At 46.4% G+C, this 118,839-nt stretch overlaps 4 protein-coding genes across 9 annotated transcripts in view; 2 read left to right on the top strand and 2 right to left on the bottom strand.

The window, feature by feature from the left end:
• Positions 1-8,707: 8,707 nt before the first annotated feature.
• Positions 8,708-80,249, bottom strand: FAM227A (family with sequence similarity 227 member A). 2 transcript variants are annotated; one of them, XM_063623073.1, is made up of 17 exons: positions 79,976-80,249; positions 74,391-74,626; positions 69,979-70,061; positions 63,836-63,905; positions 62,920-62,996; positions 60,643-60,789; positions 52,889-52,990; positions 52,324-52,428; positions 50,305-50,428; positions 49,507-49,614; positions 46,568-46,647; positions 33,690-33,777; positions 31,568-31,662; positions 26,064-26,221; positions 23,498-23,650; positions 17,674-17,777; positions 8,708-10,099 (listed from the first exon to the last, which is right to left on the bottom strand). In XM_063623073.1, the coding sequence occupies exons 2-17, from the start codon at positions 74,530-74,532 to the stop codon at positions 9,978-9,980; spliced, it is 1,758 nt and encodes a 585-aa protein (XP_063479143.1). In that variant the 5' UTR covers positions 74,533-74,626; positions 79,976-80,249; the 3' UTR covers positions 8,708-9,977. The 2 variants fall into 2 exon arrangements, with proteins under 2 accessions (XP_063479143.1, XP_055109190.1); XM_055253215.2 differs by lacking the exons at positions 63,836-63,905; positions 69,979-70,061; positions 74,391-74,626; positions 79,976-80,249 and adding an exon at positions 63,796-63,811.
• A 244-nt stretch (positions 80,250-80,493) lies between these two features.
• On the top strand, positions 80,494-95,876 carry CBY1 (chibby 1, beta catenin antagonist). 4 transcript variants are annotated; one of them, XM_055253292.2, is made up of 6 exons: positions 80,494-80,610; positions 87,599-87,738; positions 90,061-90,176; positions 92,909-93,014; positions 93,095-93,213; positions 95,175-95,876. In XM_055253292.2, exons 2-6 carry the CDS (start codon positions 87,648-87,650, stop codon positions 95,250-95,252), a joined length of 510 nt encoding a protein of 169 aa, XP_055109267.2. In that variant the 5' UTR covers positions 80,494-80,610; positions 87,599-87,647; the 3' UTR covers positions 95,253-95,876. The 4 variants fall into 4 exon arrangements, with proteins under 4 accessions (XP_055109267.2, XP_063479169.1, XP_063479170.1 ...); XM_063623099.1 differs by lacking the exon at positions 87,599-87,738 and adding an exon at positions 88,311-88,402 and having other exon boundaries at positions 80,496-80,610; XM_063623101.1 differs by lacking the exon at positions 80,494-80,610 and adding an exon at positions 88,311-88,402 and having other exon boundaries at positions 87,689-87,738.
• An 8,818-nt stretch (positions 95,877-104,694) lies between these two features.
• Positions 104,695-107,344, top strand: TOMM22 (translocase of outer mitochondrial membrane 22). 2 transcript variants are annotated; one of them, XM_055253296.2, is made up of 4 exons: positions 104,695-104,939; positions 105,167-105,285; positions 105,734-105,851; positions 106,621-107,344. In XM_055253296.2, exons 1-4 carry the CDS (start codon positions 104,823-104,825, stop codon positions 106,693-106,695), a joined length of 429 nt encoding a protein of 142 aa, XP_055109271.1. In that variant the 5' UTR covers positions 104,695-104,822; the 3' UTR covers positions 106,696-107,344. The 2 variants fall into 2 exon arrangements, with proteins under 2 accessions (XP_055109271.1, XP_063479168.1); XM_063623098.1 differs by having other exon boundaries at positions 104,783-104,939; positions 105,734-107,344.
• Positions 107,345-108,498: 1,154 nt separating this feature from the next.
• Positions 108,499-118,839, bottom strand: part of JOSD1 (Josephin domain containing 1) — a 15,897-nt gene continuing 5,556 nt past the window's right edge. Inside the window, exons 2-4 of the mRNA XM_055253285.2 lie at positions 112,164-112,292; positions 111,803-111,997; positions 108,499-110,873 (exon numbers count right to left, since the gene is read on the bottom strand). Of these exons, the coding sequence (XP_055109260.1) occupies positions 110,774-110,873; positions 111,803-111,997; positions 112,164-112,292 (424 nt within the window). The 3' untranslated portion in view covers positions 108,499-110,773. The remainder of the gene's footprint in view (positions 110,874-111,802; positions 111,998-112,163; positions 112,293-118,839) is intronic.

The raw sequence follows: 118,839 nt of genomic DNA, 5'->3' as shown, positions 1-118,839 counted from the left end.
CAGGAAGCCCACAATTTCTCTATACAATTTTAAACTTTTATGTCTTTTTAGGATATTTTAAGAAATAAAAAAATAGGCAGTGGGATTATAGTTAAGACCTGAATTTTAAACTATTACACTTTACTGCCCCTCCGTGGACAGTCACCTTATAACCAAATAGAGGCACAGGATTCCAGCGCATATAGTTGGGCTTCTACGAAGTGATGCTTCCTGATACATATTCTTGAAATTTCAAGAGCTTGAATTTGAGAAATGCTTTAGTAGAGAACTAAAGAATGAAGGCTCATCACATAACAAATTTCACTGGGTAGAATTCCCCTTAAACATATTTGTTTTGTTTTGCTTTTTGTTTTTGAGTCAGGGTCTCCCTCTGTCACCCAGGCTAGAGTACAGTGGTAAGTAAGATCTTGGCTAACAGCAGCCTCAATCTCCCGGGCTCAAGCGATCCTCCCACCTCAGCCTCCTGAGTAGCTGGCACTACAGGCACAAGCCACCACACCCAGCTAATTTTTTGGTATTCTTTTGTAGAGATGTGGTTTCACCATGTTGCCCTAGTCTCAAACTTCTGGGCTCAAGTGATCCTCCCGTCTCAGCCTCCCAGAGTGCTGGGCTTACAGGCGTGAGCCACTGCGTCCAGCAGTGTTCCATTTCTTTATCTCCATTTTCAAATAATTTCCCTTTAAGAATAAGGTACTTGTAGCCTATTGCTGAGACCTGTACCTCTTAGTGGCTCTTCCCCTGGCTACATAAAGGTTTAAAATGACTGCTGTTTGTAGAGTCGATTAAAATTTTAACCTAGGGCCTTACATTATTCACCTCCAGTTACAAGAAGGAATACGGGGTGCCATAGGAACACATGGGAGGGACATCTTATTCAGTTTGTGGGTAAGTGGGGAACATGGCATTTAGAGGCTGACACCCTTGAGTAATTCGTTAGTCAGATAATAAGAGGGAACAAGTACTAACTTGAGAGTGCATTTAGCTGGAGCTCAATACTTATTTGTAGAATGAATGACTAGTAAAACACCTCTTACATTCGCCAAACTTTCTCTTTTTTTCTCAGTATTCTAGTTCCATCAATCTTGTCATGCTTATTTTTCTTACACTTCTAGTTTATATAGACATTTCAAATATTGTGTTTCTTGCCTCAGCAGAGGGAATATTCTGAAAGATACTAATTCTGCAGTGTGTGGATTTGCATTAACCTAAAGGGGTTTACTATAGATTTACTGGAAAGAAAAAAAAAATCTGTAGGATTATGAACCAAAAAATAAAAAACCAAAGCAAAGTTCCCATCTTTATTCAAAGCATTGATTAGCAAAAATAAAAGACAAAAGTTGTATATATTTTTGCATATCTACTTCTTTTTTTTTTTTTTGAGACAGAGTCTACTCTGTCACCAGCCTAGAGTGCAGTGGCATGATGTCAGCTCACTGCAACCTCTGACTCCCTGGTTCAAGTGATTCTCCTGCCTCAGCCTCCTGAGTAGCTGGGATTACAGGCACGTGCCACCACATCCAGCTAATTTTTGTATTTTTAGTAGAGACAGGGTTTCACCATGTTGGCCAGGCTGGTCTCGAACTTCTGACCTCAAGTGATCCACCTGCTTCAGCCTCCCAAAGTGCTGGGATTATAGATGTGAGCCACCGTGCCCGGCCAATTTTTTTTTTTTTTTTTACCTAAAATGTATTTAGTTGAAGATGAAGACGCAAACACACACAGTAGCCTAGGCCTACACAGGGTCAGGATCATTAATATCACTGTCTTCCACCTCCACATCTTTGTCCCACTGGAAGGTCTCTGCGGCAATTACATGCATGCAGCAGTCATCACCTATGATAACAATGCCCTCTTCTGGAATACCTCCTGAAGGACCTACCTGAGGCTGTTTTACAGTTAACATTTTTTTTAAATAAGTAGGAGTACACCACAAAATAATGATAAAAACTATAAGAGTAAATACATAAACCATACCTAAAGAACACTGAAAATTAAATAATGAAATAAATAAAACATAAACCAGTAACAGTCATTTATTACCCTTACACCAGTATTGTGTATTATATTTTATATGACTGGCAGGCAACACAGTATGTTTGTTCACACCAACATCACCACAAACACGTGACTAATGCGTTATGCTATGACATTACGAAGGCTAAGAGTCGCTAGGTGATAGGAATTTTTTAGCTCCATTATAATCTTATGGGACCACTGTCATATATTCAGTCAGCTGCTGACTGATACATCGTTACGTGGCACATGATTGTGTATGTATACACATACATGTATATTTAATAGTCATTTTGGGCTTTCTCATTTTTTCAGTCCAAATTTGAAAAACTTTTTAACTTCTGCACATAGCTGTCCAAGAGAGGCTTGCTATGACAGTTTATTTTACCAGCATTTATTCAACACTGCTCAGTTCCACGTCTCTGCTGGATATAAAGACAGGTAGGTACCTGCCCTCAAGAAGCCATGAGTCTAGTAGAGAAGACAATGCAGAAAGAGATAATCACCACACAAGGCAGGATAAGAGGGATTAGACATGCAGCTGGGAACCAAGTAGAGGCTCTCTCTGGGGTTGTGGGGATGGTGGCCCTTAGTTTGGGGCTGGATCAGTGAGGATTTGTCAATCGGGCAGGGCGGGAAAGGCAGAAGGAACACAGAGGCTTATTTGGGGGAACTGCAAGTGGTTCTGCTGGAGGATTTTAATTTCAAAATTAAAGGAGAGAGGCCAAAAGGAACGAGTATTTGTTGAACACCCAATAATGATCATGATAGCCAGTACATGCTGCACTTACCATGTGTCAGGCACTGTTCTAAGTGCCTCCCACAGATTTATGCATCCACTCCTCACAGACACCATGAGGCACAACAATTATCACCCCTATTTACATGATGGAACTGGGGCACCAGGAGGTTAAGTAACTTGCCCAAGGCTCAGAGTCTGGCTCCAGTGTCCATGCTCTTAACTGACATGCTAAACCACTATATGGCAGGCTTGTATATTCATATCTTGACTTTATTTTCCTGTCATAAGTACACATAGGAGCAGCAACTAAGCCAGACATACAGCACACTTCAGCCATTCACTAGCTATGTGGTCTTGGGAAAATTATTTAACCTCTCTGTGCCTGAGTTTTGTCATCTGAAAACCAAGAATAATACCGGTGCTGAGTTGTGAGAATTAAATGGGTTAATACACATGAAGTATGTGGGCTCCTGTGTGGAGAACTGATTGGAGGGGCAAGAGAAAGGGCAAAGAGAATGCTAGGAGAATATTGTATAATAGAAGTCCCAAGCCAGGATTAATGGTGCTTTAAACAAGAGCCTCAATTTGAAAATGGGGGAAATTGTACCTCATTCAAAGGGCTTTAGTGAGACACAATAAAACAGTGTGTAAAATATGCTTAGAAGTGTCCATGGTAGATGCCTTTAAAAAATTATGGATAATATCAAATATACACAAAAGTAAAACAGTATAATATTCCCATCACCCATCTTCAACAATTTTCAACACATGGTCAATCTTGTTTCACCTATACCTCATCCACTTTCTCTCTCCCGTATTATCTGAGTACAAATTCCATAAATCTTATAATTCCATCTGTGAATATTTCAGTATATATCTCTAAAATGTAATAACCCTTTAAAAATATAACCATAATGCTATTATCACACCTAGAATAATTTTATATATAAAATATTTAGGATTCAGATATCCATTTGTCTCATAAATGCCACATTTTAAGTTTGTTTCAGTGGGATCCAAACAATGTCCACATGTTGTAATTGATTGATGTCTTTTTTTTTTTTTTTTTTTTAAGAGATGTGGTCTCATTCTGTCACCTAGGCTGGAGTGTGCAGTGGCACGATTATAGCTCACTGCACCCTCCAACTCCCAGGCTCAAGCAATTCTCCCACCTCAGCCTCCCAAGTAGCTAGGACTACAGGCGTATGCTACCTTGCTCTGCTAGTTTTTACTTTTTATTTTTGTAGAGACGAGGTCTCACTATGTTACCCAGTTTGGTCTCACCTCCTGGGCTCTAGGGATTCTTCCACCTTGGCCTCCCAAAGTGCTGGGATTACAGGCATAGGCCACCGTGCTCGGCAACGGATGTCTTCTTTTAAGTCTCTTTTAACCTATATATTCCCTCTCTCTTTTTCCCTTGAAACTTATGTGTTGAAAAACATGAAGTCATTTGCCCTGGAGGTTTCCATAGCCTGGATTTTGCTGATTGCATCCCCTAGGTGTCATTTACCATTTACCATACTGTCCCCATCCTCTCTGTATTTCCTGTTAAGGTGGTTGGATCTAGAGTTCAGATCACATTCAGGTTTACTTATTTGTACGACTATTTGATAGGTGGTCTTATGGTCTAATATCAGAAGGCATTTAATAGCTGTTTGTCTTTTGTGATGTAAGCAGCCATGGATAATCAACCTAGATCCATTAATTCATTAGGGGTTTCAAAATGGTGATATTTTAAGTCTATCATTATTTCTGAATTTATTAGGTGGATTGTTTCTAAAGACAAGTTTCTCTTCCGCTACTATTTGGTTACCTGGTAATACAGTTCATATGGGAATGGCATGATAAATGCTTCTTCATTTACTTACCAGTTTTCAAAATAATGAGGTAGTTCCCTAGTATGCAATTAGTTTCTTCCTTTCCCCTTTCCTTTCTTTTTTCTTTTTTTTTGAGACAGTCTCACTCCATCACCTAGGCTGGAGTGCAGTGGTGCAATCTCAGCTCACTGTAACCTTCGCCTCCCAAGTTCAAGTGATTCTCGTGTCGCAGCCTCCCGAATAGCTAGGATTCCAGGCATGCACCACCATGCCTGGCTAATTTTTGTATTTTTAGTAGAGACGGGATTTTGCCATGTTGGCCAGGCTGGTCTCAAACTCCTGAACTCAAGTGATCTGCCCACCTCGGCCTCCCAAAGTGCTGGGATTACAGGCGTGAGCCACGGCGCCCAGCCACCAATCCGCTTTTTTAAAGTCACAATATGAACTTACAGGTGAGAACATGTTTGACGTGCTTCAAATACGGCAATTATTATTAATGCCCAAATGGTCCTCTCGTTTAGCTAATGGGATTGTCTCTAAGTTTGCTCCCAAATCTTTCTGACAGGATCCTTGTCTTTGATAGCTTCCTTGGTGTCAAGTGACAAGATGTTTCAGGTCTCATGATTTTCCTGCCCTAGACCTGGAACTGATCATTTCTTCAAGGATCCCTAGATCCTTTTAGGGCAAATAGTATTTCAAGACCACAGTCTGGGTCACTGCTGCCGGGTCACTCTTTATTTCTAGGTCATTTCAATTGACAGAATTTTAGGAAATATATATATATTTTTGAGACAGAGTCTCGCTGTGTTGTCCAGGCTGGAGTGCAGTGGCATGATCTTGGCTCACTGTAACCTCCGCTTCCTGGGTTCAAGTGATTCTCCTGCCTCAGCCTTGCGAGTAGCTGGGACTACAGGCAGCTGCCACCACACCTGGCTAATTTTGCATTTTGGGTAGAGACAGGATTTTGCCATGTTGGTGAGGCTGGTCTCAAACTACTGGTGTCAGGCAATCCACCGCCTTGGCCTCCCAAAGTGCTGGGATTACAGGCGTGAGCCACCACACCTGGCTCAGGCTTTTTTTTTTTTTTCCAGACATGGTCTTGCTCTGTCACCCAGGCTGAGTCCAGTAGTGCAATCATAGTTCATGGCAGCCTTAAGCTCCCAGGCTCAAGCGATCCTCCCACCTCAGCCTCCCTAGTAGCTGGGACTATAGGTGTGCACTACCACATCCGACTAATTTTTTATGTTTTTGTAGAGGCAAGGTCTCACTATGTTGCCCTGTTTGGTCTCAAACTCCTGGCCTCAAGCAATCCTCTTGCCTTGGCCTCCCAAAGTGCTGGGATTACAGGTGTGAGCCACCGTGCCTGGCCTGTTCGTTTTTTAACAAAGCTTTATTGAGGTATAATTGACATATAAGAAACTGCACACATTTAAAGTGTGTTTAGGTGTGTATACACCCATGAGCCTTCCACCACAATCAAGACAGTAGACATATCTGTCACCTCCAAAAGTTGATTTGGGTCTCTTTGTAACCCCTTCCAGCTTCCCTCCTATCCCCTCTCTAGCTATCCCTCCTGTTCTTCAGGCAACTGTGTGTTCTAAAACATACATTTCATCATCAATTCACAAGCAATTCAAAATCAGGACTATAGGATTTTAACTTCATCTCTTCTAGTTTAACATCTGAATTTATCTTCTTTCATGCTGAGAATATGGGTTTTCAGCAACACTGGGAATGACAGAATTAGAACATCATACAATTTGCTTTATCCCATGTTACAGCAAATGCTTTTTAAATGTTAGTTCCCTTTGATGCTCTACCCCCCTTCCCTTATAAAGGGCAAATAATTCTTCCCCATAATTTTCCCTTCTAATGTTTACAAAGAGCAGAGACAGGTTTTTTCATATTTAACATCCTGAGAGGCCTACAGCTCTGAGTCCTCAGTAATTTCTGGAAAGGGTCCATGCAGGGATGATCTTGGACTGTGCAACAAATGGTCCTGAGAGACAGAAATGCGGTTTGTCCTGGGCTTAGAAAATAAGGAGACCTTCTTGCTGTACGGGGGCTAATAGTAGCGGTGGATAGGTAAACAGGCAATTCCAATCTACTATGGTAACTGCTGCCATAATGGGATGGCACAGAATGCTGTTGGAGCATAATGCAGTGGAGCATTTGTGCCTACCTTGCTCCTGGTATATTAGGGAAGGCTCCCAAGATGGAGGACATCTAAGCGGGGTCCTGGAGGAAGAGCAGGAATTAGTGACGTTGGCAGTTAACAAAGAGGAGGGAGGAGAAGGCATTTTCAGGTCCAGAAGCAGCAACAGACAAAAGATCCAGAAATAGGAAAGTGTGGTTCCTAGTGAAACTGCAAATGAAGAGTTGACAGTGGCTGGGGTAGTAAAGGGAAGGCGAGAGAGTGTTCTGCTTATCTGCCCCACATGGTGCCTTGTACTCGGCAGGTGCTCACACGTTCTGGTTTCAGAAGACTATATATATATATATATTTTTTTTTTTTTTGAGATGGAGTTTCACTCTTGTTACCCAGGCTGGAGTGCAATGGTGCAATCTCAGCTCACTGCATCCTCCACCTCCCGGGTTCAAGTGATTCTCCTGCCTCAGCCTCCTGAGTAGCTGGGATTATAGGCACCTGCCACTACGCCCGGCTAAATTTTGTATTTTTAGTAGAGATGGAGTTTCTCCATGTTGGCCAGGCTGGTCTCAAACTCCTGACCTCAGGCGATCCACCCACCTCGGCCTCCCAAAGTGCTGGGATTACAGGCATGAGCCACCGCACCCGGCCAAGAAGGGTACACTTTATAACAACAATAACAACAGTAACAGCTTGTGGCAATTACAAAGTGAAAAGTACCGTGCCAAGAACTTTGCACAAATTATCTCATCTAATCCTCACAACAACCCTCCTAGGTAGGCATTCCCTTTCTGCAGTCAAGAAAGCACATTCAGAAAGGTCAAGATGCACAGCTACTATGCTGAGTCACACATCCATATGGTGAAGCAGGGTAGGGATTCAAAGGCCCAAATTTTCTCATGCCAAAGCCTGAGCTCCTTCCCTCTTACCTTTCCTTCATCCCCTTTTACATGAGTAATAGCCTCCAAGGGGGTCACCTAGAGTTCTACTCAGGATTCAAGTAAAGATGTGTATCTGAGGGATGAGCTACATGTCCCAAGATCTGCTTATCTGCTGCTTGGTTTGGGCAAACAGCCATCTGCACCATTTCCTTCCTCTTGGCTGTGACAGGTGAACTGTTCTAGCACAGACCAGATCACTGCCTTGTGGCTTGAAGCTCAAATGATAAAATCTATGCCCCTCAGCCCAGCTGCTGGTCCTCTGGCAAACCAACCCCTGTGCCTGTGCCCCTCAGTGAAATATCTTCTGTCCCAAAGGGCTGCTGGCACACTGGCTTCGCCTGCCTTGGTTTTTCTGATTCCACGCAGCTCTCTATTGGAGCATTAATACATTTATTGGTTTACACATCCTTCTTTTCTCCAGATTGTGAGCCCCATAAGGTCAGGGACTGTGTCTTTATTTATCTCTGTATTCACAGAGCCTAGTGCAGGGATGGTACAGAATAGACATCTAGCAAATACCTAATCATCCCCACCAAGCCCCAGTTTCTTCCTAGGAGAAAATGGAGGTAACAATATCCATCTTGGGGGACTTCCAGGAAGGTTAACTGAGATAATGTCTAAACCAGACTTAGCAGTGCACTTAGCACATAGTAAGTACTCAATAAATGACATTGCCTATGATTACTATTATTATGTTATACAATATTAGATAACTCCAGGCCAGGTGCGGTGGCTCACACTTAGAATCCCAGTGCTTTGGAAGGACAAGGCAGGAGGATTACTTGAAGCCAGGAGTTCGAGACCAGCCTGGGCAACACAGTGAGATCCCATCTCTACAAAAAAATTTCTTTAAAAATTAGCCAGACATGGTGGCACACCTGTAGTCCTAGCTACTTGGGAGGCTGAGGTGGGAGGATCGCTTCAGCCCAGGAATTTGAGGTTGCAGAGAGCTATGACTGTGCCACTGCATTCTAGCCTGGAAAACAGACTGAGATTCTGCCTCTAAAAAATTTAAGTTAGTTAAAATTAATTAAAAAAAATTTTTTTTTGAGACAGAGTTTCGCTCTTGTTGCCCAGGCTGGAGTGCAATGGCATGGTCTTGGCTCACTGCAACCTCTGCCACCTGGGTTCAAACGATTCTCTTGCCTCAGCCTCCCCAGTAGCTGGAATTACAGGTGCCTGCCACAACATCCAGCTAATTTTTGTATTTTTAGTAGAGATGGGGTTTCACCATGTTGGCCAGGATGGTCTCAAACTCCTGACCTCATGATCTGCCCACTTCAGCCTCCCAAAGTGCTGGGATTACAGGCGTGAGCCACTGCGCCCGGCCTAATTTAAAATTTTTTAATTAAAAAAATTAATTTACATTTAAATCCTGACTTTGGCTATGGTAGGAATGAACTTTAATATTCCTTGTCTCATGAACTGGGAGTGACTAAATGTGTCCCTAGTTGCAGTATTATTTTTTGTTTTCTTGTTTCTATTTTAGATTAAATCAGACAACATGTGCATGCTTTACCTATAAAGTTTCTCTCAATTCTTGGACAAAGATTCACTCAAATGAGCTGGAAGGTGAGAGGTTAAGAAGGCAGAAGCCTGGGAGTCACACAGAAACACATTACAGATGTCATGTCCCTGGGCTGAGTTTAGAAAAGATAAGATGTTTGCCAGGCAGAAAGGGGGCATATTGGAAATAGGCTGGCAAGCCCAGTGGTTAGAGGAGCAGGGGGCAAAGGCTCAGAGGCAGCATAATAGAAGCGCCTATCAAATTATCAAATTAATAGTTCTACAAAGCTTGTTACAAAAAATTGCACTCCTCTAGGCCCCTTTTCCTTTTCCCTCACACTTTCCTCTTTTTCCTCTGTCCAATACTTAGAGCATTTAATGTGTTGATACATCTGTCTTCCCTCTACCAGATGGTGACTTCCTTGAGAACAGGGACTGTGTCTTATCTACTGTTAATTACCCAGTGTCTACAGCAGAGAGCTTCGGAAATCTTTCTAAACCTGGGCTTGCTGCTGTGTAAAATGCAGTGGATAATCCCTACTTCATATAGCTGGTATGAAAGTTTAACCTTTGTATGAGGTCATATTTGTAACATACTTACCAACATGTAAGTAATAAAATACCGAAAGAGTAAATTTATGAATAAATGTAGTGACCCAAGCACCAACTCTCTACTCCTGCTTTTCACTCAGCCTAGGAAAAACTACAACGGAATCTTTCCCCTATGGAGAAATCGTGATTCCTATTTCTGTCTTTGGCCACAATTTTCTTATTTTCTTGTTGTTCCACTCCACCTCGTAGCAGAAATATCACGGATTCTGTAGGTGCTTCCTGGTTCTAGGTTGTGGAGCTCCTCGGGGCTTGGAAGTGAGTGGAAAGAAATGTTCAACTTCTGTTTCTCTTCTCTTTCCCTGTCCTCCTTTCCCCTCCTGTGGGGGAAACAAACAAACAAAAACAAAAATTAACTTAAAAAATGTAATTTCTTCAAAGACTTTGCATGTGAGCAGTGGCGTGGCCAGTGGTGATCCTTGTGTGCATGGAATATCGAGGGCGTGCTCCTGCCTCCAGAGAAAGTGGTCGAGCAGGACAGCTGGCATCCACGGCTTCCACATCCCCAGTGCCTCCATCCTTTGTCTTTCACCAGTACTGACAGGAACACTGCTGCGTGGGATCTCAACTGGGCCCCAAAAACCTCTAGGCAGCAGGCAGGTACTACTCCATTGGAGGTGACATCCCTCTGGTGACGCTGAAAACCTGGATTGTGCTTTCTAACTCTGTCTATCTGCTTCACACCTCCAGATGTGAATCTTTCCTATCTGCTTCACACCTCCAGATGTGAATCTTCAGAATATTATTTGCTGGGCTATGGGATGGAGACTAGTCGCACAAGCCTAAAGGACTTCCTTTAAGGGAGGCTGAGGCAGGAGAATGGCGTGAATCCCGGGGGGCGGAGCCTGCAGTGAGCCGAGATCGCGCCACTGCACTCCAGCCTGGGTGAAAGAGCGAGACTCCGTCTCAAAAAAAAAAAAAAAAAAAAAAAAAAGAAAAAGGACTTCCTTTAATATTTCACGAAAGCCCTTCCTTCCTTCCTTCCTCCCTCCCTCTCCCCTCCCCTCCCCTCCCTTCCCTTTCCTTCCCTTCCCTTCCTCCCTTTTTCTTTTTTGTGGGGGGATGGAATATCGCTCTGTCGCCAGGCTGGAGTGCAGTGGCGCGATCTCGGCTCACTGCAACCTCTGACTCCCGGGTTCAAGTGATTTTCCTGCCTCAGCTTCTCAAGTAGCTGGGATTATAGGCATGCACCACCACGCCCAGCTAATTTTTTTTTTTTGTATTTTTTTTTTTAGTAGAGACGGGGTTTCACTATGTTGACCAAGATAGTCCCAATCTCCTGACCTCATGATCCGCCCGCCTTGGCCTCCCAAAGTGCTGGAATTACAGGCGTGAGCCACTGTGCCTGGCCTACACTTCTTCTATTTAGGTTCACTGTCTATATTTGGAAAGAACATGCTACAACTTGAAGGAGAAATCACAAGATATACTAAAAGATATTTTGAAATAAAAACAAAAACATAACACAATAAAACTTATGGAGTGCAGCAAAAGCAGTGCTAAGAGGGAAATTTATAGTTATAAATGCCTATGTTTTAAAAACAAGAAACATCTCAAATCAATAACTTCACTTTATGACTTGTGGGCCTAGCAAAAGCAGCACAAACTAAATCTGAAGCTGGTAGAAGGAAGGAGATTAAGATTAGAGCAGAGGACATGAAATAGAGAATAGAAAAAATAGAAAGTCAATTGAAAGAAACAAAATGTTAGTTATCAACAAAATTAACAAACTGTGAGTTTGAATGACTACCAAGAAAAGGACACACATAGATGAAAGTGAGAACATGATTACCGACCTTACAGAAATAAAGCTTGTAAGAGAATACAAATGCCAATAAATTATATACCTACATGAAATGGAAAACTAGAAATACACAAATTACCAAAACTGACTCAAGAAAAAAATAAAAATTCTGCATAGACTTATAACAAATAAAACGATTGAATCAATAATCAAAAATCTCCCTTTGAACAAAGAAAAATGAAAGACTACAGGGCTTCATTTGTGAATTCTACCAAACCGTTAAGGAAGAATTAACACCAATTCTTCTCAAGCTCTTCCAAAAAATAGAAGAGGTAATAGCATTTCATAGCTCATTTTATGGGGCCAGCATTATGCTGATACCAGAACTAGACAAAGAAATGACAAGAAAAGAAAATTATAGACCACTCTTCCTTAAGAATACAAATGCAGAGGTCTTCAACAAATACTAAAATATTAAAAGGATTATACACCAGGACCAAGTGGGATTTATCTCAGGAATCTGAGGGTAGTTCCCCTCAGTGAAACATAAATCGATCAGTGCATAGAGCACAATAAAGGAATGAAGGGAAAACCCCACATAATTATCTCAAATGATGCAGAGAAAGCATTTGACAAGAACCAACAGCATTTCATGATAATAAACACTCAGAAAAATAGGAATAGAATGGAATTACTCCAGCATGATTATAGACATTTATGATAAAGCCACAGATAACAGCACACTCAATGGTTAAAGACTGAAAGCCTTTCCCTAGGACCAGGGACAGGACAAAATGCCTCCTTTCACGGCTGGTATTCCACTTTGTATCAGAAGCTCTAGACAGATAATTAGGCAAGAAATGAAAGGCATCCAGATTGGAAATGAAGAAGTAAAACTATCTTTATTTACAGACAGCATGATTCTATATGTCGAAAATGCCAACACAGCAAGACCCTGTCTCTACAAAGAAATTTTAGCCAGGCACGGTGGCTCATGCCTGTAATCCCAGGACTTTGGGAGGCCGAGGTGGGTGGATCACCTGAGGTCAGGAGTTCGAGACCAGCCTGGCCAACATGGTGAAACCCTGTCTCTGCTAAAAATGCAAAAATTAGCCAGGCGTGGTGGTGCACACCTGTAGTCCCAGCTACTCAGGAGGCTGAGGCAGGAGACTCATTTGAACCCGGGAAGTGAAGGTCGCAGAGAGCCGAGATTGAACCACTGCACTCCAGCCTGGGTAACGCAGTGACTCTGTCTAAAAAAAAAAAAGGCTGGGCGCAGTGGCTCACGCCTGTAATCCTAGAACTTTGGGAGGCCGAGACGGGCAGATCACGAGGTCAGGAGTTCGAGACCATCCTGGCTAACACAGTGAAACCCTGTCTCTACTAAAAATACAAAAAAAAAAGGTGGGTGTGGTAGCAGGCACCTGTAGTCCCAGCTATGTGGGAAGCTGAGACGGGAGAATGGCATGAAGCTGGCAGGCGGAGGTTGCAGTGAGCCGAGATCACGCCACTGCACTCCAGCCTGGGCAACAGAGCAAGACTCCATCTCAAAAAAAAAAGAAAAAAGAAAAAAAGAAGAAGAAAGCTGTTATAGGTTTAATCATATTCCCCAAAAGACGTATTAAGGTTGTAAACCCCTGTACCCATGAATAAGACCTTTTTTGGAAACAGTCTTTGCAGATGTAATCAAGTTCAATGAAGACATTAGGGTGGGCCTTTATCCAATATGACTGCTGTCTTTAGAAGAATAGATGCAGACAGACATGAGGAAGGCCAGGTGATGACAGAGGCAGAGATTGGAGTGAGGCCTCTACAAGCCAAGGACAGCCACGGACTGCTGGCAACTGCACGAAGCTAGGGAGAAGCAAAGGAAGACTACCCTGAACCCTGCAGAGGAGGCATGGCCCTGCTGACACCTGGACTTTGGACTTTGGCCTCCAGAACTGTGAGAAAATACATTTATGTTGTTTGAAAAAGAAAAGAAATATATATACAGATGCCAAGAGGCAAATAAAGAAAGATAAGAAAATTAGAGGATCAGTCCAGGAGGTCTGACAATTGACTATCATAGTTCCAGAAACAGCAAAGAAAATGAAGGGAATTTTCAAAGAAATAACACAAGCAAAATTCTCAGAATTGAAGGACTCTACCCTCTGGACTGAGAGCACTCCCGATCTCAGTGACGCATATTAAGAAAAGGACTCATACCAAGGTATATCATTGTGAAACTTCAGGATACTAAGAATGAAGACAATATCCTAAAACTTCCCACAGCTGGGAAAACAGTGACCCACAAAGCCATAGGAATCAGAATAGCATGAGACTTCTCAACAGTAAAAGTAGGAGGCAGGAAAAATTTTCCAAAATTCTGTAGAATATTGACTTTTAACTTAGAATTTTATTTCCAGCAAAACATTTGCCAAATATCAATCAAGAACAAAGACATTTTTTCATGTCTGTAATCCCAGCACTTTGGGAGGCCAAGGCGAGAGGATCGCTTGAGCTCAGGAGTTCGAGACCAGCTTGGGCAACACAGCAAGATCTCATCTCTTGGCCGGGCGCAGTGGCTCACGCCTGTAATCCCAGCACTTTGGGAGGCCGAGGTGGGTGGATCACGAGGTCAGGAGATCGAGACCACGGTGAAACCCCGTCTCTACTAAAAAAAAAATACAAAAAATTAGCTGGGCGCAGTGGCGGGCGCCTGTAGTCCCAGCTACTCCGGAGGCTGAGGCAGGAGAATGGCATGAACCCGGGAGGCGGAGCTTGCAGTGAGCCGAGATCGCGCCACTGCACTCCAGCCTGGGCGACAGAGCGAGACTCCGTCTCAAAACAAAACAAAACAAAACAAAAAAGATCTCATCTCTTAAATAATTATTTTATTTTATTTTATTGAGACGGAGTCTCGCTCTGTTGCCCAGGCTGGAATGCAGTGGCGCCATCTCGGCTCACTGCAAGCTCCGCCTCCCGGGTTCACGCCATTCTCCTGCCTCAGCCTCTCCCAGTAGCTGGGACTACAGGCGCCCGCCACCACGCCTGGCTAATTTTTTGTATTTTTAGTAGAGACGGGGTTTCACTGTGGTCTCGATCTCCTGACCTCGGGATCTGCCCGCCTCAGCCTCCCAAAGTGCTGGGATTACAACCGTGAGCCACCACGTCCGGCCTAAATAATTATTTTAAAAATAGAACAAAGGGCCGGGCATGGTGGCTCACACCTGTAATCCCAGCGCTTTGGGAGACCGAGGCAGGCGGATCACCTGAGGTCAAGAGTTTCAGACTAGCCTGGCCAACATGGTGAAACCTCATCTCTGCTAAAAAAAAAAAAAAAAAAAAAAAAAAAAAAAACACGAAAAAAATTAGCTGGGCAGGGTGGCACGTGCCTGTAGTCCCAGCTACTCAGGGAGGCTGAGGCAGGAGAACTGCTTGGACCCAGGAGGAGGAAGTTGCAGTGAGCCAAGATCGTGCCACTGCACTCCAGCCTGGGTGACAGAAGGAGACTTCATCTCAAAAAAAAAAAAAAGGTGTTTTGGATATGCAAAGACTCAAATAATTTCCCATATACTTTTGTTTTGGGAACTGCTAGAAGATGTGCTCCAGCAAAGTGGACATGGCTTTTTAGGTCAGGACTATAAGGAGACAGACTTGGGCTGTCCATGGCCCTGAGGCAGAGGCAGCTTGAAAAAGAAGTCTGCCCACAGAAGGGAAGAGGATCAGGAGACAGAGACAGAGCCTGAAAATATCAAGCTGTCAGGTCTAATATGCCTGCAGATGGCCTGTCATGGCCTTCCCAGTTATTTAAGCTGCTACATTCTCCTTCCATTTAAGCTAGTTTGAGCTGGCTTCCTGGACGTGCAACCAAGGAGCTCTGTCTCATACAGTTCATAAAGTACATAGGCCAATGCTTGGTGCAGAGGAAGTACAAAATCATTAGTAGCCCTTACTACTACCAATAATAACACTAAAACTAAAATGAGAGTGGTGTGAGTAATACATAAAAGAAAGTGAACTTTTTTTTGAGATGGAGTCTCGTTCTGTCTCCAGGATGGAGTGCAATGGCGTGATCTCGGCTCACTGCAACCTCCAGCTTCTGGGTTCAAGCGATTCTCCTGCCTCAGCCTCCCGAGTAGCTGGGATTACAGGCACGTACTGCCATGCCCAGCTAATTTTTTTTTTAAATTTTATTATTATTATACTTTAAGTTTTAGGGTACATGCGCACAATGTGCAGGTTTGTTACATATGTATACATGTGCCATGTCGGTGTGCTGCACCCATTAACTCGTCATTTAGCATTAGGTGTATCTCCTAATGCTATCCCTCCCCACTCCCCCCACCCCACAACAGTCCCCGGAGTGTGATGTTCACCTTCCTGTGTCCATGTGTTCTCATTGTTCAATTCCCACCTATGAGTGAGAACATGCGGTGTTTGGTTTCTTGTCCTTGTGATAGTTTGCTGAGAATGATGGTTTCCAGTTTCATCCATGACCCTACAAAGGACGTGAACTCATCATTTTTTATGGCTGCATAGTATTCCATGGTGTATATGTGCCACATTTTCTTAATCCAGTCTATCGTTGTTGGACATTTGGGTTGGTTCCAAGTCTTTGCTATTGTGAATAGTGCCGCAATAAACATACGTGTGCATGTGTCTTTATAGCAGCATGATTTATAATCCTTTGGGTATATACCCAGTAATGGGATGGCTGGGTCAAATGGTATTTCTAGTTGTAGATCCCTGAGGAATCGCCACACTGACTTCCACAATGGTTGAACTAGTTTACAGTCCCACTAACAGTGTAAAAGTGTTCCTATTTCTCCACATCCTCTCCAGCACCTGTTGTTTCCTGACTTTTTTTTTTTTTTTTTTTTTTGTGAGACGGAGTCTCGCTCTGTCGCCCAGGCTGGAGTGCAGTGGCGCAATCTTGGCTCACTGCAAGCTCCGCCTCCCGGGTTCACGCCATTCTCCTGCCTCAGCCTCTCCGAGTAGCTGGGACTACAGGCACCCGCCACCACGCCCGGCTAATTTTTTGTATTTTTTTTAGTAGAGACGGGGTTTCACCGTGGTCTCGATCTCCTGACCTCGTGATCCGCCTGCCTCGGCCTCCCAAAGTGCTGGGATTACAAGCGTGAGCCACCGTGCCCGGCCTGTTTCCTGACTTTTTAATGATCGCCATTCTAACTGGTGTGAGATGGTATCTCATTGTGGTTTTGATTTGCATTTCTCTGATGGCCAGTGATGATGAGCATTTTTTCATGTGTTTTTTGGCTGCATAAATGTCTTCTTTTGAGAAGTGTCTGTTCATATCCTTCGCCCACTTTTTGATGGGGTTGTTTGTTTTTTTCTTGTAAATTTGCTTGAGTTCACTGTAGATTCTGGATATTAGCCCTTTGTCACATGAGTAGGTTGCGAAAATTTTCTCCCATTTTGTAGGCTGCCTGTTCACTCTGATGGTAGTTTCTTCTGCTGTGCAGAAGCTCTTTAATTAGATCCCATTTGTCAATTTTGGCTTTTGTTGCCATTGCTTTTGGTGTTTTAGACATGACGTCCTTGCCCATGCCTATATCCTGAATGGTATTGCCTAGGTTTTCTTCTAGGGTTTTTATGGTTTTAGGTCTAACATGTAAGTCTTTAATCCATCTTGAATTAATTTTTGTATAAGGTGTAATTTTTGTATTTTTAGTAGAGATGGGGTTTCACCATGTTGGCCAGGATGGTCTCGATTTCCTGACCTCATGATCCGCCCACCTTGCCTCCAAAAGTAGTGGGATTACAGGCGTGAGCCACAGTGCCTGGCCATAAGTGAACTTTTATATGCTCTTTCCTATGTTTTAAGAATTTTCCAGCCTGGGCAACATAGTGATACCCCCATCTCTACAAAAATAAAAAATGAGCTGGGCATGGTGGCACACACTTGTGGTTCCAGCTACTTAGGAGGCTGAAGTGGGATGATTGCTTGAGCCCAGGAGGTGGAGGCTGCAGTGAGCTATGATGGCACCACTGCACTCAGCCTTGAGGAGAGAGTGAGACTCTGTCTCAATAAAATAAAATAAAATAAAATAATTATTATTCTTACACTGTTCACACTTCTACATTTCCCATGGTTTTTGTTCAAATAAACCTTAAAAGAAAGTCAATTTCTCTTTGGAGACTTCCCTTAGTTTTCTTGTCAGGTGATTCCTCATTGACGGCTGAAGGTGGGATGAACATGTGGTTTGCCTTTTTTTTATCTGCTGTTTTTTGATCAATATTCTTCATTTCCCTGGGGGGAAAACACAGAGACATATGGAAAAAGGCTGGAGTGATTAACGTGTCCTCAATGTTCTGTATGTCCTGTAAACTGATAGATCCACGTGACCATTTACGAACCATGTATTGAAGTATAACACAGAAACTAGGAGTGTACAGATTCTAAGTGTGCAGCTCAAGAAATTTTCATATACTGAGCACGCCCATGTAACCAGCACTTGGATCGAGAAAGAGAACGCTGCCAGCTCCTTAGAAGGAGCTGCTCAGTCCCTATCCTACTTCCTTAAGAGCAACCCTGCCCTGATGTCTAGCAGCACAGTTGTGTTTAAAGGCACCGCTTTTATCTGTAGACAAAACTTTGAGAATCACTTTATTAATATAAGGCATGATTAGCTTCTCAACAATATCTTTTTTTTTTTTTTTTTTTTTGAGATGGAGTCTCACTCTGTCACCCAGGCTGGAGTGCAGTGGCACGATCTTGGCTCACTGCAACCTCCGCCTCCTGGGTTCAAGCGATTCTCCTACCTCAGCCTCCTGAGTAGCTGGGATTACAGGTGCATGCCACCATGCCTGGCTAATTTTTTGTATTTTTAGTAGAGACAGGGTTTCACAGTGTTAGCCAGGATGGTCTCGATCTCCTGACCTCGTGATCTGCCCACCTCGGCCTCCCCAAGTGCTGGGATTACAGGCATGAACAACCGTGCCCAGCAACAATATCTTAAACAACAAAAAGTGGATGTATTTAGCAATGCAACTGCTAACACACAGTTACAAACTTCCTCTTGACAAAAAAAATCTTTACTATGATAATTCACCTAATAAGAATTTATTTATTAAACAACAGTATCCTTTATTTCTGAAATATACAAGCTATAAACTTAATCCTGGATATTCTATATGAATTTAATGTTAATTTTAAACTAGTTCTGAACTTTAAAACGTTCTGGCCATGGAATAGAAGGGTTATTTGCAACTTCCAGAAGAAATGCATTTCTTCTTTTTTTTTTTTTTGAGACGGAGTCTTGCTCTGTCGCCCAGGCTGGAGTGCAGTGGCGCGATCTCGGCTCACTGCAAGCTCCACCTCCCCAGTTCACGCCATTCTCCTGCCTCAGCCTCCAGAGTAGCTGGGACTTCAGGCGCCCGCCACCACGCCCGGCTAATTTTTTGTATTTTTAGTAGAGACAGGGTTTCACTGTGTTAGTCAGGATGGTCTCGATCTCCTGGCCTTTGTGATCCACCCGCCTTGGCCTCCCAAAGTGCTGGGATTACAGACGTGAGCCACCGCGTCCGGCCAGAAATGCATTTCTTTGGACTCATCTTCCTTTGAATTGGATGAAATGTGGACCTGGTGGCTGGAACTTGAGCAGCCATTTCTTACCATGAAGCTAAATCATGGGCTGAAGCTAGTGGAGCAATATGATAAAAGATCTTGAGACCCTGTAACTATGAACTTTCATATCTACTGGAGAGCTTGTAAATGAGAGAAAAGAAATTGTAATAAATTTTAGCCACTGTTTGAGTTTTTCTGTCACTCTAAGCCAAACCTAATTATAACTGATACAATTACCTACCTATGGGCCTAGTTCTCAGAAAAGTCTTTACAGACCTTAATTTATTTGATCAATACAACCCTACAAAGTAGGAAATACTATCAAATGACTGAAGTGCAACAAAACAACTGAGGATCAGTGAGCTGTGTGCAAATAACCCTTCCATTTTTATTCCATGGCTAGAACTTAGCCCCATAGCCAGACCTACCTGTGGCCTTAAAAAGGCAAAAATAGTTTAATAGTCCATGGTCACAGAACCAGTAAGTAAAAAGACCTTATTTATTTATTATTTAGAGACAGGGTCTCACTCTGTCACCCAGACTGGAGTGCACTGGCGTGCTCCTGGTTCACCGCAACTTCTGCCTCCCAGGCTCAAGTGATTCTCCTGCCTCAGCATCCTGAGTAGCTGGGATTACAGGTGTATGCCACTACCACCCAGCTATTTTTTCTATGTTTAGTAGAGATGGGGTTTCACCATGTTGGCCCGGCTGGTCTCAAACTCCTGACCTCAAATGATCCACCCGCCTTGGCCTCCCAAAATGCTGGGATTACAGGTGTGAGCCACTGTGCCCAGCCTTCTACCTTATGTTTAAATAGCCCCTGTTACCTACCACCTGATCTTGCCTTTTTGATGCAGAATTTTATTCCTTCTGCTTCCTAGGAATCCCACCCATCCACGGGGACATACATCTTCCCCTTCACGTCCCAGGCTCTGCCTTCCTACTTTGGCCTTGTTGAGACTGCCCTCTACCAAGTCGCCTACCTGTCTCTGCCCCATGTTTTGGAGTCTGGCCACCACATTGCTGCTTGCTGCTTCCCTACTGTCCTTTGTCCGCTTGGTTTTATGGTCAGTGTGTCTGCATGTATGGACTCTCCTCCTTCCCTTCTGGTCACTCCTCCCCTTACAGAATATTCTGTCCTCCCTGATGTATGTGGTTGCCCTCCAAGGTTCTGTCCTGAACCTCAGCTTCCACGTCTATAAAATGGGGATAAGTAAATAATTGTACCACTTTAAACATACTGTCTTATAACCGAAATTTTGGTCCAATAATATGTTGTGACCACCTTTCCTTGGAAAATAAAAACAGAGGGACGTTTTTCTTGGCTGCAGAGTATGGAGGTATGACAGTTTATTTAACCAATCATCTTTTGATGAACACTAATGCTGAACTGCATTCCTGTGGTGGTAGTGGTAGTGATGTCTAACGGGGTTTTGTGAACGTGTGTAGTCTGTGTCCCATAATATTTTATAAATAACTCAATTGTGGCCGGGCACGGTGGCTCATGCCTGTAATCCCAGCACTTTTGGAGGCTGAGGAGAGCAGATCACGAGGTCAAGAGGTCGAGACCATCCTGGCCAACATGGTGAAACCCCATCTCTACTAAAAATACAAAATTAAAAGGCTGGGCACGGTGGCTCACGCCTGTAATCCCAGCACTTTGGGAGGCCAAGGCGGGTGGATCACGAGGTCAGGAGATCGAGACCATCCTGGCTAACATGGTGAAACCCTGTCTCTACTAAATATAAAAAATTAGCCAGGCGTGGTGGTGGGTGCCTGTAGTCCCAGCTACTCAGGAATTTGAGGCAGGAGAATGGCATGAACCTGGGAGGTGGAGGTTGCACTGCACTCCAGCTTGGGCGACAGAGTGAGACTCCGCCTAAAAAAAAAAAAAAAAAAAAATTAGCCGGGCGTGGTGGCATGAGCCTGTAATCCTAGAAACTTGGGAGGCTGAGGCAGGAGAATTGTTTGAATCCAGGGGGCGGAGGCTGCAGTGAGCCGAGATCGCACCACTGCACTCCAGCCTGGTGACAGAGCGAGACTCCGTCTCAAAAAATATATAAAAATAAAAATAAAACTCAATTGTATTACATTGCATAACAAAGTATTTATCTACATGTTCATATTTTTCTGTCCTTCTTATCATGGGAGACATGGATAGCTGTCTAGCCAATAGCAATTCCCTCTTTCTCATTCGTAAACTGAATCCCATTTTGTTTTGGACAACAAAGTGCCTCGTTCTATGGAAGGTCCAGTCCAGTCATGGAAATCTCATCCTCCTTGGCCAGATATTTCCCATGCTTCCCTTGAAGACAGGGTGGCTCCATGAAAGAGTTATAGGGGCATGCAGGAAAGACATGAGAGAGACAAAGAAGGATAAAAGAAAGTGAGCTATTCTTTATGGAAAAATGCCAGTTAATACATGTAGAAGGAATGGCAGAAGTAGAAAAATCACCATTTTGCAACCTTTTTTTTTTTTTTTTTTTGAGACGGAGTCTTGCTCTGTCGCCCAGGCTGGAGTGCAGTGGCGCAATCTCGGCTCACTGCAAGCTCCACCTCCTGGGTTCACGCCATTCTCCTGCCTCAGCCTCCCGAGTAGCTGGGACTACAGGCACCCGCCACCACGCCCGGCTAATTTTTTTGTATTTTTAGTAGAGACGGGGTTTCACCATGGTCTCGATCTCCTGACCTCGTGATCCTCCCGCCTCGGCCTCCCAAAGTGCTGGATTACAAGCATGAGCCACCGCGCCCGGCCTTCATTTTGCAACCTTAAATGTAATAGTGAATCAGGCAAAAACCATTGATGAGTGCTAAAACCACTGTGTGAAAGATGTTGGGGGAGCACATTCACACAGTCTAGGAGAATCACATCATTTATTCTTGACTAATTAGAAAGACAAACATGTGCTCTTACAATACAGAGATCTGACAGATACCAGTTTAACCAAGTGTTTAAACTTAGCATCACCAGCAGCGGGGCAACCTGACATGATATGCCTCCTAATAGGATGCAATGTAAATATACAACATCATCTGTGAAAGATTCTGGGCAAAATGATTTAACTTGAATCTAATCAAACCTCTAGTATAGACCTAACGTCCAGTGTAGAGGAAACATAGGCTATACTGGAACAAAGTCAATGATACTTTGAGGAAACATCAGAAAAACCCAGAATGTGGCTTGAGCTTTTCAAAAAAGCCCATGTCATAAAAAACAATTAATAAAAGCGGGGGGGGGACAGGATACTGTTATAGATTCAAAGACACCAAAGAGATAAAACTAAATATAATTTCTGGCTAGGCACGGTGGCTCACGCTTATAATCTCAACAGTTTGGGAGGCTGAGGTCGGGGCAGATCACCCGAGGTCAGGAGTTTGAGACCAACCTGGCAACATGGCAAATCCCCTTCTCTACTAAAATTAGCCGGGCATGGTGGTGCACACCTACACTCCCAGCTACTCAGGAGGCTGAGGCAGGAGGATTGCTTGAGCCCAGGAGGCAGAGGCTGCAGTGAGCCAAGATCACACCACTGCACTCCAGCCTGGGCAACACAGTGAGACTCTGGCTCAAAAAACAAAAAACCAAATATAATTTGTGATTCTTGATTGGATCCTAGAGCAGCAGGTGAAGCCAAAGAAGGCACATTGAGTTAGGCACAGTGGCTCATGTCTGGAATCCCAGCACTCCAGAGGAGGCTAAGGCAGGAGGATCACTTGAACCCAGGAGTTCGAGGCTGCAGTGGGCTGTAATTGAGCTGCTGCACTCCAGCCCAGGTGAATGAGTGGGACCCTGTCTCTAAAAATAAAAATACACTTTGGGGACAATTGGGGAAATTTGAATTTGGATTGGATATTAGAGAGAGAAAGCAAATGGGACAAAATGTGAATAGTTGGCAAATGCCTGATGGACAGTTCAGTGTACTATCAACTTTCTGAAAGGTTTTTCTAAGTAAAATAAAAATTCTGAAAAAGGCAGAAGACAGAGGAAAATGTCCATAATATGCTGCTAGTGGGAAAAAACAGGTCTAAAAAACAGACGACAGTATGACTCTACTACTTTATTTAGTGATACAGATATATGGGCCCAGAAAAAAAAGACTGGAAGGATTTATAGGAAAATGTTGGCGATGTGTATCTCTTGGTACTTTTATGTGGTTTCCAGGTCCTTTGTTTGCTTTCATTGAACACATAATGTTTTTGTAGTTAGAAAAAAAAATAACAACAAAAAAAGCTCTGGTCTCTGTTATTAGGAGTTTATATTCTGACCACAAGAAAGCTGATTATGCTTATGATAGCTACAGGAAACCCCCCCGCCCCCACCAACCCATTTAAAAATGATGATGATGATGTGCTGCAAAAGATAAGTGCTGCAACAATGGCATTCCCCAAAGCCCCTTCCATACCTGGAGAAGTTGTCTTGCAGTTCCTTTAGATGCTTGTCAAAATAATTCCATTCAGTCCAGTGACGCTGGTACAACTGATTGAGGTTGTCTTTCCGCTTCTTCATGCTGCACAGGGTCTCGTTGATGACATCAGTATATGTTGGGGTGCAGTCAGTGGCTTCTGCTGTCAAGGAAATCCCCGTACTGTGGAACTGTGTTGACGCTGCATTGTTAGTGGCATGAGCGCAGTGCACGGGGAAGAGGGGCATGGAGGACAGAGCAGGGAAAATGCCCTGTGTTTCTGGATAAGATACCTGAAATCTGAGCAGGAGATGACTCTCCTGCTCTTTGACTATGGCCTGCTTTGGAGGGAAGAGGCCATCCTATCTGTGGCCAGGCATTCTCTACGTAGGAATAAAGTCTTTCTCTACCCCTGTGGATGGAAGGCAGGGCTAAGAAATACTTTTTTAGACTGTCACCTGAAATTCTTACTCTATTATCACAGCAGTGGATAGGAAGGGCTCCCAGTTTTCCTTTTCTCTCAGCTCAAGGCCTCATTCTCCATCTCGTTTGTATATAAAAATATTCTCGGCCAGGCGGGGTGGCTCACGCCTGTAATCCCAGCACTTTGGGAGGCCGAGGCAGGCGGATCACGAGGTTAGGAGATCGAGACCATCCTGGCTAACACTGTGAAACCCCATCTCTACTAAAAACACAAAAAATTAGCTGGGCATGGTGGCACACGCCTGTAATCCCAGCTACTTGGGAGGCTGAGGCAGGAGAATTGCTTGAACCCAGGAGGCGGAAGTTGCAGTGAGCCGAAATCGCACCACTGCACTCCAGCCTGGGCAACAGAGTGAGACTCTGTCTCAAAAAAAAAAAAAAAAAATTATCCCTCTGCTCTGCCCTCCTTCCACCCTTTCTTGATTGGTTAGAATCTCAGCTACACTTGCCACAAGCTGTGGGACCTCAGACAAGATAGCAGTCATCCTCTGTGCCTCCATTTCCATATCTGTAAAACAGAGATAATAATGCCCACCTTAGATGATGTTAATCATAATCATGGTAGTTATTTATGTAGTACCAGCTGTATGCCATTTAATCCTTATCACAACACTGTAAGTTTGGTATAACTATCCAAATTTTAGGAATGAGTAGATAAAGATATTGAGCTTGGAGGTCGAGCTGTGCACATAAGATCTCAAAGCCAGTGGTTGCTAAACTGGGACTCAAATCTAGGGCCGCGTATTCCAACCCAGGTTCCTTCCACTACACTTAACTGTCTTTAGAGAACAAGGAAGTGATGTTTGGGAAAACATGTTGCACGAAATAAAACACTATGAAATGTGAGTTGTTGTTATTACTCTCTCCCTATAGAACATGTAAATAAGTTTGTGGACATGGAGTTCTATGCAGAAGACGCAAAGTCCTCCTAGTTCATTACGAAACTCCTCCTGTTGGGGAGCTCAATGTAGACGTGGATCATCCCAGCCCTTGTTATCTGCCAGGCACTAGCCTTTATCTCTGTTGTGTCTGTAATCTGCATAATAGCCCTATGAGGCATGTACTCTTATCCCTATTTCACAGGTGAAAAAAATGAGGCACAGAGAGAAGCTGGAACTTATCTCAAATCACTTAGTTTGCAGTAGAGTTGGTTCCTGAGTCCAGGTCTATCTGAACCAATAGACCAGTTTGATTCCAAATAGAACCCGTGTTCTCTGACTCCTATGGTAAGCTGCTAAGACTCAGGACACCAATATATGCCACACTTGTTTTCTTCTTCTTTTTTTTTTTTTGAGATGGAGTTTCACTCTTGCTGCCCAGGCTGCAGTGCAATGGCGCGATCTCGGGTCACTGCAACCTCCGCCTCCCGGGTTCAAGCGATTCTCCTGCCTCAGCCTCCCGAGTAGCTGCGATTATACAGGCATGCACCACCAGGCCCGGCTAATTTTTTTTGTATTTTTAGTAGAGACGGGGTTTCACCATGTTGGTCAGGCTGGCCTCAAACTCCTTACCTCAGATGATCCACTCATCTCGGCTCTCACAGTGCTGGGATTACAGGCGTGAGCTACCACGCCTGGCCAACCACACGTGTTCTCTTGAGATCTGAGCTTTCTATTAGATCTTTAGGATGAATGGCAACAGGGCCAGGAATTTGCTAATGGGTCTAAGGAAGGAGTGTGTCTGAGGAGGGTGTTAGATGAAACATACATGTGGACAACAAAATTCCTGGTCAGTACATACTCTGGGGTCAACGAGTGTCTGGGAAGCATTATTTAGTTTCAATATATGTTAGAATACCAAGTTAGCACATTCATTCTGGTAGGTGGAAAAGAGATTTTGCACACAAGGAAATTTGACACACCCTGGGGTCTCACGGCCAGTTCACAAGGCTGGCTCTAGGATTTGGAACTAAGATGAGCACGATTCTGACCCTGAGGCTCGCACCACTGGCCACCTCTGGCGAGTACACATGGTGTGCCAGGCGCTGTGCTAAGGCCTGGATGCCATTCCCTGACCTTTGCTTCTCGGAAGAGGATGCGGGGGCCTGGAGCAGTGCGTACCCTGCCCACAGTGACAAGGATATGGGGTGCTCGTGGTCTTTTCCCTTCTGACTATCAACACATTCTTGCCGTGCTGCTGCAGATTGGCGTAGTTCTGGAGAAAGTACACAATCAGAGGGCTCTTCCCATAAATGTTGAAGAGGTTTGAAGTCAGCTCAGGGCTTTTGCAGGCAGCACATGACTGAGGATGAAAGAAAAAGGAAAAATAAAGGATATTGTCATTTTTACAGTCTGTATGAAGAACCAGAAAGGCATCAAAGCACTCATGTCCTCTGATCCAGTAATTCCAGTTTTAGGATGTATCCTAAGAAAATTACTCAACATAAAGCAAAAAAAGGTCAAGGGGCAAAGATGTCCACTGCAGAGATGTTTACTATACATAGCAAAATATGAGAATAACTTAAATGTTCAAGGAGAAGACATTCATCTCTTTACCCAAAGGAATGGTATGTCACTATTAAAATGTTTATGAAGAGTTGATAACCTAAAAAAGGCTTCAGGTATAATAGTAAATTTTTAAATACTGAGATGCAAAGTTTGATAGTGTTTTTATGTTTATATGCAAAGTTTGATATGTGTGTGTGTGTATAGATATATATTTTATTTTATTTTATTTTGTTTTTGAGACTTGGGTCTCAATCTATTGCCCAGGCTGGAGTGCAGTGGCACAATCTCAGCTCACTGCAACCTCCATCTCCTAGATTCAAGCAATTCTCCTGTCTCAGCCTCCTGAGTAGCTGGGATTACAGGGGCCCACCAGCCACCATGCCCGGCTAATTTTTGTATTTTTAGTAGAGACAGCGTTTCACCATGTTGGCCAGGCTGGTCTCAAACTCCTGACCTCAGGTAATCTGCCTGCTTTGGCCTCCCAAAGTGCTTGGATTATAGGCATGAGCCATCGTGCCCAGCCGACAGTGTTATATATTTTATAGAAAATAATTTAGTAAAAGCCAGGTGCGGTAGCTCACACCTGTAATCCCAGCACTTTGGGAGGCCGAGGCAGATCGCAAGGTCAGGAGATCGAGACCATCCTAGCCAACATGGTAAAACCCCGTCTCTACTAAAAATACAAAAATTAGCTGGGCGTGGTGGTGTGCGCCTGTAGGCCCAGCTACTCAGGAGACTGAGGGAGGAGAATCGCCTGAATCTGGGAGGCAGAGGTTGCAGTGAGCCGAGATTGCACCATTGCGCTCTCAGCCTGGCGACAGAGTGAGACTCCGTCTCAAAAAAAAAAAAAAGAAAAAAGAAAATTATTTAGTAAAAAACAGATAGATGAGAGACTGGAAGACTCTTACCAAAACATTAATAATCCATTCAGCAAATATGTATTGAGTGATTACTATGTATAAATACTATTTTAGGTGCTGGAGATTCAGCAGAGAACGAGACAAATTCCAGCCCTTATGGAGTTTGCATTACAGTTGGAAGAAAACAATGAAAAAAATCAATAAATAAAAGAATAACTTGATATGATGAATACTAATAAGATCAATCAGGCCAGGGTATGGAGAGTGGTAGGGAGGAGAGGACTGGGGTTCCATGGGGTGATCAGGGAAGGCTGTGAGTAGGTGAGACCCCAGGGATCCTGAATGCTGTGGGGGAGCGAGCCATGGGAAGGTCTATCAGGAGTTGTTCCTGGCTAAGAGGACAGCAGGTGCAACAGATCCAGCCACTGATATGTGCTTGGTGTGGCTGAGGGGCAGAAATGAGGTGGCTCACAGGGGTGGGGGCAGGTGCAGAGGGAGCAGGCGCTGTGGTCATGGTGAGGAGCTGGGATATTTTTCTAAGGGTCATGGAAGCTACTGGCAGATTCTGAGCTGGGGTAAAATATAATCTGAGTAATCTGTTAAGGTCTCTTTGACTGATGTGAGGAGAAATGACTGTGATGGGTAAGAATGGGCGCAGAAGAGTAGTCAGGAGGCCCCTGCAGGAGTTGGGGAATTGCTGATGGGGCCCAGGACTTGGTGGTTGCAGACAAGGGGTGAGAAGTGAGCAAATTTACAACATATGATAAAGGAGAACTGGCAGGATTTGCTGACGGACTCGACTCTACGTAGGTGTGAGAAAGAGAACAGTCTAGGGCGGCTCAGAGGGCTTGGGTGTCAGCTGCTCAGGTGGGACAATCTGGGGAGGAACAGGCTGGGGTGGTGGGAAAGTCGAGTCCCATTTTGGATGCTATTTGAGATGCTAATAGACAGCCAAGAGGAAACAGATCAGAAAGAGAACAGGCTGGGGCCAAGAATGGTTTGTTTTCTTCTGCCTTTTTCCGAAAGTGACAATACTGCTTTTGTGTTTAAAAAAAAAATACATCTTATTTTGAAGAAGCAGTTATACCTTAATGGAACAAAAATTCCACCTCATGAATAAAGGCTGCAGCAGTACCCAATCACACTATTTTCTAATCCTGTTCTAATGGGATAGGGTTGCATTTAATTAATCGTCTAATGGGATTTCTTCTGTCTCCAGCAAGGTTTCTCAACCTCAGCACTACTGACATTTGGGGCTGGATATTTCTTTGTTGTGGGAGGCTGTCCTGTGCATTGTAGGATGCTGAGGAGCATCCCTGGCCTCCCCCAATGTCCCCCTGCCCCCAGTTGTAACAACTAGAAATGTCTCCAGAGCTGGCCAAATGTCTCCCAAGGGACAAAATTGCCCCAGTTGAGAACCACTATTCTAACAGCAAGATACCACTGGAATCACAGAAACCTGGAGTTAGCAGGGAATTTATAGATCATTTGGTCCAGTGATTCTGACACGCTGTCTCCTAATGGGGGCCATGCTGTGTCCAGTGGTCACCAGGGAAATGAGGGAAACAAGGAAAAATCTACACGAGTCTAAGTAAATTGATTCACTTTAAGGACCTTTTTAAATTTTTTGCTTTGTGATATTAATGACTTTCTTTTATAAAATGCTACTGATGACAGACAGCAGTCTTTTGTTTTAATGAATTTACTTAGTAAAAAAAAAATTTTTTTTCAAAGCCTACGAAAGTCCAGCATCTAGGATCCACTAATGCAGTGCAAGGTTTCTCTGAGGGTCATTCTTTTGGCAACCCAGCATCCTTCCCCTTTCCTAACAGCCCCTGACTCGTGTGTTTTTGAGGGGGTGATCTGGCCTCTACTGCATTTGGGCTTGAAGTTTTTTGTTGTTGTTGTTGTTGTTGAGACGGAGTCTCGCTCTGTCACCCAGGCTGGAGTGCAGTGGCGCGATCTCTGCTCACTGCAACCTCTGCCTCCTGGGTTCAAGCAGTTCTCCTGCCTCAGCCTCCCGAGTAGCTGGGATTACAGGCACCTGCCACCATGCCTGGATAATTTTTGTATTTTTAGTAGAGGTGGGGTTTCGCCATGTTTGCAAGGCTGGTCTCGAACTCCTGACCTCAGGTGATCTGCCCACCTCGACCTCCCAAAGTGTTTGGATTACAGGTGTGAGCCACCATACCCAGCCAACTAATATTAATTTTAAAATTATTTGCATTACTGTGGGCTGGGAGCGGTGGCTCACACCTACAATCCCTTTGGGAGGCCAAGGTGGGCTGCCATCATTTGAGGTTGAGTTTGAGACCCGCCTGATCAACATGGCGAAACCCCATCTCTACTAAAAATACAAAAATTAGCTGGGCGTGGTGGCACACACCTGTAATCCCAACTACTTGGGAGGCTGAGGCAGGAGAATAGCTTGAACCCAGGAGGTGGAAGTTGCAGTGAGCCAAGATCGCACCGCTGCACTCCAGCCTGGGCAACAGAGCAAGACTCCGTCTCAAAAAAAAAAAAAAAATTATTTGCATTCCTGTGGTATGGGCTCCCCTCTCCTCATCTCTTTAAACTTCAGTAAAGTCTTCCATTCTTCTATATACACAAATACATGCACACAGAGGCCTTGTGTGAGTGGTTTTTGTAAAAATCATTAGAGTTCCACATTTGGGCTGATGCAGTTAGTATGTGTATAGTCTATGTAGACCAGACCAGGAGCTTAGTGCCAGGAAAACATCAGGCCCCCAGAGGTCACAAACATATTTGAGAGGGTACTAGACTTCAAACAAATTAGATAACAAATGCTTAAGCCAATTTTTAGTGAAATTCCAAGGAATAGAGTGACCCCTGGTGATACTGGGGGGTTATGTGAGTAAAGATTTTATTGAGAATAGGTGATAATATAAAATATTGGGAAAAAATTGGGGAAGATGTTTTATATAATCTTAGAATGGTAAAATGCTTAGCAAGAAATGAAATCTAAAAGCCATAAGAGACTACTAAATATGACTATAATAATTAAAAACTTCTAACATAAAACACTGCGATTAAAGTCAAAAGATTAGCTCAGGGGCAGTGGCTCATGCCTGTAATGCCAGCACTTTGGGAGGCCAAAGGGGGCGGATCACCTGAGATTGCGAGTTCGAGACCAGCCTGGCCAACATGGTAAAACCCCATCTCTATTAAAAATACAAAAATTAGCCGGGTGTGGTGGCACACGCCTGTAGTCCCAGCTACTGGGGAGGCTGAGACATGAGAATCACTTGAACCCAGGAGGCGGAGGTTGCAGTGAGCTGAGATGGCACCACTGCACTCCAGCCTGGGCGACAGACTGAGACTGTCTCAAAAAAACAAAAACAAAAAACAAGAAATCTACATTCCTCGTGGTACTTGGCCCAAATTCTATGGCCAACTTCCTTGCTAGCTGGTGCCTGGGGAAGCTCCCAAACCTCTCACCCTGTTCTGGTCCCACTACACAAGACTGAAGTTCCTATTGATATAAACTACCATCCACTGAGGTTTGCGGGGAAGGGGAAGAGGAGAGAATGATGCTAGTGACTTTCCTGTGCTGGGCACTGCGCTGGAGGGAAAGCTCGGTGATTGAGAGCTTAGGCTCAGAGCCAGGCAGATCTGCATGCAAATCTTGGTTTTATCACTTTTTTGCTTTTTATTTTTTTATTTTATTTTTTGAGATGGAGTCTCACTCTGTTGCCCAGGCTGGAGTGCAGTGGCAGGATCTTGGCTCACTGCAACGTCCGCCTCCCAGGTTCAAGCGATTCTCCTGCCTCAGCCTCCCAAGTAGCTGGGATTATAGGCAGGCACCACCATGCCCAGCTAATTTTTGTATTTTTTAGTAGAGACTGGGTTTCACCATGTTGGCCAGGCTGGTCTCAAACTCCTGACCTCAAGTGATCCACCTGCGTCGGCCTCCCAAAGTGCTGGGATTACAGGCATCAACCACTGCATCCATCCAGCCTTTATTTTTTTATTATTGTTATTTATTTTTTTACTTTTAGTATCACTTATTTGCTTTGTGATATTTGACAAATTGGGTACCTGCTCCCAGCATCACTTTGCTCATTAATAAACTGGAGAATAACAATAGTAACTATCTCAGAGGACTGTGACAGTAAAAGAAAATGCACTGTTTACATAAGGTTTGGCATAGTACCTGGCATATAGTAAATATTCATTAAATGTTAATTATCATTTTCTTACCACATCTCTCACCCCCTTTGGAATCACCTTTACTATTAAATTTCCAATCATGTGCTCACCTTTTTAGGAAACATATTCTCACATTCTCTTGCTTCTGATATCCTCTTGACTTCTTGTGTAGGTTTCTTCAAGACCAGGGTCTGACAATGATGCTCTGTCAATGTGACAGCAAGAAAATGACCATTAGGTTCAAGCAATTCTCGTGCCTCAGTCTCCTGAGTAGCTGGAATTACAGGTGTGTGCCACAGCACCCAGTTAAATTTTGTAGTTTTAGTAGAAACGGGGTTTCGCCATGTTGACCAAGCTGGTCTCAAACTCCTGGACTCAAGTGATCTGCCCACCTCGGCCTCCCACAGTACTGAGATTACAGGCGTAAGCCACTGTGCCCAGCTAAAGAAGTGTTTAGAGGGAAGTCTCTAGCCTTAAATAAATGCTCATATTAGAAAAGAAGGTCTCATTTCATTCGGTTCAAATATTTCCTAATTTCCCTTGGCAACTCCTCTTTGACACATGGGTCTTGGTGAAGTGAATATATATGTAAGCTCTGGGGGACTTGCAAAGTTTCCCACAAATATTTACCTCTATTTAGAGCCCTGCCTAAACCTCTTGATCAGTGGTCCCCAAGCTTTTTCTTTAACAGTTTTATTGGGACAAAATTCACATACTAACTTCTCTGAGCATCCATTTCTCCCTCAAGAAAAAGAATAAAGTTTAAATAACAATAATGATGTGAAATTACCTAGGATGATACTGAACAGTTCCTGTTCTGTGTTTTCTTATATTCTGTATTTGTCTATTTGCCATCCATTAATTACCAGGGCTAGACTAACAAAGTGGCTAACATACCTCTCCTACAATCCAGAGGGCACACTTTGAACCAACTCTTTTCTCTAACTCACACACTAAACCAACTAGGGACAGCCCCTATGCCCCAGAGCCCATTGGAATTATTCAATCCAGCCAATTCTAAACTTTTTTTTTTTTTTTTTTGAGACACGGTCTCACTGTCACCCAGGCTGGAGTGCAGTGGCTCAGTCATGACTCACTGTAGCCTCAACCTCCCGGACTCAAGCGATCCTCTCACCTCAGCCTCCTGAGTAGCTCGGACTACAGATGTGCACCACGGTGTCCAGCTAATTTTAAAATTTTTTTGTAAAGACAGGGTCTCGCTATGTTACTCAGGCTGGTCTCAAATTTCTGGGCTCAGACAATCCTCCTGCCTCAGCCTCCCAAAGTGTTGGGATTACACTGTAACGTACCCAACTAATCCTAAACTGGTTACCATGCCTTGCTTTGTCTTTCCTGCTGAAACTTCAGAAAAGAGTGTGGCCTGTCCCTTCCCCACGCTCCTTTCTGCCTCCTGGCCAGCACTGGTGCTTCCCCCTGTGGCCCTGCATGATGTGCTGAGTTTAATGTTACTCGCGATTTCCAGGAGGAATTGCCAGGGGAATTGCGAGTAACATGAAACTTTTCTTTCAATGGCACTGACCTCTCTGTACTATCACAGTCACCAATATAAATTAAGACCTGGGTGCACATTAGTTCCAACCTTAGTAATTACTGGTTTCCGGTGGGGGAGAGGAGGAGTCATCATGTCTTAACTTTATTTTCTTCCAGTGTCAATAACCTCTCTTCCCCACAGATATCAGCACTGTGCTGACCTCATCACCACAAAAGTGGAACTTAATCAGTGCTTAGGCCGGGCAAGGTGGCTCACGCTTGTCATCCCAGCACTCTGAGAGGCTGAGGCGGGATGATCACGAGGTCAGGAGTTCGAGAGCAGCCTGGCCAACATGGTGAAACCCCATCTCTACTAAAAATACAAAAATTAGCCAGGTGTGGTGGCACACACCTGTAGTCCCAGGTACTTGGGAGGTTGAGGCAGGAGAATCGCTTGAACCTGGGAGGCAGAGGCTGCAGTGAGCTGAGATCGTGCCACTGCACTCCAGCCTGGGTGACAGAGTGAGACTTCATCTCAAAAAAAAAAAAAAATCAATGCTTACTGAACTGAAAAGACAACTACATCCTTTCATAAAATATTACTTGGTACCAAGGCCCAGGCTGGAACCCCAAGTATAAAGTAGGGTAGCAAATTCTGTTCAAACGAACCCAAGAAACCAGGGTTTTGGAGATAATAACTAAGCCAAAAGCCTACATTTCCCTTTTTGGTAGTCAATATACCTTTTGCAGTATTCTGCATTCGTAAGCTTTTTTCTGAGTTCTGCTTGGCCGAAGAGCCTTTTTCATTGGGTGAGTTTGCACTAGAAGACTTCAGGAGACAAAAGAGAGAAAGACAGGGAGAAAGCGAGAAAGAGAGAGAGAGAGAGAACAAAATGAAATTGGCAGTGAGAGAAATACAAAAAAGTAATACATGCAATTTCTTTGCTATTTCTTACTCTTCTCAGCAAAGGAACATGCAGAACGAGACCTTTCAGGTCCTCCCAGGAGCATGGCAGACAGCAGTGGCTGATGGGGAGAACACATGGGCTGGGGACCCAGGGCAACCAGGGTTCCAGTCCCAATTCTCTCACTCAACAGCCAGTGATCTGAGGCAAGTCATCAAACCTCTTTACTGCCTTGGTTTCCTTGTAGGATTAAGTCAGCAAATGCATGCAAATTACATGAGTGCTCAAGGTGAGTGCTCCTAAAACACTGCTGTCACCCTTTATGCAACCACCCTTTTCAGCAAATGTTTCACTGGGGAACTACTAATGTGTCTGCACTGGGCAAACACTGAAACTGAGCCCCTGGCTTGAGGAGCTTCCAGTCTAGCAGGGGAGATAACAGGAAATAGACAGTTACACTAAAGTGTGGAAAGCATCCCATATTTGTTATAGAGAGGCAACAGAAGTTAGGATTATGTTTGAATGTGACAGAGACTCAAAATAACAGTGGCTCAAAATAGGTAGAAATTTCTCTCCCACCAGCCTGGGCAACATAGTGAGACCTTGTCTCTACAAAAAAAAAAAAAAAAAAAATTAGCCAAGCACACTGGTGTACACCTGTAGTCCCAGCTACTTGGGAGGCTGAGGTGGGAGGATTGCTTGAGCCCAGAAGGTTGAGGCTGCAGTGAGCCATGGCTGTGCCACTGTACTCTAGCCTGGGTAACAGAGCAAAACCCTGTCTTTAAATAAGTAAATATAAATACATTTCTCTCCCATATAAAAGTCTGAAGGCGGGCAAGCCTGGGTTCATATGGTGTTTCTAAGCACTGGTGGTGCTAAGTCCTCAGGGATTCGGACTTTTTTTGTTTTTGTTTTTGTTTTTTTGAGACGGAATCTTGCTCCGTTGCCTAGGCTGGAGTGCAATGGCACGATCTCGGCTCACTGTAACCTTTGCCTCCCGGGTTCAAGCAATTCTCTTACCTCAGCCTCCCAAGTAGCTGGGATTACAGGTGTCTGCCACCACGCCCAGCTAATTTTTGTTCTTTTATTAGAGATGGGGTTTCACCATGTTGGCCAGGTTGGTCTCGAACTCCTAACCTCAAGTGATCCGCCTGCCTCGGCCTCCCAAAGTGCTGGGATTACAGGCATGAGCGACCGCGCCAGGATAGATTCTGACTTCTTCCAGCACACGGTTCCAGCTTTCATAAGATAAAATGAGACTCTCGTTCCTTTTTTTTTTTGAGATGGACTTTTGCTCTTGCTACCCAGGGTGGAGTACCATGGCGCAATCTTGGCTCACTGCAACCTCCGCCTCCTGGGTTCAAATGATACTCCTGCCTCAGCCCCCCGAGTAGCTGGGATTACAGGTGTGTGCCACCACACCCGGCTAATTATGTATTTTTAGGAGACAAGGTTTCACCATGTTGGCCAAGCTGGTCTCAAACTCCTGACCTCAGGTGATCTGCCCAACTTGGCCTCTCAAAGTGCTGGGATTACAGGCATGAGCCACTGCGCCCAGCCAAGATCCTTGTTCTTAGGGTCCAAGGAGGCTCCTGCCATCACATTCGCATTACAGGCAGCAGGAGGGAGGAAAGGACAAAGAGATAAAGCTGTTTTTTAAGGAAGGTTTCCAGAAACTGCCACATGACACATCCACTTACATCTCATTAACTGGATCTTAGTCATGTGGCCACACATAGAGGTAGGGGAGGCTAGGAAATACAATCTTTATTTCGGCCAGGTACATGCCCAGCAAAAAATTGGAGGTTTTCTTTTCACAGGTGAAGGGGACAACAGATATTGGGAAACAACTCATAGTTGGCCACAAGCAGTATGAGGAGAGTATCGCGGGAAGCTAGAGCGGACAACGCTGGATTCGTCTGGGCGAGAGCTGGAGGGCTTCCAAGGAGAGAAGACATTTGCATTCTGTCTTTAAGGATGAGTAGGAGGTTGGCAATGTTAAACAGATGGCCCACCAAGTGGCAGACAAGCAGTCCACCAGCCTCAACAACAACCGTTTGCTTTTATAGAAATGTGATATTTGAATGGGCAGGAGAAAGCCGAAAGGACTTCCCAGACATCATGCAGCTGGCTGTCCAACAGCTACTGGTTTTTACAGTGTTGAGATGGTTGCAGGGAAAACACTCCCAGAGCTTAATGAAGCATCAACGCTCATTCTTTTTCTTTTCTTTTCTTTTTTTTTTTTTTTTTGTTTTGTTTGAGGTGGAGTTTCACTCTTGTTGCCCAGGCTGGAGTGCAATGGCGCGATCTCAGCTTACTGCAACCTCCACTTCTCGGGTTCAAGTGATTCTCCTGCCTCAGCCTCTCAAGTAGCTGGGACTATAGGCGCCCGCCACCACGCTCAGGTAGTTTTTTGTATTTTTAGTAGACACGGGGTTTCACCTTATTGGCCAGGCTGGTCTCGAACTCCTGACCTCAGGTGATCCGCCCACCTTGGCCTCCCAAAGTGCTGGGATTACAGGCGTGAGCCACTGGGCCCGGCCACTTTTTGTTTGTTTGTTTTTTTTTTTTAAGAGACAGTGTCTTTACTCTGTCACCCAGGCTGGAGTGCAGTGGTGTGATCACAGCTCACTGCAGCCTCAAACCCCCAGGCTCAAGTGAATCTTTTGCCTCAGTCTCCTGAGGAGCTGGGTCCACAGGCATGTACCACCACACCTGGCTAATTAAAAAAAATTTTTTTTTTTTTTTTGGTAGAGACAGGGGGTCTCACCATGTTGCTCAGGCTGGTCTCAAACTACTGGGCTCAAGCCATCCTCCCACCTTAGTCCCCCAAAATGTTAGGATTACAGGCCTGAGCCACCACTCCTGGCAAGGCTCATTCTTAACAGGCCTCAGAGAGGTCTGCAGTGGAGCAGAGAACAATGCAGGGGGATTCGCTTGGATTTCAGTGACTAGACCCTCTTACTTGCTGGAGAGGCAGCTTGCTGATGCAGAGAGAGCTCAGACTGACAGTGTCCTGACATCAGCTGAGGTCAGCTGTGTGGCCTGGGGCAAGCCATTTACCCCCTCAGTCTATTACTTCCTTTGTCAAATAAAGATAAGAATAATGACCCATCTTGCAGGGCTGTTGTAAGGACTAGAGTGGATATATGCAAAGAAAACCCGAACATGGGAGGCGGAGGTTGCAGTGAGCTGAGATCGCGCTATTGCAACAAGAGTGAAACTGCATCTCAAAAACAAACAAAAACAAAAGAAAACCTGAACATGGCAGACTCACCATAGAGACCATGCCCTTCCACTTAGAAAGTACTTTCCTGGACTGGACGCAGTGGCTCACGCCTGTAATCCTGACACTTTGGGAGGCTGGGGAGGGCCGATCACGAGGTCAGGAGTTTGAGACCAGCCTGGCCAACATGGTGAAACCTTGTCTCTACAAAAATACAAAAATTAGCTGGGGGTGGTGGCGGGCACCTGTAACCCCAGCTACTCGGGAGGCTGAAGTAGGAGAATCATTGGAACCTGGCAGGCAGAGGTTGCAGTGAGCCGAGATCGCGCCATTGCACTCCAGCCTGAGTGACAGGGCAAGACTCCGTCTCGAAAAAAAATAAAAATAAAAACTTTCCTATCCATTCCCTGATGTTGTGACCAGCCACCACCCCATGGGTGTATGAGGCAAGGTGACTATCATAAGGGTTGGGGGTAAACCAAGACTATTCTGAGACCCCCTGTCCCATCAAGCATAGAGGAGATGGAACTGTTCCAGCCCACCTGGCCACCCAGCTGCTCAGATTCACCATGCTGAGGGCTCAGTTGTTATTGTACAGAGTTGGGGGTGGGGGAGTCTATATTTGAGCTACTATGAGATACAATCTAGGGATGCCTAGAAATGTCGGGGTGGGGAGGGAGCTGCGCAGACCTGGAATGAGCAGGTATAGGCACGAGCTGGAAAAATCTGAGTCATTATTGTTAAGGACACTGACTATATGCTGTTGAACTTGGGAAAATTCTGGTAAAATTAGTAGCTATTCTGACAAGACATAACTAAATGACAATCTCTGGGACATCACCTACCCCTAGATTGAATCTATAAGAATTAATACCAGTCGTGATGCCCATTTTGTGGATAAAAACATGGAGGCCTAGATTTGCCTCAAGCAATGTAACTGATAGGTGGCATCATCATCTCGATGGAAATGTAGGTCTCCTGGCACCACGCCCAGAGAAGGCCAGCACTGTACCCCAGTGCCTTTGCCTGTGGTTCCACGGTAGTTGTGCAATCCTAGTTCCCATATTTTGGCTTGGGTAGAAATTGTTCTCTCTGTAAGCCAGGTCTCTCCTCCAAAGTCCAGTCTTGTATATTTACCCAGTTGGCATCTATCTTCATTTGCACTTTTCATAGCATCTTAAAGTTAATAAGTTCAAAGTTGAACTCTTGATAGCTTTCCACTAACCCAAACCCTACACTGTCCATCTCAGTAAATGGCACCATTCAGATGCTGAAGCTGCATACCTGGGAAGCAGCCTTCAACTCCGTCCTTTCTTCCCCCACATCTCCTCCCCACTCCCGAAGCCAACCCACTAGCAAGTGTTGAAAGATCCATCTCCCAAAGCGTCAGGTCTGTCTGCTTCTTGCCACCTTCCATATTTGTCATTTAGACAAATACAGAAGCCTCCCAGCTGGTCTTCTGTGCCCCTCCAATACATCCTCCATATTCAAAAGACAGTGTGATCTTTAAAAAATATAAATCACATCATGTCATCCCTAATGTAATGAATTCTCATGGCACTTGTATTATATCCATATTCATATTCCTTTCTATGATGCTTACAACTCTGCAGCATCCAGCCCTGCCAACATCCCAGCCTTCGCTTGTGCCTCTCTTCTCACTCTCTGGGGTACAGTATTGGCCTTCTCTGTTTCCTGAACACTCGAGCTCTTTTTTTCTGCCTCAGGGCCTTTGTACATGCTGTCCCTTCTTCTTGGAAGGTTCTGCCATTTACTCTTCCAATGGCTGACTCCTCATCTCTTAGTTCTCAGCTCAAATGTTATTTTCTGGGGTCATTACTTGTTACATGTGTGCTTTTTCTTCTCCACATATGTGAAACCCATCCCCAAGGTAAAAGACTTAAGTTGCAGCTGGGGTGCAGACATTTCACCTAGGCTCTACCTGCAGATGCACCACCCCTGCCTGAGATTTCAAGATGGAAATGAGCAATGGGGAGGAAATGGGAAGCATGCAGACTCTAGTTTTTGGAGAGACTGTTGACAGGAGCAACTGGTTTTTCAAGGAGCAGAGTAGAACTTTTAACATCCAGTCCTCAGTCACACTGGCACACAGTAGTACAACTTGGCAGAGGCAGTATGGTTTGGGCATCATTCTTGGCAGCATGGCCTCTGAAGCTAACACAGAGGCTCTTCCGGGGAGCTGTGTACCTTTAATACATTTCTTTCTGCTTAAAGTAGCTGGACTGGATTCTATGGTTTGCAACTGAGAACTTTGGTGATGATTCCTCCTTACAGAGGCCTTCTTTCACTGTCTTTGTTTTTTTTGGCTCTACAAAAACTCTACAAAAAAAAAATACATATATATAATGTTTGTTTGTTTTCCCCCTGCAAGGACCTAGGTCCAAGGTCCCAGCCCAGGGATGTCCTTGGACCCTGACAATGCACTTTCTAGCCATCTCATCATCTTCCCAGAGACAAAGCTCAGGATCCTAATACTACGTGTTTGCACCTGACATGTCTAACGGGGAAGGTGTGTACAACTGGGTTTCACGGATGTTGGGAGTCCCTGAAACGTATGCCTTCCTGGCTCAAAGACATCATTCTTCCTAATCTCCAGCTGTGTTTCTCTAGGTACCACCCTTGTATAATACGATAAGAGCTAATGTTTATTGAGTTCTTACTCTGTGCTATGCTGTTTGCTGAGTGCTTGAATATAAGATCATATTTAATGCCCACATTGTGACTGATTAGGTACCCATTTTACCGATAAGAAAACTGAGGTTCAGGGAGATGAAATGACTCATCTGAGAGCTAGAATTCTTTTTTTTTTTTTTTGAGACAGGGTCTCGCTCTACTGCCCAGGCTGGAGTGCAGTGGTGCGATCTCAGCTTACTGCAACCTCTGCCTCCTGGGTTCAAGAGATGCCTCAGTCCCCCAAGTAGTTGGGACCACAGGTGCATGGGACCACAGGTGCGTAGCACCATGCCCATCTAATTTTTGTGTTTTTACTAGAGACAGGGTTTCACCATGTTGGCCAGGTTAAGAGCTAGGATTCTAATCCATGCCTAATTTGATAGTCTGGTCTCTCAACTATATACTACTTCTCCAGGTTTAGGACCTGGGGAGCTGGGAAAGGGGGACACAGAGTTGAGCCACTGTACAGAGACGCAGGGGAGAATATCCTGCCTGCTGCTCTTTTCATCTCCCTGGTTTTCTCTCTCCCTATCATTTTCTCCCTCAGATTCCATTTCCTAAAACCTTTTATCTTTAAAAATATTTATTAAATGAACAAATGACTCAGCCTCTAATAGGTGGGTGTCCTAATTTATAGCTGGGTCTCATAGCAGAAGCCAGCTCTGTGGTTAGATACTTTTTCATTTCCACTGTGCAAATCTCTAACACTTAAACAAGAGAAGGGCAGACCGGAGGCCAGAGATGGAAAGTAATTGCAACTCATTCCCCTGAATTGTGGACTCTCAGACAGACCATTGCCATTGAAACACATATTTTGAACACAGCCAGCTCTTGCATTGAGCAGATGAGAAAATGTATCTGCTCTTGATGAGAGGGGCTCTATCCCCACCACAAAACCCAATTACTCCCTCTATCCTGGTTTGCCCATTAAAACTTCAGCTCTACTCAAGGTTCCAGAGTTTTTGATTATTTCTATTTTGGGGGCAGTAAATGGAATCTCTTAACTAGGTTCCTGAAATAACTGTCAGAAGAGTTTATGTATTTCAGTACAAAGAACACACGCTTGTTTCAAGCCGTTGTGACAGGCAGTACCCACTGAATAATATTTTGGTCTTGGGTCTCTGGGTGATGGCTGTCCCTCTGCAGCACCTGTGTCATCTGCATTTTTTGGGAACTGACGTTTACAGAGCACCATCATATGCTAAGCACAGGGCCAAGAGTTTACATAGATGACCTCATTTACGAAGTCCAGAAATATTTGTTAAGTGTCTTCTATGTGTTAGGTCTGTTCTAGGAGGTAAAAGAGATAGAACAGCAATAAACGTTGCCCAGGCTGGAGTGCAGTGGCACGATCTTGGCTCACTGCAACCTCCGCCCCCTGGTTCAAGCAATTCTCCTGCCTCAGCCTCCCCTGTAGCTGGGATTATAGGCATGCGCTGCCACGCCCAACTAATTTATGTATTTTTAGTAGAGATGGGGTTTCACCATGTTGGCCAGACTAGTCTTGAACTCCTGACCTCAAGTGATTCGCCTGCCTGGCCTCCCAAAATGCTGGAATTACAGGTGTGAGCCACTGTGCCCGGACAGGGTTTACCTTCTAAGAGAGGGAGACAAACTCTAAACAACACATCAATCCAACAGGAAGATAAGTACTGTACAGAGATTGAGATAGGTGATGGGAAGACAGTGGCTGGCAGTCAGGGACAGCTTCTCTAGGGCAATGACAGTGAACCTGGCATCTGAGGGACAAGGAGGAACCAGATTTCTCCTCTGGATCCCTGAGGAAAGCAGATTCCAGGCAAAGAGGACAGCGAGTGCAAAGGCCCAACCAGGTGTAGACCTGGCACGTCCAAGAGGCAGAAGGAAGTCCAGTGCCTGGTGCTGCGGGAAGGCATCAGTGCCAGGCACCTGGAGTGGGGGGGCCTGATTCTGTACGGCACTGCAAGTCAGGTGAACGAGACTGGATTTTATTCCAAATGCAATGAAGAAGTTATTGGAGGTTTTAAGCAGGGAATGACCTCATCTGATGTATATCTGTAAAAGGTTACTCTGGTCACTGTGTGGAGGCTGGGTTGGTGCTACAAGTGAAAGAAAGGAGCCCAGGTGGCAGCTGCTGCAGTCAGCCAGGCAAGAGAGGACACTGGGGGCTAGGAGTCAGGTGCTTTCCTCCCCTGGCTAAGTCTCAGATCCTCCTGGTGTGGCTGAGAGGGCTGGTGGACAGACCAGTACGAGTTCCGGGAGAGGCCAGGGCGAAGGTGGGTCACTGGCGTATGGGCGGTATTTGAAGCTACCAGACCAGATGAGGCCACCCAGGGAGAGTATGTAGATACAGTAAGGAAGGGGGCTTGGGAAAGAGTAGACTGACAGGACAGGGAGCTGGCAGAGAAGATGGAGAGGGGTTAGCCAGTGAGGAAGGAAAACACTGTCAAAAGTCTGGCAACAAAGAAGCCAAGAGAACAAAGCATCTCAAGAAGATGGGAGTGGCCAACCACACCAAACAGGTTAGAGGATTGACTCAGTCCGAGCCAGTGGGGTCCCCACGCTGTTGACAAGAGTAGCTGCAGTGGCTGCTGAGGGCAGGAACCTGACAGGAGTAGCCAGCCAGAGATGGGGGTACAGAGGGATCTTTCAAGAAGTTCTGGGCTGGACATGGCTCATGCCTGTAATCCCAGCACTTTGGGAGGCTGAGGCGGGTGGACTGCCTGAGGTTAGGAGTTCGAGGCTAGCCTGGCCAACATGGTGAAACCCCAGCTCTACTAAAAATACAAAAAAAATTAGCTGGGCATGGTGGCGCAAGCCTGTAATCCCACCTACTTGGGAGGCTGAGGCAGAAGAATCGCTTGAACCCGGGAGGTGGAGGTTGCAGTGAGCCAAGATCATGACATTGCACTCCAGCCTGGGCTACAAGAGCGAAACTCCATCTCAAAAAAAAAAAAAAAAAAAAAAAGTTCTGGAGTGAAAGGGAGCAGAAGATGGGGATGTGGAGTCAAGATAAGAGATGATGAAAGCACTGCTGTTCAGTGATGGGAATGACCCCACAGAATGGGAGGAAATGAGGATGTAGGAAAGAGGGGCGCTAAGGGCATCTCTCTTTGGGAAGCTGAGGGCCAAGGTTCAGAACACAGATTGGGGACTGACCTGGGAGGGGAGCAGGACCTCTCTATAGGCACAGAGATGGCAGATGGCGAGGGTGCAGATGGGGGCAGGCTGTCTTGGTGGTGGGAAGGCACGGGCCTTCCTGCTGACTGCTTGTGATTTCTCAGTGAAGACCTTCCCTGGGTGGTGCTGGGGTGGAGGGCAGGTGGGGAAGGACATGCTGCAGGGGAAGTGTTTCGAAGGTGGGAGAATCTGGGCATGCTAGGGTGGTACAGTGGTGTGGCCAGGCAGCGCTGAGTGCCCTTCTGAGCTGTGGGACCGCACAGTCTTCAGAATGTCTGCAAGAAGGCACCATGGTTGTTGTACCTATTTTATACCTGTAGAAACAAAGTCTTAGGGAAGTCAAATAACTTGCCTAAGGCCACACAGCTAGAATCTGAACCTGTGAGAACAGATTTTTTTTTTTTTTTGAGACAGAGTCTCGCTCTGTCGCCCAGGCTGGAGTGCAGTGGCACGATCTCAGCTCACAGCAACCTCCACCTCCCGGGTTAAAGCAATTCTCTTGCCTCAGCCTCCCGAGCAGCTGGGACTAGAGGTGTGTGCCACCACACCTGGCTAATTTTTTTTATTTTTAGTAGAGATGGGGTTTCACCGTATTAGCCAAGATGGTCTCGATCTCCCGACCTTGTGATCTGCCCGCCGTGGACTCCCAAAGTGCTAGGATTATAGGCGTGAGCCTCCACACCAGTTGGAGGAGGCTGTCTTAATGAATTAAGCCTCCAATGCCATTTGTTAAGGAAGCATGTCATTACAAATGGGGCATTCAGATACTAGAAGTGGAAATGTTGTCCTAGGGTTTAAAGATTAGCGGGGAGGCTGGGCCTGGTGGCTCGCACCTATAATTGAAGCAATTCAGGAGGCTAAAGTGGGAGGATTGCTTGAGCTAGGAGTTCAAGACCAGCCTGGACAACATAGCAAGACCCCTCTATTAAAAATTCATGGTGACATGTTCCAGCTACTCAGGAGGTTGAGGCAGTAGGATCACTTGAATCCAGGAGGTTGAGTCTGCAGTGAGCTATGATCATACTACAGCACTCTGACCTGGGCAACACAGTGAGACCCTGTCTCTAAAAGAATAAACCAGTTAAAAAAAGACGGGGGAGGGGTGGAAACAGCCATGATCAGGGTAATAATCAAATAATTACATGAGTGCCCTGAAGGAAAGGGACATTGGCCTGTATAACAAGGAACCTCATCCAGCCCAGAGGGGCAGAAAGCTGACCCTGAGGATGAGAGTGAAGGGGGTCAGAATCTGCCATCCCAAAATAGGCCACTTTGCATAAGAATTATTTTGACCTGAAGGCAATTGAAAAACAGCAGATGCAGGAAATCTCTTTACAATTCCACTTTCCATCTAAAAGCAGAGCATAAATTTTCCTTTGTGAAGGTGTCCCCGCTTCCCATCTCCAGTACCAGGAAGAAGAGACAACTTATCACTGGAGATAGCACCCCTTGAATCTGCATATAGAAATCTTATTGAAAGAATCCTTGGCCGGGCGCGGTGGTTCACGCCTGTAATCTCAGCACTTTGGGAGGCCGAGGTGGGCGGATCACAAGGTCAGAAGATCAAGACCATCCTGGCTAACACAGTGAAACCCCGTCTCTACTAAAAATACAAAAAATTAGCCGGGTGTAGTGGTGGGCGCCTGTAGTCCCAGCTACTCAGGAGGCTGAGGCAGGAGAATGGCGTGAACCTGGGAGGCAGAGCTTGCTTGCAGTGAGCCAAGATTGTGCCACTGCACTCCAGCCTGGGTGACAGAGCGAGACTCCGTCTCAAAAAAAAAAAAAAAAAAAAAAGAAAGAAAGAATCCTTATTTTCCATTAGTTTCTCCCATATATTTACCTTCCCACAATTTACCATCCCTAGAAGCCCAAACCTCTTTTCCTTTGTCTTGTCACATCTCCACAATTAATTACTCTTTGTTAGGGAGGTATGTAAACTATCAGACCTAGCCACTTCCTTGAGGTTTTCACTTTCTTCCAATGAAGTCCTACGTCATGTAAAAATATTAACATCAAATAAAATTTGAATGCCTTTCTCCTGTTAAACTATATTTGTCAGTTTAACTTGTAGGGCTCCATACACTTTGCCTAAGAGGGTAGATAAAAGGTTTTTTTCCCTCCCTACAAGAATCTGAACTGAGATAAAAGGATGACTATATATCTCCTAGACCAGGGGTTAGCAAACTTTTTCTGCAAAAAGCCAGATGATAAATATTCAGCTTTGTAAGTCCTAAAGTCTCTATCGCAAGTGCTCGACTCTGCTGTTTCAGTGCAAAGGTAGTTGTAGACAATAGTAAATGAATGGCCATGGCTGTGTGCCAATAAAGCTTTGTTTTCAAAAACAGGCAGTGAAAGGTCTGATTCATAGTTTACTAAACCCTGCCCTGGATTTCTTTTTTCCACCTCTTTGGGAAAAAAAAAAAAAAGCCTTTATTTGTGGCATTTGGTTAACTGCATGCTATCAATGTCTCTGGACTTGGGAGTTGGGAGGAAATGCTGACAGTGACAATGGCAGTCGTGATAGGAGCTTACCTGGGACAAGATGAACAGGAGGTACAGAGGCCACATACAGGAAGGGAGTGTGGTATACAAGGAAATGAAAGAAGTCCCCCGTGGCAGGACCCCTGAGAGCCCAGGAGGGTGGAGAAGGGGTTGAGCCAGATGAGCAAGGCTGTGCAAGTCAGTCTACCCTAAAGGCCAGAGGAAGCGTTCTGGGGTGTGGAGGGTGTCCTTTTATCAGCTAGAAGTAGGATTTTATTTATTTATTTATTTATTTTGAGACAGAGTCTTGCTCTGTTACCCAGGCTGCAGTGCAGTGGTGTGATCTCAGCTGTCTGCAACCTCTGCCTCCGGGGTTCAAGCAATTCTTGTACCTCAGCCTCCTGAGTAGCTGGGACTACAGGTGCATGCCACCAAGCCTGGCTAATTTTTGTATTTTTAGTAGAGATGAGGTTTCACCATGTGGACAAGACTGGTCTTGGACTCTGGCCTCAAGTGATCTGCCTGCCTCAGGCTCCCAAAGTATTGGGATTACAGGCGTGAATCACTGCGCCTGGCCTGGAAGTAGGGTTTTTAGGGTCGGGGGATAGGATAGGGTCAGGTGGTGATGGGATGATGTATCTAGCTTTGCACTTTGAAAAGATGGCCCTAGAAGTATCTGAGAACCTGAGGGAGACCAGTTAGGTACCTACTGCAGTAGTGATGGGAGCTCAAACTAGGGTGGTGGGAGTAGAAGAGTGAGAAACAGGTGGTTCTGGGAGGTACATCAGAAGGAACATCAATAGGGCAGAGGAGAAAGTAGGTATCAGGGATGACTGCTAGGTTTCAGGTTTGCCATGAGGATTAGTGGAGAAAAAAAATAAGTAAAAGCATCTTGCACTGCAGCCTACACTGAAAACCTGGTTCCTTCCCTCTCTTCTCAATTGCTGCATTTCTGTGAATGCCCCTTAGTGTGCCACTTACCCACGGGAGACCTGGAGGCCTCCCGGGGCTCCTCACTTAGAAGATGGGGTAGATCTGGGCAAGGGGTACAGAGATGTGCAACTAACAGGAGGCCGCTGATGCTCCAGAAGAACCGAGGGTTCCTAAAGCTTATGGGGCCCCAAAGGGGCCCCAGTCTGTGCCTCCCCACTTACCTGAGGGTGGTAGAATTTCCTGTTCTGGGCTGGCTTCTGGGAGAAGGCTCTCTTACCAGCAAACAAAGAAAACTCTCTCCCTATAGAAGGGGAAAAGCTGTTATTAATTCCTCTTGTCATGGGGCAATGAAGATTGCAGCCCAGGAGCTTGAGACAGCCTCCTTTCTGGAGACAGTGACACCCACCAGACCTAGAGGCTCTCTGTTGACTCCACCTGCTGGGCAAGTTACCTAACCCTGATCCTGTTAGACTGTGAACACTATCTCCCTCTAGGGCGAATGCACCAATTAAAGGAAATAATGTATGCACAGGGCCGGGCGTGGTGGCTCACGCCTGTAATCCCAGCACTTTGGGAGGCCGAGGCAGGTGGATCACGAGGTCAGGAGATCGAGACCATCCTGGCTAACATGGTGAAACCCTGTCTCTACTAAAAAAAAAAAATACAAAAAATTAGCCAGGTGTGGTGGCGGGCGCCTGTAGTCCCAGCTACTCAGGAGGCTGAGGCAGAAGAATGGCGTGAACCTGGGAGGCGGAGCTTGCAGTGAGCAGAGATTGAGTCACTGCACTCCAGCCTGGGCGACATAACGAGACTCCAACTCAAAAAAACAAAAAAACAAAAAAAAAGTATGCACAGCCCTGTACATAGGGCAGACACTCAACCCATAGGAGAAAAAGGACTGGCTTCAGAAGAAAAACCAATTCGGAGCTCTGCAAAATTAAAATGCTTAAATGCTTAAGAAACAATCTATCAAACTCATAGCTGTTAAATTTAATATTCATTAAAATGTCATTAAACTCAGGCAATTTATGGGTTAGGCTTTTCTTCACTTTGAAAAAACTTCCTGAGTTGGCCCGGCATGGTGGCTCACACCTATAATCCCAGCACTTTGGGAGGCCAAGGTGGGCGGATCGCTTGAGCTCAGGGCAACATGGTGAAACCCTGTCTCACCCTGTATTTTTGTACTAAAAATACAAAAATTAGCTGGTGTGGTGGTGCATGCCTGTAATCCCAGCTACTTGGGAGGCTGAGGCTCAAGAATCGCTTGAACCCGGAAGGCAGAGGTTGCACTGAGCCGAGATCACACCACTGCACTCCAGCCTGGGTGACACAGAAAGACTCTGTCTCAAAAAAAAAAAAAAAAAAAAAAAAGAAAAGAAAAGAAAATAAGAAAAAAAAAACTCCCTGAGTGTGCATGATGACTACAGGGAAATCGTTATCTATGAACGGATCAGGAAATGGAAATGCTTAGAGAGCTAACAGGTAAAAGTGTCTATGTTGGGAGGCTGAGGCAGGAGAATCGCTTGAACCTGGGACGCAGAGGTTGCAGTGAGCTGAGATCGCGCCACTGCACTCCAGCCTGGGCGACAGAGCAAGACTCCAAAAAACCAAAAAGTGTCTGGCCCTGAATAAGTGCCAGCTTATAATTTCCAGCTAATAACCACCACTGTGCTCTGCTCCAAGGGTTTCAGGTATTCTATTCCTTAGTGCCCTAAACCAGGGCTTCTCAAACTGCAACATGCTTCTAGATCACTGGAAGTCCTGATTAACTGCAGAGTCGGAGTCAGTTGATGTGGAGAGATGCTGATGCTGCAGGTCCTCGGACCAACACACCCTTCAAATCTCAGCTCAAACGCCACGTACTGACCTTCTCAGGGCTAGACTGGGTACTCCTCCCGCTGTTGCCTTACCCCTCTGAATCTCCCCACTGCAGTGCCCAATCCCCTGCAGGACAACTGTGTGGCCTGAATTTCCCACTAGATCATAAAGAGGTGAGGTTGGAGGTGGAACTCTACTCCAGACCTAATTGAAGACTAGCTCCCTAAGACATGCCCAACAGGCATCAAGACAGTTTATCCATTCCCTAGCAATGACCAGACTTGGAATTTACCACTCCTTTTTCCAGAAATTTCTGAATAATCTGCCCCTTAATTTGCCTGTAATTAAAAGTGGATATAAATGAGCCTGCAGAACTGGCCCTGGGCTGTTCTTTTCAACACACTGCTTATGGGGTAGCCCTGCTCTGCAGAAGCAGTCAGAGAGCTGCAATAGTCAAGGTGAGCTGCTTTGTTCTACCACCAGCTCATCCTTGAATTCCTTCCTGGGCAAAGCCATGAACCTTTCCAGGCAGAAGCCCCATTTCTGGGGCTCCTTGGCCCTGCAACAGAGGGACTGGGCTTGCCTCCACCACCGTGTTCCCAGTGCTGAGCAGAGTGCCTGGCACCCAGAGCTCATTATGGGTCTGCTGAGTGAAATAGAAGAGCTGACCTTGGACAAGTTGCTGCTCTGAGCTTTAGTTTCCTCATCTGTGAAGTGGATTTAGTGTGTACTTCAGCAGGTTGTCGTGAGGATTAAATAAAATGGGCTGGCCGCGCATGGTGGCTCACGTCTGTAATCCCAGCACTTTGGGAGGCCGAGGTGGGTAGATCATTCGAGGTCAGGAGTTCAAGACCAGCCTGGCCAACATGGCAAAACCCCGTCTCTATTAAAAATACAAAAATTAGCTGGGCGTGGTAGTGGGCACCTGTGATCCCAGCTACTCGGGAGGATGAGGCAGGAGAATCACTTGAACCTGGGAGGTGGAGGTTGCAGTGAGCCGAGATCACGCCACTTCACTCCAGCCTGGGTGACAGAGCAAGACTCTGTCTCAAAAAATATATATATATAAAGAGGCAGAGAGCCCAGCACAGTGCCTGGCACACAGGTAGACACTCATTATCTGGCATCCACTATTCCAATACAAAATTCCATCCCCTGCCTCCCAACGATTATGTTGTACACTACAGTCCACAAGCACGAAGAATTTTGGTGGCTAGTTTGGGGGTACCCGAGAGAGAACTTGACCTGAGGACATCAATGCTAAGGCCTCTCCTCCCTCAGTTAGATAGTGGTTGAGTATGGCAGTGGCAAAGAAGGCGGGAGGCTGTAACTGCTATCTTACCCTTTATCGGTCTTCTTCTGTATAACATTAATTCTTCTCTGTGGAATCGCTCTGGGTCTAGTTCCGAGTAGTCCCAGCTGTCATAGCTCTGTGGGCTAGGACAGGTGCCTAAGGGAGGAGTCAAGAGTGAGAATGGGGCTGGGTGCGGTGGATCACGCCCGTAATCCCAGAACTTTGAGAAGCCAAGGTGGGAGGATCGCTTGAGCCCAGGAGACCAGCCTGGGCAACATAGTGGGACCCCGTCTCTATTTAAAAATAAATTTTAAAAAGAGTGAAAATGGACGCTTCTGCAAAAGAGGCCTGGGAGCCCCTGCTGGCTCCTGGGAGGCTGGGCTTCCAGTGTTAGCCCTGTCCCATACCAGCCTTGAGGCCTTGGGCGAGTCACTTCCTCTCTAGAGAGCTTTGGCTTCTTCATCTGGAAAACGGGGATGATGACCCTGCCCTGAGTGTCGGCTGGGTTTACACCAGGCCAGGCTTGAACCCAGGAGGCGGAGGTTGCACTGAGCCCAGATCGCACTATTGCACTCTAGCCTGGGCGACCGAGCGAGACGCCATCTCAAAAATAAATAAATAAATAAAAGGGATTAGGAAGGGATGTCTCAGAACTGTTGGGAGGAAGCAGGAAAATTTGTATTCCTTGGGGCTCCAACCACATACATTGCTCTCTTTAATGTTAAGGAGAGAAAAGAGAGAATGCCTTCATGAAGGGGTGTCGTAGCAAACAATAACATACCTAGGTACCAGTGGAAAACATTTTTCCAGAATCGCTATCACCGGTGGAAAAAAGTCACCTCTCACCTGAAATCCACAGGCTCATTGTGTTACAGATGTCAGACTTGAATTCGTGCGTGTTGAACCAGGACTGTGGGAAGCAGCAACAGAAGCTGGTGTACACAGCTTTGCTCAGAAGTGATGGCAGCCTCTGCAGAGCAAGCCGAGTTCAGGCAACGTTCTCAACGTTTTCACCCGGCTTACATGATTTGGGGATGAGGAAGGACTTTCTTTTTTTATATATAGTTTTTGTTGTTGTTGTTGTTGTTTAGAGACAAGGTTCTCACTGTGTTGCCCAGGCTGGATTTGAACCCCTGGCTGAAGTGATCCTCTAATCCACTTGCCTCAGCCTTCTCGGTAGCTGGGAACACAGGTGTGTACCACTGCACTTGGCTATACTGTTTAATCTACACAATCTAAGAAGTAAAATGGGGCCGGGTGCGGTGGCTCACACCTGTAATCACAATGCTCTGGGAGGCTGAGGCGGGTGGATCACCTGAGGTCAGGAGTTCGAGACCAGCCTGGCCAACATGGTGAAACTCTGTCTCTACTAAAAACACACAAAAAAATAGCTGGGTGTGGTGGTGCATGCCTGTAATCTCAGTTACCTGGGAGGCTGAGGCAGAGGCAGGAGAAGCACCTGAACCAGGAGGGCGGAGGTTGCAGTGGGCTGCGACTGTGTACTCCAGCCTGGGTAACAGAGAGACTCTGTGTCAAAAAAAAAAAAAAAAAAAAAAAAAAAAAATATATATATATATATATATATATATATATATATATATATAAGAAATTAGCTAGGTGTGGTGGTGTATGCCTGTAGTTCTAGCTACTCAGGAGGCTGAGGTAGGGGGATAGTTTGAGCCCAGGAATTTGAGGCTACAGTGAGTTATGATTGCACCACCCTGGTAGCAAAGCCAGACTCTGTTTCTAGAGAAAAGAAAACAAAGAAAGTCCTTCCTCATCCCTAAATCATGTAAGTATTCACTTATATTTTCTTCTAGCAATCCTTTTAGTACATATATACATACATATATACGTATATAAAAAGTATATCTGTATAGTCACATTTTAAATTTTAAAATTATATGCTTATTTAAATACTACAGAAAAATATAAAATGGAAAGGGAGGCCGGGCGCAGTGGCTCACGCCTGTAATCCCAGCACTTTGGGAGGCCGAGGCAGGCAGATCACTTGAAATCAGGAGTTTGAAACCAGCCTGGCCAACATGGTGAAACCCTGTCTCTACTAAAAACACAAAAATTAGCCAGGTGTGGTGGTACGCACCTGTAATCCCAGCTACTCAGAAGGCTGAGGCAGGAGAATTGCTTGAACCCAGGAACTGGAAGTTGCAGTGAGTCAAGATCATGCTACTGCACTCCAGCCTGGGTGACAGAGTGAGACTCTGTCTCAAAATAAATAATAAAATGGAAAGGGAAAGTTTTTTTTTGTTGTTGTTGCCCAGGCTGGAGTGCAATGCCGTGATCTTGGTTCACTGCAACCTCCACCTCCTGGGTTCATGTGAACCCTGCCTCAGCCTCCCCAGTAGCTGGGATTACAGGCACCTGCCACTCACTCCCAGCTAATTTTTGTATCTTTAGTAGAGACGGGGTTTTGCCATGTTGACCAGGCTGGTCTTGAACTCTTGACCTCAGGTGATCCACCCGCCTTGGCCTCCCAAAGTGCTGGGATTACAGGCGTGAGCCACCATGCCTGGCCGGGAAAGTTTCTTATAACCTCACTTCCCAGTGAGAAGCATTGCTGAGTTTGGTAAATATTTTTCCAGGTTTTTTTTTCTATTCATAGGTATATATATATCATATAGAGTTGTATAAATTGCTTTTTCACTTAAATATATCATTGCATCTCCCAATCAGTATAAATAGCTCTACTGTATTTTTGTAACTTCTGCATTGCAAGTCAGTGTATGGATTATGACAATTTACTAATTACTCCCTTATGTAAAGAATGTTTAAGACATTCTCTTGGCATCAGAAATGAATAGAAATCTAATGTGACTTTTTTTCTAGGTAGTGGCTGATGCTCACTTTTAAGAGCGCCTCTTCATAGTGGGACTTGGGTACACGAAACAAAAGTAAGGCGTAGTGCTGGGCTATCCGGTCGAACAGATTATTCTGGAGCTCCTTGTTTGGCTGCCAGGAATAGAAATGAAAAAGGAATTACTAAAATTCCTTGCTGAAACAACTGAGGGGCTGGGATTTTTAAATCAGTATTCCTTTCATTTCCAAGAATCTTATTTTCAAGATATTTAGCCTCATACGCTTTATGAAATAACGTGTTCATTTTGGGGGATAAGATTTACAAAGCACGTACACACAGGCAGAGCGCTGTTGAAGACAGCACCCTAACACTGGCCCAGAAGTCCTGAGGTCTACTCTCAACCCTGCCTGGGGGAGCCTCAGGGCATTGTGCAATGGCTGAAACACAGGGTGTGTGGCTGAGGCATGGGAGGGGAGGGGACCGGGTGACAGGGGAGGCTGCGGGGTGCTCCATGGGATCAGAGGGGCTTGTAGCTCACGTCAAAGAGGATGGAATTGGTTTTGTAGAAAAATAACTTAAGCAAGGCAGAGAAACAAGCAGATTTGTATTTACCTGGTACCTCTCATGAAATATCCACCAAAAGCTATCTAGCCAGATGGCTCTTGGAGAAGGAGAAGAGAGAAACTTCTCTAATTCTCTACCTGAACAGAAACGCTTGAAAAAACAAAATAAAATTCACATTATTATTATTGTTATTTTTTATTATTTTTGTTATTTTTTTAAAAATCCATCTGAAGTCAATGTATTTTAGAATGAACAGAAAAACCACCTAACCTGTTAGTGAGGCCCTACCCAGGTAATTTTACATACTCTCATTTAACCCCATAATAGTCTTATGAGGAATACATTGTTATCTCGTAGATGAGGAAACCGTGGACCAAAGTGTCAAGTGGCTGAGCCAGGACTGGAACCCACAACTCTAGACTCTGGACAGCTGCTCCACATCAACTACCTCCAGCTCTCACCTCCTACACTCCGCCAACAGCAACTAATATCAACCAATGCAGTTAATGGGCAAACATAAACCACTGAATTATAAGATTCTGCTGAGTTAGCAGTAAGCATATGGAATTCTAAAGTTAAAATGGAATTATCTGTGAGGTCAGAGCAGCAGAGATGTAGCTTCCATTGTCATACAACTGGGTCTTCACCCTTGCCCTGGCTCCAAAGCTCCCACTATAATAATATAACATGTACCATTTAGTGCATGCTTCCTGTATCTGCCCCAGGGCTGGCACCTCCTCTCACTTTATTTTCCACAATCTATGTGGTCGGTAGTATAGTTATCCTACTGTATAGAAGAGGAAAGTAAGGATTGAAAGGTCAGCATTCTTGCCTGAGCTTACATGGGCCAGGAGGTTCCAAAGCAAGTAGCCTGGTCCCAGACTCACACAGGTGCCTCTCCTTTATCGTCAGGAAGAGTGGAGACAGCCTGCTCTTGCCATCTCCGGGATGCAGAGGGAAAGACCCCGTGGCATTCCCCTGCAGCCTCCACACAGGTAAGATTGTCATGCATGGATAAACGAGCTTCATCCACTCGTAAGGAGCTCTCTGAGCCCTGCTCTTTGCTTTGTCTTTCTCACCTTTCCTCATGTTTCTTCAGACTGGCAGTCTAGTGGAGCGATTAAGAGCACAGACTTGGGTGTCAGACTGCCTGGATTCAAATCCAGCTCTTTCACTTATTGGCTGTGTGACTGAGCAAAGTTACTGAACCCCTCTGTGCTCCATTTTTTCACACAACACATGGAGATGGTCATGGTCCCCGCCTCAAGGACTGTTGTGGAGGTTCGATGAGTGGTTCCTATTAGGGCTTAGAACACTGCCAGGCATTCAGGAAACACTTGACAGGAGTATACTAGTTACTGATTGTTTATTCATCCACACTCCTCCCTCCTTTCAAAAAGGATTTCATGTCAGCTCTTCAACAAATATTTATTGAGCACCTCCAGGTGCTCAGGATGATGCCATAGACTCCCTGCCCTCCAGGTTTTCACAGATAAAGAGACATTCACAACAGTGTGATAGGAGCCCTGGGACAAGGCATCCCAGGGGGATGTGGAGCCCAGAGAGGGCATCTCATCTGCACTTCAGGTCTTGGGACAGTGTTACGAGTAAAAATAACTGGATGGCCCAGTGCTGTGGCTCACGCCTGTAATCCCAATACTTTGGGAGGCCGAGGCAGGTGGATCACCTAAGGTCAGGAGTTCGAGACCAGTCTGGCCAACATGGCGAAACCCTGTCTCTACTAAAAATACAAAAATTAGCCAGGCGTGGTGATGGGCATCTATAATCCCAGGCCCTTGAGAGGCTGAGGCAGGAGAATTGCTTGAACCCGGGAGGCAGAGGTTGCAGTGAGTCGAGATTGCACCACTTTACTCCAGCCTGGGAGACACAGTGAGAGTCTGTCTCAAAAAAACAAAACAAAACAAAAACTGGATGATGCAGCCATAAAAAAAGAATGATATCGTGTCCTTTGCAGCAACATGGATGGAGCTGGAGGCACTATCCTAAGTGATCTAACTCAGAAACAGAAAAGCAAATACTGCATGTTCTCACTTATAAGTGGGAGCTAAACACTGGGTGTGCATGGACACAAAGATGGAAACAATAGACACGGAGGACTCTCAAAAGGGGGAGGATGATGAGGACGAGGGTTGAAAAATAACTTGTCTGGTACAATGTTTGCTATTTGGGAAATGGATTCACTAGAAGCCCAATCCTCACCATTATGCAATATACTCATGTCACACACATGCACAGGTACCCTTGAGTCAAAAATAAAATATGATGTAAGAAAATAACTGCATGATGAAGGGAGAGCTGATGGCTCCTCAGAGAGGGGGAAAGCGTGTGCCGAGGCTGTGGAAGCACTTGACACATGTGGGGTACTCCAAGGGGTTTCTGGGCAGTGGAAGCATTGGGTGCAGGTGGCAAAACAGCAAGCAGGAGCCAGGCTATGAGGCGCCTGGTGCTGGGACTGGGAGCAGTTCTGAAACTGGACAGGGAGAGAAAAGGTACTGGTGCTGAGACATTTTCAACAGGGCAGAACACTGTGACATTGGTGTTCTAGAAAGATCCCTGGTGGCAGTGTACAAGACGCATTGGAGGGGATTAGAACTGCAAGGCAGACAGCAAGCTGGGCAGAAGACACAGTAACCCAGACAGGAAGTTGTGGTGCCTGAACTTGACAGTGGCCAGTGGGAAGGGGAGGAGATACAGGAAAGATGGTAGTTAAATCTTCCTAAGCGTGAGCAGAGGTAGAGATGAGGGTAAGGGAGGAGATTGGCTGATGCCCAGGTGGAAAGCTGTATTTTCAACAAGATGGGGAGCCCTGGAGGAAAAGCAGAACGGATGGGTATGAGAGCCTGAGGGGCACAGAGGTTAGAGGCAGAGGGATGGAGGGATATGGGAGTCTGCAGTGTAGTGAAGGCCTTGGAGAAAGTGACACAATTCTGAAGTAGTGATTGGGAATATGATTGCTATGGTCTGAATGTGTTCCCCAAAGTTCATGTATTAGAAACTTAATCCCCAGTGCAACAATGTTGGAAGCTGGGGCCTAAGAAGAGGTGATTGGGTTAGAGGGCTCCACCCTCATGAATGGATTAATGTGGTTATCTGGAGGTGGGTCAGTTACAAAAGCAATTTCAGTCCTTTCGCCCCCTCTCTCTTGCCCTTCTATCTTCTGCCATGGGATAACACAGCACAAAGGCCCTCACCAGATGTGGCCCCTTGATCTTGAACCTGCCAGCCTCCAGAACTGAAAGAAATAAACCTCTGTTCTTTATAAATTACCAGTCTCAGATATTCTGTGATAGCAGCACAAAGAGACTAAGACAATGACCAAGGTCCACCTGTCCCCTAGGGTTTGTGCAGAGGGAGAAGACAGAGAGCAGAGGGAGAGGTCCCAAAGAACATGGGTGGTAAAGGGGCCTGGGACACCAAGATAGTGCTGTTTGCATAGAGGGAGAATGACCCACCAAAACCAAAGGGGAAAGAATTTCAAAATGTAGGGAGTTGTCCTCTGGGTCACTTCTACCAGAGGTCATCTAATAACAACAGAAACACAATCTTTAGATTTGATAAGGTGAAAGCTAATGATTGACTTGGGACACTTTCAGCAGTGGGTGAGGGTGGGAACCCAGGTTGCAGCTGGATGAAGAGAATGGAGATGAGAACATGAAGCCAGCATGTGTGGACAGCTCCTCCAAGAAGTCCCAGGTGATGCCTGCTGCGGAACTGAGACGGCACTCCCAGATGGGGCAAGGTGGGAAAGGCTTTTGTCCCTGTGGAGCTCAGGGTTGGTGGCAGCCCCTAGACTCTCTAAAGCAGAGGCACAGCTGATGCCAAGAGTGAGGGGAGGTAACGGAGGAGAGGATTTGAGGAGGTGAGTGAAAGTTTGACATGGCCCCTAAGCAGGGCAGAAGAAGGTCCTTTCAAAGACGGGGCACAAATTTGCTTTGTTTATCAGCTGTAAGGCTGAAAGCATTCCAGGAGTTGCACAGTTTTATTTGTAGTAAGTCTGAGGAAAACATTCCTCATAGGACCTCAAAAATGGGGCATTAAATAACATAGCAGTCTCTGTCCTTGGGGGCTTCCCACCCTGCAAATGAATTGTGAACACTCAGGCTGTGCCAAGGCAAACTGCATAGGAACAGCGGGTCCAAGAAGCACAACTCCATGTGCTTCTTACAGACAATTTGAAAACAGAAGAAGTAAAAGGAGGAAAACAATTATAATCTAATCTTTTTTTGTTTGTTTGAGATGGAGTCTCACTGTATTCCCAGACTGGAGTGCAGTAGTGCCATCTTGGCTCACTGCAACCTCCGCCTCTGGGTTCAAGCAATTCTTCTGCCTCAGCCTCCCGAGTAGCTGGGATTACAGGCACGTGCCACCACGCCCGGCTAATTTTTGTATTTTTAGTAGAGGCAGGGTTTCACCACATTGGCCAGGATGGTCTTGATCTCCTGATCTCGTGATCCAACCACCTTGGCCTCCCAAAGTCCTGGGATTACAGGCGTGAGCCACCGTGCCTGGCCTATAATCTTATAACCTTATAACTCAGAGACCAGTGGTAATATCTATGTATTTCATCTAAAATTTTCCCATGTGTGCACTTACATAGATTGAATTGTTGGCCAGGCGTGGTGGCTCACACCTGTGATCCCAGCACTTTGGGAGGCTGAGGCAGGTGGACCACTTGAGGTCAGGAGTTCAAAACCAGCCTGGCTAACATGGGGAAACCCTGTCTCTACTAAAAATACAAAAAATTAGCCAGGCATGGTGGCTGCATATGTGTAGTCCCAGCTACTCAGGAGGCTGAGACAGGAGAATTGCTCGAACCCAGGAGGGGGAGGTTGCAGTGAGCTGAGACTGTGCAACAGCACTCCAGCCTGGGAGACAGAGCAAGACTCTGTCTCAAAAAAAAAAAAAAAAAAAGATTGAATTGTAGAGAGTTTTCCATAGTGATACTTTTCATTCAATATCACAGCATGAAATGTTAAAATACACTCTTTATAAACATTCACTTTATCATCATATTTTATCATGGCTACATGGTCCATGATATAGATGTCAAAAATGACCATGCTGTTCCTCTATTATTGACCATTAAACTGTTTCTAATAACACTAATCATACAAATTACCATTTTCTTAGAATTTATGATTTTAAATTTTTAGCACTGTGCTAGGCACCTTTATATGCATTATCTTATTTATTTCACAATAACACCTCAAGGTAGAGACTACTTTTTTTTTTTTTTGAGACGGAGTCTCGCTCTTTCGCCCAGGCCGGACTGCAGTGGCCCTATCTCGGCTCACTGCAAACTCCGTTTCCCGGGTTCATGCCATTCTCCTGCCTCAGCCTCCCGAGTAGCTGGCACTATAGGTGCCCGCCACCACGCCAGGCTAATTTTTTGTATTTTTAGTAGAGACGGGGTTTCACCGTGTTAGCCAGGATGGTCTTGATCTCCTGACCTCGTGATCTGCCCGCCTTGGCCTCCCAAAGTGCTGGGATTACAGGCGTGAGCCACCGTGCCCGGCCGAGACTGTTTTTTTTTTTTTTTTTTTTTTTTTTCTTGAGACGGAGTCTCGCTCTGTCGCCCAGGCTGGAGTGCAGTGGCGCAATCTCGGCTCACTGCAAGCTCCGCCTCCCGGGTTCACGCCATTCTCCTGCCTCAGCCTCTCCGAGTAGCTGGGACTACAGGCGCCCGCCACCATGCCCGGCTAATTTTTTTGTATTTTTTAGTAGAGACGAGGTTTCACCGCGGTCTCGATCTCCTGACCTCGTGATCCGCCCGCCTCGGCCTCCCAAAGTGCTGGGATTACAAGCGTGAGCCACCGCGCCCGGCGAGACTGTTTTTATCTCCATGTTACAGGAGAAGAAATTAGAGCTCAGAGAGGCGCTTAACCACCCAGATGTACTGCTTTCCACTTCCTTGCTATTGTAATGAACACTGTGGTGAGCATCTCTGTACACTGTCCTGTAGGGAACGTGATGCTCTGAGCACCTGTCCCTCCTACTGCCTCTCCCCTGAGGAAAGCAGGAGCAAAGGGAATCAGGTACCCAACACCTGGGCCACCGCTGCCAGGCCCAGAGACCAGCATCCCTTTCGCTGACTGCAGGCCATGCCAGCAAACAGCACTGTCATTCTGGGCAGTGACTGGCCCAAACAGATCATCTCTCTTAGGAAGTCAGAATGCAAGAAACAGATGGGACCGACATAGCCCAGAGAGAAGGCAGCAGGAAGAAGCCATGAAGAAGAGAGGAGGGGGCCGGGCGCAGTGGCTCACACCTGTAATTCCAGCACTTCGGGAGGCTGAGGCAGGTGGATCACAAGGTCAGGAGATCGAGAACAGCCTGGCCACCATAGTGATACCCCCGTTTCTAATAAAAATACAAATATTAGCTGGGTGTGGTGACACACGCCTGTAATCTCAGGCAGGGGAATCGCTTGAATTAGGGAGGCGGAGCTTGCAGTGAGCTGAGATCACACCACTGCACTCCATCCAGCCTAGTGACAGAGCGAGACTCTGTCTCAAAAAAACAAAAAAAATTAGAGAGGAGGGAAGGGCATGGGGAGAAGGAGAGGGAGGCAGAGATAGAGAGATGGGGTGTGGCTCAAAGCAGCAGTGAGAACTACAGGTAGAAGAGACTGAGATGCTGGGTCTCAGGAATGGTGGGGTGACTGGTTAGGAGCTCAGGTGACAATGATCAGAGCTGCTTTGGGGACAACAGAGTTGTGTGATGATGAAGAGCCATGAGGCACAGCTGTACAGTGGCTAAGACCATTTCCTGGGCTTCCTCCCTTCTCCAAGACCTCCCTACAAGGATCCCCCATCTCCAGAGTTGCCGGTGTTTGTGTTGCCTGAGCAAACAGCTTCCTCTGGGCCTTAGAATACTTCCTTGCTTTCTTCCCGAGGAACCCAGCATGCTCTAGTGTGCAGCTCTGCAAGGAAGCATACTCACCCCCAGAGGCGTGAGAAGAAAATATTCTAACTAATGTCTACATAAGAAAGAAAAGCAATTGGCTGGGCACAGTGGTTCACACCTGTAATCCCAGCACTTTGGGAGGCCAAGGATGGGGAGGGGGAGATGGCTTGAGCCCTGGAGTTTGAGACTAGCCTGGGCAACCTAGCAAGACCTTGTCTCTTCAAAAAAAATTTTTTTTAAAACTAGCCAGTGTGGTGGTGCATGCTACTCAGGAGGTTGAGGCGGGAGGATCACTTGAGTCTGGGAGTTTGAGGCTGCAGTGAGCTATGACAGTGCCACTGCATTCCAGCCTGGGTGACAGAGGGAGACCCTGTCTCAAAAAAGTAAGAAAGAAAGAAAAAGAAAGAAGGAAAGAGAGAAGAAAGAAAGAAAGAGAAAGAAAGAAAGAGAAAGAAAGAAAGAGAAAGAAAGAAAGAGAAAGAAAGAAAGAGAAAGAAAGAAAGGAAGGAAGGAGGAAGAGAAGAAGGAAACAAGAAAAGAAAAGAGAAAAGAGAGATTAAGCATACTAATATGCATTGTAGTGATTGGCAACAGAATAAGTATATAATTTATAAACAGACACATTTCAATGAGGGTTTGTGATAAACATTGCACACCAGTAGAACATGTGATCAAAACAGTCTGAAGACTGTTGCTCTGGTAGAAGGAATCTAGGTTTTGCAGTGAGGTTGGGCTAGGGTTCCTAGCTCAGCTCAGACACCTGCAAGCCTGTGGCCCTCGGTGAGTTCCTCAGTTTCTCCTGGGGTGTGAAAGGGTGACAGCTGCATTTGCCCCATGGGTTGGCAAACTCAGGGCAGGCACTGCTTTTTCCTTACCTTTCCACTAAGGCAATCTCTCTCAGCCCGGACCACGTTGCCCACCATGTCACAGAAGTCCACGCCATTCGGAAGCTTGTTTGGCTTGGAGCTGTTAAAGTTGGAATACTGGTACAGCTCCGCCAGCAGATTTTTATCTGCTGTTTTCTGAAGCAAAAGAGCAGAATATGAAAATGGGGTTCACATTTTGACAGTGTGAAACAATAGGCTAGCTTCCCCTCTTTATTATGAAGACAATAAAACAACCTTATAGAATGTCGAGAAAATGAGGGGCGTTAAGGATCCTAGCACCCCTTCCAAACTCCTATCTACATTATTTCTTTTCTTTTTTTTATTTTTTGAGACAAAATTTCACTCTTGTTGTCCAGGCTGGAGTGCAATGGTGTGATCTCGACTCACTGCAACCTCTGCCTCCTGGTTCAAGCAATTCTCCTGCCTCAGCCTCCTGAGTAGCTGGGATTACAGGCGCATGCCACCATGCCCAGCTAATTTTTTGTATTTTTAGTAGAGACAGGGTTTCACCATGTTGGCCAGGCTGGTCTCGAACTCTTGACCTCAGGTGATCCACCTGCCTCAGCCTCCCAAAGTGTTATCTACATTATTTCTGTTTTCCCTTATATGATTTGAGCAAATATATATGAACACAAATATGTAACTTCAATCGTAATATGATTTATGTATGATTTGTCTGGTTGACTTTCATCACTCTAAGAAGTAAAATATATATATGATTTTTATGTCCTGCTTTATCTACTTAACTTTAGATTTTCATGTAGTTATGTTGTCTTCAAAATTATCATTTAAGATGATATATCCTGTTAAGATGTGCTATAATTTAATTAACTACTCACTGATTACCTCCAATTACTACTAATATCACGAATAGCTTGGAGCATGTAGTTCCCCTCCCTTTGGGGTTATTTAGTGTGAATTTCTTAAAATGCTAATATTGGATATTACTATTTTTGTGGTTAATATATATCATTAAATGATTTTTAGGATAAAACTAAAACATGATGACTATAAAAAATGGAAAAATGTGGAAAACAGGAAACTAATTACCGCCACCCAAAGATGCCCACTGAAACACCTGGATGGCCCAGCTGACTTCCTAACTGGGCTCTGGCCGTGGTCAATGAAAGAACGATTCATGATTCACGGCACTGAGTCTGAGTCAGATGACTGGAGTCAGGTGGCAGCTTCGCCATATGCTGGCTGTGCCACCTTTACAGGACACTTAGCTCAGCCACCATCAATGGATTGTGTGACAGTTCCAATGCAGACTCACACCCCCCTTAGGCCTTGTGCTGTTTTGGAATTTCCTAGGCTAAAAGGTGTAAGAAGGAGAAGAACAACATATTGTTTCAGATTCCCTAGCACTTAAAGGTTTGGATACTTAAGACCTAGGCGGTGTAAAGAACAAGCTAAGGGCCGGGCATGGTGGTTCACGCCTGTAATCCCAGCACTTTGGGAGGCTGAGATGGACAGATCACTTGAGGTCAAGAGTTCAAGACCAGCCTAGCCAACAAAATGCAAATTTAGCCAGGTATGGTGGTGCATGTCTTAATCCCAGCTACTTGGGAGGCTGAGGCAGGAGAATCACTTGAACCCTGGGGGTGGAAGTTGCTGTAAACTGAGATCGTGCCACTGTACTCCAGCCTGGGTGACAGAGAGAGACCCCATCTCAAAAAAAAAAAAAAAAAAAGAAAAGAAAAAAAGAACAAGCCAAGGAGGACCTGAAATGGGGGACTGTGCGGTGGGGGCAGATTGCTGCAGGGGAGGCAGTGGGGAGAGCCTGTCTCAAGTCAGAGGACTGAGCAGGAAGTGGGGCCTGCCATCAGTGAGCTGCATGACCCTGTGACAAGTCACCTTCTGCTCCTCAATCTCAGCTTCCTGAGGCATCTGCAGCAACTCTGCAGTGGCACAACTAGCATGGGGTGTGACTCAGAGCAGCCACACAGGAGCCTGCAGTGTGGACAGCCCCTTGGAGCTGCATGGCACAGTGGCTCTGGATTAGACCTGAACATCTCTGAGCAGAGACACCTTCTAAGTTCTAAAAATAAACAGACACATGACCTCTGTCACCCTCCCTATTCTGAGGCCGGGGTCAGCTCTGCCCTTTTGAGGGTGTTATGAGAAATTCTAGATTTAGGAGGTCTGCGATTTTCCTTCATAATCACTACCCAGGCGCCAAGTATTCTCCTCCCCAGGAATAAAATCTTTATTTCATGCCTAGCAGAAGCCAGTCAGAAACAGACCCAGCAGTAGATCCCTTACCCTTTTGATAACAGAAGATCTGGCATGTCTGAGTTCTGAGCCTTTGCAGGAATACTGAGATTTTCTTTGTCTCTTGACTGCAGAAAAATGGAGAAAGAGATAAATGAGTAACCACAGGGTCTGTCCACAGCTGTGCGGTGCTTACAACTGTGCTTTTTCATTCCACCTGAGCTGCCAGAGGACACTCCTACTATTAGTCTCATAGATCCCAACTGTGTTGCCGACTTATCTGATTAGACCACTTGATCCAGAGAAGCAGCGAGGAGCAGACAGATTATGACTTTAGGTAAGTTACTCCCTTCCCTCCAAGGCTGTTTCCTCATCTATAAAATATATTAAATGGTACCTACCGCCCAGGTGTTATAAAAATTTAACAAGGGGCCGGGCGCAGTGGCTCACACCTGTAATCCCAGCACTTTGGGAGGCTGAGGCGGGCGGATCACTTGAGGCCAGGAGTTCAAGAACAGCCTGGCCAACATGGTGAAATCCCATCTCTACTAAAATACAAAAATTAGCTGGGCATGGTGGCATGCGCCTGTAATCCCAGCTACTCAGGAGCCTGAGGCAGGAGAATTGCTTGAACCCGGGAGGTGGAGGTTGCAGTGAGCCGAGATTACGCCACTGCACTCCAGCCTGGGTGACAGAGCAAGACTCCGTCTCAAAGAAAATAAAAATAAAATAAGAAAACCAAGGGAATGTGGATAAAAGCACCTGGCGCCACATGTAGGTGGTCTCTGAATGGTACTGCCCCTCCCTGCTTCCTTGCCCAATGTCAAGAGGTCAGATTTAAGGCTCTTTCAGAAGAAGACAGAAACATCCTCATCTGAAACTTGGGATTCCTACTCAGTTGCATTTTAGATACGAAAAAAAACAAACCCCATGAAAACAGCATCAAGGCTAAGGGAAAGGTTTTTGCCTTTGTCTCCTGGACTGCTGCGAGTTTTCTCTCTTAAAGCCTTCTTCTCCGACTCAAATCTCTCAATTGCCTTCAAAAACCAAGAAAAAGGGGGGCATTACGGATTAATGCAAATCCTGGAGAAGGGTGGGGTCAGGGTCTGGGCCTTTTCTCTTGTTGGTGCACAAAAGACCTGGAGCAAAGTTTGTGGCCAGTGCCTTGTCTTTCTCCAGATGGTAGGTCCTGGTGGCCTCAATGTCACTGACATCATCCCCCAGAGTGTCCCTACTATCTCACACTGCCCCTTCTTCTAGGCGTATGTGATTTAGAGCAGGAATTACAAATTAAACAAGCTATTGTTTAATCTCTTTGTAAAAGGGGGATAATAATATCTATCTTCCAGGGTTCTTTTTTTTTTTTTGAGACGGAGTCTCGCTCTGTTGCCCAGGCTGGAGTGCAGTGGCGCGATCTCGGCTCACTGCAAGCTCCACCTCCTGGGTTCACGCCATTCTCCTGCCTCAGCCTCCTGAGTAGCTGGGACTACAGGCGCCCGCCAACATGCCCAGCTAATTTTTTGTATTTTTAGTAGAGATGGGGTTTCACCGTGTTAGCCAGGATGGTCTTGATCTCCTGACCTTGTGATCCACCCGCCTTGGCCTCCCAAAGTGCTGGGATTACAGGTTTGAGCCACTGCGCCCAGCCTCTTCTAGGGTTCTTATAAGGGTCAAAAATAGTTTAATGTATTTTAAAACACTGGCAAAGAGGCTACCAGATAGGAGCTGTTCAATAAGGGGTATCTTTTTTTTTTTTTTTTTTTGAGACGGAATCTTGCTCTGTCGCCCAGGCTGGAGTGCAGTGGCGCAATCTCGGCTCACTGCAAGCTCCGCCTCCCGGGTTCACGCCATTCTCCTGCCTCAGCCTCTCCGAGTAGCTGGGACTATAGGTGCCCGCCACCATGCCCGGCTAATTTTTTGTATTTTTAGTAGAGACGGGGTTTCACCGTGGTCTCGATCTCCTGACCTCGTGATCCGCCCACCTCGGCCTCCCAAAGTGCTGGGATTACAAGCGTGAGCCACCGCGCCCAGCCTTCAATAAGGGGTATCTATTATCTACCCTTGACCTCTCAAGAGAGACTTCTCTTGATCTCTAACTCTTCCCCACCCCCATCCTCCTACCCCCGAAAAGGAAGAAAGAAAAATGAATGCTAGGGACCCAAGTTGCATTGATTGTCAACCAAGAGTCCAGCAATGAGCTTGGATAACAAAGTTAACAAACAAGTATGAGTTTGTGTTTTTGCCCTCAAGGGACTTACACTCTAATTGGAGAGCCAAATCAGCACTCGTGGAACAATTAAATGCTAAACTGCTGTGATTACAAATCAAAGAAGTGAGGTCAATGTGGGCCAGAGCAGTCACAGAGGACTGTCCGGAAGAGGCAGACATGAGTGTCGGCGGCATCAGGCTCCTGAGCTTGATAAACTGGGAAATACCTCTCCAGGCCTCCCCCATCTTTCCCTTGCATCAGCACTCCCTGGTCTGCATGAGTGAAAGGTACTGGGCATGTGTGCAGGGGTGTGTGTATGTGTGTGTGCCAGTGGTGGGGGGGCGGTCACAGGGGTTAGTCTATGTATTAACATTGTTGCTCCAATTAAGTAAGCTGAAATTTAAGGCATGAGGAATGAATTGGAGGGGTATGAGTCACTGTAGCAATATAGCAGTATCTCTGATCTTTACCAATGTCATTGTAGCAGACACTGTATGGCCTGGAAGGATGGATAAGATTTGCACAGAAAGAGGGGAGAAAGGATAGTTGAATGCTGAAAGAAGAGCAAGTTTTCGGGGGAAAGATGGTAAGACCAGCATTGGGCTGAGTTTACCTTTGAGATGACTTCAGGGCCTACAAGCAGGGCTGTTCTCCAGGAAGGCAACTCCCAGACTGGACCAATGACCGGCATTTTGGGGAAGTATTCAAATACACAGATTCCCGGGCCTTTGCATTAGAGATGCTTATTTCCTGGGTCTGCATTGGGTCCTGAATTTTTTATGCATTTATAGTGGCTCCTGAATAAAAAATTAGCCGGGCGTGGTGGCACGTGCCTATAATCCCACTACTTGGGAGGCTGAGGCAGGAGAATTGCTTGAACCTGGGAGGCGGAGGTTGCAGTGAGCTGAGATTGCACCATTGCACTCCAGCCTGGGTGACAAGAGTGAAACTCCGTCTCAAAAAAAAAAAAGAAAGAAAGAAAGAAAAACCTGCAGGCGAATTTGCCTGCAGCTCACAGGATCTCTCAAAGAGTAAATCTTCATCATTGTAATCCTCTGCCTCATAGCCACCATGAGTAAGTGAGCTGTAAGGGGCCATCCAGTCTGAGCAGCGTGTGAAACTGACCCCCCAAACAATATACCCAGGACCATCGAGAAGCAGGTCTTTAGTAGCGACTTATTGGTTGGCTGACATTTCTTTGTTGCTCTCATTTTCAAATCTCTTTATCTCCATATCTTAGAGCTCTTTAGGTTTATGCCTCAGATTTCTTAAGTGCAGTTAAAAATAAGAAACAAATACACGCCATTGCCAAAACCCAAAATAGCCAAAAAGACACTTACAGATGATTCACGCCCGTGTTCTTCCATCTTGTGGGAGCCTGCTACACAACAGCTACTTGCTTAACATTTAGCACTCCTGCCTCCCGAAAAGATATGTGTGTCTGTGTGTGTGTGTGTGTGTGTGTGTGTGTGTGTTTGAGAATTATTGAAGGGTCTGTATTTTTTCCCAATAAAAATGTACCAAAATTAACCTTCAGACTTCTCATTTCAGGTCCACATGTAAGGATCTCATAAGTCACCATTCTGTCCCAATAATAAGTAAAGCTGAATAAACTGAAAAATCAACAACTCTTCTTAGATCATTCAGAGAAGTGAGGTCACAGGGCAAACTACTGCCTAAAAACTGAATAGACAGGCAGGTAGATACAGAGAATCACAATTGGCAGGAATAAACCCACGGGCAGAAACCTCCATGGGAACCAGTAGCAAAGCCAAAACTGTCATAAATGAATTATGGAGGCTCAGTGTAGACACCCTGAGAGGTAAAAACTCCAGCCATCACAAAAATGAACTCAAAATCAAGTGTAAACATAAAACTATAAAACCCCTAGAAGACAACAGGAGAACACCTAGGTGACCTTGGGTTTGGCCATGACTTTTTAGATATGACACAGAAGGTACAATCCATGAAGGAATTGATAAGTTAGATTTCGTTAAAATTAAAAATTTCTGCTCTGTGAAAAGACACTGTCAAGAGAATGAAGTGACAAGTCACATACTAGGAGAAAATATTTGCAAAAAAATCCAACAAAAGGCTGTTATACAAAATATTCAAAGAGGCCAGGCGCGGTGGCTCCCGCCTGTAATCCCAGCAGTTTGGGAGGCCGAGGTGGGCGGATCACTTGAGGTCGGGAGTTTGAGACCAGCCTGGCCAACATGGTGAAACCCCATCTCTACTAAAAATACAAAAATTAACTGGGCGTGGTGCCACATGTCTGTAATCCCAGCTATTAGGGAGGCTGAGGCAGGATAATCGTTTGAATCCAGGAGGTGGAAGTTGCAGTGAGTCCAGATTGCACCACTGCACTCTAGCCTGGCTGACAGAGTGAGACTCCGTCTCAAAAAAAACAAAAACAACAACAACAAAAAACACCAAACAAAATATTAAAAGAAATCTTAAAACTCAACAATAAGAAAATAACTTGATTAAAAAATGGGCTAAAGGTTGGGCATGGTGGCTCACGCCTGTAATCTCAGCATTTTGGGAGGCCGAGGCGAGTGGAACACCTGAGGTCAGGAGGTCAAGACCAGCCTAGCCAACATGGTGAAACCCAGTCTCTACTAAAAATACAAAAAATTAGACGGGAGTGGTTGTGGGTGCCTGTAATCCCAGCTACTCAGGAGGCTGAGGCAGGAGAATCACTTGAACCCGGGAGGTAGAGGTTGCAGTGAGCCAAGATCACGCCACTGCACTCCAGCCCAGGTGACAGAGCACGATTCTGTCTCAAAAAAAAAAAAAAAAAAAAAAATAGTGAGGGGGGCGGGTGGCACGGCACTAAAGATTGAACAGACACTTCAACAAAGAAGATCTACAGATTATAAATAAGCATATAAAAAGATGTATGTCATTGGGGAAATGAAAATTAAAACAACAATGGGATACCACTACACACCAATTAGAATGACCAAAATCTAGAACACTGACAACACCAAATACTGGTGAGGATGTGGAGCCACAGGAACCCTCATTCACTGCGGGTGGGAAGGAAAAACATTAACACCACTTTAGAAGAGAGTTTGCCGGTTTCTTACAAAACTAAACTTAACTCTCACTATAAGATCTAGCAGTTGTGCTCCCTGGTATTTACTTACATGAAGTGAAAACTTATGCCCACACAAAGACCTGGACATGGATGCTTATAGCAGTTTTATCCGTAACTGCCAAAACTTGGAGGCAACCAAGATGTCCCTGAGTAGTAGACAGATAAACCATGATACGTTCAGACAATGGAATATTTGGCACTAAAAAGACACGAACTATCAAGCCATGAAAAGATGTGGAGGAAACTGGCCAGGCGCAGTGGCTCACGCCTGTAATCCCAGCAATTTGGGAGGCCGAGGCAGGTGGATCATGAGGTCAGGAGATTGAGACCACGCTGGCTAACACGGTGAAACCCCATCTCTACTAAAAATACAAAAAATTAGCCTGGCATGGTGGCGGGCGCCTGTAGTCCCAGCTATCGGAAGGCTGAGGCAGGAAAATGGCATGAACCCAGGAGGCAGAGCTTGCAGTGAGCTGAGATCACGCCACTGCACTCCAGCCTGGGCGAGAGTGGGAGACTCTGTCTCCAAAAAAAAAAAAAAAAAAAAAAGATGTGGAGGAAACTAAAAAGCATACTAAGTGAAAGAAGCCAATGTAAAAAGGCTACGTACTATATGATTCCAACTATATGGCATTACGGAAAAGGTAAAACTAGGGAGAGAGTAAAAACAACAGTGGTTCCCAGGGGTTAGGGAGTAAAAAGAGATGAACAGGTGGAGTACAGAGGATTTTTAGGACAGTGAAACTATTCTGTATGACACTACAATGGTAGATACATGTCATTATGTATTTGTCCAAATTCGTAGAATGTACAACACCAAGAATGAATCCTATTGTAAACTCTGAATGTTGAGTGATGATGATGTAACAATGTAGGTCCGTTAATTCTAACAAATGTGCTACTATCGTGCGGAATGTCAACAGTGGGGGAGGTTGTGCGTGTGCATGAGCAGAGGGTGTATGAGAAAATTATACTCTCTGCTCGATTTTGCTGTGAACTTATAACTGTTCTAAAAAATAAAGTTTAGGCCGGGCGCGGTGGCTCACGCCTGTAATCCCAGCACTTTGAGAGGCTGAGGTGGGTGGATCACTTGAGGTCGGGAGTTCAAGACCAGCCTGACCAACATGGTGGAACCCTTTCTCTACTAAAAATACAAAAAATTAGCCGGGCATGGTGGCACAAGGCTGTAGTCCCAGCTACTCGGGAGGCTGAGGCAGGAAAATCACTTGAAAGGGAGGCGGAGGTTGCAGTGAGCCGACATCGTACCACTGCACTCCAGCCTGGCGACAGAGCAAGTCTCCGTCTCAAAAATAAATAAATAAAGTTTACTGGCCGGGCACGGTGGCTCACGCCTGTAATCCTAGCACTTTGGGAGGCCAAGGCGGGCAGATCATGAGGTCAAGAGATTGAGACCATCCTGGCCAACATGGTGAAACCCCATCTCTACTAAAAAATACAAAAATTAGCTGGGCATGGTGGCATGCACCTGTAGTCCCAGCTGCTTGGGAGGCTGAGGCAGGAGAATAGCTTGAACCCAAGAGGCAGAGGTTGCAGCGAACCGAGACTGCGCCACTGCACTTCAGCCTGGCAACAAAGCGAGACTCCATCTCAAAAAAATAAATAAATAAATAAATAAATAAATGTTTATTAATTTTTTAAAAAATTAACTTTGAATACTCAATTGTGTAAACATGTTTTCATATAAATGGAGAGGCCCCAGGGCACCGAGACACCTTGATGATCCCTGGGGCCCTTCCCTCTCAGAAGCTTTGTCTCAGCTCCAGCACCGGTAACTCACCAGGGTGTTGGCCGACGGCTCGGTACGCAGATTTATGTCAGCAATCTTTTGGTTCACCTGGTGCATGGAGCCAATAAGGCACGCTGGGAAGTTGGTCTGCTAAGGAAACTCAGGGTGATGATTACACACACAACAGGATGGGGCCTGTCTGGTGAGAAGGGCAGCCCCTGTCTACACAGCCTCTCTCCTTACTTTTTTTCTTTGCATTCACATTTTTCACATTTCTTTCTTCCTTTTTTTTGAGACAGGGCCACGCTCTGTTGCCCGTGCTGGAGTGCAGTGATGCCATCATGGGTCACCGCAGCAGACCTCCTGGGCTCAATCGATCCTCCCACCTCAGCCTCCCAAGTAGCTGGGACTACCGGCGCACACCACCACGCCTGGCTTATTTTTAAAATTTCCTGTAGAGACACAGTTTCACCATGTTTCCCGGGCTGATCTCAAACTCCTGGGCTCAAGTGATCCACTCAACGAATCAGCCTCCCAGAGTGCTGGGATCACAGGCATGAGCCACTGCACCCAGCTCATATTTCTTTATCTTGTTTTAAATGAGATACTTTGCAAATTATAAATGAGATTTGACCATATTATAGACACCTTGGAACATATAAAAAGTGAAAGAGTCATCCATAATGCCACCACCCTAACAGCTCTGTTAGGACTTGGGAACTTTCCTTCCAGTATTTCTTACATACCTATTTTTGTCTGTATTTACAATCTCAGTGTATGCCTGTTTTACTACTCTGACTTCTCTTCTCGTCATTATTATGATGATGATTATTATTTTTTGAGATGGAGTCTCACTTGCTCTGTCACCCAGGCTACAGTGCAGTGGTGTAATATCAGCTCACTGCAACCTCTGCCTCAAGTGATTCTCCTGCCTCAGCCTCCCAAGTAGCTGGGAGTACAGGCACCCACCATCACGCCCGGCTAATTTTTGTAATTTTAGTAGAGACAGGGTTTCACCATGTTGGCCAGGTTGGTCTCAAACTCCTGACCTCAGATGATCTGCCCGCCTCGGCCTCCCAAAGTGCTGGGATTACAGGCGTGAGCCACTGCACTCAGTCACTCTTCCATTCATTATTATGAGCATTTTCCCTTTGGCTAAAGGATCTTCATGATAATCATTTTAAATGACATTATACTAATCCATGTAGAAGATACACCTTAATATACTTAACTGTTCCTTGGATATTGAAAATTTAAGTTATTTATACTTTTTGACAATTATAAATAATGCTGGCCAGGCACAGTGGCTCACTCCTGTAATCCCAACACTTTGGGAGGCTGAGGCAGGCAGATCATGAGGTCAGGAGTTTGAGACTAGCCTGGCCAGCATAGTGAAACCCTGTCTCTACTAAAAATACAAAAAATTAGCTGGGTGTGGTGGTGGGTGCCTGTAATCCCAGCTACTTGGGAGGCTGAGGCACAAGAATCGCTTGAACCCGGGAGGTGGAGTTTGCAGTGAGCCAAGATCGTGCCACGGCACTCCAGCCCGTGTGACGGTGCGAGACTCCATCTCAAAAATAAATAAAATAAAATGAAACCAAACAATGCTGTGTGCCAGGCACGGTGGCTCACGCCTGTAATCTCAGCACTTTGGGAGGCTGAGGCGGGTGGATCACTTGAGGTCAGGAGTTCGAGACCAGCCTGGCCAACATGGTGAAATCCCGTCTCTAATAAAAATACAAAAATTAGCCAGGCGTGGTGGCAGACGCCAACAGTCCCAGCTACTCAAGAGGCTGAGGCAGGAGAATCACTTGAACCCGGGAGGCAGAGGTTGCAGTGAGCTGAGATCGTGCCACTGCACTTCAGCCTGAGTGACAAAAAAACAAAACAAAACCAAAAAATGAAAAATAATGCTGTGATGCGTGATATCACACAGACAGCTGTTTCCATATTTTAGAATATTTCTTTATGAGAGATTTTCAGGTGACAGATGACTGCATCAAAGGGTATTGGAACCTTGTTCATCACTTAAAATCTGTTCAGTTCTATGGCCCCTCTTCCTACCCTCTCAGCTTTTACATTTCTTTCTGTCTTAGCCTCAACTGATCTAGGATATATCCTTTGTAAAACCCCCATAATCCTATCACCCCTCACTCCTTTCACATAAAGCAAGGTTCACTCTTACTTCCATTACCCTCAAGTGTTCTTACAAATCAGAGGATACTTGAAAAAGGAAGACACTAAGAAGGGACATGACAAATCACAGCAGGTGAAATGGACTTGTTAGGTGTGGGATTAAGAAGAAAGAGAGGACATTAGAAAGCGGCCCTGCAAAGTGAGACCCTGAAGCAAATTCTGATGGGATCACACTTTGCCTCATCTTAAGAAGGGCTTCTGAGAGGCACGGAAGGTGAGGGGGACAGAGTGGTACATGCAGCTGGGCTGGCAGCATGGCTTGAAGGTAAATGAGCTCCACAGGAGATGGAACGACCTGGGGTTATTTATAGCCCGAGAGGATCATTTGCTGGACAAGCTGTAAGGTCCTCCAGAGATGGAGTTCTATGACCCTGGAATACAGCTCAGGGTCAGAAGTGAGATCAGGATGAACGAAGACAGGGCCAGGGAAGTACGATGCTGGTAGAGCCTGGATGATGCCAGAATGAGCAGATTTGGGGGCAGGGAGAAGGGCTGGCAGGTGAGAAGAGGCAAGGTCAACCTGATTTAAAAAAAAAAAAAAGGCCAGGCGCAGTGGCTCATGCCTGTAATCCCAGCACTTTGGGAGGCTGAGGCGGGCGGATCACCTGAGGTCAGGAGTTCGAGACCAACCTGACCAACGTGGAAAAACCCTGTCTCTTCTAAAAATACAAAATTAGCCAGACAGGGTGGCACATGCCTGTAATCCCACCTACCTGCGAGGCCGAGGCAGGAGAATTGCTTGAACCCGGGAGGTGGAGGTTGCAGTGAGCCAAGATCATGCCACTGCACTCCAGCCCAGGCGACAGAGTGAGACTCTGTCTCAAAAACAAACAAGAAAACCCAAACAAACAAAATATTCAAAGAACTCTTAAAAACTCGACAATAAGAAAATAAACAACCTGATTTAAAAATGGGCTAAAGGTTGGGCGTGGTGGCTCACGCCTGTAATCCCAGCACTTTGGGAGGCTGAGGTGGGTGGATCACCTGAGGTCAGGAGGTCGAGACCAGCCTGACAAACACAGTGAAACCCCATCTCTACTAAAAATACAAAAATTAGCCAGACGTGGTGGCGGGTGCCTGTAATCTCAGCTACTCTGGGGGCTGAGGCAGAAGAATCCCTTGAACCTGGGAGGCAGAGGTTGCAGTGAGCCCAGGCTACGCCACTGCACTCCAGCCTGAGCAACAGAGTGAGACTCTGTCTCAAAAAAAAAAAAAGAGAAAAAGCTGGGTTTCATGCTCATCTGTCTGAGGGTGGAGGGTTGCACCACAACTTCTTAGTTGCTATCAGTAACATCTATAATTCTTTGGGAGATAGAAGGGAAAGAAGGCAATCATTTTATAAAATAAGCTTTTAAAATCTTCTTCCCCATTCTTTCAACAAATACTTCCAGAACTTCTTCTTTTGGGGTTCTTTCTGATTATGTTAGTAAAAAAATACTGGAGTCAAACAATCCTTTACAGTCTCAAATTCTTTTAGAGGATAGGTAGAGTTTAAGTAATTGAAAACAATGTATCTGGCCAGGTGCAGTGGCTCATGCCTGTAATCCCAGCACTTTGGGAGGCTGAGGCGGGCAGATCACCTGAGGTCAGGAGTTCAAGACCAGCCTGGCCAACATGGTGAAACCCCATCTCTACTAAAAATACAAAAAATTAGTTGGGCATGGTGACAGGCACCTGTAATCCCAGCTACTCGGGAGGCTGAGGCAGTAGAATCACTTGAACTTGGGAAATGGAGGTTGCAGTGAACTGAGACTGCACCAGTGCACTCCAGCCTGGGCGACAGAGTGAGACTCCGTCTCAAAAAAAAAAGGAATGTGGCTGGGTGAGGTGGCTCATGCCTGTAATCCCAGCACTTAGGGAGGCCGAGGCAGGTGGATCACTTGAGGTCAGGGGTTCAAGACCAGCCTGGCCAACATGGTGAAACCCCATCTCTACTAAAAATTCAAAATATTAGCCAGATGTGGTGGCAGGCACCTGTAATTTCAGCTACTCAGGAAGCTGAGGTAGGAGAACTGCTTGAACCTGGGAGGTAGAGGTTGCAGTGAGCTGAGACTGTGCCACTGTACTCCAGCCTGGGTAACAGTGTGAAACTCCATCTCAAAAAAAAAGAAGAAAAGAAAGAAAAGAAAAGAAAAAAATCAATGTATAAGGGACAAGCTAATAAGTGATGTGCATTATAGACCTGAACACTGATGATTAGATCTCTGTGGCATGATTCAAGTTAGGTGTATTTGGTCTGATTGTAGGTGACACCACCAGAAGGATACAGGGTGGATTGTTCTCTAACTCCTTCCTCACAGTCTTCAGCATTGTATTCCGTGCAACAAGCGAGACAGCCAGGTGCTCATCCACTGGTATCATAGGTAGGGTGGTGAGGTTGATGACCTCCATCTTCCTGAAGTGATTCATTGTCCAATTTCTTGTAAATGGACAAACAAAAAGCTTCCACTGTTAAGAGCCTCTCATTTCCCACTCCAATCTTGTCCTTTGTTTAATCAGCCTCCTGGAAATCATAAACAGCATAGAGCCAGCTCAGAAAACACAAAAAGAAAAGCCCAACCACGTTCCCCAGCCACACAGGGTTGATGGCAAAGCACATGTCCCATGTCTGCACAGGGAATGAAAGGGTTCCGTCTGAGAAGCCCATTCTTAAATGAGGATTGCAAGGTATATGGACTTGTTCTTCCAATGTCTGACGCCTGACTCTCCCTCTGCCCCTCCCCCATGATGAAAATTGTTCTAGTTTTAAAAATAAGGAGACTAGAATGCGGAAAAGGCCAGGGCTCTAGACTACTCCAGACCACTCAGCAAGTCAGTTCCCAAACGAGAAATGAAATCAGATCTCTTCGTTTCTCTGAGTCCCAACTCTAAAAGAGATTTGGATTAGGTGACCCAAGGCTCTCTCCAGCTTTCCGATGCTGTGATTCTAGAATACGTGGTCCATCTCCTCAGCACAAGGCTCCTGATCAACCTGAGGCTTTCTGCTCCCTCTCAGAAAACTGGCCCCAACCCTACTCTTCCTCCTTGGCTCTGGAACACTCTGGTCTGCCAGCTCTCCTGGGTCCTTGCTTGTTGGCCAGGAGCCCATTACTTCCATCTGTGGGCCCTCTATGTCCAGAGTCTAGTGTGATAGGCCTTGTTATAATGGAGCAAAAGACTTAGATCCTGCCCTCTAGAAGCTCATACATAATGGAAGGACAGAGAAAACATTGAGTTTGGTGGAAACATGAACTCAAGTGCCCTTTCACCATACTCTCCTTCCTTCTCCGGTTCAGGCCTTTGCTCCATCCTCTTCTCCACAGACATGCATCTTACACGCCAGACCCACGGAACTTCTTCCTGCTCCCTGACCACGCCATGCTCTTCCTACCTCTATGCCTTTCCAGATGTGGTTCCCTCTGTTGGACTATGCCCAGGTGACACATCTGTGGAAACCTTCTCAAATAATTCCAAGCCATTAGCACCATGCCTCCTCTGCAAAGCCCAGGGTTCTGCATTCATCTATCTTTTCTTTTTTTTTTTTCTTTGAGACGCTTTGTTGCCCAGGCTGGAGTGCAGTGGTGCCATCTTGGCTCACTGCAAGCTCCGCCTCCCGGATTCACGCCATTCTCCTGCTTCAGCCTCCCGAGTAGCTGGGACAACAGGCGCCCACCACCAGGCCCGGCTAATTTTTTGTATTTTTATTTTTATTTATTTTTTTTTTTTTTGAGACGGAGTCTTGCTCTGTCACCCAGGCTGGAGTGCAGTGGCACAATCTCGGCTCACTGCAAGCTCCGCCTCCCCAGTTCATGCCATTCTCCTGCCTCAGCCTCCCGAGTAGCTGGGACTACAGGCGCCCGCCAACACGTCCGGCTAATTTTTTTTTGTATTTTTAGTAGAGACGGGGTTTCACCGTGTTAGCAAGGATGGTCTCGATCTCCTGACCTCGTGATCCACCCGCCTCGGCCTCCCAAAGTGCTGGGATTACAGGCTTGAGCCACCCCGCCCGGCCATTTTTTGTATTTTTAGTAGAGACGGGGTTTCACTGTGTTAGCCAGGATGGTCTTGATCTCCTGACCTCGTGATCCGCCTGCCTCAGCCTCCCAAAGTGCTGGGATTACAGGTGTGAGCCACCGCACTTGGCCTGCATTCATCTATCACAGGACTCACAATAGTGAACTGGAATGATTTGCTTCTACTGCTTTCTCCATTAGGCAAATTATGGATTAACCGTGATTCCTTTTAGACTTACCACGGTTTTGTTTGTTTGTTTTGAGACAGCCTCTTGCTCTGTCACCCGTACTGGAGTGCAGTGGCGCTATCTTGGCTCACTCACTGCAGCCTTGACCTCCTGGATTCAAGCCTCCCGTGTAGCTGCGACTACAGGTACCTGCCACCCACAACTGCCTAATTTTTGTATTTTTAGTAAAGATGGGGTTTCACCATTTTGGCCAGGGTGGTCTCGAACTCCTGACCTCAGGTGATCCACCCACCTTGGCCTCTCAAAGTGCTGGCATTACAGGCGTGAACCACCACTCCCAGCCCCTTCTGAATATTTCATACCATTTTAGGTATTCTCTGAAACATGGTAAGTTTTTACTGCCATTACTTGCATAGGATAAAAGGAGAGGGAAGAAAACTAGCTTCCTTAAATATCTACCCTGTGGCAAGCAATATGCTATGTGCTGGGGGCAGAAGGGTGGAAGAGTAAGAAACCTTCTGCCCTCATGGAGCACACATTCTGGCAGTCAAGATTCAAATGCCCTGTTTAAAGTTAACATATTTGGGCCGGGCTCGGTGGCTCTTGCCTGTAATCCCAGCACTTTGGGAGGCCGAGGCAGGCTAATCTTGAGGTCAAGAGTTCGAGACCAGCCTGGCCAATGTGGTGAAACGCCATCCCTACTAAAAATACAAAAATTAGCCGGGCATGATGGCAGGCACCTGTAATCCCAGCTACTAGGGAGGCTGAGGCAGAAAAATCGCTTGAACCTGGGAGATGGAGCTTGCAGTGAGCTGAGATCATGCCACTGCACTCCAGCCTGAAAGACAGAGTGAGACCCTGTCCCAAAATAAATAAATAAATAAAGTTAACATATTTGATGCTTTTCAGAAGAGGCGATATGAAAAGAAGAAAAATTAAAATAACAAAAAAGTTAATATATTTGAGCACACAAAAACAATGCTGACTTTAGGCCGGGCGCGGTGGCTCACGCCTATAATCCTAGCACTTTGGGAGGCTGAGGCGGGCAGATCACGAGGTCAGGAGATCGAGACCATTTGGCTAACACGGTGAAACCCCGTTTCTACTAAAAAATACAAAAAATTAGCCGGGCGTGGTGGCAGGCACCTGTAGTCCCAGCTACTTGAGAGACTGAGGTAGGAGAATGGTGTGAACCCAGGAGGCGGAGCTTGCAGTGAGCTGAGATCACGCCACTGCACTCCAGCCTGGGCAACAGAGCGAGACTCCATCTCCAAAAAAAAAAGAAAAAAGAAAAAAAAAAACCAGGCCGGGCGTGGTGGCTCATGCCTGTAATCCCAGCACTTTGGGAAGCCGAGGCGGGTGGATCACGAGGTCAGGAGATCGAGACCATCCTGGCTAACATGGTGAAACCCTGTCTCCACTAAAAATACAAAAAACTAGCCGGGTGTGATGGCGGGCGCCTGTTGTCCCAGCTACTCTGGAGGCTGAGGCAGGAGAATTGCTTGAACCCAGGAGGCGGAGCTTGCAGTGAGCTGGATCACGCCACTGCACTCCAGCCTGGGCAACAAGAGAAAAACTCGGTCTCAAAAAAAAAAAAAAAATGGGGAGCGGAAATAATATGCCATCCAAAATGTACCATTCAAGCAGCGGGAAGTGAGGCTGGAAAGGTAGGAAGTGCCCAGACCGTGCTGGCCATCAAAATAGCACTAGCTACATGTGACAACTAAGTCCTTGGAATTTGGTTAATGTGACTGAATAAGTAAAATTTTAAGGCTGAATGCAGTGGCTCATATCTGTAATCCCAATACTTTGGGAGGTGGGGATGATGCCACTGCACTCCAGCCTGGGTGACAGAGTGAGACCCTGTCTCAAAAAAATAAACAGGCCAGGCGCGGTGGCTCACGCCGTAATCCCAGCACTTTGGGAGGCCGAGGCGGGCGGATCACGAGGTCAGGAGATCGAGACCATCCTAGCTAACACGGTGAAACCCCATCTCTACTAAAAATACAAAAAATCAGCCGGGCATGGTGGCGGGCGCCTGTAGTCCCAGCTACTCAGGAGGCTGAGGCAGGGGAATGGCATGAACCTGGGAGGCGCAACTTGCAGTGAGTGGAGATCGCGCCACTGCACTCCAGCCTGGGAGACAGAGCAAGACTCCGCCTCAAAAAATAAATAAATAAATAAATAAATAAAATAAACAAAAGGCTCGGCGCGGTGGCTCATGCCTGTAATCTCAGCACTTTGGGAGGCCAAGGTAGGCGGATCACGAGGTCAGGAGATCGAGACCATCCTGGCTAACATGGTGAAACCCCATCTCTACTAAAAATACCAAAAAAAAAAAAAAAAAAAAATTAGCTGGGCATGGTGGCGGGCGCCTGTAATCCCAGCTACTTGAGAGGCTGAGGCAGGAGAATGGCATGAACCCGGGAGGCGGAGCTTGCAGTGAGCCGAGATTGTGCCACTGCACTCCAGCCTGGGCGACAGTGTGAGACTCCATCCAAAAATAAATAAATAAATAAATAAAAATACCAAAAAAAAAATTAGCCTGGTGTGGTGGTGGGCGCCTGTAGTCCCAGCTACTTGGGAGGTGGAGGCAGGAGAATGGCGTGAACCCAGGAGGCGGAGGTTGCAGTGAGCCAAGATCACGCCACTGCACTCCAGCCTGGGCGACAGAGCGAGACTCTGTCTCGGAAAAAAAAAAAAAAGTAAAATTTTTTTAAAGTAAAGCAATAAAAGAATGGCTACTCCATAGATAGAACAGCCAAGAATAAAATTTTAATTTTAATTAATTCAAATTTTGGCCGGGCGCAGTGGCCTGCACCTGTAATACCAGCACTTTGGGAGGCCAAGTCAAGCAGATCACCTGAGGTCAGGAGTTCGAGACCAGCCTGGCCAACATGCTGACACGCCATCTCTACTAAAAATACAAAAAATTAGCCGGGTGCGGTGGCGGGTGCCTGTAATTCCAGCTACTTGGGAGGTTAAGACAGCAGAATCGCTTGAACCCGGGAGGCTGAGATCACGCCACTGCAACCCCAGCCTGGGCAGCAGAGTGAGACTCTGTCTTAAAAAAAAAAAATTTAATTTTTAAATAGAAGCAGTGCAAATTTAGAAATACGGATTATATCTAGAAATAGTAATGTTTTGGACATATGGAGTTTAAAACATTACTCAATTTCACTTGGCTTTTTTTCTTTTTTACTTTTTAAAAAATGTGGCTACTAGAAAATTCCAAATCACATATGTGGCCTGCTTTATGTTTGTATTGTACAATGCTGAGCCAGATTGTGAAGATTTTAGTTCTAGGACATGGAAGTCTCCCCTCTTTTAATGCATGGTGGTGTAGTTGGAAGAGAACTGCGCTTGGAGTCAAAGACCCCCGGGTCCTGCCCCTCACTGGATGGATGCCCTGGTACACCCACTAGGCAGCTAGTAAACTCCTTGAACGGCCTAAGTTTCTTCACTTATCAGACGGAACCAATAACACACTCTGTTAGGACTCTAGGAGATCTGGAGTTGATTCTCCAGTAGTTCTCTGTCCCTTCCTCACAATGCGACTTTTAAGTAGTCCCTGGGCCTCAGCTTCCTTTGCTTGTAGAAGCCGCCATGAGGGCATGGGGAGGGGGCAGGCTGCCAGAGGTGGGTCATGGTGCGTCGGTCCGTCCGTCTTACCTGAAAGCATCGGCGGAATTTGACGAACCCGGGGCCGGTCCCGCCACGGGTCCCTCAGGGGACCCCGCAAAGTTCTGGGTCGGCCCCCGACAGCCGGTGCCCCCAAACTCACAGCAAGGGGTGCCCTTTGCCTTGTGCTGGGGGAGGAGGAGGGGAGTTGGGGAGAGGCCCATTTTGCTACTCTGAGTCCAGGCGTTCTCCAGGCAACGCCTGCGCGGTCTCCACTTTCCCGTTTCCCATAACAATGGAACCTTCTTGAGCCGCAGCGATGTCCGCGAGACGCCGTTTCCATGACAGCCCGGCCGGGGGCCCAGACCAATGTGTCAGTGGGGAGGGTGAGTGCAGGTCCTGGTCCTAGGGGCATGAAAAGGACCCCAGAAGACACTGCCTTTGTATAATCCGTTTACTATCCCGAGGTGATTCACGGAGTTTCTGGGGATTCGCACAGGCTGGCGCTGGGAACCCCAGCTCCGGCTACCCCTTTCCTCGGTGGTAGAGGCCGGGAGGGGCGGTGCGGCGCATGCGCGTGGCGGGCGGGCGGCAGGAGGCGGGTGGGTCAAGGTGGCTCTAGGCTACAGGGTCCTTGCTAGGGGGTCTCGGGGAGCGCTTGGACCCCAGCTTCCGGGACGCGTCAGGTACGTCTCCGAGTCTGGCGTCGCCGGCCAGCGCGGCCTGGGTTCACCCGGGGGCCCGAGCTGTGTAGGACGCCCGGGCCTCGCCTGGAGAGAGGCTTCGGGAGGGCCCGGGGAAGGGGGCGGAGGCCGGGCGACCCCGGGCGGTGGCCGCCCTCTTCTGTGTGTCTCCGCGCTTGTGAATTGGGGCGGTAATTCCTCCCCGTAGGTCGCCGTGAAGGTGATTGCATGAGATCGTGCGTGTGAACGTTTGTTGACAGCTGTTACTTGAGTCCTACAGCCCTGGGGGCCGTGCACCTGCGTAACATGGCTACCTCTGAACTCCTTGGGGGACACGTATTCCTTTGAGAATCCGATGAAAGCCAAAGATTCCGCCCTTGTTTTCTTAGAATTAAATAAAGATAATATATTTTATGGCCTGTTGCAAACGGAAAACCTTTACACAATGATTAGTGATTAGTATCAGTATCTGTGGACTGGGGAGGCACCACTTACTTGATCTTCTTCCCAGGGTCGTTGTGAGGATCAAGTGCACAATTTATAAACACTAAAACACTATAACATCTTGTGAGCCAGGTACTATTATTATTCCTCAGTGCAAAGAAAGAAGCCGAAGCCCAAGGGGGATAAATGCTGGTGTCCCACTGTGGGTGAGCAACAGAGTGATCATTGGAAGCCAGGTGCTCCCCCTTCACTTCCTGTGTGCCCAGCACGCTCACCCCGGGAGTTTCACTAGAAAGAAGGTTGCCATGGGCCAAGGGGACAGCTTGTACCTCAAGTGCACGCGGATGCCCCAGAATCGCAGGATCTCAGCTGAGCCGTTTGTGGATTATTAGATCTGACTTAAAAGGTAGCTAATCCAGACCCTTCCTCATCTGTAATATATGGATGACAGTTCCCAGCTGTAGTGTTATGAAAATTAGTGCGGTCATGAGTGAGGGGCCCCAGTTAAAGCCCGAGAAGTAAAGCAGCTGGGCCAAGGTCTAGCAGGCAACTGAGGGGCAGAGCCAGGCCCGAAACCTGGTTGTGTCCAGCCCATGTGCTCAGGCCCAGTGCAGTTAGTATCAGTGGGGACTTGGCTTATTTCTCCTTCTTCAAATGTCTCTAGATGTTAGGCATGCTGGGGGCTGCTTTTGAACTGTGTTTTTGTTCATTTTGTTCATAAGTAACATGAATATATTCTCATTGTAATAATTCATTAAATCTCCAGTATATTTAATATAATTTTATATTGTACCATATGAAATTGTCACAATTTGACCTTTTTTTAACCTATAAAATGACAATTTCATTCAAGTCAGGCATCCTGTTCCCTTTTTCAGGTTTAACCACTATGAACAGTTTGGTGTATCCTTCCAGATCTCTTTCTTTCTTTCTATTTTTTTTTTTTCTTTGAGATGGGGTCTTGCTCTGTCACCCAGGCTAGAAAGCAGTGGTGCAATCTCGGCTCACTGCAACCTCCGCCTCCTGGGTTCAAGCAATTATCCTGCCTCAGCCTCCTGAGTAGCTTGGACAACCGGCGCACACCACCACACCCGACTAATTTTTGTATTTTTAGTAGAAACAGGGTTTCACCATGTTGGCCAGGATAGTCTCCATCTCTTGACCTCATGATCTGCCCAACTCGGCCTCCCAAAGTACTGGGATTACAGGCGTGAGCCACCGCACCCGGCCTCTTTCTTTTTTTTAATACACACATATATTCTTTTATTTTTATTTTTTTGAGATGGAGTCTGGCTCTGTTGCCCAGGCTGGAGTGCAGTGGTGCGATCTCGGCTCACTGCAAGCTCTGCCTCCTGGGTTCACGCCATTCTCCTGCCTCAGCCTCCTGAGTAGCTGGGACTACAAGTAGCTGGGACTACGAGTAGATGGGACTACGAGTAGATGGGACTACAGGCGCCTGCCACCACGCCAGGCTAATTTTTTGTATTTTTAGTAGAGACGGGGTTTCACCGTGTTAGCCAGGGTGGTCTCAATCTCCTGACCTCGTGATCCGCCCGCCTCGGCCTCCCAAAGTGCTGGGATTACAGGCGTGAGCCACTGCGCCCGGCCTATTCTTTTATTTTCACTTTGTCTTATCATATGGGGGAAAATACCATACACGTCATTCTGCAACTTGCTTTCGCAGTGTTAAAGCATGTCAGAAGTCTTTCAGGTTAGTTCATGTACAGCTATCTCACTGTCTTTAATTGCTATTTACAATTTTATTTTTATTTTTTGAGACATAGTCTCGCTTTGTTGTCCAGGCTGGAGTGCAGTGGTGCAATTTCTGCTCACTGCAACCTCTGCCTCCTGGGTTCAAGCAATTGTTGTGCCTCGGCCTCCTGAGTAGCTGAGATTACAGGCGCACGCCGCCACACTGGACTAATTTTTGTATTTTTAGTAGAAATGCGGTTTTGCCATGTTGGCCAGGCTGGTCTCGAACTCTTGGTCTCAAGTGATCTGCCTGCCTTGGCCTCCCAAAATGCTGGGATTACAGGTGTGAGCCACTGTACCTGGTCTACAATTGTTTGTTTGTTTTGTTTGTTTTTTTGTTTTGTTTTTTTTTTGAGACAGAGTCTTGCTCTGTTGCCCAGGCTAGAATACAGTGGCACGATCTCAGCTCACTGCAACCTCTGCCTGCTGGGTTCAAGCCTCAGCCTTCTGAGTAGCTGGGATTACAGGCGCGTGCCACTGCGCCCGGCTAATTTTTGTATTTTTAGTAGACATGGGGTTTCACTGTGTTGGCCAGGCTGGTCTTGAACTCCTGACCTCAAGTGATCCACCTGCCTCGGCCTCCCACAGTGCTGGGATTACAGGCGTGAGCCACTGTATGATTGTTTTTAATTCAAACACGTAACTACCAGGAAAGCTGTCGTGAGCACATAACCCCAAATACCTTCATTTATTTATAAATTATATATACATATGTATTGTATGTTATACATACATTCCAAAGACGCTTCTTAACTTTTATCATTAATTTTAGTGAGATCAATTTCTCCCTTAATGAAAACAGCCTGGAAGTTTTTTTTCCTGTCCTCATTGGATACATATCTTGCTGATTGTGATGGATTCATACTTTGAATTCTCTTTTAATGATAATGGATATAAAACCTTGTTTCAAATAGTCTTGAAAAGATACCAACCCCTCCTCCTGCCTTTTTTGGCCCATTTCTTGTCAGATCCAATTAACCCGTTACGGCTTTTATTTCATAATGTAGTGAAGGAAGACCTTACGCCCAGGAGGAGCAGTGAGGGGTCGGCTGTTTTCTTTTTGCTCACTTGTGCCGTCATTGTTTTTCTCTTTAGTCTATGGCTTCTTAGAAAGATTCTTTGTAAGCTGTGTGTGTGCTATAAATTAAAATTGAGTAATATAGGCCAGGCATGGTGGCTCAGGCCTGTAATCCCACCACTTTGAGAGGCCAAGTTGGGCCAGTCGCTTGAGCTCAGGAGTTTGTGACCAGCCTGGGCCACATGGCGAAACCCCGTCTCTACAAAAGACACAAAAATCAGCTGGGCCTAGTGGCGCATGCCTGTGATCTCAGCTACTCAGGAAGCTGAGGTGGGAGAATTGCTTGAGCCTGGGAGGTCGAGGCTGCAGTGAGCTGAGATCGCGCCACTGCACTCCAGCCTGGGCAACAGAATGGGACCCTGTCTCAAAAAAAAAAAAAAAAAAAAAAATGGGTGATATATGGGGAAAAAAGAACACTAACCCCTGTTTTACATCATATACAAATATTAATTCAAGATGAATTGTAGTCACAAATGTGAAATGTAAACAATAATATTACCAGAAGTTAACAAAAAATATCATCATGACCTTGGGGTAGGCAATTTTTTTTGGGGGGTGGGGGACAGGATCTCACTCTGTCACCCAAGCTGGTGTCATAATCTCAGCTCACTGCAACCTCTGGCTCCTGGGCGCAAGCAATCCTCCTACCTCTGCCTCCTGAATAGCTGGGACCACAGGCGCACACCACCATGCCCAGCTAATTTTTTGTATCTTTGGTAAAGACAGGGGTTTTGTATGCCATGTTGCCCAGGATGGTCTTGAACTCCTGGACTCAAGTGATCTGCCCGCCTCTGCCTCCCAAAGTGCTAGGATTTATAGGCATGAGCCACCATACCCAGCCTGGGGTAGGCAAACATTTTAAAAATAGAATACAAACACTAATCATTAAGAAATAATAATAAATTGGGCTGAGTGCAGTGGCTTATGCCTGTAATCCCAGCACTTTGGGAGGCCGAGATGGGTGGATCAAGAGGTCAGGAATTCAAGAGCAGCCTGGCTAACATGGCGAAATGCCATCTCTACTAATAAAGTACAAAAATTAGTTGGGTGTGGTGGCAGGCGCCTGTAATCCCAGCTACTCAGGAGGCTGAGGCAGGAGAATTGCTTGAACCCAGGAGGCAGAGGTTGCAGTCAGCTGAGATCACATCACTGCCCTCCAACCTGGGCGACAGAGTGAGACTCGATCTCAAAATAAATAAATAAATAAATAATTGGATTTCATTATAATTAAGAACTTCTGGCTGGGAGTTGTGGCTCACACCTGTAATCCCAGCACTTTGGGAGGCCGAGGCAGGTGGATCATGAGTTCAAGAGATTGAGACCATCCTAGCCAACATGGTGAAACCCCGTCTCTACTAAAAATACAAAAATTAGCTGGACGTGGTGGTATGTGCCTGTAGTCCTAGCTACCCAGGAGGCTGAGGCAGGAGAATCGCTTGAACCTGGGAGGCGGAGCTTGCAGTGAGCCAAGATTGAGCCACTGCACTCCAGCCTGGGCGACAGAGCAAGACTCCTTCGCAAAAAAAAAAAAAAAAAAAAAAAAAAAAAAAAAGAACTTCTTTGATCAAAAGAAATCAATAAGAAAGCAAAAAGAGGCTGGATGCAGGGTGGCTCACACCTGTAATCCCAGCACTTTGGGAGGCCGAGGCGGGCAGATCACCTGAGGTCAGGAGTTCGAGACCAGCCTGACCAACATAGAGAAACCCCGTCTCTACTAGAAATACAAAAATTAGCCAGGTGTGGTGGTGCATGCCTATAATCTCAGCTACTTGGGAGGCTGAGGCAGGAGAATCACTTGAACCCAGGAGGTGGAGGTTGCAGTGTGCCGAGATGGTGCCATTGCACTTCAGCCTGGGCCACAAAAGCGAAACTCTGTCTCCAAAAAAAAAAAAAAAGCAAAAAGAGGTCGGGTGCAGTGGCTCATGACTGTAATTCTAGCACTTTAGGAGGCGGAGGTGGGTGGATCACTTGAGGTCAGGAGTTCGAGACCTGGCCAACATGGCAAAACCCCATCTCTACTAAAAACACAAAAATTAGCTGGATTTAGTGGCAGGCGTGTGTAATCCCAGCTACTTGAGAGGTTGAGACAGGAGAATCTCGAACCTGGGAGGCAGAGGTTGCAGTGAACCAAGATAGCACCACTGCACTCCAGGCTGGGTGACAGAGCGAGACTCTGTTTCAAAGAAAAAAAAAAGAAGAAAGCAAAAAGAAAAAAGTGGGAGAAGATATTTTCAGTACTGTACATATATACAGTAATGAAACTTGTATCCAGCATATATAAACACCCTCACAAACCCTTACAACATGAACATGATAGACAGCTCAATTTTAAAAAATGGCAAAAGAGGGCTGGGCGCAGTGGCTCATGCCTATAATCCTAGCACTTTGGGAGGCTGTGGCGGGTGGATTGCTTGAGGTCAGGAGTTCGAGACCAGCCTGGCCAACATAGCAAAACCCTGTCTCTATTAAAAATACAAAAATTAGCTGGGCATGGTGGCATGTTCCTGTAATCCCAGTTACTCGGGAGGCTGAGGTAGGAGAATCACTTGAACCTGGGAGGCAGAGGTTGCAGTGAGCCAAGATCGTGCCACTGCACTCCAGCCCGATGACAGAGGGAGACTCCATCTCAAAAAAAAAAAAAAAAAAAAAAGGCAAAATACGTGAACAAGCATGTCACAAAAAAATCCATATATGTCCAAGGAGTATGTTAAATGATGCTCAACTTAATTAGTTATTTGGGAAAAGCAAATTAAACAATGCAACACCATTACATACCTCCCAGAATGGATAAGATGAAAAAGACAGAAAGTGCCAGATATTGACAAAGATCTCTTGCAAACTGCAGATAGGAGTCTAAATTGGTACAATGACTTTGGAAAACCATTTGGCAGTATCTGTTAAAGCTAAATATATGAATGCTGTATGACTCTACAGTTCTACCCCTAAGTATGGAACCAGAAAAGTGTGCATATGCATGTAGATATACATGCTCAAGTCTTATGTTCTTAGCAGTACTTTTTTGTTTTTATTTTTTGAGACGGGGTCTTGCTCTGTTGCCCAGACTGGAGTGTGCAGTGGCGATCATAGCTCACTGCAGCCTCAAACTCCTGGGCTCAAGCGATCCTTCCACCTCAGCCTCCTGAGTAGCTAGGACTACAAGGGTACACCACCACGTCTGGCTGATTTTTCAATTTTTTGTAGAGATGAGGTCTCATTATGTTGCCCAGGCTGGTCTCGAACTCCTGGCATCAAGTGATCCTCCTATCTTGGCCTCCCAAAGTGCTAGGATTACTGGCATAAGCCACCATGCCTGGCCTAGCAGCACTATTTTTGATGGTCAAAAACTGGAAACAGGCCGGTGTGGTGGTTCACACCTGTAATTCCAGCACTTTGGGAGGCCAAGGCAGGCAGATCACTTGAGCCCAAGAGTTCAAGACCAGACTGGGCAACATGACAAAACTCCCATCTATATTAAAAATGCAGAAAATTAGCCAGCATGCTGGTGCGTGCCTGTAGTCCCAGCTACCCATGAGGCTGAGATGACAGGATCACCTGAGCCTGGGAGGTCGAGGCTACAGTGAACAGAGATGGTACCACTGCACTCCAACCTGGGGGACCAGAATGAGACCCTGTCTCAAAAAACACAAAACAAAACTGCAAACAGCTCAAATGTCCATCTTCTGTAGACAAGTAAATTTTGCTGTGTTTATACAATAGAATATTATCCAGCAATGCAGATGAACAAACTATAACTACACACAGCTGCATGGATAAATGTCAGAAACATGACATTAAGTGCGAAAAGCCAGATGCAAACAAGGACTCACAGTGCAATTCCATGCATGTACAGTGGCCAGGTGAGGCTTATGGAGTGCTGAAAAGCTCTGTATCCTGATCTGGAGGGTGGTTTTAAAAAAATGTTTTGAGCCAGTGCGTTGGTTCACACCTGTAATTTCAGCACTTTGGGAGGCCAAGGTGGGCAGATCACTTGAGGTCAGGAGTTCGAGACCAGTCTGGCCAACATGGTGAAACCCCGTCTCTACTAAAAATACAAAAATTAGCCAGGTGTGGTGGCACACACCTGTAATCCCAGCTACTTGTGAGGATGAGGCACAGAGCAAGGCTCTGTCTCAAAAAAAAATCATAAAAAATAAAATTTAAAAAAATATTTGATTTTAATTTTTTAGAGATGGGGTTCTCACTGTGTCACTCAGGCTGGTCTTGAACTCTTGGGCTCAAGCAATCCTCTCACCTTGGCCTCCCAAAGTGCTGGGATTTCAGGTGTAAACCACCACGCCTGGCCCTGGAGGGTAGTTATACTTGTGTAGTAAAAACTCATGAAACCTTACACTTATGATTTGTGGTAGACTTTTCTGTATTAATGTTATATATATATATATTTTTTTTTTTTTTAACCTTTTTTTTGTAGAGACGGATCCTGCTAAGTTGCCCAGGCTGGTCTTGAACTCCTGTGCTCAAGTAATCCTCCCACCCTGGCCTCCCGAAGTGCTGGGATTACAGGTGTGAGCCACTGCGCCCAGCCTAAATAAAAAGTTTGCTTCTCCCCTCCTTTCCTCCCCAAAAACCAGGGTGTTATCAGGAAATCTACTTAACTAGGCCTAGGTGAATTGCAATAGGTTGCACTACGCTGAAAGCAAATGTACAGGTTGTGGGGGTGCCGTTGTCAGCTCTGCCATGTCATGGACCTGCCCCCTTTTCAGGACACCTCATGTCACCTTCCATAACAGAACCGGTAACCTGACATATGAGGTGCATTGTTGACAAGTGACACTGGTGACAAGTGAGGGGCACTGTTATCAATCCAGAAAGGAAATATAAGCATAGCTTTACTTATTTATTTATTTATTTATTTTTAAATTTATTTTTGAGACAGAGTCTTGCTCTGTCACCCAGGCTAGTGTGCAGTGGCACAATCTTGGCTTACTGCAACCTCTGCCTCCCGGGTTCAAGCAATTCTCCTGCCTCAGCCTCCCAACTAGCTGAGATTACAGGCACCTGCCACTATGCCCAGCTAATTTTTTGTATTTTTAGTAGAGATGGGGTTTCACCACGTTGGCCAGGCTGGTCTCAAACTCCTGACCTCTTGATTCGCCTGCTTCGGCCTCCCAAAGTGCTGGGATTATAGGCATGAGCCACCGTGCCCGGCCATTTCTTTATTTTTTTTAGTGACAGGGTAATGCTCTTTGACTCAGGCTGGAGTGCAGTGGCATGATCATAGCTCACTGGAGGCTCAAACTCATAGGTTCAAATGATCCTCCCACCCAAGCCTACTGAATAGCTGAGACTACAGGCATGCACCACCATGCCTGGCTAATTTTTGTATTTTTTGTAGAGACAGGGTTTTGCCATGTTGGCCAGGCTGGTCTTAAACTCCTGGGCTCAAGTGATCTGCCTACCTCAGCCTCCTAAGTCACTGAGACTGTAGTTGTGTGCCACCATGCCAGGCTAATTTTTTTTTTTTTTTTTTGAGACATGGTCTCTCACTCTGTAGACTAGACTGGAGAGCAGCAGTGGATCACAGCTCACTGCAGCCTCAACCTCCCTGGGCTCCAGCGACCCCCCAGCCTCAGCTTCCCAAGTAGTTGGGACTGCAGGCATGCGCCACTGTGCCCCACCCAGAAATCTTAGCATACTGCGTAGCACAAAGGCAGCGTTCAGCACATGGGAGCTATTACCAGGTGTCTTAATCCATTTTGTGCTGCCATAACAGATTACCACAGACTGGGTAATTTACAAAGAAAAGAAGTTTATTTGGCTCACAGTTCTGGAGACTGGGAAGTCCAAGAGCGTGGTGCAAGTATCTGGTGAGGGTCATCCTGTATGAGGCAGAAGGCTCACATGGTGAGCAAGTGCACGAGAAAGACAGCATGGCAGCAGAACTCATCCTTTTACCAGGAGCCCACTCCCAAGAAAACTAACCTACTCCATGACGATGGCATTAATCCATTAATGAGAGCAGAGCTCACATGGCCCAGTCACCCCTTATACTGTTAAACAATGGCAATTCAATTTCAACATGAGTTTTGGTGGGGACATTCAAACCATAGCACCAGGATCGTTAGTAGCCACATGATAAAATGTATGTCTTCAAGATTTGAGGACAATGGCATAAGATCAGTGATCCAGCTGCTTGTACCCCTGACTTTTTCTGACCCTAGGAGAAGGGAGCGTTGGCTTTGCTTACATCAGGCCAAAGATGCCTTTCTTTGGGAATACGTTCAGTCCGAAGAAGACACCTCCTCGGAAGTCGGCATCTCTCTCCAACCTGCATTCTGTGAGTGTCGGTACTGGGGTCGGCCCGGTGCGCAGCGTGAGTTGAGTGCTGAGCATGTCTCTGAATGGAAAGTGTGGTCCTCCAGAGGCATCGGTGCAGGAGGGCATCCTTTCCGTCCATATCATTGCTATTGCTGAAAACATTTTTGAACTCTTGTTTGGGAATGATTGTCAGCTTGTTTATCCAAGAACCTAAGAAGACAATCTCATTATGATATTTGACCCCAAATATCCAAATTTTTTTTTTCTTTTTTGAGATGGAGTCTCGCTCCCGTCCCACAGGCTAGGGTGCAGTGGCGTGATCTCGACTCACTGCAACCTCCACCTCCCAGGTTCAAGCGATTCTCCTTCCTCAGCCTCCTGAGTAGCTGGGATTACAACTGCCCGCCACCATGCCCAGCTAATTTTTGTATTTTTAGTAGAGATGGGGTTTCACCATGTTGGCCAGGCTGGTCTCGAACTGCTGACCTCAGGTGATCCACCTGCCTTGGCCTCCACAAGTGCTAGGATTACAGGTGTGAGCCACTGCGCCCAGTCAGTATTATCCAATTTGACTTCTACTTTATTCTGTGACCTTTTCCTACAGAGCTGGCTGTGCAGATTGGCCATGTCTTCACAGAAGGCCAGTGGGGTTGAACAACAAGACTGTGGGGGCTGAGCATTCACTCCAGGTTTCAGGTCTTAGAGTCTATTGTCTCCTGTTCCCAGTGAAAATCATGGTGGGGGCAGCCCCGCTGTGGCCAGAGCTGGGCATTCTGTGGAGCAGGCCAGGCAGAGGCTTAGGATGTCAGTTTCTGGTGCCCCCAGGCCTGAGGCTCCCTTTCCTCACTGCCATGTGTGACAGATGCAGATACACCTGGCGGTCCCTCTGGGACATCCTCTGTCCTAACTCCACAGAGTGTAAGAGCAGCAGTGTGCTTACATGACGTCTGTCTCTGACCATGACCTGAAGTCGGTCCTCCCCTATGTTGTTTTCCACATGCTGACAGGTACTTCTAAGCCTTGGGAGGGAAAACAGCCTCCACAACACTCCGTATGGTCACTGGTGGATTTTATTAGTTCCCCATTATTATAGGATAACGACCCAGATCTTGGGAGCAGCACAGATGACCCTTGGTGGCCTCACTCCAGCTCTCCTTCCTGCCCTTGCCCTCTGCACACCCTGTGCTGCAGCCACCCAAGCCCCATGTGAACCTCCTCTGTGCACGCTACTCCTTCTGCCTAGAATGTTTAATTCTAGAATCTAGAATAGATTAATTCAAGAGCTATTGATTGATACCTTTCTATGTGCCAGGCACTCTCCTAAGCACTGGGCATGCAGAAGTGGATGAAGGAGGGGAGAGAAAAACATCAAATCCCTGCTTTCATGGGGCAGATACTTTAATGGAAGGCTACAGAAAATAAGCAAATTTTTATCAGATGGTAATACGTGCCAGACAGCAAAACAAAGCATAGGCCTGGGATGGGGTGTGGCTGAGCACTGGGGACCGAGCTGTCATTTTCAACAGGGTGGTCAGGAAGGCCTAACTGAGAAAGGGACATTTGAGCACTTACAACTCCCCGTGTTGAGCCGCTATTGAGGGCAGAGCTGGTCATACCCATCCCTGGATACCCAGTACCGAGTCCTGACTCAGGGTAGGTGCTCACTGAGTTGTAGAAATGAATATCTAAGCCGGGCGCAGTGGCTGACGCCTGTAATCCCAACACTTTAGGAGGCTGAGGTGGGTGCATCACTTGAGGTCAGGAGTTTGGGACCAGCCTGGCCAACGTGGTGAAACTCTGACTCTACTTTAAAAAAATACAAAAATTAGGCCAGGTGCGGTGGCTCACGCCTATAATCCCAGTACTTTGGGAGGCCGAGGTGGGCGGATCACAAGGTCAGGAGTTTGAGACCAGCCTGGCCAATATGGTGAAACCCTGTCTCTACTAAAAAATACAAAAATTAGCCAGGAGTGGTGGTGTGTGCCTATAGTCCCAGCTACTCGGGAAGGTGAGGCAGGAGAATCGCTTAACCCGGGAGGCAGAGGTTGCAGTGAGCCGAGATTGTGCCACTGCACTCCAGCCTGGGCGAGTGAGACTCCGTCTCAAAAAACACCCCAAAAATTAGCCGGGTATGGTGGTGCATGCCTATAGTCCCAGCTATTCGGAGGCTGAGATGGGAGGATCACTTGAACCCGGGAGGCGGAGGCTGCAGTGAACTGAGATCGCACCACTGTACTCCAGCCTTGATGAAAGATCGAAACTCCGTCTCAAAAAAAAAAAAAAAAAAGAATAGAATATGTAAATTGTACTGTTGCATGTTAAGAAGCAACTCCTCCTCCTCCTACCTGTTAGAATTTTATGTCTTTTCCACAACATACGTAGCTCCATATTAAGCAAATGATAACTTAGGGGACTGTTATATTTAAAAAGGATTTTTCACTTGATTAACACTTTATAGTAGGATTGCTTAAACTATTAAGTGTCAAGTAGGTATAAAATAATTCAATTTATAAATTTCAGCATATATAACTTTTCTAGAAAACATCTAATGTATAAAACAGTATATTTTTTATCTCATAATTAAACTTTTGCTGTACATCATTTGATTTTATGGCTTTAAAAAAATCATTAAAGGTTCCAGGTAATGATTAGAGAAATGAGTTGCTGGGGTCATATTGTTGGCGGAAGAGGAGCTGGGATGAGGGCATGTTCTGGGCCTGCTGAAGTTGTCACGTAGCATCTCGCCCACAGTTGGATCGATCAACCCGGGAGGTAGAGCTGGGCTTGGAATACGGATCCCCGACTATGAACCTGGCAGGGCAAAGCCTGAAGTTTGAAAATGGCCAGTGGATAGCAGGTGAGCTGTACTTCCTGCCATTTCGTCAAACAAGATTGTAGGAGGAAAACCCCCTTTAACTGGTTCTGTCGTTCCTCCAGAGACAGGGGTTAGTGGCGGCGTGGACCGGAGGGAGGTTCAGCGCCTTCGCAGGCGGAACCAGCAGTTGGAGGAAGAGAACAATCTCTTGCGGCTGAAAGTGGACATCCTGTTAGACATGGTGAGGCAGGTGATGGGAAAGAGAGGCCTAGCTTCTCCTTTTGGGGAGGCTCCACCTCAAGTCATTTAATCTGACAGATCTCTCCTCAATGCCAGTTTGGCCAGGTACATTGCTTTGCATCCAAAGCCACACGCGAGAAACAAGACACAGTTCCTGCCCTCACAGTGTAGAGGCAGGTGGACCGTAAGCATAATTACGTAAGGACCCAGTTGGAGTCTGCACAGGATCTGCACGGCACACGAGGGAGAAGTTATTTCTGTCAAGTCGGGAGAGCTTCCCAGAGGAAGGGATATCTGAGCTGAATGTGGAAGGATAATGGCAGGAATGGAGGTTAGATGAAGGCATTCCAGGAAGAGGGGTAGAGCCGGCTCATGGCTTGGAAGTGTCTCATACCAAGTAGGCATTAATCAGTGCCCAGCACAGACCAGCTGAGGGGCTCACACTGCATTAGTGTTGGTTTCTTGTGGCTGTTAAAAATCCAGCAACCCACTGGGCCTAGAGGAGCCTGTGAAGGTTCAGAGGCAGGAGAGCATACACTGTAGTGGTTAAGAGCACACACTCCGGAGCAAAATGGCGTGGGTTCCTCGCCCAGCTCTGCTACTGACTAACTGCTCTGTGATTTAATGTCTTCAGCAATAAATGGCATAATAGCTAATTGTGGTGGTGCACCCCTGTAGTCCCAGCTACTTGGGAGGCTAAGACAGGAGGATGGCTTAACCTTAGGAGTTTGAGACCAGCCTTGGCTACAAAGTAAGACCCTGTCTTTTTTTTTTTTTTTTTTTTTTTTTTAAAGGACTAGGCTGGGCATGATGGCTCATGCCTGTAATCTTAGCATTTTGGGAGGCCGAGGTGGATGGGTCACAAGGTCAGGAGTTCGACACCAGCCTGACCAACATGGTGAAACCTTGTCTCTACTAAAAATACAAAAATTAGCCGGGTGTGATGGCACGCGCCTATAATCCCAGCTACTCAGGAGGCTGAGGCAGGAGAATTGCTTGAACCCGGGAGGTGGAGGTTGCCGTGGGCTGAGATCGCAACACTGCACTCTAGCCTGGGCGACAGAGTGAGACTCCGTCTCGGAAAAAAAAAAAGAAAAAGACTGACATTTTAGGCTGGATGGTTTTTTATTTTTATTTTTATTTATTTATTTTTTTGAGACAGAGTCTTGCTCTTTAGCCCAGGCTGGAGTACAGTGGCGTGATCTCCACTCATTGCAACCTCTGCCTCCCCGGTTCAAGTGATTCTCCTGCCTCAGCCTCCTGATTAGCACCCGCCACCACGCTTGGCTAATTTTTGCATTTTTAGTAGAGATGGGCTTTCACCATGTTGGCCAGGCTGGTCTCCAACTCCTGACCTCACGTGATCTCCCTGTCTTGGCCTCCCAAAGTGCTGAGATTACAGGCATGAGCCACCACACCCGGCCTGGATGTTTTTTTTAAAAATGAGCATAATCGTAGTATCTACCTCACAGTGAGTTAGTACAAGAAAAGCACCCAGCCTGGCCGACAGAGCGAGACCCTGTCTCAGAAAACAAACCAAAAAACAAAAACAAAAAAACCCTAAGGAGGAAAGTGGTGTTCTTTTTCCGGCATTTTTTCCCCTAATCCCCATTATGGGAGCTACAGCTTAGAATCAATTTAAACTCTAATCCCTTAGCCTTAGAATCACCAGTATCTGCCTTTGACATCCTCTGAGACCTACTCTCCTTCATGCAGGGAGTGCCATGCCCTCGTGGGTGACAGCGTGCTGACAGAGTGGACTGTGAATATTCTTCAAGTACTTGTGGTCCTGGGTCGTCAGGGGTTGCTTTCTACCCAGTTACAGAGGGTTTCCCATCGTGGAGGCCAGCAGCGTCAGAAAAGTGGCAGGGGGCCTTTCCTCCGCGTGTAGGGCTGGCCTTGCTAACCTGAAACATTTCTTAGAAATGTGCTGCTTGCTAACAGCTGCTGCTTTACTTTCAGCTTTCAGAGTCCACTGCTGAATCCCACTTAATGGAGAAGGAACTGGATGAACTGAGGATCAGCCGGAAGAGAAAATGAAGACCCCAGAGACATTTATTGGGGAGTAGGATGTGGCTAAGTGCTTCTTTTTTTTTTTTTTTTGGCCAGACTAGCGGATTCAGTCCTGGAAGAGAGTATCATATAATGGGACCCACAGGCACTGGCACCCTTGGGTTGGCAATAGAAGGTGACATGGAATGGAGAAAACCAAGATTCCAGATGGGGATAGTAACTAGAAGGTGCTTCAGATGCACTGCCTGCGGATGCCAGTCTGAAAACCAGACTGCACGGAGGCCTGGGGCTGCTAACGAGCTTTTTGGTGCTCTCCACACACAAGCTCGCAAACACACATGTCCCAGAATAGCTTTGTTGGGCTCTGTTGGGAGAAGTGGCTGGAGTTCATTCTCTCACCCCCTTACGTTGGTGTTTGGGGTGTGGCAGCGGTTCTACAGAGCTCTGTGTTGGGGGTCATGCATGAGCGGCTCTCTTGGCTCTTAAAGGCAGGCCTCTCTCTTCTTGCCTTTAAAGAATCCTCCTTCCTCACACCTGGCCTCCTGTGGCTTCAGCTTCTCAGCAGCAAGCACCAGCCTTCTACAGCAACACTATATTTTTATGCTACTTTCCTGTTTGCACTACTTTTTTATTAAAGGATGTTAAATAATCTTTCTGTGACCAAAGTGACTAAAAAGAGAACCATGAATTTCCCAAGAAGTAAATGGAGCTGGCCAGGCATGGTGGCTCACACCTGTAATCCCAGCACTTTGGGAGGCTGAGGTGGGCAGATCACCTGAGGTCAGGAGTTCGAGACCAGCCTGGCCAATAGAGCGAAACCTCGTCTCTACTAAAAATACAAAAATTAGCCAGGCGTGGTGGTAGGCACCTGTAGTCCCAGCTACTTGAGAGGCTGAGACAGGAGAATCACTTGAACCCAGGAGGCAGAAGTTGCAGTGAGCCAAGATCATACCATTGTACTCCAGCCTGGGCGACGAGAGAGACTCCATCTCAAAAAAAAAAAAAAAAGAATTAAATGGAGCCTGGCCAGGTGTGGTGGCCCACACCTGTAATCCTAGCACTAGCACTTTGGAAGGCTGAGGCGGGCTGATTGCTTTAGTTCAGGAGTTCAAGACCAGCCTGGAAATAGCGAAACAAAATACAAAAAAAAAAAAAAAATTAGCTGGGCGTGGTGGTGTACACCTGTAGTACCAGCCTCTCAGGAGGCTGAGATGGGAGGATCGCTTTGAGCCCAGGGAGGTTGAGGCTGCAGTGAGCTGTGATTGCTCCACTGCACCCCATTCTGGGTGACAGAGTAAGACCCCTGTCTAAAAAAAAAAAAAAAAAGAAGTAACTGGAGCCTGCAGTCTAAGCCTCTGTTGTTCCATCAAAAGCCAGAATTGGCCAGTCGCGGTGGCTCACGCCTGTAATCCCAGCACTTTGGGAGGCTGAGGCGGGTGGATCGTCTGAGGTCAGGAGTTTGAGACCAGCCTGGCCAACATGGCAAAACCCCGTCTCTACTAAAAATACAAAAGAAAATTAGCTGGGCGTGGTGACACATGCCTGTAGTCCCAGCTACTTGGGAGGCTGAGGCAGGAGAATCGCTTGAACCCGGGAGGCGGCCACTGCACTCCAGCCTGGGCGACAGAGCAAGACTCCGTCTCAAAAAAAAAAGAATGTTTAGCGTGTGGGGAAATGTCACCCTTGCAGGAGAGCATTCCAGCTTTCCTAGGCATTGGCAGAGGCTGATGCCAAACAGAAACAGTCTCTCTGCTCAAAATTCGCCTGCCCTCCTGCTTCATGGTGCTGGGACTGGCCAGGAGCTGGCAGGAACCTAGTGGTTGGTGTGAGAATTTGTGCCTTAGGCAGTATGAGCTGGACTTTTCTGGCAGGAGGAGGGAAAGCAGCTCCTGAAGTCAAGCAGGAAGGAACTGAGGGGGTGGGGGTGGGGGCATGGTGCCCAGGGCTTTAGACTAGGGACAGGCTACCATGGTTAGCCACTTCTGAATGCCTGGTACATGCCTGGCACCAGGCTCCCTTTGCTCTCACTGTCTCATTTCCCCTTCCGCTCAGCCCTGTGTGGCACGGGCTATCAGCACATCCATCTGCAGAGAAGGAAACTCTGGGAGGTTCAGACGCTGATCTAGGATCACACAGTGGAAGTGCTGGAGCCTGATTCACACAGCCTGCTGTGAAAGAGAAGAGCTGGGGGCGGCCTCAAAGGGAGCTGCTGTCTGCAGTCCATCCTTATGGCCAGCAAAGCACTCTATGGGGGGGAGGGGGATGGATTGAAGGGCAGATTTGTAGCTCCAACCCATAACCTTACTTTCTGATACAGGAGAGAATGTTTAATACAGAAGAAATTGGAAAAGGATCCACATATATGCAAGGTGTAAATCTTCAGGTGCAGATAATAGGAGCAGTGGAGTTTGCTTATGCCTCGGCTGGTATCACTGGGGACCCTTTATTAGTATTCCTGATGCTGGACAACTCATTTGCATGACACTCTTTCAAGTTTGTTTTCCCCATCACCGTTTTTTAGATGAAGAAACCAACCCGGCACAGTGACACAGTGGAAGGGGTGGGGCCAGGACTGAAGCCTTGGGCATCACGTGGGCATATTTCGTTGTCACAGTGGTGTGGATCCCCCCGTGACCAGTACCATTAGGACCTTTGGGGGTTGCAGCCAGGAACCCTAAACATCCTGTGGTAGGAGAGGCAGTTCTGCAGTGAAGAAGGAATTTCTTTTGAGTGAGCGGGGAAGCAAAAGCCATTGTTAGGAGCAGATAAATGCTATGATCCAACTGCACTTTTAAAAGGCGCTGGGCGTGGTGGCCCACACCTGTAATCCCAGCACTGTGGGAAGCTGAGGTGGGTAGATTGCTTGAGCTTAAGAGTTTGAGACCATCCTGGGCAAAATGGTGAAACCCCATCTCTACCAAAAATACAAAAAGATTAACTGGGTGTGGTGGTGTGCACTTGTGGTCCCAGCTACTCGGGAGGCAGCGGTGGGAGGATTGCTTGAGTCCAGGAAGCAGAGGTTGCAGTGAGGTGAGATCGTGCCATTGCACTCCAGCCTGCTGACAGAGTCAGACCCCATATCAATCAATCAATCAATAAAAATAAAAGGATCCTTCTGGTGGCTTTGTGGTGAGAACAGACTGAAGGAGGCCAGGCCCGTCCCAGGGAGGCCACAGTAGATGAGGTGAGGTGGTCTGATTCTGGATAACACTTAAAGGTAGAGCCTACCAGTGATGGGTGGGAACCAAGGACAATCCTATGAATGAAAGTCTTTAGGAGAAAAGAAAAAAAAAATCACCCATATATCACCACACTAACCCTGTTTCCTTCAGTGAGGTGTTTTATTTTGTTTTTCTTGAGACATTATATATTTTCAAATCTAAACAGAGCCAGATATATCCTTCAGGTTCTGGCTAAAATTCTTCATCCTCAAAGACTTTATTGGCCAGGCACAGTGGCTCATGCCTGTAATCCCAGCATTTCAGGAGGTCAAGGAAGGAGGATTGGGCTGAACCCAGGAGTTTGAGACCAGCCAGGGCAACATATTGAGACACCATCTCTACAAAAAAAAAATTTAAGTTAGCCAGGCATGGTGACACACACTTGTAGTCCCAGCTACTTTGGAGGCCGAGGTGAGAGGATCCCTTAACCTGGGAGATCGAGGCCACAGTGAGCCAAGATTGCACCATTGTATCCTCCAGCCTGTGCGACAGGGCAAGACACCATCTCTTTAAAAAAAAATTTAAAAAGGGCCTGGCGCGGTGCCTCATGCCTATAATTTCAGCACTTTGGGAGGCCGAGGCAGGCGGGTCACCTGAGGTCAGGAGTTCGAGACCAGCCTGGCCGACATGGCGAAAACCTGTCTCTACTAAAAATATAAAAATTAGCCTGGCATAATGGCAGGCACCTAATCTCAGCTATTTGGGAGGCTGAGACAAGAGAATCACATGAACCTGGGAGGTGGAGGTTGCAGTGAGCCACGACTGCGCCAGTGCCCTCCAGCCTGCGCAATGGAGCAAGCCTCCCATCTCAAAAAAAAAAAAAAAAAAAAGAAAAAGAAAAAAAAAAAAGAAGGTTCTGTGGACGAGAGGGAGGGCATGAGTGCAGGATTAGAGGCAATAATTGGAGGAAGTCTGAGTTTGAGTCCTAGCAAGGGAAACTGCGCGGACAACAGGACAGGCATGGGCTAATGTGCACTTTTTAATGAGAGGTGCTTACAGTTTTTATAGGATTCTCAAAGGAAGCCATGCCCCCACCCCCCAATTAAGAGCTACTATATCACCTGTTTCTAATTCTGACAGGACAGAAACCAGCAAGGTGGAAATCTTGGGCTTGAGAGATGGGGAGTAGAGGAGCTAGGAGCCCGGCGTTCTTGAACCTGCCTCTCCCATCTGATGGCAGTCACCTGGGCTCCTAGCATGGGGCATTGCCACTCACTTGCTGACACCCTTGTTCACTGATGCGACCCCCATCCTGGCACCAGTCTCACCATGTCATCTCTGCTGCTGAGCCTTCCTCTTGAAGCCTTCAGCAATTCCTCAGCCCTCTGGTTTTCCTCTCTCCCCAATCTTTAAATGTCTGATTCCACAGGACTCTTTTTTTTTTTTTTGAGACGGAGTCTGGCTCTGTTGCCAGGCTGGAGTGCAGTGGCGTGATCTTGGCTCACTGCAACCTCCGACTCCCAGGTTTAAGCAATTCTCCTGCCTCAGCCTCCTAAGGAACTGGGACTACAGGCGTGTGCCACCACACCTGGCTAATTTTTGTGTTTTTAGTAGAGACGGGGTTTCACCATGTTGGCCAGGATGGTATTGATCTCTTGACCTCGTGATCCACCCACCTCGGCCTCCTAAAGTGCTGGGATTACAGGCGTGAGCCACTGCGCCCGGCCAGGGCTCTGTCTTCTGTTCTCACTCTGCCTTTTCTTTTTTTTTTTTTTTTTTTTTTTTGAGACGGAGTCTCGCTCTGTCGCCCAGGCTGGAGTGCAGTGGCGCAATCTCGGCTCACTGCAAGCTCCGCCTCCCGGGTTCACGCCATTCTCCTGCCTCAGCCTCTCCGAGTAGCTGGGACTACAGGCGCCCGCCACCACGCCCGGCTAATTTTTTGTATTTTTAGTAGAGACGGGGTTTCACCGTGGTCTCGATCTCCTGACCTCATGATCCGCCCGCCTCGACCTCCGAAAGTGCTGGGATTACAAGCGTGAGCCACCGCGCCCGGCTCTGCCTTTTCTTTCTTTCTTTCTTTTTTTTTTTGAGATGGAATCTCACTCTGTCGCCCAGGCTGGAGTGCAATGGTGCAATCTTGGATCACTGCAAACTCCGCCTTCTGGGTTCAAGCGATTCTCCTGCCTCAGTCTCCCAAGTAGCTGGGATTACAGGTGCCCACCACCATGCCTGGCTAATTTTTGTATTTTTAGTATAGATGGGGTTTCACCATGTTGGCCAGGCTGGTCTCGAACTCTGGACCTCAGGTGATCCACCCGCCTCAGCCTCCCAAAGTGCTGGGATTATAGGCATAAGTCACTGCCCCCAGCCTCACTCTATCTTTTCTAGATCATCTCATCTCCTCCCAAAGTTTTGAATACTCTGCATTGCATGATTTCCAGTATTTTTTCTTATCCCTTGGAAATTCTATAATTATTGAAAGAGCTCTTTCATCCTTAAGCAAGTTTTTTTTAAAATCATGTGTTGCTCTTAAGAATATAAGCAAAATTCATTGGTTTTCCTAAAACTTCTCCACATTAGCATTGCGAATTACTTTCCATTTGGAGTCACTAATATCTGTGCTTTTCAGATAAGATTGGTCCCCCTACGTTCAACAGCGTTAGTCTTCTAGCATTTCTTAAATGAACCTATAAAAGAACTAAAAGCTGTTGGCACTGGGCTCTTAAGCTGCCCTCGAAATTATAAAGGGCTAGCCCGCTTTTTTTTTTTTTTTTTTTTTTTGAGATGGAGTCTCACTCTGTCGCTAGGGCTGGAGTGCAGTGGCGCAATCTTGGCTCACTGCAACCTCCGCCTCCCAGGCTCAAGGATTCTCCTGCCTCAGCTTTCCGAGTAGCTGGGAATATAGGCACCTGACACCACGCTTAGCTAATTTTTGTATTTTTAGTAGACGGGGGTTTCACCATGTTAGCCAGGCTGGTCTCGAACTCCTGACCTCAGGTGATCCACCTGCCTCAGCCTCCCAAAGTGCTGCAATTACAGGCATTAGCCACCGCACCCAGCACGCTCTTTTTAAAAAAGTAAACTTTTTAACACAGGCAAAAAAGCACAGTTCATAAGTATACAGCTTGATGAATTACCCAAAATGAACACACACCTAAGAGAACCATAGCATCCCAGAAGCTACTTTCTCCCCCCTTTCCAAAATTAACCCCTTCAAGGGAATCACTGTCCTGACCTCTCATCATAGATTGGTTTCTGCCTGTTTTTGAACTTTATATAATGGAATCATACAGGAGGTACCCTTTTGTCACATGAAAACTGTATGATAGGCCAGACTCACGCCTGTAATCCCAGCATGTTGGGTGGTCAAGGAGGCTGGATCACTTGAGGTCAGGAGTTCGAGACCAGCCTGGACAACATGGAGAAACCCTGTCTCTATTAAAAATAGCCGGGGTCATGCCTGTAATCCCAGCTACTCGGGAGACTGAGGCAGGAGAATCACTTGAACTCAGGAGGCAGAGGTTGCAGTGAGCTGAGATTGTGCCACTGCACTCCAGCCTCCATCACAAAAAACAAACAAACAAAAAAACTGTCTGATAGAGATGCCCTGTCCAAAGATGAAAGGGAGGCCTGGGGACTGTATCAGAGGGAGTGTGAGACACAGGACAAACACTCATTACTGCATCCTCATGCATCACAGGATTTGGACTCTCCCATCCTGGGAGTCTCTGATTCCAGGTTCAGTTGGCTAAAGGTGTTTATCAAATTACCCTGTTTAATAACACGGGGCACATTTTAAAAAGAAGCGCTTACATCCATCATATAGGCAAAAAGTAAAAAGATGGATAACACCTAATGCTGGGGAGGGTGTGGGACAAGGACATTTCCATTTACTGTACTATTATGAAAGTATATGATAGAGGCTGGGAGCAGTGGCTCATACCTGTAATCCCAGCACTTTGGGAGGCCAAGGCAGGTGGATCACCTGAGGTCACAAGTTTTAGACCAGCCTGGCCAACATGGTGAAACCCCGTCTCTACTAAAAATACAAAAAGTTAGCCAGGCATAGTGGCACACACCTGTAGTCCCAGCTACTTGGGAGGCTGAGGCAGGTGAATGGCTTGAGCCCAGGAGGTTGCAATGAGCTGAGATCATGCCACTGCACTCCAGCCTGGGCGACAGAACACGACTCCATCTCAAAAACAAACAAACGAACAAACAAACTCAAACAAAACTTTATATCTGCATACTTTCAGACCAGCTCACCTACTTACTAGAAATCTATGTACTATGCCTCAGTTTCCTCATTTCTAAAATGGGGATAACAGTGCCTACCCCAGTGAGCTGCTGTGAAGATTAAATGAGGACACACTGCACCCACCCACACCCACAGGCACCAGAGCACCTGGTATTTAGGTGTTAACTCTTACCTTTGTTTGATACATTGGGAGATTACCTGATGTTTTCCCAAAAGACCTGCAAGACACTAATTTATTCCTACCAAGTAAAACATGGCTCAGGAAGATGAAACTGGATCAGTGTCTCTCTAAAACAGCCCAAGAAGCAGGCCAAGGAGAGGGACAAGGAAGATAAATCTTTGGCCCTGGTCACAGGCGGAATTAAGAAATCTGGCAAGGTGGGGCGCAGTGGCATAGGCCTGTAATCCCAGGACTTGGGGAGGCTGAGGCAGTCGGATTGCTTGAGTCCCGGAGTTCAAGACCAGCCTAGGCAACACAGTGAAACCCTGTGTCTTTATATATGTATATATGTATGTATGTATATAGACATATACATATATACACATACATATATACATATATACGTATATATACACATACACATACATAAAATATATATTATATATAATATATAACTATATATAGGCCAGGTGCGGTGGCTGATGCCAGCACTTTGGGAGGCCGAGGCTGGCAGATCACTTGAGGTCAGGAGTTCAAAACCAGCCTGACCAACATGGTGAAACCCTGTCTCTACTAAAAATACAAAAAATTGGCTGGGCGCGGTGGCTCACGCCTGTAATCCCAGCACTTTGGGAGGCTGAGGTGGGTAGATCATGAGGTCAGGAGTTTAAGACCAGCCTGACCAACATGGTGAAACCCCGGCTCTACTAAAAATAAAAAAAAAAAAAAATTAGCCGGGCGTGGTGGCAGGCGCCTGTTAATCCCAGCTACTCGGGAGGCTGAGGCAGGAGAATCGCTTGAACCTGGGAGGCGGAGGTTGCAGTGAGCTGAGACTGTGCCACTGCATCCCAGCCTGGGTGACAGAGCGAGACTCCGTCTCAAAAAATAAAATAAAATAAAATAAAAATAAATAAAAATACAAAAAATTAGTGGGGCGTGGTTGGTGGTGCATGCTGAAGCAGGAGAATCGCTTGAACCTGGGAGGCGGAGCTTGCAGTGAGCCAAGATCACACCACTGCACTCCATCCAGTCTGGGCAACAGAGCGAGACTCTGTCTCAAAACAAAACAAACAAACAAAAAGCTAAAATCTTACAAAAAGCGACCTGTTCCACTGTCCCTTGGGCCTGCGGTGATGGTGGGCCTGACTCTATTCGTCTTTAAACATCTCTATTCCCGGCCACATCTTTGGCCACCTATGCTAGAATAAAGTGTTGTCTTGGAGCCTGTTGTACATTTAAGAATAAACTTTGTTAAAAAAAAAAATACAGTGGCTCATCATCTCTTGAGTTGTTTTCACTCAGCCACTCCTACCTTAGCTGTGAATTTTTTTTTTTTTTTTTTTTTTTTTTGAGACGGAGTCTTGCTCTGTCGCCCAGGCTGGAGTGCAGTGGCGCAATCTCGGCTCACTGCAAGCTCCGCCTCCCGGGTTCACGCCATTCTCCTGCCTCAGCCTCTCCGAGTAGCTGGGACTACAGGCGCCCGCCACCACGCCCGGCTAATTTTTTGTATTTTTTTAGTGGAGACGGGGTTTCACTGTGGTCTCGATCTCCTGACCTCGTGATCCGCCAGCCTCGGCCTCCCAAAGTGCTGGGATTACAAGCGTGAGCCACCGCGCCCGGCCTCTTAGCTGTGAATTTAAAGTAAAACAAGCCCCCAGAATCTTGCGAGTCAGCCCTTTGATCTTTGTTCTCCCCTGAGCTCTATTACCTGGAATTAAAACAACGCATTTGAAAAAAAGAAAAACAAGCAAGTTTCTGAGCTCACCCTAAACCTGCTGAACAGATTGACTGCGGTGGCGCCCCAGAACCTCTCACAGGCCTCTCAGCTGCTGCTAATGCCCGCTGAAGCCCCGACGCCCGGGTAAAACCAGGGCTGCCGGACCGGCTGCGGGCACTGGAGGACCCGGGGCTAGAGGGCGCCGCTCTCTCCCGGCTCGCGCATCGGTTCCCGGAAAAGCAGCTCTGTCCGCCGTTCGGCTGCGCTCACCTCCTTTCCGCTTCCGGTGTCCCCTACAGTCATGGCTGCCGCCGTTGCTGCTGCCGGTGCAGGGGAACCTCAGTCCCCAGACGAATTGCTCCCGAAAGGCGACGCGGAGAAGCCTGAGGAGGAGCTGGAGGAGGACGACGATGAGGAGGTACTAGGGCCTCGCAGGGTGCGGAGCGGGAAGCGGGACCGCTCGTGGGTGTGGGATCCGCGTGGTACGGGATCGGAGCGAAGCGGCTGCTTTGGGAGGCGGGGTTAGGGGCACTGCTGGGCCCTGGGTGCCCTAGCACCAGTGAGGCTCGGCGGCTCCCATTGCCGCAGCGGGGCCAGGAATGGATGTCGCTTTTTCGGCTAAGACCCGCGTCTACTCCACCACAGCTAGATGAGACCCTGTCGGAGAGACTATGGGGCCTGACGGAGATGTTTCCGGAGAGGGTCCGGTCCGCGGCCGGAGCCACTTTTGATCTTTCCCTCTTTGTGGCTCAGAAAATGTACAGGTAAGGAACGATGGCAAAGGCACTGGGTACGTGCATGGGATGATCGTGGTGCTGTGAAAGAACACGGGGTTTGGAAGCAGCAGACCTGTGTTGGGTGACCTTGGGCTTGTACCCTATCCTTTCTGAGTCTCAGTTTCCTCCTCCGTAAAATGGGGATTCTTACCTGGCAGGGGCGTTTGGGGGTCATTTCAGCTTGTTGGAGATAATTAATGAATAAGGAGCTTTGTAAGAACTCAGGAGAATGTTAATGTTAAACTGCCATCATTAAATGATACAGCTACCACAGCTGCTCCTCCTGTCTCTGGTAGGAGTATGGTGTAAGGAGCGGGTAGAATACGTTTATCAAAAACATTGGAGTATGTAATGTGAGAAGTTTGGTTACTGGGTAGTTCTTGCCTGTTTTGTTTGCATGTCTTCATGCTCACCCTCTGGGGGTTTTCCTCTGCAGGTTTTCCAGGGCAGCCTTGTGGATTGGGACCACTTCCTTTATGATCCTGGTTCTTCCCGTTGTCTTTGAGACTGAGAAGTTGCAAATGGAGCAACAGCAGCAACTGCAGCAGCGGCAGGTAAGCCCAGACCCTGGGCTTTTTGCCAGTGGTGGAGACGCAAGTTATTTCACTAACACATTGGTCCCCAACCTTTTTGGCACCAGGGACTGGTTTCATGGAAGACAGTTTTTACATGGACGGTGGGTTGGGGGTGGCGGGGGGTCGGGGGGCTTTCTGGATGATTCAAGTGCATTACATTTCTTGTGCACTGAATTTCTATTATTACATTGTAATATATAGTGAAATAATTCTATAATGTAGAATGAATGGGAGCCCTGAGCTTGTTTTCCTGTAACTAGACAGTCCTGTCTGGGGGTGATGGGAAACAGTGACAGATCATCAGGCATTAGATTCTCATAAGGAGCTTGCAACCTAGATCCCTCGCATGCACTGTTCACAAGGGTTTGTGCTCCTATGAGAATCTTAACGCTGCTGCTGATGTGACAGGAGGTGGAGCTCAGGCAGTAATGTGAGTGATGGTGAACAGCAGTAAACACAGATGAAGGTTCTCTCACTTGCCTGCTGCTGATCTCCTGCTGTGTGGCTCGGCTCCTAACAGGCCATGGGCCAGTGCCAGTCCACAGCCCAGGGGTTGAGGACTCTTGTTGTAGCACCTGAGTTGACCAACAGTTAATGTGTGGGTGGGGATTGGGATCGGGCCCATGCTCTGTTAGGTGTCTGACCGTGCTTTCAGTATTATTTTTGTAGACGTTGGCCCCATCAGGTATGGTGAGAATAAGCTCTCTAGGCCTGTATGATGCCTTACGCCCCTCCTTTTCTTTTCCAGATACTTCTAGGGCCTAACACAGGGCTCTCAGGAGGAATGCCAGGGGCTCTACCCTCACTTCCTGGCAAGATCTAGATTGTTATTGCTGTTTGAGCTGTCTCGGTGGGATAAGTTTGAAATTCAAGTGTTTGAACTGCTGATTATTTGGATTTTTTTTTTTTTTTAACTTTGGCACATTGATCTATCTAAACCTGGTGGGGAGAATTATCCCCACATTGTCTCATGGAAAGACTCAACTTGCAGCTGTGCCCTCCACACTATCCTTACTTCTGTCTTCACTCTGATACCAGAGTGCAGCCATGCAGACGGTTATTCCAGCTTTGGTCACCCGACTCCTTTCACCAAATTGCTCCTAACTGGAAGATCTCACTTTCCCCTTGTGGGGTAGGAACCGATGCCAGTGGGAGGGATGTGCCCCTGACCATTAATGACTGCTTTTTTTTTTTTTTTTTTTTAAAGAATGGAGTTGTTGGGGAGGGACATGCACACAGTGTGAAACAGACAAAATGCATTACACCTGTAGTGTAAAGTGGCCACTATGAATCCCTATGTATGAGAGAAGGGAAGCTGGCTGCAGCTTCAGCCACAGAGTGGGAACTATGGAAGACAGCAGGAGTTCATTTCCTCTGCACATTTTGGCTGTTAGACCTGTGTGTGTGTTTAAAAAAACAGAAGTCAGTGCTCACTTTTTGTATTTAAATATTAAAAATGATTCCAACTGAAAGTGTCATCCTAAGTACCTTGAAATGAGACCAGGTCAGAGACATGTACTGCCTCTCACATTTTCTCACCTAAACCAGCAGCACCTCCATCTTAACACCCATAGGCCCAAATTGTTTCCAAAAGTGAAAAAATTCATTTTTAGCCAAGTACTTCATAGCAATCTTTGCCCTGAATTTAGGCAGTCACTTTGAGATCCATCAGCCTAAAACAAAGGATTGGGTCTATGTACTTCTTTAGTCTATAATGACACTGTGTAATTATAAAGTATTTATAGGGAATAACATAATACTGATTTCTGGGGAACAGGGGAGGGGGACAGAATTTTTTTTCTTTTTTTTTTTTTTTGCCTGAGACCAGGTCTCACTGGAATACAGTGGTGTCATTTGGGTTCACTGCAACCTCTACCTCCCAGACTCAGGTGATCCTCCCAACTTAGCCTCCTGGGTAGCTAAGACTACAGGTACACACCACAATGCCCAGCTAGTTTCTTGTATTTTTGAGTCAGGGTTTCGCCTTGTTGCCCCAGATAGTCTTGAACTCCTGAGTTCTAGCCATCCACCCACCTCCGGCCTCTCGAAGTGCTGGGATTACAGGCGTCACACACCACGCCCAGCCAGAGTAAGCCTTTTGTGTGTTTATCAGATCAACCAACACTACAATCTAGGTGGTATTGTTCCCATTTTACAGAAGAGGAAACAGCCACAGAAAGGTAATTGCTCAAGGCCCCAGAGTTAAGTGCTAGACCTGGATTCAAATCTAGGCATTCCAACTACAGAACACTGCTGCTGTGCGCTCGGGATGGTGAGGCTGGGCCCAGGCCCGCAGGGCAGATACATGATCTTTCACTTGTTAACTAGGGAAAAACACTAGTCACCAGTGTGGTACAAACTTGTACTTAGGTGGATTCTTCAAATTGTCAAGATTAGTTTTTATAAATTAAAATAGACTGAAAAATGTCTTGCGGACATCTTTTGAACCAAATGCCATTTCAGTGACTATTTTGTCTGGATTTCTCAGGTGAAAGATTAAATCAAAGCATGGTATGTCTCTAAGAGATGACTTACGCTGGCAATGAATTCCTTTTAAAACAGCATCATACTAAAGTTTATTTCTCTTTACACAATTATAGAATTCAGGCAGACAAAGAGACATATATGGGGTTTTCCATTTTTAATATTTGGTTAAACAAAATACATCTTTTGTAAACAAACCCAGCACAAGGCCAACAACAAAAAGGAATAAAAGCAAGAAAAACAAAAAGCCTAGGGTTGCCCGTTATTGGGCATCAGGGTCAGGCCTGTTCACTTCCTTAAAGGAAGTGGGGCTTTTTGCCCTTGGGCATCAGCATGGGTCCCTGTTCCTAAGCACCAGAATTGGATATGAACAGAGAAACCAGCCCTGAAATGTTTAAGCGTCTTTGCATATCCCATTGGCTCATGGACTCCAAGTGCATGGGGACTCTTTCAAGTGCCATTTGCACAGGCCCAAGCAGATTTGTGGAGAGGAGTTTCCTCCTCTACCCAACAAATGGCTTACTGACAGTGCCAGTGGCCCCAAGGTCCTGCTTGTGACAATCAGCAAGGTTGGCTGTAACGTCTGGCTGGTGGTGGTTGGAATGTCATTGTGCAGGGTGGGAAAAGAGCTCCCTGTGGTGCCAAGCAGGTCTGGTGTAGAAAATGGTGCAGAAGAGACTGCGGCCGGTTGCTGAGAAGATACAATGCAGTAGCCGCTTGGTGGCCTGTTACTCAGCATAAAAAAAACGGCCTTGTTGGATTGAAGATACATGTGCAGAAAAAGTGCTGGTGTCAACATGCACTCCAGTCACAGGGGGGAGAAAGCCTCAGCTTCACCCCGTTAAGCTTGCTCAGGATCAACATGCAAGCCCCAGGCTGGCTTTGCTGCTGGAGAGAAGTCTGGCCAGTGGGGCAGCTCTCAGACCTGCCAAGACCATTGATCTGAGGGCCAGTGGGTCACCCCTGCCTGCCCACCTGCCTTGAGGCAACCACATTCACTTTGGAGACACGTGTGTGGTATGATACTTACTTCTCCTCTTTTGTTTTCCAAAGTTACAAGAGAAAAGTGGCCTACAACTATTTCAAGAGGTAGGGGCGGGTTGAACTTCCATTGATATATAGAGGAAACGACATGAAGATGACCAACCCAGGTCCTATTCCATCCATACAGCACAGAACCACCCAACCTGAGCTTGGCACTATAGTGGCAGCCTATGAGCCTAGAGTGTCTACTGAATTGTGGCTGCCCCTACTCCAAGAAGCTTGTCTTCACAATACTTTCCTCACCCAACTCTGCACCAAATTAGTGGAATTTGATGTCAAAGGCAGACTTTTTTTTCTGATTTTGCTAGAGTGAGTGAACTGGGAAAACTGCTCTTTGGCTTCTCTTTTGTCCCAGAGCCTCCTAAATCAATGTTGCGAAATGGTAGGGACAACACTGGAGTGAAGAAACCAAGCCACCCCATGGCTGTCCCAGTTTGGCTTTAGCCACATCCTGTTCGGTATCTTACTTCATACTAGAATGTTAGTTAATTTTTCATCATAAAACTGCCGGGCACGGTGGCTCACGCCTGTAATCCCAGCACTTTGGGAGGCCAAGATGGGCAGATCACCTGAGGTCGGGAGTTTGAGACCAGCCTGACCAACATGGAGAAACCCCGTCTCTACTAAAAATACAAAATTAGCCGGGCGTGGTGGCAGGCGCCTGTAATCCCACCTACTCGGGAAGCTGAGGCCGGAGAACCGCTTGAACCAGGAGGCAGAGGTTGCAGTGAGCCAAGATGGTGCCACTGCACTCCAGCCTGGGCAACAAGAATGAAACTCAGTCTCAAAAAACAACAACAACAACAACAAAAAACCTCCACGTATGGCCATAAACCACCCTTAAACCTGGGGATAAGGGTTGTAGACAGCATGCTGTACTGGTGCTAGGGTTTTGGACATGGTTTCCTGAGAGACCTTTATGCTCTGGGTCCTTCAAACCAGTCACGTGGGGTTTGTGTGCACTATTCAGACCCACTGTTTTCAGACCCAGACAGGACCGGACGTGGAGGCAGCATCTCTAGGTGAGTCTGGAGCAGCAGCGACAACTCAGCAGAACCTGTGTCAAGTCCTCATAGAAAAGGGAAAATAAGCTAGGATTCCCTCCCCACTCCACTTTCTCCTCTGTCTCTTAAAACAAGGGTTTGTGACCACTGGCCTTGAGTGCACAGAACTCCCACCTTCCTTGCCCAGGAACAAAATACTGGGTAGTTCTTATGACAGTCCACACGTCTGTCCTATTGCACTGTCAGATCTGAAGGGGAAAAACCTGATGAGATGTTTGGGGAAGTGGCAAGGGCAGACCCACTGTAGAGGCCACAGCACATCACAGAGGACTGAAGGGGCTGAGGCGAGAGGGAGGTTGGGCAGAACTGTTACACATCAGTCCTCCAACTCTGATGAGCCTCTACCTCTTCTGGTACCACCAGCAGGAGTTCACAGTTCTTTCCTCGCAAATGATGTTTTAGAAACTTCCTATGGAAAAAGAGAGAAAATGAAATGCTGGCAAGTTGCAAATTCCAGTCTCAGGACCACAAAGTCACCTGAAACCGCACTATACCCTTGGCGGTCCACAACACATCCCTGTAGTCATCTGGTTTTGGAGGGTTCCACATTTGGTTACCCTCCAATCTGTCTAGTTAAAATTCCAACCTGAATTTTTGCTCATCCTTGTAGTTACTGCCAACAGTAGCTGGATCTGTGAATAACAGTACCCTAAGTATATAAAGGACTTTTTTTTGGTTGTTTGGAGACAGAGTTTCGCTCTTGTTGCCTGGGCTGGAGTGCAATGGCATGATCTCTGCTCACTGCAACCTCTGCCTCCCAGGTTCAAGCGATTCTCCTGCCTCAGCCTCCTGACCAGCCGGGATTAAAGGCACCCGCCACCACGCCTGGCTAATTTTTGTATTTTTAGTAGAGACAGAGTTTCACCATGTTGACCAGGCTGGTCTTGAACTCCTGACCTCAGGTGATCCACCTGCCTTGGTCTCCCAAAGTGCTGGGATTACAGGCGTGAGCAATCGCCTCTAAAGAACTTTTACAAATGTTCTTTGGTCCTGGGGAAATTCAATTCTCCCTGGCCTGAATGTTTGTCTTCCTTTCTATGAACCGGCAACTACACTGTCTCAGTTGTCTTAAATGGAGAGAACGTTACAATGCCAGCCCCACCAGACTAGAAGGCTGGTATCCCAGGCTGTGCATCTTCCCTACCAAAAGGACTTAAAAGTACTGATGGGCCATCGAAGATTAATGTCAGGTCCGAGACACTATGATTCTAAGGCAGGGAGGGAATCCAAGGGCACAGGAATTTCATTTCCTTTGTCCAATAACCAGAGATGAGCTCAGTGTCCCCAGCATAAGAAACGAAGCAGCCTAGCACCTTAGTCACAAAAGATGCCGATTACCTGAGCTCGCTCTCGCCTCCAATCCACTCGGGCATCTTGAGTTTGGAGTCGAGGTTGTAGTAGGCCCCTCCCACCTCTCGAACACAGATCCAGTGCTGCCTTTTGAGGGGCAGTTTCAGTGGACCCCAGCATAGGCTGGAGGGCAGATTCATGATGAAGCCCATGACGTTAGTGAGGGCAATGACACTGACATCCCTGCAGGGGAGAAATGGTGGTAGGCTCTGAGGCAGCCCACTTCCCAAGGTTCCCTGGCTGTAATACCACAACTGGCTACCTCCCCACTCATGCCGTGAGCCCAAGTACTAAAAGCTTATACCACAACCGTGCTGTTCTCCATCAAGTCAAGCCTGATTCAGATTACCTGCGCTTGTCCCACCAAACAGCTTCATAGCCTTTGGTCTGAAGTGCTGCCATAATGACATTCACATCGTAGTTGCCATTTCCCAGCATGCTCTTCTTGTGAGGTGTCACCATGGTGTTTGGAGACAACCTACCAATGTGAAAAGAGGAGGGCTGAGACTTGCTGGCTGGCTAACCCCCGCCGACCCCGTACTACCAGGGGCGGAGAGCACTTTATATCACTGCCCCTGGAAGTTAGTTTCCCCACATTCAAGTGCAATTTCTCCAGCTTCAACTTAAGTATTTTGTAAGTGTTCCATGAAGGAGACTCACTTATGAAATCTCAGCCTCCTGCAGCCTTTCTGCTCTTCCTCCTGATACTGATCTTCCTGCCTCATGCAAGCCTTTCTTTTTTTTTTTAACATTGGAAAATAGGATTCAATCTTTTCATCTGCATGGATAGTAACTGGTGTCACTCTTGCTTTCCAGTTAAGGCCTGTACACTTGGTAATCATTAATCATTACTCAAAGGCATACAGGAGCCTAGACAGGTGACATAAATGTATAAACTGGGGTTGGATATAAGGCAATAAAAAGTAGTGAGGCCTAATGGAATGCATGACCCACCTAAAGGCATTCTGTGTGTGTGTGTGTGTGTGTGTGTGTGTGTGTGTGTGTGTGTAGTACCTGAATACATTTTTCTTAACATACCCAATAAATCAACTGAAAAAAAATTTGTGCCAGGCAAACAAAACTCAGCTGCAGCACTGGTTTGCCCACCCAGCTTGAAGCCATTTACTTCCAGGTTTCTTTAGCCAGTCTGTATTTCAAGACAAGGTCCATGCTGAAGGCATTTCTAATTCTATTATTTTGCTTTCATAAACTTGTCAGGCCAGGAGCTGAGGAAAGGCCATTTTGAAGGAAGAGTTCAAGGGGCATACCTTTGGACTTCGTGTGAAGGAGAGAAAGGGAAGTGTGGCGAGTTCCTCAGGACATAAAGTGCATGATCAAGAGGCTACTACATGCCATCTCCAGAAAAGAATCAAGACGTTAGGCCAAGGATGTCAACTCTAAAAAACTTAAGAAATCTTGTAAAGTATTCTTTTTTTTTTTTTTTTTTTTTGAGACAGAGTCTTGCTCTTTCACCCAGGCTGGAGTGCAGTGGCGCGATCTCGGCGCACTGCAGGCTCCGCCCCCCGGGGTTCACGCCATTCTCCTGCCTCAGCCTCCCACGTAGCTGGGACTACAGGCGCCTGCCACCTCGCCCGGCTAATTTTTTGTATTTTTAGTAGAGACGGGGTTTCACCGTGTTAGCCAGGATGGTCTCGATCTCCTGACCTCGTGATCCGCCCGCCTCGGCCTCCCAAAGTGCTGGGATTACAGGCGTGAGCCACCGCGCCCGGCCTAAAGTATTCTTAAAATTTTTCTGTGCACAGCAAAAATACTGGAATTTTTTTTTCTTTCTTTTTTTTGAGTCGGAGTCTTGCTCTGTTGCCCAGGCTGGAGTGCAATGGCGCGATCTCAGCTCACTGCAACCTCTGTCTCCTGGGTTCAAGGGATTCTCCTGCCTTAGCCTCCCAAGTAGCTGGGATTACAGGCGCCCGCCACCACACCCACCTAATTTTTGTATTTTTAGTTGAGACAGGGTTTCACTATATTGGCCAGGCTGGTTGGTCTTGAACTCCTAACCTTGTGATCCACCCGCCTCGGCCTCTCAAAGTGCTGGGATTATAGGCGTGAGCCACTGAACCCAGCAATACTGGTATTTTTCAAATATAAAACATATTCCTGGCCAGGCGCGGTGGCTCATGCTTGTAATTCCAGCACTCTGGGAGGCTGAGGTGGGCAGATCATTTGAGGTCAGGGGTTCAAGACCAGCCTGGGTAACATGGTGAAACCCCATCTCTACTAAAAATACAAAAATTAGCCAGACATGGTGGTGCACGCCTGTAGTCTCAACTACTCAGGAGGCTGAGGCAGCGAACTGCTTGAACATAGGAGGCAGAGGCTGCAGTGAGCCGAGAATGCACCACCGCATCCAGCCTGGGTGACAGAGCAAGACTCCGTCTCAAAAAACAAACAAACAAAACAAAACAAAACCCCATGCTCCTGGCCGGGAGTGGTGGCTCACACCTGCAATCCCAGCACTTTGGGAGGCCAAGGTGGGAGTGTCGCTTGAGCCTGGGAGTTAGAGACCAGCTTGGGGAACATGGCAAAACACTGTCTCTGCAAAAAATATAAAAATTAGGTGGGCATGGTGGCATGTGCCTGTGGCCCAAGCTACTCGGGAGGCTGAGGTGGGAAGATCACCTGAGCCAGGGAAGTCAAGGCTGTGGTGAGCCATGACTGCAACCAGCCTGGGTGATAGAGTAAGACCTTGTCTCAAAAAAAAAAAAAAAAAAAAAAAAAAACCAACAAAAAAAAACACTCCCAAAATTAAAAACAACAAACATACTCCTGCCACTGCTTAAAACCTTCTGATGGCACCTAAAGCACTTAAATACACTCAAACCACTTCCTTTGGCGTGCAAGGCTCTCAAGGTCCTGCAGATCTCATCTCTTACCTTTTATTACACTGACCTTCTTACTGTTCCCTAAAAACAAAGCTCTTTTTCTCACTGTGCACTCATGCACTCACTCACTGTTCCTGCTGTCTAGAAGGGTTCTTTCTGTAGTTCCTTATTGTTTGGGTGTCAAATGTTACTGCCATAGGGAGGCCTTTTCTTTTCTTTTTCTTTTTTTGAGACAGAGTCTGGCTCTGTCGCCCAGGCTGGAGTGCAATGGAGCAATCTCGGCTTACTACAACCTCCGGAGAGGCCTTTTCTTGACCACCCAACCATAAGTTTCTCCCAGTCACTACCTCACATCAACCTTTTGATTTAATTACAGCCCTGTCACTACCAGATGTGTTTCTCATTGGTCTGTTTTTCTACACTAGACTGACAGCAGGGGCCTTGACTATCTGTGAACGCTACAGTGCTAGGGCCTAAAGAGTGCCTGGCACAAGACAGGTGCTCAAGGAATGTTTGCTGAAATGTTCAGTGTTTATTTTTGTTATCCTTCTCTTTCCCTGTAAACATTAGTAACTGACTCTTAAAAGGGCTTATATGCTCATCTCCAGGGCTAGCAAAGAAATCTGCAACCAAACTTTATCTTACCTGTAATAACTATCACTTATTGAAAAACCTCTGTGCTAAGCACTATGATAAGGTACTTTAACTTGCATTTCATTTAATCTTCACAATAAACCTATGAGGATATGAATTATTTCTATTGTATAGGTCCATAACACTGAGGTTTGGTGGTTTTAACTGACCTGCCCATGAGCACTTACAAGTGACAGAACTAGGATTCCACCATGGATTCATTTGAATCCAAAGTTATGCTTGCTGTCTTACAGCAAGGACCCAAGAATCAGAGTGGCAGGGGATGGGGGCTTGAACAGAGGAGAGGCCAGCTACATCCCTGAAGACTGGGGCTGAAACATAGCTTAAAAAGACAAAGGCTCTCCATGGGTTCTCGCACATTTGGATTAAATGAGAACACACTGCCAGGTGCCGTGGCTCACGCCTGTAATCCCAGCACTTTGGAAGGCCGAGGTGGGAGGATCACTTGAGGCCAGGAGTTTGAGACCAGCTTGGCCAACATAGTGAAACCCTCTCTCCACTAAAAATACAAAAAAATTAGCCAGGTGTGGTGGCAGGCACCTATAATCCCAGCTACTTGGGAGGCTGAGGCAGGAGAATCGCTTGAACCCGGGAGGCGGAGGTTGCAGTGAGCCGAAATCATGCCACTGCTCTCCAGCCTGGGCAACAAGAGCAAAACTCTGTCTCAAAAAAAAAAAAAAAAAAAAAAAAAAAGAACAGAACACATATGAAAGAAGGCCTAACCCCACATATAACTGGTTCCTTTCCCTTTCCCAAGTTTCTAATAGCTTCTTGTTCCTTTCACTGAAGTCTCTGACCAGTACATGAATGAAGGCTCCAACAAGGAAAATGCTGAGTCTTCCACCTCATTCACCATCTAACTCCCTACCAGGCTCAAACCTTAGAGCAGCGCTTCCCAAGGGTGCTCCTGGAGATGCCATTTCCATGTTCATTAACAGAGGATCCCAGAAGGCATCCAGTACAGTAACAGCTGAATGAACCAAGTAGGTAAATGGGTTTCCTGCGGAATTCCTGGAGTCCCTAACATGCTAATCTTCACCTTGAGTCTCAAGGAAAGGGGTTTATAAAACATGCTTCAGTTCCCAAACAAATTTGACCACACATTTGTTTTGAGGTGTACCTTACAGAACTAGCGTTCCAATGATCTTTCTTCCCTGTCCTTCATCTTCTGTCTTCGATTCAAATCCTTTCCTGTTACCACTCCATCTCTCTCCTAACCAGAGGCTCCTCACCTCACACCTTGACTTTTGAAACAGATTCCTAAATTGATCACTTTGCTTCCAAGCGCTCCTTCCACCAGTTCAGCCTCTATGTTCCTGCCAAATTCACCAAGGCATCAATTTACTTCCCCTTGTAGATATAGGAACTGCCTGGCTGGCCAGTTCTACACTTCCTGGCCCCACTTGGCCAGCTATATCCCTCTCACTGGGTTTAGTGCACTTTAGGCACCATGATCATATGGTCTTTTTTCTATTTTTTCTTCCTCTGTCACCTAGGCTGGATTACGGTGGTATGATTGTGGCTCACTGTAGCCCCAAACTCCTGGGCTCAACTGATCCTCCTGTCTCAGCCTCCCTCTTGAGCCACTGTGCCCAGCAGCCTCTATTCTTTTATCCTATTTCCTGTTCCAAGCCAAATCCTACAGCTTCTTCACACCCTATCTCTTCCATAGGATCCTCCCTGGATCCTCTGTGAAAAAGGAGGGAGAGTGAGGACCATACATATGTGAGTTCATATCCAAGCACCATCAACACTAACTGTGGGATTTAATCTCCATGCCTGTTACCTTGCCTGTAAAAATGGAAATAATTACTATTTTACAGGACTGTTGGAGAATTCAGTTATTTTATATATGTTCAATCAAACACTAAATCCCTGGATAGTTTTTTACTCTACATCCCTCACAGCTACGCACTGGCAACTCAATAAACACATGTTGGGCAATTTGAATACAGGAAATGTTGAGTAGCTTCCATCTCATTCTAGAGGAACGCTCATTTGAATAAGTGGGGCCCACCCAGTGTATTCACCACACCAGCACTTGCCTGTACTTTAACAGTAATCAAGTGGCCACTGTGTTAGCTGCTTTTATGGGCTTTATCACTTCCAGCCATCTTGAGATACCGTAAACATGGAAGCTGAGGTGCAAAGGTTATGGTGACTTGCATAGTCAGGCACAGCTGGTGAGTGGCAGGGCTAGGGTCAGCCTCTACCCTAAGACAATACTGAACAGTGCTCTGGATATTTCAACACACCAGTCCCACTGAGTTCCATGGGATCCTGATGATTCCAGTGGAAAGTATTCTTGAGACTCCTTGGCAAACTCCTGTTCAGGACTATCTTAATGATTTCCATAGAAATTCTGGGCTACAAAGTGAGCCTCTCACTTCTGTCATCACAGCCAGAGGTTAGAGCTATGAGATGTGAAGTGACGTAAAAGTGAAAAGACGGGCCGGGTACAGTGGCTCAGGCCTGTAATCCCAGCACTTTGGGAGGCCGAGGTGGGCGGATCATGAGGTCAGGAGATCGAGACCATCCTGGCTAACATGGTGAAACCCCATCTCTACTAAAAATACAAAAAAGTAGCCGGGCATCATGGCAGGCGCCTGTAGCCCCAGCTACTTGGGAGGCTGAGGTAGGAGAATGGCCTGAACCTGGGAGGCGGAGCTTGCAGTGAGCCAAGATCGCACCACTGCAATCCAGCCTGGGCAAAGAGCGAGACACTCAGTCTCAAAAAAAAAAAAAAAAAAAAAAAAAAAGTGAAAAGACGGGCCCCAGGTCTTCCCACTGTCTGTGTCCTCAGATAAGTCCCTGTTCCTCTCTCGTGGTTTCCACTGTGTCTATGGTGATGATTTTGGATATTAATGAAAAAGGAGATGGGAGACATTTCATCAAGATTCTTTTCCCCGCCCTAATTCTTTCTTTCCTTATCTGATCTGAAGAGATGTGACATTAGAAAATATGGCTCAGGGCTGGGCGCGGTGGCTCACGCTTGTAATCCCAGCACTTTGGGAGGCCGAGGCGGGCGGATCACGAGGTCAGGAGATCGAGACCACGGTGAAACCCTGTCTCTACTAAAAATATAAAAAAAAAAATCAGCCGGGCGTGGTGGCGGGCGCCTGTAGTCCCAGCTACTCGGAGAGGCTGAGGCAGGAGAATGGCGTGAACCCGGGAGGCGGAGCTTGCAGTGAGCCGAGATTGCGCCACTGCACTCCAGCCTGGGCGGCAGAGCAGGACTCCGCCTCAAAAAAAAAAAAAAAAAAAAAAAAGAAAATATGGCTCAGAACTTCCTGATGTTTCTAAATCAGGCATGGGTCAAAGAGCTAGGCACACATTAGTAATCTGTAGGTGTTAGCTGTTATTACTACGTGTTTGCCTAGCCCTTGGACAAGAGAATTCAAGTCTCTAGAGGTTAATACTTAACAACAACTTTTCTCAGTTAAAATCACCACACTTTTAAATGTGGCCCCTTCCTCCTGCTTAGGGACTATGTAATGGGGAGGCTGGAATAGTCACCCTCTGTGGTAGAGA

Source organism: Symphalangus syndactylus, chromosome 18 (genome assembly GCF_028878055.3).
Source record: "Symphalangus syndactylus isolate Jambi chromosome 18, NHGRI_mSymSyn1-v2.1_pri, whole genome shotgun sequence".
Taxonomy (NCBI): Eukaryota; Metazoa; Chordata; class Mammalia; order Primates; family Hylobatidae; genus Symphalangus; species Symphalangus syndactylus.
This window is presented reverse-complemented; position numbering and strand designations above follow the sequence as displayed.

What these genes read in the sequence shown, in the direction of transcription:
- FAM227A (XM_063623073.1), bottom strand. Translation starts at nt 74,532, where the DNA reads ATGAATCACTTCAGGAAGATGGAGGTCATCAACCTCACCACCCTACCT. An exon ending in CAGCAGTCCAGGAGACAAAG is followed by an intron (nt 62,997 to 63,835) that starts GCAAAAACCTTT and finishes ATTTTTCTGCAG; the next exon opens with TCAAGAGACAAAGAAAATCT. An exon ending in TATTTCATGAGAGGTACCAG is followed by an intron (nt 52,429 to 52,888) that starts GTAAATACAAAT and finishes TATTCCTGGCAG; the next exon opens with CCAAACAAGGAGCTCCAGAA.
- CBY1 (XM_055253292.2), top strand. Translation starts at nt 87,648, where the DNA reads ATGGATAAATGTCAGAAACATGACATTAAGTGCGAAAAGCCAGATGCA. An exon ending in AAATGGCCAGTGGATAGCAG is followed by an intron (nt 93,015 to 93,094) that starts GTGAGCTGTACT and finishes TCGTTCCTCCAG; the next exon opens with AGACAGGGGTTAGTGGCGGC. An exon ending in TGGACATCCTGTTAGACATG is followed by an intron (nt 93,214 to 95,174) that starts GTGAGGCAGGTG and finishes CTTTACTTTCAG; the next exon opens with CTTTCAGAGTCCACTGCTGA.
- TOMM22 (XM_063623098.1), top strand. Translation starts at nt 104,823, where the DNA reads ATGGCTGCCGCCGTTGCTGCTGCCGGTGCAGGGGAACCTCAGTCCCCA. An exon ending in AGGAGGACGACGATGAGGAG is followed by an intron (nt 104,940 to 105,166) that starts GTACTAGGGCCT and finishes ACTCCACCACAG; the next exon opens with CTAGATGAGACCCTGTCGGA. An exon ending in GTGGCTCAGAAAATGTACAG is followed by an intron (nt 105,286 to 105,733) that starts GTAAGGAACGAT and finishes TTTCCTCTGCAG; the next exon opens with GTTTTCCAGGGCAGCCTTGT.